The sequence below is a fragment of the Cuculus canorus genome, chromosome 22, assembly GCF_017976375.1.
Source record: "Cuculus canorus isolate bCucCan1 chromosome 22, bCucCan1.pri, whole genome shotgun sequence".
Lineage (NCBI taxonomy): Eukaryota > Metazoa > Chordata > Aves > Cuculiformes > Cuculidae > Cuculus > Cuculus canorus.
Window position 1 is genome coordinate 5,596,258 of NC_071422.1, and position 111,808 is coordinate 5,708,065.

At 50.9% G+C, this 111,808-nt stretch overlaps 9 protein-coding genes and 5 non-coding genes across 18 annotated transcripts; 5 read left to right on the top strand and 9 right to left on the bottom strand.

Moving 5' to 3' along the window:
• Positions 1-432: 432 nt before the first annotated feature.
• On the bottom strand, positions 433-27,840 carry GMEB1 (glucocorticoid modulatory element binding protein 1). 2 transcript variants are annotated; one of them, XM_054086474.1, is made up of 11 exons: positions 27,235-27,840; positions 17,291-17,574; positions 13,286-13,434; positions 12,215-12,297; positions 10,180-10,304; positions 8,514-8,617; positions 7,765-7,919; positions 6,415-6,543; positions 5,626-5,763; positions 4,141-4,263; positions 433-2,311 (listed from the first exon to the last, which is right to left on the bottom strand). In XM_054086474.1, the coding sequence occupies exons 3-11, from the start codon at positions 13,411-13,413 to the stop codon at positions 1,605-1,607; spliced, it is 1,692 nt and encodes a 563-aa protein (XP_053942449.1). In that variant the 5' UTR covers positions 13,414-13,434; positions 17,291-17,574; positions 27,235-27,840; the 3' UTR covers positions 433-1,604. The 2 variants fall into 2 exon arrangements, with proteins under 2 accessions (XP_053942449.1, XP_053942448.1); XM_054086473.1 differs by lacking the exons at positions 17,291-17,574; positions 27,235-27,840 and adding an exon at positions 15,612-15,731.
• On the top strand, positions 16,111-26,484 carry LOC104063149 (discoidin, CUB and LCCL domain-containing protein 1-like). Its single transcript, XM_054086472.1, has 15 exons — positions 16,111-16,366; positions 19,142-19,363; positions 21,625-21,762; positions 22,220-22,271; positions 22,500-22,572; positions 22,769-22,902; positions 23,047-23,084; positions 23,194-23,388; positions 24,107-24,228; positions 24,302-24,470; positions 24,559-24,651; positions 24,820-24,910; positions 25,075-25,112; positions 25,298-25,420; positions 25,880-26,484. Exons 1-15 carry the CDS (start codon positions 16,126-16,128, stop codon positions 26,212-26,214), a joined length of 2,064 nt encoding a protein of 687 aa, XP_053942447.1. The 5' UTR covers positions 16,111-16,125; the 3' UTR covers positions 26,215-26,484.
• Positions 27,841-28,650: 810 nt separating the features above from the next.
• On the bottom strand, positions 28,651-28,778 carry LOC128854336 (U11 spliceosomal RNA). The gene has a single exon (XR_008453374.1). It is a non-coding gene; the product is annotated as a U11 spliceosomal RNA (small nuclear RNA).
• Positions 28,779-29,071: 293 nt separating this feature from the next.
• TAF12 (TATA-box binding protein associated factor 12) lies at positions 29,072-36,456 on the top strand. Of its 2 annotated transcripts, XM_009565290.2 has the most exons (7): positions 29,072-29,137; positions 30,580-30,738; positions 32,995-33,246; positions 34,253-34,330; positions 34,546-34,660; positions 34,781-34,869; positions 35,992-36,456. In XM_009565290.2, the coding sequence occupies exons 2-7, from the start codon at positions 30,670-30,672 to the stop codon at positions 36,025-36,027; spliced, it is 639 nt and encodes a 212-aa protein (XP_009563585.1). In that variant the 5' UTR covers positions 29,072-29,137; positions 30,580-30,669; the 3' UTR covers positions 36,028-36,456. The 2 variants fall into 2 exon arrangements, with proteins under 2 accessions (XP_009563585.1, XP_053942206.1); XM_054086231.1 differs by lacking the exon at positions 30,580-30,738 and having other exon boundaries at positions 35,992-36,454.
• A 1,321-nt stretch (positions 36,457-37,777) lies between these two features.
• LOC104063138 (ras-related protein Rab-39B) lies at positions 37,778-39,207 on the bottom strand. Its single transcript, XM_009565291.2, has 2 exons — positions 38,975-39,207; positions 37,778-38,309 (listed from the first exon to the last, which is right to left on the bottom strand). The coding sequence occupies exons 1-2, from the start codon at positions 39,187-39,189 to the stop codon at positions 37,877-37,879; spliced, it is 648 nt and encodes a 215-aa protein (XP_009563586.1). The 5' UTR covers positions 39,190-39,207; the 3' UTR covers positions 37,778-37,876.
• A 651-nt stretch (positions 39,208-39,858) lies between these two features.
• On the bottom strand, positions 39,859-41,807 carry LOC104063150 (ras-related protein Rab-42-like). The gene is made up of 2 exons (XM_009565302.2): positions 40,951-41,807; positions 39,859-40,267 (listed from the first exon to the last, which is right to left on the bottom strand). The coding sequence occupies exons 1-2, from the start codon at positions 41,196-41,198 to the stop codon at positions 39,859-39,861; spliced, it is 657 nt and encodes a 218-aa protein (XP_009563597.1). The 5' UTR covers positions 41,199-41,807.
• A 361-nt stretch (positions 41,808-42,168) lies between these two features.
• On the bottom strand, positions 42,169-63,836 carry TRNAU1AP (tRNA selenocysteine 1 associated protein 1). Of its 2 annotated transcripts, XM_054086230.1 has the most exons (16): positions 63,666-63,814; positions 60,194-60,270; positions 59,986-60,083; positions 59,142-59,241; positions 57,747-57,799; positions 56,351-56,482; positions 53,401-53,520; positions 51,788-51,950; positions 51,193-51,226; positions 49,827-50,458; positions 47,715-47,915; positions 45,458-46,375; positions 43,955-44,061; positions 43,317-43,370; positions 42,869-42,978; positions 42,169-42,508 (listed from the first exon to the last, which is right to left on the bottom strand). In XM_054086230.1, exons 3-10 carry the CDS (start codon positions 60,069-60,071, stop codon positions 50,322-50,324), a joined length of 825 nt encoding a protein of 274 aa, XP_053942205.1. In that variant the 5' UTR covers positions 60,072-60,083; positions 60,194-60,270; positions 63,666-63,814; the 3' UTR covers positions 42,169-42,508; positions 42,869-42,978; positions 43,317-43,370; positions 43,955-44,061; positions 45,458-46,375; positions 47,715-47,915; positions 49,827-50,321. The 2 variants fall into 2 exon arrangements, with proteins under 2 accessions (XP_053942205.1, XP_053942202.1); XM_054086227.1 differs by lacking the exon at positions 60,194-60,270 and having other exon boundaries at positions 63,666-63,836.
• LOC128854338 (small nucleolar RNA SNORD99) lies at positions 42,620-42,691 on the bottom strand. Its single transcript, XR_008453376.1, has one exon. It is a non-coding gene; the product is annotated as a small nucleolar RNA SNORD99 (small nucleolar RNA).
• On the bottom strand, positions 43,145-43,277 carry LOC128854332 (small nucleolar RNA SNORA61). The gene has a single exon (XR_008453370.1). It is a non-coding gene; the product is annotated as a small nucleolar RNA SNORA61 (small nucleolar RNA).
• LOC128854342 (small nucleolar RNA SNORA44) lies at positions 43,457-43,587 on the bottom strand. The gene has a single exon (XR_008453380.1). It is a non-coding gene; the product is annotated as a small nucleolar RNA SNORA44 (small nucleolar RNA).
• On the bottom strand, positions 44,219-44,363 carry LOC128854341 (small nucleolar RNA SNORA16B/SNORA16A family). Its single transcript, XR_008453379.1, has one exon. It is a non-coding gene; the product is annotated as a small nucleolar RNA SNORA16B/SNORA16A family (small nucleolar RNA).
• Positions 63,837-67,665: 3,829 nt separating the features above from the next.
• Positions 67,666-72,343, top strand: GJA9 (gap junction protein alpha 9). Of its 2 annotated transcripts, none has more exons than XM_009565293.2 (2): positions 67,666-67,927; positions 69,265-72,343. In XM_009565293.2, exon 2 carries the CDS (start codon positions 69,286-69,288, stop codon positions 70,840-70,842), a length of 1,557 nt encoding a protein of 518 aa, XP_009563588.2. In that variant the 5' UTR covers positions 67,666-67,927; positions 69,265-69,285; the 3' UTR covers positions 70,843-72,343. The 2 variants fall into 2 exon arrangements, with proteins under 2 accessions (XP_009563588.2, XP_053942201.1); XM_054086226.1 differs by having other exon boundaries at positions 67,666-67,892.
• A 1,086-nt stretch (positions 72,344-73,429) lies between these two features.
• On the top strand, positions 73,430-79,728 carry MYCBP (MYC binding protein). The gene is made up of 5 exons (XM_054086762.1): positions 73,430-73,444; positions 73,510-73,597; positions 75,903-75,951; positions 76,659-76,788; positions 79,201-79,728. The coding sequence occupies exons 1-5, from the start codon at positions 73,430-73,432 to the stop codon at positions 79,243-79,245; spliced, it is 327 nt and encodes a 108-aa protein (XP_053942737.1). The 3' UTR covers positions 79,246-79,728.
• A 2,286-nt stretch (positions 79,729-82,014) lies between these two features.
• Positions 82,015-95,134, top strand: RRAGC (Ras related GTP binding C). Its single transcript, XM_054086612.1, has 7 exons — positions 82,015-82,296; positions 87,023-87,226; positions 88,098-88,297; positions 89,152-89,266; positions 90,556-90,698; positions 91,540-91,688; positions 92,962-95,134. The coding sequence occupies exons 1-7, from the start codon at positions 82,039-82,041 to the stop codon at positions 93,111-93,113; spliced, it is 1,221 nt and encodes a 406-aa protein (XP_053942587.1). The 5' UTR covers positions 82,015-82,038; the 3' UTR covers positions 93,114-95,134.
• The last annotated feature ends 16,674 nt before the right edge of the window (positions 95,135-111,808 follow it).

Here is a 111,808-nt window from a genome sequence, read left to right on the forward strand (position 1 = left end):
GGACTCCTGATCCAAAAATCCACAGGGTCCCAGGATCCCTGTTCTAAAATCCATGGGGTCCCAGCATCCCTGATCCCAAATCCGTGGCATCTGGCTTCCACTGCTCCCCACCCCCTGCACAAGGCAGGTGCAACTTGCTGCGAGCTCCCCTCTTCCCGGCTTCCACCCTCACCGGAAAGCCGGAACGCTGGCAGAACTTTCCTTCTGGTGAGGGGCTCCAAGCACCTCCATCCACCTCTACAGTGACGGAGCCATCGCTTCTCACCTGCCCGGGAATAAACCACTCCAGTGTAGTTGGATTTTTCCTTTTAATGCAAAAAAATAGCAGAACACATCTTCCTGCCCTCCCTCCCACCCTCCCAGGTGTGTTTCCTTTGCTGTTGTTTTGCTTAATATTCCCAGCCAAGCAGCTCCCTCCCTCCCAGCCCCCCCTAAACCTCCGCACCCGGCGCTTCCCCCCTTTCCATCCTCCCAAAAAGGGACAAAAAAAAAAAATTAGAAGAGGGAAAGAGGGAAAAGAGCAAAGCGCACATGATTTCAGCAACGTGCCGGTTCTAATCCTGCCAAGAGATTATAGGAAGAAAGAAGAAAAATACAAAAATAAAACCACCAAACGAGTAGCGACAAGCACGGAGCAGCCCCAGCACACAGTGTAAACAGGAGCTGCTCCGATCCGGAGTTCAGCTCTCCAGGAAAGCGAGAGCACAACATGCTTTGTACATCCCGAAAGGTCCCTGCAGCGCTGGGAAGTGAAGGGGGAGGTCGTGGGTTTCAGCTTGAGTTGATATTTTCGGGGCATTTTGGAGTCTCCAAGCGGCGTTTGCAGCACCAAGCCTGGCCAGGCAGGGAAAGGGATGGGGGAAAAGTGCCATGGGAAGAGGTGGGCTTGGGATTCTCTGTCCTAGAGTAGATCCCAAGGCTTCACAGCTGGGAACTGCGGACAAAGGGAAGGGAAAAAGCAAACAAATACAAAAAAAAACCCCATAGATATAAACCCAATCTGTATGGAGGAGGAAAGGGAGAACGTGGACAGTAAACCCAGCGGTACTGTCGTCTTCCCCAAAGCAAGAGCGGTAACAAAACCATCTCAGTTGAGGTGACAGTGAAGATGTCCAACAGAAATCCCTTCCCTGGGGCAAAATAAAAATACAAATGAGGTACCTGTTCCACCCCAAGGCCGTCACCCCTTCCCGAAGTCACATCAAAGCTCCAGCCACTGGTTATTGTCTCTCTGAAAGAAAACGAGCGGGGCCGGGCAGCCCGAGGCAGGAGCATCGCGCGCGGGATGGGCCACGGTGCGCTCTCGGCGCCGCGAGCCCTTGTTCTTGGGCTGCTCAGCAGAGATCCAGTCTCTCCTTCACCCTGCAAACAGGCGGTATTGTTCAGTGCTCCACGGAGACGGAGACTTTTCCAGGTCTCGCGTGTTTCTCCAGCTTTTTTGTTTTAAAAAAAAAAAAAAATCATATATATATATATATATTATACACAGTACAATGAAAATATCCACGGAAACAAACGGGGTGGCTGGAAAAGATGCTTAACAAAAAAAGCCCAAAATAAAATAAATTCCCAACTCTTCCCCAAACGGACGCTCGCCTTCCCAACTAGTCCTCCAAGACCACAATCTCCACGTTATGGACCTGGTGCTGATGGTCCTCCACATCTCCCACCACTTTCTCCTCAGTCCTCAGCTCTGTCTCCAGGATCACAGCTTTGCCCTCCGACTCATCCGTATCCGCTTCAGGATCCGGCGCTGGGTCGATCTCTATGATGGTTTGCCCATCATCCGAGGTGCCTTCCACAGCTTGGATGGTGGAAGTGAGGCCGGACTCCATGGCCACCAGTTCCACGGGGTTGACCACGGCCGCGACGTTGGCCAAGGCCCCGCTGTCCTGCATCGCCGCCGAGCTCAGCAGCGCCAGGCTGGAGGACGGGTGAAGGGTGACCGTGTCGGAGGAGCTGGTCTTGGATGAGGACACCACAGTGGCGTATCGGAAGAGCTGAGAGCCGGATGGCAAGGTATGAACAGTCACCGGGCTGGAGCCTTGGCTAATGGTTGCCACCGGGATGTTGCCCATGGAGAACTGTTGTCCGACAGGTGCGATAGCTATGGGTGAGATGACCGTGAACTGCGGCTGTTGGATGGGGGTGGAAGGGCTGAGGACGGTGGCGGAGGCTGGGCGCTGCAGGCGGGGTCTCTTGGGAGGCTTGGGAGCGCTGACAGGCATCAGCACCACGTTCTGGATGGTTTGGGACTTTGCCTTCTGGTCCTTGGCGAGTTTCTTCTGCTCTTCCAGTTGCCGCTCCAGGTCTGCAAAGAGAAGGACCAAGCAGTGTTGGGTCAGGCTCAGAGCACTCCTGGAGCTGACAGGGAGTTCCCAGCTCTACGACCAACCGTTGCACCCCAGGTTTGGGACACGGGGTCTCCTAAATACTACATCCAGCAGGATTATTCATCCCTGCCCGTGGCAGGGGCGTTGGAACTAGATGATCTTCAAGGTTCCTTCCAACCCAAACTATTCTATGATTCTACGATCATTCCATTTCACTCCAGATCAAACACCACCGAAAGAGAACGTTGGATCCTCCTGCCCCTACATAGATCTGGTCAATGTTCTGCAACTGCTCAGCTGGCTTTGGCCGGCTCTCAGCGCCTGGATAAGGAACAGGCAATGCTCTGTACCAACTGCCCTTCTCCATTCTCTTCCCACAGAGGAGAAGATGAGCATTTCTGCTCCCCAAGCTAGACCCACCCACAAGAGAGAGTGGACAACCCCTCCAGAGGGTAGGAACCGCTTCCTGAGCTTGGCTGGGTCCCCTCTCCAGAGCCAAACACCTGTTTTGGGCACAGGGACCAGGACACCTCCCCCAGACCTTGTCTGTGCCAACACTGGAAGTCAGAAGTAGCACAGTGATCTCCGTTATCCAGGGCAGTAGGGGACTGGGATGTCCCAGATAAGAACAGGCCCTACAGGACACGGTGAGGAGGGAGACGCATTCAGCAAGTGGCTCGGGAGAATCCAGGTCAGTTTATTGGCTGCAGCTCAGGGGAAGCCATGAAAGACACCTGATAGCTCCATGCCAAGATGGGCAGACAACTCAGCACCGCGTACACGGAGAAGTTTATTCGTTTGGGCAGAGCACGGCACTGCCTGCAGCTTGGATAATGAGAAGGACCTGGGGGTGTTGATTGACAGTGGCTGAACACGAGCCAGCAGTGCCCAGGTGGCCAAGAAGGCCAATGGCATCTTGGCTTGGATCAGAATCGGTGTGACCAGCAGGGCCAGGGAGGGGATTCTCCCCCTGGACTCGGCACTGGTGAGACCGCAGCTCAAATCCTGTGTTCAGTTCTGGGCCCCTCGCTCCAAGAAGGATGTTGAGGCTCTGGAGTGTGTCCAGAGAAGAGCAACGAAGGTGCGGAAGGGGCTGGAGAACAAGTCTTGCGTGGAGCGGCTGAGAGAGCTGGGGTTGTTTAGCCTGGAGAAGAGGAGGCTGAGGGGAGACCTTATTACTCTCTACAACTGCCTGAAAGGAGGTTGTGGAGAGGAGGGTGCTGGGCTCTTCTCCCAGTGACAGGGACAGGACAAGGGGAATGGCCTCAAGCTGTGCCAGGGGAGGGTCACACTGGATATCAGGAAAAAATTGTTCACAGAAAGGGTCATCGAGCCCTGGCAGAGGCTGCCCAGGGAGGGAGTGGAGTCCCCATCCCTGGAGGGGTTTAAAAGACGGGCAGACGAGGAGCTCAGGGAGATGGTTTAGTGGCAGACAGGACTGGTTGGACTTGATGATCCAAGAGCTCTTTTCCAACCTGGTGACTCTATGATACTATGACTTCCGCGCAGCCCTGAGCCTGCAGCACCGACTTCCTAACGCTGCCCGAACCAGGCTTGCATCCCAGCACCCCGCCTGCAGCACCGGGCACAAACTCTGGGCTGTCGAATGCCCCAGGTGTCCTCACTGCGAGGCAATGAGGGGAAATTCCACTCAGGCCCTAGGATGGAAAGGCAGTGGGAAGCGTTTGCTTTGGGGCAATAACTATTGAGCAAAAACCCAAATATTGAGAGTGATGTCCAAGGAAGGTCACACATCAGTTCCCAAAGCAGCAAGAGGGTGAGAAGCCTTCCTAGGCGCTGATCGTACCTGCCAGTGTGTAAAGAAACTGCTCCTCTCCTTGCTCTGTCTGGTTCTTCCTGTTGTCCAGAACCTTCTTGACGGTGTCCATGAGGCCAAATGTGTGCGCAACGTTGTTCAAGACGGCGGCATCTGCAAGGAAAGGATGCAGGGATGAGTGCCTAGTCCCACAGGTGGGACTCAGGTCCTCAAAAGGTGCTCATACAACCCCAAAAATCTCCTGCTGCTTTTTGTACAACTCTGTTCTTCCACAAGGGCTGCCTGACACGGGCAGCTCCAGCTCCCTCATCCTCCAGTGACATCCAAGGACTGAATAATCCCATTCACACGATAAAGAAAACGAAACGGAGATGTGTCACCCAAGCAGCTCAAAAATGCTGCAAATGAAAGCGTCATTTGCAATCAGAGAGATACAAACGAGCTCCCCACCTACAAAATCATCACCCCGTGCTGCTGACGGTGTCATTAACATGCCAGCTTCACTGAAAGCTGTGCAAAATTTCTATTATAATCCACTGACTTCAATCGCTCTCAGCTTCCAAAAGCTGCCACCTACCAGACACAGAGATCCGCCAGCCCAAAGCTAAATTAGAAAATAAATATTCTGGGTATAATGAAGTTTGGGGATGTACTTGGATGTTCTCGCAGCAAGAGTATCACAAGGGACCTTTAAGAAGGGCTGGTAGTGCCAGGAAAAAGGGGAATGGTTTTCAGCTGAAAGAGGGGAGATTGAGATGAGATCTTAGGGAGAAATGTTTTGCTGTGAGGGTGGGGAGGCCCTGGCCCAGGTTGCCCAGAGCAGTGGTGGCTGCCCCATCCCTGGAGGGGTTCCAGGCCAGGTTGGATGGGGCTCGGAGCCCCTGATCCAGTGGGAGGTGTTCCTGCCCATGGCAGGGGTGGGACTGGATGGGCTTTGAGGTTCCTTCCAACCTGCCATCAACGAGGTGCTCTCAAACCCTTTGCTGACACAGGGCATGTGCTGGATGGATTAGAGAACTGATTGGAGTTAAAAATAACTCAAAGGATAGGAGTTATTTTTAACCCAGGTCACTTCCTTCATCTGGTTCAGGCCACAAAACAGGTTTTCTGGCACCAAGAAGTGAGGGAGCAGGACCTGTTTAAGCCTGCATTGTCACAGAAATAAGTGTTTGTCTAACTCTGGTCCAAGAAATTAATCCAGGCAGGTCTTCAGGAGGACCAGGAGCTGAGAACAGTCGCCCAATGGCCTCAGCAAGCTGCCAGGGTTATGTCACTCAGGGAACAGGGTGGCTCGTTGCGTCTCTCTGCCTCACAGTGGTGTAAGCGAATGCACTTCAGCGTTGGGCAGCCTCAGACCACACCCAGACTCAGCTCCTGCCGCTCAGCTAATGAGCGGTAACCCGTTTACCAGCCTGACTCAACAGCTTGAAAGGGTAGGGAGGGACCCTCAACACTTCTTTATGCCTGCAGCTGCGTCCTTCCCTCCAAAGCCAGAGGCTGTGGCTCACAACCTACCTGTCATCTGGAAGGGAGATTGCCCCAACCTCTGCTGGACACCTCGTAGGACTTCTTCTATCTCCTTCTGGATGTTGCACACAACCTCTTCCATCAGCCCCACATCAGCTATTCCTTTCCAGAACATCAGTGTGTCCTCTGGCACAAGAAAAGGGGAAAAAGTAGTCAACACATATGACCAGATGGTGTTTTTTCCCCACGAGGATACCTTAAACCCTTCAGGCAAAAGCAACTTTGCAAGACGACATCTAATTTGGCCATTGGGGTGGATATGACATGGGAAAAAAAAAGCCTGAAGAAACAAAACAGATCCAGGCAGTGACATGTTTTCAAGCAACACCATAACTTCCAAGGCAACATTTCACCGTTCCTGTTCATCTTTGCAAGAAGCAGAGCTTAAAATCTTTGAGGAAACTCTGCCTAAGCTTCCGTACCAATCCTGAGAGGGAAGGGAAGGCACTGCAGCCACAGGACGCGGCAAGGAATGCTGACAGGGTTCGAGCAGGGTTCGACAAGACACTGCTCGCTGATGGTTTCAGTCTGGCTCCAGGCTGGCAGATATTTCCATCTTTATAACGAACAAAACCAAGCCCCTCACTGCAACCGGTAGCAACTGATCTGGAGGATCATCCACCAGCCCTGTTTGGTAGGGACTCTGCACGCCAAGGATACGCTGGGACAGCCAAGGGGACATCTCCATTATGACTTAAACTCTCCTTATTTTCAGGATTTCAGTCTCCAGAATATAACAGGTGGGGAGAAAACACCCAACAAGCAGCCTGAGCTTACCTGAGATCTCCTCCGTGTCCTTTTTCATGCCTTCCTCAGTGGCCATGGTGACAGCAGCCGTCAGAGCCGAGTTCCACTCGATCCCCTCCTCCATGCTCTCTTCCGACAGCGCGATCTGGGTGATGCTCCCTGCCAGAGAGGCAACGTCAGCTCTCTCTGCGGCACCTGGAGCACCAGCCCTGAATCCCTGCTTTGCTTTCCACCTCCCTCACCCCTCTCGGGTTCTTTTTCCCTCCCGTGCTCAGGTTGGTCGTGCCTGACTTCTTCCAACCAAATCAGCTGACAGCAAATACTGCTGCTTTTCATTGGGGCTGTGTTTGAGAAAGTCTCTGGGGCTTCTGGAGGGAAAACCACGTGCCCTCCGCAAAGCAAACTGGAGTCCTGGCATAAAAGGGGTAGAAAATGATTAGAATAAAGAAGGAAATAAATAAGCCTCAGCCCAAGCATCTTTCTCCTCTTGCATCATCAACGGGGGGGCTTTGCGCCCTAGAGATGTCCTAATCTCTCAGGAAATGACACCGTTGGGGTCCAAGCTGGTTTGCAGAAGGGAAACGGATCTGACTCAACCCTAACTTTCTGGATCACATCTGGGACTAAGCCAACACGCAGCCTCTGTCCAGTTTTGCCATGTGGCCACGGTGCTTTCCAGAACATTCTCCTTAGCCTACGGACAACCCTACCATCGCACCCAGCCAGAGCCTTAAAGAACCGAAACCTGTCCAGATGAACGATGCGGTACAGTTGGGAATGGTCTTCTCCCTTTACCTCAGTAAGGAGAGCAGAGCAGAAAGCTCTGAAACTCGCTGAGAATTTGCAGTTGGAATGAAAATCAAATGGCATCCAGCCCTCAGATCCCCTTATGGATGCCCAGGTGATAGGGAACGGGCTGCTCCGGAGGAGGTCAGCATGCTTAGACATATTCCTGAACATCAGCCCTTCTCACACCTTTGTAATAGACCCTCAAATAGGAAAGACACCAGGAAATGCTGTTGGAGCTCTGTTTGCTCACACGGTGAGCCCAGAACAGGGATCCCGTCAAGGTGAGCCTCCCCTGGCTCCCAAGGCTGCCTCCCTTCCGTCACTGTGGAACGCTGGCTGCTTCCCAGCCCGCTCGTTACCGCGGAGTGGCGCTCCCTGATAGACGCTGCCAAGACCTCTCCAAGCGGACGCAAGAAGCATTTTCCTCCCCAGTAAACCAGGATAATATCCTGAATGCTGGGACCGCCCGGCTATGCCTGGGGAGAAGGCGTAAAGCATGTGTGCGCGGTGGGTCAACCTGAATTGGTCAGCCCAGGCAAGGAGAGAAGCGTCAGAGGGAAACTCCCACGACATCACCAAGTGGTTTCCTACCATCGGCCGACGTAGGAGTTTGCACCACGCTCTGCTGTCCCGGCACCGGTGCTCTGGCGCTGCTGATCAGGAGATCGAATTTGGTGCTTCGACAAGTGTTGGTGCAAACTTTGTCGTGTTGGTAGAAGTCGATTTGCCCCGAGTCCATCATTTTCCTGTGCAAGGAGGGGGGAGAGAACCATGCTGAACTCAAATCTCAGCATGGAGACAAAAGGGTGTATTCCACCTAGAAATGCTATGGCCGCAGGAAGGATGGGAAAAGGGAGACCCAGAACCACTCTGCACATAAAACCACTCCCGCAAGGCAAGTGGCAAATCATAGAATGGTTTGGATTGGAAGGGATATCAAAGCCCATCTGGTTCCAACTCCCTGCCATGAGCAGGGACACCTCCCACTGGATCAGGGGCTCCAAGGCCCATCCAACCTGGCCTTGAACCCCTCCAGGGATGGGGCAACCACGGCTTGTTCTGAGCAAGGCCTCCCCACCTTGATAGTAAAAAATACAAGCCATCCTCAGCTTCACAGAGGGCTCCAGCCCTGTTCTACCCCCACCAAGTACGAGGTTCCCCAAGCGAGGCCACTTCCATAGAGGATGTGGAATCCTGTCCCTCTGACCACAGGACGAGGATCTCTGCAGGCTGCTCGCCAGGCAACGTGAGCTTCCACGAGATCTCTCATGGACTGCAAAGCAGACAAAACGCCTGCTTGGCATCCAGAAGCTGGACATAGTGGTAGGCAAGTCAAATACCTCAGCATGATTCCTCCGAGGCGAATGGCTCTCTTCCAGTCCTTCAGGGTAGACTTCCCAGCCAGGTGAACGAAATGCTTGGGGCTGATCAGCTGGTCATTGAACTGAGAAGAAGATAAACCAAGGCTCAGCGAACACACGGTAACATGGCTTCAAAGGACTGGCTTGGGACATTCAACGCAGCCAGTCCACGGCTTGTCTGAGCCCACACTTCTACCCAGAAAGAGGAGCTGCTTCTCAAATTCATAGAATAGTAGAATCATTATGGTTGGAAAAGACCTCTAAGCTCGTCCAGTCCAACCATAAGCCCAATCGCAACCATGAGAGTGGTGAGACACTGGCCCAGGTCGCCCAGGGAAGCTGTGGCTGCCCCATCCTTGGAGGTGTTCCAGGCCAGGTTGGATGGGCCTTGGGCAGCCTGAGCCAGTGGGAGGTGTCCCTGCCCATGGCACCAGGTTGGAACTGGATGATCTTTAAGGTCCTTTCCAATCCAAACCATTCTGTGATTCTGTGATACAAAACCACATCCCAAAACGCACAGCTACAAGTTTTTTGAACCCCTCCAGGGCTGGAGACTCCCCCACTGCTGTGGGCAGCCTTCTCCAGTGTTTCACCACTCTTTCAGTAAAGAAATTTTTCATAGTTTCCAATCTAAACCTCCCCTGGTGCAACTTGAGGCCATTTCCTCCCAGCCTTGATCCCCTCGGCACAGCGATGCTCGTAACTCCAGAATGGATATCTCTGCAGGGACGATGTACCAGCCATCAACATTCAAACCACACAGCTCTAGCCAAGAACAACCCTGAAGGCTTTTGTATGAGCCAAATTAGCTCCTTCTGGGAACACGTCCTGTCATCTTCGGAGACTTCTGTTACACCAAACAGCTGAGCAACGTCTCGCTGACACAGGTGTTGACTCAGGCATCTGTTCTGTCCTGCTCCAGTGACTTAAGGAATTCCTGTTGAGGGTCAGCGAGGGCAGCATGCGGGAACCCAGCCTCAACACATAGAATCATAGAATAGTTTGGGTTGGAAGGGACCTTAAAGATCATCCAGTTTCATCCCTGCCATGGGCAGGGACACCTCCCACTGGATCAGGGGCTCCAAGCCCCATCCAACCTGGCCTGGAACCCCTCCAGGGATGGGGCAGCCACAGCTTCCCTGGGCAACCTGAGCCAGTGTCTCACCACTCTCATGGTGAAGAAATTCCTCCTAACGTCAGCTGTTCCATCAGCACACTCTCAAGTAGAAAAAGGTAACAGCAGGGCTTCTCTTGTCAATGCAACCCACTCACCGAGGCGGTGACAGGAGCGGAGTATCAAGACACCAATGGAAAGAGAAAAAGAACACAGCTCTAGCAGAGCTCAGTGCGCATCCCCTGCTCGCCTTCAGTCCCTCGTCAAGTGCCAGACACAACTCTGCTTTGAACAGTCATCAAGAGCAGCACTGAAATACAAGGTCGGTGACAGAGCTTCACACTTTCGCTCTTCCCTTGCTCCTATCTGTGCTAAAAACACAATAAAACCCAATAATCCAGCACGCTGCAAAGGCAAAGCTGCTCGGCTGCAGGACAAAGGTCTGATGAAACAGAAAAAGGAAGAAAATCCTGTGGGTCAAGTGCGAGACGTTGAGAATGGAGAAGGAATCTGCTGCAAAAACCTTCTTACCTTTACACACTTGACATTAATTCCCGGACAGACAAACTTCTTCCAGAGCAGGATGGCTTTGCTCTCCCCACAGGTGATGGGATAGGCGATCTCGATCTCCTCGTTCGTTTCAATGGTGCTGGGGTCTGAGGGAGGAAGGGGTGAAAATGAAACTTTCCACCCAAGAAGCTCAAACTCCACAAGGCAGAGGCTGAAAGCTCCCGGGTTGTGAGAACTATGCTCGGGAAACCAAACGAAGGGGCTGTTCAGGATCCATTCTCTCTTAATCTTCTCCAATTATTGGCTCTAACAGTACCTGGCATCTGCTTTTTAATATAGCAACACTCAAAACGAAGCTCATCTACCAGAAGGTGATAGCAGAAAGCCAACACGTCTCTAAAGGGGGGAAGCGGTTAGTGAGAACAAACTTTTGTGGAAATAAAATGCTTTAAAATGTGAAGCACAGCTATGTCTCAGATTTCTTGGAGCTCCGCTGTCTCTTCAGTAGTGATATCAGATGTTTGCTGATAACGTATTCTCCTCACGGGCAGAGTTTCTGCCAACACTGCCAAGAGACCCACACCCACACAAGAAGCAGAACACTAGTCGAGATCCAGCCACAGCCCCTAACGACAGCAGGAAGCACACAGAGCCAAGCTGCTCCGTTCTTCTGGACATCCAACCCAAACTGTCAGGCTGTCTGGTCAGCAAAGAATCAGCAATCAGTCTCTGATGCTTCAGCCAGCGCAGACAACTACCATCATCCCAACCATCATTCCTGCCTGCTGGCGTCACACAGCAAAACTGGGATGAAAACTCGGCTCCCGTGAGCAGAATCACACAATCATGGAATCATTTAGGTTGGAAAAGACCTTTAAGATCCTCAAGTCCAACCATGAAGCTCAGACTGCCAACTCCACCTCTAAACCATGTCCCCAACTATCACATCTCCATGGCTTTTAAATATCTCCAAGGATGGTGACTCCACCGCTGCCCTGGGCAGCCTGTTCCAATGATTGATAACCCTCTCTGCGAAGAAGTTTTTCTTGATGCCCAATCTAAAACCCGCCTGCTGCAATTTGAGGCATTTCCTCTTGTCCTGTCCCTTGTTACTTGGGAGAAGAGCCCAGCACCCACCTCACCACAACCTCCTTTCCAGGAGCTGCAGAGAGCGATGAGGTCTCCCCTCAGCCTCCTCTTCTCCAGCGTAAACAACCCCAGGTCCCTCTGCTGCTCCCAGATCTCCTGGGCTCCAGACCCTTCCCAGCTCCATTCCCTTCTCTGGATGCGCTCCAGCCTCTCAATGTCCTTCTTGTACTGAGGAGCCCAAACCTGAACCCAGAATTCGAGGTGCAGCCTCACCAGTGCTAAGTCCAGGGGGACAATCCCTTCCCTGCTCCTGCTGGCCACCCCATGGCTGATCCAAGCCAAGATGCTCTTCGCCTTCTTGGCCACTCTACTGGCTCATGTTCAGCAGCTGCCGACCACCACCTCCAGGTCCTTTTCCACCGGGCAACTTTCCAGCCGCTCTTCCCCAAACCTGAGGCATTGCATGGGGTTGTCGTAGCCCAAGAGCAGGACCTGGTGCTGAGCCTTGTTGAACCCCATCCCGTTGGCCTTGGCCCATCGATCCAGCCTGGCCAGGTCCCTCTGCAGAACCTTCCTCCCCTCCAGCAGATCCACACTCCTGCCCAACTTGATGCCATCTACAAACTAACTGAAGGAGCACTTGATCCCATCATCCAGGTCTTTGATAAAGATATTAAACGGAGCTGGCCTTGACACTGAGCCCTGGGGACACCATTTGTGACCCCCGTGGGGAGCTCTTACCATGCACTGCAGGACAGCCAGGATCTCAGTTCCAGGACTTTGAGACCAAGCAGTAACAGCAGACTCTGGAATAAGAGCATGCCCAGACCCTGCACTCACATCCACGCTTGGGGAACAGCATCTGCAGGAGCAGAGCCAGAGGGAAGCCCCGCGAACCGGAGACACCAGCTCAGCGGCGCTGGCCCGGCAGAGGAGGGGATTCTGCCCACGCCGAGCAGGAACTCACCGATCCCTTCTTCTAGCTTGTGGATGGTGTGCGTTTCGACGGCTACTACGGCAGCGCTGGCCTCAGAGCCCTCCTGGTAAATCCTGTCGCGAAAACAGCCACCCGTAAATAAACGACATCAATCACGAGAAATTCAGATTCACAGCACGGGGTTAAAAATGTGGTTCCTTTCTTTCTTGCCTGTCCTGGAGGGATGTGGATTCTGTTTGATGCAACGTCAATCAGAGGCATTTTTTGACACATATAAAATAGGGTAATAATCCCAAGGATTGAATCACGCAGAGGTGTTCCCAGTCCTGTCATCGCACCCTCCGCGCTGCCAGCGGCACCGAAGCGGCTCTGCAGTGCGCTACCCTCTGCCTTCTCCTCTGGTTTCTGATCCAGGCGCTTACCGACAACAGGAAGCGGAGCTCAGAGCTCCAGGATTTTCCTCCCAGCCCCGTGTGACACCGCAGGGAACAGTCGCTCCCAAGCCTACGGCAGCCCCGCTCGCTAAATATTATCAAACGAGCCGCTCTATTTACACCCTGAGCAATCCAGAGTTAAGACAAAGTGCCTGGTGGCAGCCGTTTCTCCGCAGCAGCTGCCAGGGAGGTCACAAAATTCCCTCCAACATCTCAGTTTCGTTGAAATTTAAGAGGATTTTAGGGGAAAGCTGGCACAGAGAAACGCGTGGATGGGGACATGGGCACAGATCACCACCTACAGCACCTGCAGGGGGGCAAAATCCCACCCTGGGGCTGGAAAGGGATGAGGGCAGCCAGGAGGATGCATGGCCAGCAGCACTTTGCCCACTGCCACAGCCATCGCCAAGCTGCCGCGATCCACCAAGACAGCATCACACATCCCCGCAGGATAATTCCCTTCCTCGGAGGCCAAGCAAGCACAAAAGCTTTTTGGTTTTCTTTTTTCCGGCGTTGTATTTTTTCTCTCTAGCACGCGCGGCACAAAACCGACGCAGACCTGGAAAAGGCAGCCACACTCGGTCCCCCCCAGCACAAAATCCTAGAGGAATCCACCCCCCCATTCCACCGGCACACCTCCCGGACACACGGGACCCATCCGACTCACCCTTGCTGCACCGGCTGCAGCTGCAAAATCACTTGGGTTTTGGTATCCTCCGGATTCTCCCCTTCGTTTCCGTCACTTGGTACAACCACCACATCACCCACAGGGACGCTGACTTCGGCATTCGCCATCTCTCACATGAAGCCGCGGTGCTGCGGAGGGAAAAACAGAGGTGTACACAGGCAGACGGGAAGGCAGGAGGCTGGAAAAACACAGTCCAGCCGCAGCAAAAGCCGGCAGAGCGATGCTCCGGTTCCAAGGAGCAACACTCTGGCTCCAAAGAGCAACACTCCGGCTCCAAAGAGCAACACTCTGGCTCCAAAGAGAGGACCAGGCATTTAAAATTCACCACCAGAGATGGCAAATGCCTGGCAGCACACGGGATTTCTCCTCCTCTGGTGATCACGATAGCTGGGAAGGATGACATAAAAGCGATAGGGAGGATAAAGCTGGGCTTGATGCTGCTGTGGGGCTGGAGGTCAGCCCTGCACACAAAAGCATCCCATCCTGGTGCACACAGATGGCAGAGATTCCATACCGGATTGGTACCCAGGAGCTCATCTTGGTGGATATTGGTGTGGAAGCTGCAGGGATCCCTTCTAGATCAGTACTGGGGAGCTCATCCTGGTCTGATTCCAGAGCAGAAACAGCAGGGACTCCTCCCACATTGGAACTGGGGAGCCCATCCTGGTCAGATCTTGGTGTGGATACAGTGTGGACTGAACTTCAGCCCCACAGCAGCAACAAAACCACCCTCACCCGCAGGTCAGGATCGCCCTCTCGGGGCTTCAAAGCTTCTAGGAGAGCTTATGGCACAACAGAGAATCATGGAACGGTTTGGGTTGGAAGGGACCTCAAAGCCCATCCAGTTCCACCTCCTGCTATGGGCAGAGACACCTCCCACTGGATCAGGGGCTCCAAGCCCCATCCAACCTGGCCTGGAACCCCTCCAGGGATGGGGCAGCCAACACTGCTCTGGGCAACCTGCTCCAGTGTCTCACCACCTTCACAGCAAAACATTTCTCCCACCATCTCAATCTCTCCTCTTTCAGGAGAGGATCTCCTGAATCGTTCTCCTCACCCTGTTCCTGCACTCCCTGATCCAGAGCCCCTCCCCAGCTTCCCTGGAGCCCCTTTCAGTCCTGCTCTAAAGTCTTTCCCAAAGCCTTCACTTCTCCAGGCTGAACAACACGAACTCTCAGCCTGTCCTTGGATGGGAGGTTCTTCAGCCCTCGGATTATCTCCATGGCCTCCTCTGGCCTCGCTCCAACAGCTCCATGTCCTCCCTGTGTTGAGGACTCCAGAACTGGACGCAGAGCTCCAGGTTTGGTCTCCCCAGAGCGGAGCAGAGGGGCAGAATCCCCTCCCTCACCTGCTGCTCCCACTGCTCCGGATGCAGCCCAGGACACAGCTGCTTTCTTGGCTGTGAGCGCATTCGTGGGCTCGTGTGGAGCTGCTCATCCATCAGCACTCGGAGTCCCTCTCGCCCTCCCTCTTAGGAGGCATTTAAGGCGCTAAGGGAACCCCAAGGAGGGTTTTAACACCCACCCCTATAGGGGTCGAGGGGTGGTTTGTCCCCCATATAAGGGGTGAGAGTTCGGATATCAGCATCCCCCTCATAGGGGTCAGAGCTGGAGGTGTGGTATACCCCCCCCATAGGGGTCAGGGCTCAGTGCCCCCAAATAGGGGTCAGAGATCAGTGCCCCCCATAGGGGTCAGAGCTCAGTGCTCCCCCTATAGGGGTCAGAGCTCAGTGCTCCCCCTATAGGGGTCACAGCTCAGTGCCCCCCCCATAGGGGTCAGGGCTCAGTGCCCCCCATAGGGGTCAGAGATCAGTGCCCCCCCCATAGGGGTCAGGGCTCAATGCCCCCCCATAGGGGTCACAGCTCAGTGCCCCCCCCCTTAGGGGTCAGGGCTTATTGTCCCCCCCATAGGGGTCAGGGATCAGCGTCCTCCCCATAGGGGTCACAGCTCAATGTTCCCCCATAGGGGTCAGAGCTCAATGCCCCTCCATAGGGGTCAGAGCTCAGTGCCCCCCCATAGGGGTCAGCGCAGGAGCGCGGTGCCCCACCCCGCGCAGGGGGCGTGGCCACAAGTGAATGGGCGTGGTCTCAGCGAGTGGGCGTGGCCTCTCCTCCCCCCTCCTCTCTCTCCCCCCCCTCCCCCCCGCGGCGCGGGCGGACGCAGCGGCGCAGCCCCCCCCCCACCTTCCCCCCCCCCCCCCCCCCCGCGGCGCGCGCGCGACGGCGGCACGTACGGCAGCGCCCCCGCCCCGCCCCGCCGCACGGCCCCTCCCGGCTCCCGTAGCGCCGCGCTGCGCGGCCCTTACCGAGCGGCCGCGTTCGGGGGCTGAGAGAAAGGGGGAGGGGGGAGAGGAGAAAGGGAGGGAGGGTGGGTGGAGGGGGGGGAAGCGGGCCGGGCAGCAGCGAGCATGCGCGGTGGCCGCCGCGGCCTCGGCCGCCAGCACTTCCGGCCGCCGCCTGCCTTAAAGGGGCCGACGGGGCGGCGCCGTGCTGCCCTCTAGCGGCGGATGGAGAGATGCGGGGCGGGGAGGCCCTGCAGTGCTGCGTGATTGACGGCGAATCCGCCCAATGGGGGCGCGGGGCCGGGCAGCGGCGGCCAATGGGAGTGAGTGGCGCTGTGCTGCCCCTGGCGGCGAACAGCGGGGCTGCAGCGCGGTGCTGGCAGCGGCGTGCGATTGACAGCGCGCGCATCCAATGGGAGCGCGGGGCCGGGCAGCGTCAGCCAATGGGGGTGAGCGGCGCTGTGCTGCCCCTGGCGGCAAACAGCGGGACTGCAGCGCGGGGCGGGCAGCGCCATGTGATTGACAGAGGCTCCGACCAATGGGAGCGCGGGGCCGGGCAGTGGCGGCCAATGGGAAGCGAGGGGGTCGGACCACGGCAGCCAATGGGAGCGCTGGGAGGCGGTGGCGGGGCCGGGCGCGGCGGAGCCGGCGGCGGCGCGGCGGGAGCGGGAGGATGCGGGCGGGCGGCGGGGCGGCGCGGGGGGCGCTGGCCGTGGCCCTGCTCCGCCGCTGCCTCCTGCTCGGGCTGCTGGGGCTGCGCCCGGCCGGCGGACAGGACGGTGAGTGCGGGCTGCGGGGGATCCCGCACCGGGACGCGGCATCCCCGGGGCTCCCCTGCCCGCCCGGGATGGGATCCCCTTTGCGCGGGTCGCCGCTGTGCCCGCACCGGGACGGAGCAGGACGGGCTCCCCGGGAACGATCCGGGACAGAATGGGAGGGGAATGGGCTCCGGGTACAGCTCCGAGATGGGATTGGAGCAAGACGGGCGCACCGGGATCGGTCCGGGATCGGTCCCCGCTGTGTTCGCACCGGGATCAAAGCTGAATGGGCTCCCCGGGATCGATTCGGAGCGGGATCAGACCAAGACGGGCTCCCGGTACCGATACGGGATCGGTCTCCACTGTGTCTGTACCGGGATCAGACCAGGATAGGCTCCCCGGTACCGATCCGGGATCGCTCCACACTGTTTCTGTACCGGGATCAGACCAGGATGGGCTCCCGGTACCGATCCGGGATTGCTCCACACTGTTTCTGTACCGGGATTAGACCAGGATGGGCTCCCCGGTACGGATCCAGGATCGCTCCACACTTTCTGTACCGGGATCAGACTGATCTAGGATGGGATTGGAGCAGGACGGGCTCCCCGGTACCGATCCGGGATCAGTCCCTGCTGTGTCCGCACCTGGAGCAGATCAGGATGGGCTCCGTGCTCCCCTTCTCCTCCCGGTGCCCGGTTCCCTGTGTCCTTTCTCCTGCTTTCCCAGGGATCCCTCATCCCCGGGGATGCAACTCTGCCCTGGTTCCGGAGGATCGCTCGGGGAGCAGCCGGGAAAGGCAGGCAGCGGGTGCACCCCGGCGTCGCTATGGGCTTGGCAGCATCACTCCGGGGGGATTTGCACCCACTGGGGTCCGGGAAGGCTCTGAGGAGGGAACGTTGAGCCAAACCTCTTCCCTAAGACATGATTTTCCTTGGCACCACTCACCCCTAACTCATTCAAGAGCAAGGAGACCGGGATAACACATCCAGAGCGTTGTTCTCAGCGAGGGGGAAACTGAGGCACTGGCCAGGATGGCCCTGGGGAGGCAGGGGGGTGGGCAGGACTGCGCCACATTCCCATGTGTGATTTGGGAAACATCCTGTAACGGGTTTCCACCGGATCCCAAACCCGTTGGTGGACGCGGGGACTCTCCTGGGGCCAGCGATGTGACGGAGGCAGGAGCGTCGGGCTTTTCCCGGAGCATCGCCCTGTTGTGTCTTTCCTGCATCCTGTGAGAGAACAAACAATTCCTTGGCAGGGATGGTCTCAGCCAACGCTTCGCTCTCATCCGGTGCAAATCAACTTTTCCCAGTTTTTGGCAATTGTGGGGTTTTTTTTTTGGCAGGGGGGATGTTCCAAGCACCCTCCGGGCTCTGCCTTCACCGTTACCAACTCCTCGATAACATCCTCGGAGCCAAATCCCTGAGTGCGCCTACAGCTCGCGGCTTATCTCTGGCATTCCTGCCCAGCATGCGCCAGCCTCACTTGGGATGCTTTTATCAAGGTTTTCCTTTCCTGGGATGTCTTTTTTCCCTGCCATCCTGGTGTGGGATTAGAGCCAGGGGGTCTATCCATGACCCCCAGGTCAGGCATACACATCAGCCTATCCCAGCAGAGAGGTTTTTCCATGCCGAATGCCATGGCTGTGACCTTCCTTGCTGGAAACTCCTCCAAAATACTCCAAATTTTTCTCCCCTCTGGCACATCAGCCACTCTGGGAGACCCTTTCCCAGCAGCCTGGGCTCTCCCATGCCGTGACCCCCATCCAACCTGCACCCCATGCCCCACCAACAGCCCTGGAGGGTCTGATCCTTTCCAGCTTTGCCGTAACAGATGCGCCTGCCCAGCCTGGAGGGTGGAAATCTGGGATTTCACCCAGTCCTGCATCCCTTCCAGGGTGTGTTTATTATAGGATAAACCCCCCTGGTCTGGCTGCCAGCCCTTCCTGCAGACTGGGCAGGAGTGAGCTCCATGGGGGGAGCTGGCATCTTCCACCTCCGGCCCCCCCTTTTTTTTATCCCTGCAGGATTTTCCCCCGCTGCTCCTTTGTGCCGTCTCCCAGCGACAGCGAGGGCAGCCAAGGCAGGGGCCAAGCCATGCCCAGCATCGCTTTTCCTTCTGGCTGAGCCAGGAAGATGCCTGGCAGGAGCAGCAGCTTTTTAGGGATGCAGGGGGTGTGGGGGGGTGAATGATGGACACCCCCCAGCTCACGTAGAAGGGTTCAGCGGTGCTTCCCAAGGTCTTTGCTTTTCCCTGCGCCCCAATCTTTCCTGGCTCCACCGGAATTCCACAACACCAGGCGCTTTCAACTCGTTTCCAGGATATTCCCTCATGCCCGGGGGCGGTGAGCGTGGAGAAAAGCCCCTTTTGTGGCGGGTGTTGGCATCGCCCTGGGGAGGAGGCGATGGGGATGCAGCTGCCCAAGGTCATCCTCAAGGTCCAGGCTGTAGCCAGAGCGGGGGATTCCAGGGGCTGCTCCTGTACAGCCCCGAGGAGGAAGGGAGATTTCCTCCTTGCATCCTTTTGTAGCCTCCAAAATCAGGCTTCATGGAGAGAAGGTGGAGGTGCAAGTCTGTGCTGGGTGGTTGTGGGGAAACTGAGGCAGCTTTGTCCCTCATCCCTCACTGGGACTGTCCCCAACAGGGGGAGCAGCCAGAAAAGCCACAAAAAAAAAGGAATATTTCAAACAAAGAAAACATTTGAAAGAGCTCCAGGTGCCCTGGGGGCTGTGCCAAGTGGGGAAACTGAGGCAGGGACCACCCTGGCTGAGCCCCCCCCCCCATAATCTCTCCGCAGGGGATGGCTGCGGCCACACACTACTGACACTCCACAGCGGCACTCTCAGCTCCAAGAACTACCCGGGCACTTACCCCAACCACACCGCCTGCCGCTGGCACCTGCGGGCCCCCCCGGGCGCCTCCCTCCTCCTGGCCTTCGGAGACGTGGACCTGGAGCCGTCGGAGCACTGCGCCCACAGCTCCCTGGTGCTTGCCGACCCTGAGGCTGGCACTGCCTACGGTAAGAGGGGTCCTGGGGAAACTGAGGCAGTGCAGAGGAGGGGCGGATTGGCTGGGGATGGGGGTGAATTGGTTTGTGTAAAGTCCTGGATAAGGAGAAGAGCAGGAAAATCCAGCTTTTTAGTTGATTTCATCATGGGGAGGGAGGTATCCAAGGATGGGGATAGCCAAAGATGGGGATATCTAAGGATGGGGGTACCCAAGGATGTGGGTAATGAAGAGGGGGAGATCCAAGAATGGGGATATCTAAGGATGGGGGGAGTTGAGGAGGGGGAGATCCAAGGATGGGAATACTCAAAGAGGGGGATGTCTGAGGAAGGGGCTATACGAGGAGAGGAATAGCCGACGAAGAGGACACCCAAGTATTTGAGGAAGGGAATCTCCAAGGAGAGGGATATTTGCAGATGGGGATGTCTTGAGGATGGGGGTACCCGAGGATGGGGGTGCCCGAGCAGAGGGCACCCAGCTGGGATCAGATGCATTCCCTGATTAATTAATTTGTCCGCCCAGCCACTGCGCAAATGCTTCCAGGGTTTCCCCAGAGAGACTTAATGGTCTCGGAGGGCTTTGACAGCACCGGGAGAGTGGCAGGTGCTGGGGGGAGACGTTTTTGGAGGGGGAGGAAGCATCACGGCTGGGATGTTGATGGGGTGGGATGGAGGAGCAGTGGGAAACATGGGGTGGAAAGGAGTCAGCTTGGATCAGCCAGTGCTCCTGGGACTAAGATACCTCCCTGTTCTCCAGGGCTTTCACCCTTCCCGGGCTTGTGCCCAGAGTGGTGACAGCACGCGAGGTCCCTACTCCCCAGCCTCTCTGCTGTGGCCTCAGGGATGCGCTTGTCCCTATCCCCCAGGACCCCAAAACCTGCAGAACGCTTGGCCCGGGCTGGGGGGATCCTGGAGCAGTGCAGGAAAGGGGAGACCCCCAAATGCTGCTCCGGGGGGGGCTCACAGAGGCAGCAGGGCACCCACAGCCCCTCTGGGTGCTGTCACTGAGGCCATGCGTGCCGGCAGGCGGGGGTGACGTGGGGCCAAGCCGGGGTCCCGTGGCTGACGCGGGCCCTTGAGAAGTCCCAGATGTTTTTCGGGAAGCAGTTGGAACAGGCAGGGGCTGTGGGTTCCCTTCCGCTGACTCAGAGCTGGTGTTTGGCGCATGGCCTGATCCTGCCTGGGGACGTGCTGAGTCCTCATGGGTGCAGGCAGCCTTGTGGCCGAGAGGTCCCCAGCACCCATGGGGTCTCCGGAGCCGCTGGCTGACACGCCGGCATCTGGCAGGAGAGGGGAAATCTCTGCACGTGTCATCTGCATTTCATACGCATGGCATTTGCTTATCATGCCGAGCCTGCATCCCATCACATCTGTGACTCTGGGACATCCCCGTGCGTACCCCACGTACCCCAAACTCAGCCTCACCCAGATGGGGTGAGGGTTGGGGAAACTGAGGCACGACATGGCCCTGATGGGGAGTGTGTGTGGGGGGTCCCTGCATTGTCCCCAGGGCAACGATGGCATTTGCTCAAAGCATCTCTGGGCACCCCAGTGATGGACGTGATGCTGGGGGGTGTGATGGTGGGTCTGGGGATTGAGGCCACCTCTTGTCCCCAGCTGGGACCAGGGATGTCCCCAAGGAACCTGCCTGTCTGCTAAGCTGAAGTTTTAATCAGGGAGATGGAGAATGCAAATTAATTTGGATTAAACGGTGGTGCGGATTTAGGAGACAGCTTCGGCAGCACTGGGGGAGATGGGGATGAGATGGAAATGCAGCCCCCGTTTTGGGGTCAGATCCAAGCTGGCGGCCACTTGCGCTGTCTCAGCTGTGGGGGATTGAAGTGGCCCTGGGGGGGAAGCGTTTCTGGGGTGTGTTAGGGGGTCCCTGCTCCACTCAAGGAGGTGGGGACATCTTGGGCTGCCCCGGGAGCCTCGTCCAGCTCCGAGGTCTGTCCCACCAGCTGCTGCCCCCGGTGCTGGTTATGGCTGTGGGGGGACAGCATGTGGGGAGGAAGTGGGGGACAGTAGGGACAAAGTGGGCTGTGCCCCATGGCCTGGGGCTGCTCTGGGAATGGGACCACCTTGGCACGGGACCACCCTGGGCATGGAACCATGAGGTCACCCCAGGGTTGGGACCACCCTGCATGGGACCACCCTAAATGCCTGAGCGCCCTGGCGAGGGCTGAGCCAGAGGAGGTGATGCCCTGGGGTCTGGGTGCCCGTGCCCGTCCTCAGGGAGCCCCGGACTCCTCCACGGCCTCATCCCTGCTGGCAGGGCCCTACTGCAGGAACACCAGCCCTGCCCCACCACTCCTGGTGACAAACTCCAGCACCGTGACCGTCCTGTTCAACAGCACAAGCCATCGCTCGGGACGAGGCCTCCTCCTCTCCTACGCCACCTCACAGCACCCAGGTAGGGGGGAGCATCCCCCAGGGATGCAGAGGTCCCCCCCACGCTGTGTCTTGGCCCATGGGTGGGGGGCACAGCCATGGGCAGAGGGGGCTCCTTGTTTACCCCAGGGTGGGGTCCTATCACCCCAAGCTCCTTGAAGATCCACGTTCTCCCTGGCTGGGGGTAACAGCATGGGAGACCCCCAGGCCAGCTGGGACCCTCCCAAGCACCCTGGACCCCCAGGTCAGCTGGGACCCCAATATCAAGCAGAGCCGCAGGTGGTGTAGATGGTGGCGTGGAGCTATCAACTGCAGGGACCAAGGGGCCATCATCCCTGTCCCTGCAGACATGGGGAGCAAAACCCAAACATGGAGCAGGATTCAGTTGGGAAGGGAATAAGGATGGGGTGCCCTGGGACAGAGGTGGATGCTGTGGAGCAGGCGGGGGTCCCTCACCCTGGGATGTCCCTGCCTTGCAGACCTCATCTCTTGCTTGGTTCGAGGCACCCATTACACCCAGGAACACGTCAGGTGAGCAGCCAAGGTGCCGAGCGGTCCCTGCTTTGGTGTACCCCACCCCAGCATTGCTCCTGGTCCCCATCAGCCCCGTTTTTGTCCCCGTCCCTCTCGCAGGTGCTCGGTGTGCGCTCACCCTGCAGTTCTTGGGGGTGCAGCCATGGTGGGATGGGGAGCAAAGTGGGTGCACAGAGGGGATTTGGACAGGAACAAGCCCTGAGCCCCCCTCGCTGTGTGTTTCAGCGTGTACTGCCCCGCGGGCTGCAAGGACATCGACGGGGACATCTGGGGCAACCCCACACAGGGATACCGGGACGTAAGTGCAGAGCCCGGCTCGCCCCAGGGGGGCCTCACTGTGTGGGTCGACACCCATGGGTGCACCCGCCGAGGACGGACCCCAGCGCGTGCAGCTACTACTTGTCAACCCCCAGTGGAGCGCACATGGGGGAGCTCACGGGGTGTCCAGCACCCCCCTGGCGGGGCTGATCTCACTCCTCCCCTGCTCCCCGCAGACCTCGGTGCTGTGCAAGGCGGCGGTGCACGCCGGGGTGATCGCAGACGAGCTGGGTGGGCAGGTCACCCTGTCCCGGGAGAAGGGGATCACGCTCTACGAGTCGGCCTTCGCCAATGGGCTCCACTCCAAAAGGTGGGTGAGATGGGGTGCTGGGGACCTCGGCTGCACCCCATACCCAGCCTTGGGACCCATCCACACTGAGACACCCCTCAATTTCAGATACCCTCGGGTTTGTTCACTGGGGGGCTAATGCTCCCCTCACTTTCCTCCCTGCAGGGGATCCCTCTCTGAGAAGCGGCTCATATTCCACAAAGGTATTTTTTTTCCCCATTTCCCCTGAAATGAAGGCATGATTTTGGCTTCAGTGCCACCCCACGCCCAGCCAAGGGTCCTGGGCTCCTAGCCTGTTGTCTCTGTTGCCAGCCTGCAGCGATGCGCTGGAGGTGGCCACCTTCAATGCCTCATCCTGGTGGCACGAGGTGGATGCGCTGGGCCAGGACAGAGCCTGGGTGGCCGAACAGGCAGCACTTGGCATCGCTGGCCATTCCTGGGCAGCTGAACCCAGCTCTGAGGCTGCCTGGCTGGAGCTGGACTTGGGCACCCGCAGGAAGATCACAGGTGGGTGCCAGCCAGCAGACCACACCTCTGTCCCCAGGCCACCGTGGCCACTGGCCTCCCTGTGATGACACCAGTGCTGGCCTCACTGACCCCCTAAAACCTGCCCAGAGCCGTTGCAACGCCCCCAATACCTCCCAGGAGGTATGGAAGCTCCTTGTGCCATCTTTATACTGGTACAAACTGGGATGCAGACAGCATCAACTTCCATGCTGGCTGTCCCCCAATCCCAATTTTGTCCCCGCTGTCTTTATTCCCCCGATATACAACTGTTTCTGTGACGAACAAGTTAATATTGTGCTCTTGCATCTGGTGCCAGCGAATGCCTTTTGTTCAGCCGGAGCCTGCCGAAAGCGGGGGCTTTGTGCAGCAGTGGCTGGTGACTGCGGGGAGGAAAATAGGGACATTGTCCGTCCGGAGGCTGGAGGAGGGAGGAATGCAGGGCTGGCAGCCGGGGCCAGAGGTTATCAGCTCCTGGGGGCAGAGTGGGGGGTCCGGCACTCAAATCTGCCACCCAAACCCTCTCCCAGGGTGGGAGGGAGCCCCTTGGGGGGTGACATGTCCTGTCCCCACCTCCCAGCTGCAACCTGGGTATCCCAGAGATTGGGCTGTTCCAGCTGGGGAATACAATAGGGCATGTCTCAGTGTAGGTGGGTGCAGGGCAGCCCCCCCCCAATTCCTGTCTTAGCCCCCCACCTAAGGCTCGCTCCTACGCCAACAGGCATCATCACAAAGGGCTCCTCTGAGCAGCACGACTACTACGTGACGTCGTACCGGGTGTCTTCCAGCCGTGACGGGAAGAACTGGAGACCCTACAGAGGCAGCAGTGGCCAAGAGGACAAGGTGGGCACTAGGGGCTGCCGACTCCCACCCCCGGCCATGGGGCCACTGGCACCCTCTTCACCCTCTCTGGCAGATCTTTGAGGGAAACATCAACAGCCACAGCGAGGTCTCCAACGCCTTCATCCCCCCCATCGTCGCCCGCTATGTTCGTGTCCTGCCCCGGAGTTGGCACCAGCGCATGGCTTTGAAGGTGGCCTTGGTGGGCTGCCAGTCGGCACAGACCCGCTCACCTCGACCCTATGGTGAAACCCCTCTGCCTCCACCCCAACTGCCCCCAGGATCTCCATCTTCCCGTGGCCCCACACTGATGGTCCCTGCTCTGCTCTGCAGTGCCCAGCGTCCCCAAGGAGGTCCCCGTCCCCACCAGCCGCTTGCCCAGCCGCACACCCATCCCCAGCGTCGCCTTGGATCCGGAGAGGGCAGGTGGGTGCCCTGGTGGGGGCATAGCACCCAGGCACCGATGGACCCACTCAGTCCTGTGATAACCCATGGATTTTCTTTCTTTGGTGGCCTCGGGCGGGCTCCTGGCACCCATGGGTGCAGAGGGGTGGGATGGGGCACCCAGGGGCTGATGCTGCCCTCCCTCTCCAGGCTCCACGCTGCTGGACATGCTGCTCATTGGTGGCTTCGTGCTCCTCTGCTCCAGCCTCTTGCTGCTGGCTTTCCTGTGCCATAGGAAGAGGTGGGTCCCATCCTGCCCCCCTCCTTCATCCTGGGGGACCCAGCATCACCCCCAAAAAGGCACAGTGGCTCTGGGCAGCTCTGGGTGCAGTCTCCCAGGGATCAGGTGCAAGGTGAGCAAGGGTGGCCAGGACCCCTCACCCCATCTCGCTCTCCCCTTGGCAGGAAGTCGGCGGCGCAGCTGAACTGTGGGATCACAAAAGGTAAAGGATCCCCAACTTCTCCCTGGGGACCCGCTGTGCCTTGGGGCCAAATTCAGGAGAGGTGCAGCTGGTTTCACCAAGCCCCAAACTGTCCCGGCCCCAAGGCACCAGTTTGTCCCCAGGCACAGCGCTGCCTGTCCCCAAGGGCTGGTGTGTGACAAACAGGGGTTCTGGTCTCTGCTCAGGGTACCCCAAACTGGAACCAAGCCAGGTGTGCTCCCTGCAAAGCCTGCCGTCCCCCAGCTCTGTGCTGGCCTCCTTCCCCGCAGCAGCCACACCAGGGGACCTCAGCCGGACTCAGTCACCAGGTAACAGGGACATCAGGACACAAACGAGTCCTTTGGTCCAGAGCTGGAGCCTTTTCTCTACCACTGCACACTGGGCACACCATGGGGTGCCCGTTCCCCATCCCAGCACCACTCTGCTATGACTCCTGTCCTGCATTATGGTCCTGGGCAAAAGGGAGACCCTGGCAAGGCTTTTTAATTATTATTATTATTTCCTATTTATTATTATTCCACCCTAAACCCAGGCATGGGCATTCCACAGCGGCCAGAGAGCAGCAGGAGCCCCACTCTGTGCCGTGGCAGAGGGATATGCCCATCCCATGGGGTGGTGTCCCACCCCAGCTGGGTTTCAGCAGGTGTCTGCCTGGCTTTTCCTAGCCCGGGCTGTCCAGATGCACCTAATTTTTCACCTAGCACGCCCAACATCTGGAAGAGCGCTATGGCCCCTTCCTTGCGATCCTCATCTCATTCCCATTGCAGAGTACGCAGAGCCAGACCTGGTGCAGGTGAGCCCCAGCAGCCCGTCGGGCCCTTCCACCTTCAAGCCGCTCCTGGATGAGGGCTACACATTGCCGCTGGTTGTGAGCCATTACGACGTGCCAGGAAAACACCACGACTACGCCGAGCCGCTGCTGCCCGAACCTGAGTACGCCACGCCGTTCGGTGAGCCTGAGCCCACCGGTGCCCGCCGGAGCCCCTGCGGAATGGCAAGGCTCCCCAGCTCCTCACGGTACGACGCACCCGTGCCACGGCCCATCGAGCTGGAGCTGAGCAGGGAATGTTCCCTCTCGCACGTCTACCATGAAGCCTTGTGAAGAGGGGGAGCCCAGGGGGGAGTCTGTGAATCATCCCTGGGGGGAACCTCATGAGCCTCTCTGGGGCTCCAGAACCTTTTCTGGGCTCCAGGTGGACCTCACAAGCATTCCCTGGGCTCCAGAACCTCCCCTAAGCTCCAGGTGGACTTCATGAGCCTCTCTTGCGCTCCTAGGGGGAGACCTGCAAGCCTCCCTTGGGCTCCAGAATCTTCCCTGGGCTCCAGGGGGACCTTTCCTAAGAGCAATCCTATTTAAATATATATATATATATATATATATATTTCATGCCTCGCTTAATGAGGGTACACAGTTCTAGCCAGAGCATTAACCACCTGGTCCAATGTCACCCACCCAAATCGTGCTGCAGGGCAGGAAGGCACAGGGCAGAGCATTCCCAAGGGAGTATTATGAACAATCCCAAGGGAACACTATTGGGACAGCAGATGGTGACACGTGACATGTGGAGCATCTGTCACCGTGCAAGTGTTTTATTCAGTTCCATCCACTGGATCTCTGTGGGATCTGTTGAAGTGTGGTGTCATCAGTCATCATAGAATGGTTTGGATAGGAAGGGACCTCAAAGCCCATCCGATTCCAACCCCTGCCATGGGCAGGGACACCTCCCCCTGGATCAGGGGCTCCAAGCCCCATCCAACCTGGCCTTGAACACTACTAGGGATGGGGCAGCCATGACTACTCTGGGCAAGAGGGTACTCACAGGAAAGCATTTCTTCCTGATATCTGATCTAAATCTCCCCCTCTTTCACCTGAAAACTGCTCTCTCTTATCCCATCCCTGCCCTCCCTGATCCAGAGCCCCTCCCCAGCTTTCCTGGAGCCCCTTTCAGTCCTGGAAGCCGTTCTAAGGTCTCCCCAGAGCCTTCTCTTCTCTTCTCTGGGCTGACCGCTCTCAGCCCTATGTGCTGCACAGCTGAGAGCCACGCTCCTGGTTTTCTCCAGGCCTTCCCTGTGAGTATTGTCTTCTATTTCCCCCCCTGCAGTGAGGCAGCAACACCCTTACCTCTGCTGGAGGAGTGCTGAGGTTGAACCTTGGTTGTTAATCAAGGTTAGAGCCTCTGAGCAAACGTGCAGCACTGTCATCTGTTGTCATCATTCCTCTACAAACTCTTGAGCCTTTTGTTGCTGTTGGCTCCCCTCAGCGTGACTGGATAACGCAATGTCTCATCCATCAGCCTTCTCCAGCGGCTCAGAGAGCTGCTGTTATCAGGATCCTGCTTGCGACACGGCTGCAGGGACTGCCGCGATGGCTGAAACGGGATGATTGCAGCGGGTTCCTGCTTCCACACTCTCGCCTGGTCTGAGCTCGGTGCCTCTGAACGCCACCAGCCCAGGAGTGCGCTCGCAGTGCTGTGTGGGTGTTAACGCTTGATGTCAGGGATTGTGCGCGCCGTTCTAGTCACCAGCGTAACACTATGGGCTGCAGCAGGGCTGTGTTGTTCCTGTTCCTCCTGTCGATGAGGGGTTTGATGGATGGAGAGAGGAGTCTGAGCTGGTTTCTTGTTCTCACTCTTCCTATGCGATTCAACAAGGCATGGCCCAGGTCTAAGAGAGGTGCAGAGGAGGCTACAAAGATGATCCGAGGGTTGGAGCAGCTCCCTATGAGGACAGGCTGAGAGTTGGGGTTGTTCAGCTGGAAAAGAGAAGGCTCAGAGGAGATCTTATAGTGACCATCCAGTACCTGAAGGAGCTACAAGAAAGCTGGAGAGGGGCTGTTCACAAAGGCTTGTGGGGACAGGAGGAGGGGGAATGGGGAAAAAACTGGAGAGGGGTAGATTTAGACTGCACATAAGGAGGAATTTCTTCAGTCTGAGAGTGGTGAGACACTGGAACAGGTTGTCCAGGGAAGCTGTGGCTGCCCCATCCCTGGAGGGGTTCAAGGCCAGGTTGGATGGGCTTTGATCCCTCTGATCCAGTTGGGAGGTGTCCCTGCCCGTGGCAGAGGGGTTGGAACTGGATGATCTTTAAGGTCCTTTCCAACCCAAACCATTCTATAAAGACAATCAACCACTGGGATGGAATCCCTTTGCCCTGCAGGACTCCCACTTACACACACTGCCCCGGTCTGCGCTTGGTGGCTGAACACCCTCACAAGAAAACATTCCTTTCTCAGATCTCAATCTCCCCCTTTTTCAGCCTTTCTCTCTCATCCCATCCCTGATCCAGAGCCCCTCCACAGCTTTCCCGGAGCCCCATTCAGCGCTGGAAGCTGCTCTAAGGGCCCCCCGGAGCCTTCTCTTCTCCACGCTGAACAACCCCCACTCTTAGTCTGTTGCCATAGCAGATGCTCTCCGATCCCCTCATCACTATACGGCTTCCCCGTAACCCTCTATACCGCACCACCAGCCCCAAACGCTACAGAGAACTCCACGCTCAGCAGTGCGGTTTCCCGATGCTTCCTCTACCCTTTAACCCCGCTCGGGGCGCCGGAACAAGCGGTTACCAGCGACCCCCTACTACAAAAATTGTGCTTCCGAAATCTCTTGATGTCGATTCCGCGGGGGCGGCCGAAACCCCCCCGTGCCACGCACGGCAGAAGCCCTTTTTAAAACTACGCTTTCCCCCCGCCGCAAAGCGAAAGCGCCAGAGTGCTTTCTACATCACGGCGAGGCTTCTCCTTGCGTGACGACATCGCCCTGTTTCTCTGCTTTTTCTTCACCCATTTCCCTATCTTCATCCTCATTTTTGCATCGCTCCTCAAAATATCTTATTTTCTCCTTGCCGATCCTGCCTCCCAATATGCAAATCGCGCGGGGAACGCCGGGACGCTTAGTGAGGAGGACTGCGCATGTGCAGCCGACCTCGCTTCCCATTGGCTGCGCCGAGGCAGCACTTCCGGGTGCAGGTGGGCGGGGCCCCGGAAGCGCTCGGGGTGCGCGGCGGAGCGAGCGCCGGGTCATGGGGAGGTACGGGGCGGCGCGGGAGGGGGCCTTGCCCCGGCGTGAGGGGCTCTAGCTGCTTCACACCGGTCTCCACACCCCGAAACAGGGCGGGGGAAGGCGCGGCCGGCCCTGCCCCGCTCTCCCGGGTCCTGCAGCCGGTGTTCAACCCCGCCGGTGTGCGGTCCCGGTGCCCGAGGGGCGAATCCCGCAGCCCCACGCGGGCCTGGGTTGGGGGGGCTGTCGGTGGGCTCGGCTCCTCCCGAGGAAGGGTTTGGAGCGGGGAGGTGCCGTTCGGGCTGGTAACGGCGTTCCCGGTGGGTAACCGGGAGCCGGGGCCAGAGGAAAAGCTGGGGAGCCGCGGGTGCGGAGCTGCCGGCACCCCAAAACCGAGGGTCGGCGCTTCGGGGGTTGGGAGGTTGGAGTTGCCCTTCGGAGAGAGAGGAGATCTCCTTGTGCCTTCCCTGTTAGAAAAGGAATTGCTTCAGTATCCCATAAACCCACCCGGGGGGAGAAGAGGCATCCTTGTGCCTTCCCCATTAGCTGGGGACGGCTTTCAGCATCCCATAAAACCGACCTGGGGGGGGACAAGAGGCCTCCTTGTGCCTTCTTCATTAGCTGGGGATGTCCTTCAGCATCCCATAAACCCACCCCGGGGGAGAAGAGGCCTTCTTCTTCCTTCCGTTAGCCAGCAAATTCCTTCAGCATCCCATAAACCCATGCAGGAGGGAGAAGAAACATCCTTGTGCTTTCCCTATTAGGTGGAAACATCCTCCAGCATCCCATAAGCCTACCTAGGGGGAGAAGAGGCATCCTTGTGCCATCCTTATTAGCTGGGAAGGTCTTCTACATCCCATAAACCCACCCAGGGGGTAGAAGAAGCATCCTTGTGCCTTCCTCTGTAGCTGAGGACATCCTTCAGCATCCCATAAACCCACCTGGGGGGGGAGAAAAGGCTTTCTTGTGCCTTCCCTATTAGCCAGCAGATTCCTTCAGCATCCCATAAACTCACTGAGGAAGGAGAAGAGGCTTCTGTGTTCCTTCCCTGCTAACTGGGACATTCCTTCCACATCCTATAAACCCACCCAGAGGGAAGAAGAGGCCTCCGTGTTCCTTCCTCATTAGCCAGGGCTCTCCAAGGAATGATTTAGCTCTAATATCGACTTTGATTACAGCTCTTATGCCGCTAATGAGTTCCAGCAGGGCAGGGGTGCTAATTGCAGCCCCCAGACCTGTTCCTCCTGGCAGCTGGTAGCGCAGGCCTCCGTCTTGGGACAAAAAGTTGAAATTTGGCTAAAATTCCTGCCTCAGCATCCCAGGAGCTGCCTCGTTTTCTGCGCAGCGTGCGCTCGCGGTCGTGTGTTCTCATCTGACGGAGAAAACCTCACGCGATGTAGCGAGGACAGTGCTTACCTCTTGTCATCTTGCGATAGAATGGGTGATATGAAAAATATCTGGTATTCCCATAGGAATGGGAGTTGTATGGAAGAGAGGAGGAAGCGGGAGTAGGTTAACGCTGTTTCCTGCTGTTTCCTACCGTGCTGGGAAGGCTTTGGGAAATGGCTTCTCCATCCACGGGCCCCACGGCGGTTGCTGATGTAATTAAAGATCTAGACACGCAGATAGCTGTAAGTAAAGCACCGGAGCCAGCATGCAGGATTTGGCCCGGGAATCTGCCCATCCCATTAGTTTTGTGTTTGAGGATCTTAAAGGCACACAAAGGGTGCATTAAGATTCCCAAATAAGTGAACAAAACAACTTTATGCTAATAAAGTGCTTTCTCCCCTGCATGGTGGGTGAGAATTCCCGCTTGGTGGATAAAGCGAGGTGAGCAGCCCAAGGTTGGCTGAGCTCCTCATCCAGGAATGCTGTCCAAGGGGCTTTAGGGTGTGAGTGTAATGGATTTCCGCCGTTAATTCAGTTAAAATAGAGTTGGAATCATGCTGAGGGTGCTGCAGAAGCTGTCTTGGGTAGAATCTCTCCTAAAAGGGCTCTGTGTCCGTAGGGGCGGCCGTGCATGCGTGTGCTGTGGAGTGAAGCACTAAAGCAGCCACTTCCAAGTCCTGCGTGATTTCTGGTTTGTGTTTTGGTCTGAATTAACCTGAACTAACAAAACTTGCTGTAACGAGGAGCGTGTGTAGCTTGAGTAGCAGGCGCTGCATTCATCGCTTTGGATGCCAACATGCCGTGAAGCTGTTTAAACACACTCCTTCCCTCTGGGCGTATGCGAGCCTTGTGCTCCCTACGGCTGCTGATGCTGTCCCTGGGCCGATCAGAAGCTTCTGCAGCCTCTGGGCAAGGGGCCTTGAAATCAAACTATTAATTAAACACTCATTTATACCATTCCTGCTGCCCAGAGCAGCTGTGGAGTGGCAGGCGCAGGGTCTGGACGAGCTTCTGTTCACGGCGCGGTATGGACAGACCGTAGGGTTCGGAGCCTTCCAGCCATGCGATGTCAGAGTTGTCAATCTGTGTGTTAGCTCGGTGGCCAATAACTTCAGGCACTGGAGAATGAGCTTGGAAGATCCAAGTATTGGATGATGTGATTGAGAGCAGCCCAGCAGTGAAGGAGTTGGGGTGATGGTTGATGAGAAGCTCAACATGAGCCGGCAATGTGCGCTCACAGCCCAGAAACCAACCGTGTCCTGGGCTGCATCCAAAGCAGCGTGGGCAGCAGGGAGGGAGGGGATTCTGCCCCTCTGCTCCTCTCTGGGGAGACCTCATCTGGAGGATTGGGTCCAGTTCTGGAATCCTCAACATTAGAAGGAGATGGAGCTGTTGGAACGGGTCCAGAGGAGGCTACAAAGATGATCCGAGGGCTGAAGCACCTCCCATCCGAGGACAGGCTGAGAGAGTTGGGGTTGTTCAGCCTGGAGAAGAGAAGGCTCAGAGGAGATCTTATAGTGACCTTCCAGTACCTGAAGGGGCTCCAGGAAAGCTGGAGAGGGGCTGTTCACACAGGCTTGTGGGGACAGGACAAGGGGCAATGGGTATAAACTGGAGAGGGGCAGATTTAGGCTGGATATAAGGAGGAATTTCTTCCCCATGAGAGTGGTGAGACACTGGCCCAGGCTGCCCAGGGAAGCTGTGGCTGCCCCATCCCTGGAGGGGTTCCAGGCCAGGTTGGATGGGCTTTGATTCCTCTGATCCAGTGGGAGGTGTCTCTGCCCATGGCAAAGGATTGGAACTGGATGATCTTTAAGGTCTCTTCCAACCCGAACTATTCTATGATTCTAAGTAACCCGTTAAACTGCCACAAACTACTTGTGGTTCACCATTAACAGCTCAGGAAACCTGATTTCCCGTGCTGGGACTGTCAGTGCCCACTCTGGGAAGAGCAGGTGGAATGTGTGGGTGTGCACGTGTGTTTCTGTGTCACCTCACCTCCGTGTGCCCATCGTTGTGTGCTCGGAACCCTCCATTGTCATCGTGGGATCGCTGTTGGTCAGGCCTGGAGTGCGGTGTTGCCAAAAGCAACGGAGATGGAGACTCAAACACTGCCGTGGGAGCGAGCTGTGTCCTTTAGTTAAACCTGCTCTGCCTGATCTCTTCCTCAGCGCTGTTTGTGGTCCCAGTGAGATGCATTTGGAAAGGTCGGGAGCAGAGGGTATGGGGAAGGCACACAAAAGGGGTTTGGAACGAGCAGAGGGTCGGTGCTGCTGTGGAGCTGCCACCTCTCAGTGCGCCGCCTGCAGCCGCTCTGCTTCTGGCAAACCTCATATTGTAGGGAATGTTTTCTCTTCCAAACACTGCTCCTCCCTTCTTGGAGGCTGTTGTCTCCAAACCTCTGGGCCCCACCAGGACACCACATTTTACACTGGACAAAGACATAGTTGCCTCATTGAATTCCTCCTGTTTAACTGTGGCTTCTGTTTGCTTTCCAGCTGATTGGTTTGGGTCCTCACAACCCCAAGAAGAAGCAGGACTTAGATAAGCTTTATGATCTAAAAGCTAAAGCCCAACAGATTATGAACCAGTTTGGCCCATCTACCTTGATCAACCTCTCCAATTTCTCCTCGATAAAGCCAGAACCAGCCAGCACTCCACCGCAGAGCTCCATGGCCAACAGCACCACCGTGGCCAAGATGCCGGGGACGCCCAGCGCAGGAGGGCGGCTCAGTCCCGAAGGCAACCAGGTAATTTAGGACCACGGAGATAATCCGAGGGCTGGAGCGCCTCCCGTACGAGGAAAGGCTGAGAGAGTTGGAGTTGTTCAACCTGGAGAAGAGAAGGCTCCGGGGAGACCTTTGAGCAGCTTCCAGTCCTGAGCAAATATCTTTATGTATTCCTTCCCTCTGATGGGGTTTGGATGCTGTAGGTGTAGAGGTTTTTTCAGTCTTAGGAAAATATATATTGGGAAATTCTTTTTAAAATGTAGTTTAGATGGGAGAAATGGAAGTACAGGTTTGTAGCTGCACTTCTCCGGGGTGTTGTGAGGGCGAACATCGCTGTGGGGAGCTGCAGATTTGCCGGCTCTGCTGGGAAGTGTTGGAGTTGACAGACAGACACACAACATGTTCCACCGTTGGTGTAAGGGCACCAGGAAGGGCAGAAATCTCTGCTGGTGTCGCTCTGCCACCTCTCTCTGGTTCATCTGACCAGGCTGACAGATCAGTGGGCTAACATCCATCCATATCCTATGAAACTTAAGATTCCTGCTGTGCAGCAGCAGTAGATTTCCTGCTCTCTGCTGCATTTGGGCTGCGAGGGTACTGGCTTCTGCCCTAGAACAACCCCATACTTCCATATCTCTGTTTTCCATTGGAAACACTAAAGCTGATAAGCATTAGAGCGGTGGAAATGCTTCCTGTGTGCCCTGTGCACAAATTTAGTCACTGACACGTTGTTTGTATTTGCTGTCTGCTTCTTAAGATTTGTTTTTCCTTTGTCCCCTCCTGCCAGCAGCCCTGCTTCAACCAGCGGCCTTTTAGTGCCAATTTAGAGCAGGAAACTTATTTATCCTGGCCTCCTGCCCTCCCCTTTGTGTGCAGAGCAACCACAGCTGCTTGAAAACAACTCCTTAACACCTGATCTTTCTTATCACTGCCATTCCTGAACTGATAATTCTGTGTCAACACTCCTGCCTCGGGGCAGTGGGGAGGTCTGGGGAAGTAAATCCTTCCTCTTCTTTCACACGCACAGGTTTTAACCAAGAAGAAATTGCAGGACCTGGTGCGCGAGGTGGATCCAAATGAGCAGCTGGATGAAGATGTGGAAGAAGTAGGTACCGGCCCACATCAGGGGCTGTAGAAAAAGCTGCCCTATTCTTAGGTTCGCTGTGGCTTTCAGTCCTCTCTCTGCGTCTCGGTGTCGAGAGGGGGTTTAGAACAGCGATTGTAGCGAACACCTTTGCAACACCAACTTCTGCTGGTTTGTTTTCATCCTCTCTGCCTGATTTCAGCTGCATTTCGGTGATTGTCCTCGTTCTGCCGCAGATGCTGTTGCAGATCGCTGACGATTTCATAGAGAGCGTGGTGACGGCCGCCTGCCAGCTTGCGCGGCATCGCAAGTCAAACACCCTGGAGGTGAAAGACGTCCAGTTACATCTCGGTGAGTGGGTTTTCCCTTCACCTGAGAGCTGAGCTCCACGCTGGTGTGTTCGTGATGCCGAGGCCGCTCTCGTGGTGGGCGGTTGGAGTAGAGCCTGCTGACCTACCCTCTTTCTTCCAGAGCGTCAGTGGAACATGTGGATCCCGGGCTTTGGTTCTGAAGAAATCAGGCCCTACAAAAAAGCCTGCACTACAGAAGCTCACAAACAGGTCAGGAACCCTCAGGAGCACAAAGAATTACATGGTAGAAGCGTGATATGGGGAGGGTGGTCTTGGATTCCTGGTAGGACATGAATTTGGAGCCTCTTCAAAGTGTTTTGGACTTGAAATAACTTCCAGAGTCTCCTTGTCTGTTGATGCAGAGAGGATTGAGGTTGCTCTGGCTCCTCTTTCTGGTGCAGTGCTGGCCGTGCCCTAGGAAAACCAGCAGTGCTCGCTGTCTGAGGAGCAGCCCAGTTTGGAAGGGCTAAAAACCTGCCCAGCGCTGCAGCTGGGGCCGTGTCAGCTGCCTCTTACAGCTCATGTGCTCCATCTTTGTGCAGGAGGGACTGAAAATGCTGCCAGCTCCTCTGCTTCACTGGAAAATCCATTCCCAGGCTTGGGGGGTTCAATTTTGGCATTGACCTTCGAGCCACTCCGGGAGTTTGGGTGTTCCGTGTGAACCACAGGGCTCTGACAGGCTGTAGCTCGAGCTCCAAGGGCCGTGCTCTGCCCGCAGCCCAGCGCTCTGGTGTTCTGGGAGCAGCGTACGGCCCTGGTTGCCTCTCTGGGAGGGTTGGGACTCCAGCTGCTCACCACTGTGAGAATTTAAATGCTGCAAAAAGGCGAAAGGCTGGGGAAGATGCAGCCAGGAGCACAGTCTTACCCTGGGCTCAGCTGTAGGTTGGAGCTGAGCAGCTCTGGGATGATTTCCTGTTAATTTTGCTTTAGCTGAACCGGGCCATCGATTTTGAGCGTGCGGTTGGAACCGCAGGCCCTGCAGGAGCCGTCAGAACTCGTGGATGACATTGTAGCTCCCCTCCTGAAGCTGCTGGGCAGAGAGAGGAGACCTTGAAGTGTGGTTTGATCCCGGGTGTTGTTAATCCTATCGCCCCTCAGTGTTTCCCTCACCAGCCCTGGGTGTCCAGGAGAGGAACAGGCTTTTCCTTTTCTTCTGCCTCCAGCCTGAGACCCCATTAAGATTCAAAGGAACTTGAAAGACCTGTGTGGAAACAAGTCAGGCGATGTCCCTGAGAACCCGGGAGACCTTGTTCCTGCTCGGCTGCGGCTTGTTTTGCAGTTTGCCTTGGCGGGGACGTTTGGCTTCCCACGTTTTTCTCTTTCTTCTTACAGAGAATGGCACTGATTCGCAAAACAACCAAGAAATAACCCCTGGGAAGAGCCAGGAGAAGACGCCGGTGTGTTTTGGGATATCTGCCTCTCCGCGATGCCATCCATGGGATATTTTTTTTAATGCTTTACAGAGAAGCATATATTTTTTATTAACGGTGCAGCAATATCTGACTGTATGAGGAGATCTGCCAAAAACATTCTACGCCCCTTTCCTCATCTCCCTCAGAGCGCAACGTATCTCAAAACAAAGACTTTTATTTGTGACTTGGAAGTGGTTTATCGTATCCGTGATTATCCTGAGGGACAGAGCGTTTGATCTTGTGTGGGACAGTATTAGAAGCATCTGTAGAGGTTTTTGTTTCCTCCTTCCTGCCCCTACCTGCTCCAGTACTTTGTAATGTCAGTGTTTATATAAATACTTGCATTTGTTTTACATGAATAAAGAAATTATTAAGCTAAATGTATGGCACAGCCTTCTGCTCTTGAAACATCACGCGGAGGGGCCGCAGGCGCAGCGTATGGCCCGCATCTTGCCTGGTTTTTGCCTGTGGTGCTGTTCTAATCTGGGATCTCCTGTCCTGGGTGTTAAAGGAGTGGAAATTCTTGGCTCCCGGGGCCGGGCAGGTGCCTCACGTGCCTCGCGTCCACCCCAGGTTGAGTGGTTTCCCCATTGCTTGGACATTCAACCTGTTAAGAGTGGGATGTGGTGACTGTTGAGAAGAAACCAAGGCACCTCTGGTTCTCCGCTTGCCTGTTCCTACCTGCTCTGCGCAGCCTTCATCGGAGAAGCCTTGGGTGCTGTCTGTGGCCTGGAAGAAAGAGCCGGCAGCTCTGCGAAGCCCTGTGCAACGGGCGCCTGCAGGGGAAACCGTCTCGGCTGAAGGAGTTTGGAAACCAGGTTGGGCTCCTTCTTCTTCCCCTTTGACCACCGGCCAAGGAGCACACGGCCGATGGGCGAAGCTGCTGGGGTGAGGTGTGGGGAAGCTGTTCCTGCAGCCTGGCAGTGCTCGGATGCTCCCGACAGGGGCAGGGAGTTGTTCACCAGCTGCTCTGGGGAACACTCAGGAGGAGCTGCTGCTCACACCGGACCCTTCACCCTCCAGAGAGCAGCTCTGAGGGAGTGGCTTTGGCAGCAGATGGGGTTTCAGCCCAACTTTGATCCCATGTGGGACCTGCAGGAGCAGAGAGGACACGCGATTCGTAGAATCACAGAATCACCAGGTTGGAAAAGACCTCTTGGATCATCGAGTCCAACCGTTCCTGTCTGCCACTAAACCATCTCCCTGAGCACCTCATCTGCCCATCTTTTAAACCCCTCCAGGGATGGGGACTCCACTCCCTCCCTGGGCAGCCTCTGCCAGGGCTCAATGATCCTTTCTGTGAACAATTTTCTCCTGATATCCAGTGTGACCCTCCCCTGGCGCAGCTTGAGGCCATTCCCCCTTATCCTGTCTGTCACTGGGGAGAAGAGGCCAGCTCCCTCCTCTCCACAACCTCCTGTCAGGGAGTTGTAGAGAGCAATGAGGTCTCCCCTCAGCCTCCTCTTCTCCAGGCTGAACACCCCCAGGGCCCTCAGCTGCTCCTCGTAATCCTTATTCTCCATCCCCTCTCTTGAGGACAAGGACAGCCATGTGGAAGGAGGAAGGAGTCCAGAGAGAGGAAAAGAGAACACGGGTTTCGCTCGCCTCTGCCCCATCCTGCCAGGGAATTCCACCCTTCCCACGGCAGCCTCAGCGCTGGCTGCTGCCCCTTCCCCAGGAAAACTCTGCAGACCGAGAGCTGAGCAGGGGGTGTTTAATGCGCCCTCGCAGTCGCTCGCTGCTCCTTCCTGCTCCGTCCCTGCCTTCCCTCCTGTCCGTGGGCAGAGCTGCCAGCGTCTCTAGCTCTAGCACGAGCATCTCTTCTTCTTCTCTTCCTTCTCCGGCATCCCAGCCTTGAGCAACACCGGCAGCGGGACTCTGCTCTTCACCCCGTCCCACGCCTCGGTGGGAGCCAGACGCCCCATCTGCAGCGCTTGGTAGATGGCCAAGGTCAACATCTGGAACGCTTGGACCACATTGCTGGCGTCCTTGGCCGAGGTCTCGATGTACTGCACCCCCAGCGAGGCTGCCAGCTTCTCCGCCTCCTTCTTACCCACCCGTCTCTGCCCTTCCAGGTCGCTCTTGTGCCCCACCAGCAAGAAGACGATGCGGAAGGGTTGGATGGTGTCTGTCACCTCCCGATGCCACTGCCGGACGCTCTCGAAGGACGCGCGGTTGGTGAGGTCGAAGAGCAGCATCGCCCCCGCTGAGTTGCGGTAGTAGGAGCGAGTCACGGACCTGGGGAGCAAAGAGAAGCACGGTGAGCAGCCCCTGGGATGCCTTCTGCAAGCGACACCTTGGTCTTGAGCCACCGTAAGAGCGAGGAGAAGCGTCCCTTTGGCTGTATCAGCCAGCGGTCCAGGCAGCTCCATCGCTGCATGGCCATCAAAGCTCTTCCCTCCTCTGCAGCCACAGCTCCCGAGCTCTCCCTGGAGCCACAGTCTTGGAGCTCTTTTGTCCCCTCTGGCAACGTCCCCTTGAGCTCTTCCATCCCCAGCAGCCGTGTCCCCTTGAGCTCTTCCATCCCCAGCAGAGAGCAGCCCCGGCAGCGAGGTGAGAAGGCTCCAGGTAGCTGAGCCAGAGAAGCTGCTTTGCCCAACTTCCAGTGGGCTTCCAGCTTCTTTCCCCCAACCTGGTGGGGCAGAGGGGAGCTTGGGGCATCTCATACCCTCTTTGGGACTGGAGTGAGGACTCACAAGGAACCCAAAGGGTTGTTTTCTCTGGAGACACCCCTGGCTTTGGATCCTCTGGGCCCCTGCCGCCCACCCAGTGCTGGACATTGTGGTTCCTCGCCCACAGAGGAACTGGTGGAAACATATCCAAGACAACCCACCAGCATTCCAAACCCAGGGGGTGCCCGGCTCCCTCACTGCCCCCCACCCCACAGCCAGAGCCGGACCCACCTGAACCTCTCCTGCCCGGCTGTGTCCCAGAACTGCAGCTTCACCCGCAGCCCCGGCTCCAGCTCCACAAACTGGACATAGAAGTCCACTCCCACCGTCTGGTTGATGGCATCCAAGAAGACGCCCTCAGTGTAGCGCCGCAGCAGCGAGGACTTGCCCACCGTCGAGTCCCCCAGCATGATCACCCGGAACTGGTACTGCCACCGCGGCTCCATCCGCACCTCCGACAGCTGCCGGAGCATGTACGGACAGGCACGACGGGCGCCTCCGCTCCTCCACCCAGGAGGCGTTCCCACCTCCCTTTTCATAGAATCACCAGGTTGGAAAAGACCTCTCGGATCATGGAGTCCAACCATTCCTGTCTGCCACTAAACCACATCCCTGAGCACCTCGTCTATCCGTCTTTTAGATACGTCCAGGGATGGGGACTCCACCGCCTCCCTGGGCAGCCTCTGCCAGGGCCCGATGACCCTTTCTGTGAACAATTTTTTCCTGATATCCAGTGTGACCCTCCCCTGGCGCAGCTTGAGGCCATTCCCCCGTGTCCTGTCCCCGTCACTGGAAGCCCTCGGTGGTACCTGGTCCTGTTTTTCCAAGAGGGAAAGGCCATGAAATGATGACCCCAGAGCAGAGCATCCTCCAGGCCATGGGTTGAGCCCAGCAGCGCGTCCCTGCCAGGCATCCGGCGCTCGGCACAACCTTTATTGAGTGTGGAAAAGGTTTATTAAAAGCACTCCTACAGGAGAATTATGATTTTTTCAGAGCCCCTCCAAATTCTGGTTTGAAATAAACCCACCCCTGGGTGAGGATGCAGCCCTGGGGGCAGCGTGCCGGGCAGAGAAACATCTCCATGGGTGGAAGGTCCCATGTCCCCCCAGTCCCCATCAACACCGGCAGCGTTCTCGGGACTCCCCACATGCCGGGAGCCGCCGGTGGCTCTGGCTGGAGATGAGCCTGATGCCACCGCGGTGAGGGGTGACTTCCCCACAGCCCAGCGCCTGCTGGATGCTCCTCGCCAACGTCTGGAAGGCCAACTCCACGTTGAGGTTGCCATGGGTCGAGGTCTCCACGAAGGCCATGCCCAGCGTGGCAGCGAGGTGCCCGGCCTCCTCCGCCGACACGGCTCTCTTGGCTTCCAGGTCGCACTTGTGTCCCACCAGGACGAACGCGGGGGGTCGGTCGCCGGCGGCTTCGTGGTACCACTCGGGGACGTGTTCAAAGGATGCCCGGTTGGTGAGGTCGAACACCAGCAGCACACCCGCTGCGCTCCGGTAGAAGGACCTGGTGATGGATCTGGGTACAGAAGGAAGGGTTTGGGGGCACAGAGGGAGGGGTTTGGGGACACCCAGCACCCGCCAGCACCCACTTCTCCAGGATGGGGTTCAGGGGGTTTCAGGTCTAGGGTGGGACCAAGGGAGAAGGATGACACCAAACCATTTGCACCCAACTTTATCTGCTCAGCATCTCCCCCCAGGCTGAGAGGCTCCAAAAGTGACCTGAGGGGTTCTACAGGGACTTAGGAGTCTCTCCTCCTCCCTAGTTTGGGGTGGAGTGTGGAGGGGGCAGCCATGGGGCACCCCCAGCCTGACCCTGGGGTGCCCAAAAGGCTCCCAGCGATGTGGACAGGGCAGGACCCAGCTCTTCAGCCCTTCACGCCCCATTTGAGCCTCGTTCACGCTCTCAAAGCTCTGGAGTCTCCATGATGTGATCAGGGAGGAGATCACCCAGTCCACCAGCACCCTGGAACCAGCACCCAGCCCCGCTCCTTGCTCCCCTCCATCCCAAACCCCACTTTGGCTTTGCTGCAAGCTCAGCACAAGGTTCCACCTGCCCTTGACGCGTCCCTGTCCCGGCGAGTCCCAGCGAGCCACCACTGCGTGTCCCCACGCACCCAGCCAGGGACTTTACCCCCACCCTGGGGTGGGAGGGACGCCTCGGTTGGGTGTTGGGGTCCCGTGTCCCCATCCCCACCTCACCTGAACCTCTCCTGGCCCGCCGTGTCCCAGAGCTGCAGCTTGGCCTTGCCAGAGGGCGGCAACGGGACGGTGCGGCTGTAGAATTCCACGCCAACGGTGGGGCCGGGGGTGGCCACCGCAGCCGGACCCTCCGCGAAGCAGCGCAGCAGCGAGGATTTGCCCACCGCCGCGTCCCCCAGCACGATGATGCGGAACTGGTAGTGTCCCACTGGATCGGGATCCTGGGAGGGCTCCTTCTCCGTCCCCATGCTGGTGGCTGTGTCCGATTCACCAGTCTTGGGCTGGCCGGATCCTGACCATGTGCCTCCACCCTTGTCCCCACCCCGCAGCACCTTCCCTGGGGACACGGGGATGGCTCAGTCCTCGCAGTCACCTGGGCAGACAAACAAACCATCCCAGGGAGGAGGGAGAAGCCATCAGCCCTGGCTGTGTCCTTGTCCTCCTGTCCTCAGGATGTTGTTTGGCATCCGCTCTGTCCTGCTGCCTGGTTTGGGTGACAAAGGTGGGGACAACCAGATGCTGGGTGGCCAAATGCTGCTGCAGAGGGGCTGGGAAGCCAAAATCCTGGGAAAACCAGGAAGGATGAGCTTGGGAAGGGGGAAAGAGCTATTGAATCACCAAAGGGAGAAAGAGGTGAGAGGCCCCAAACTCTGCGTCCCCCCGGAAAAGGCTCCTCTCTGCAAACAAGCCGGGTCACCTTTGCTATTGTCTGGCCTGCTCTGGAGACAGAGATTAGCAGCCCTGCGGCTGGTCTGCACCCCAAATTGTTCTCCAGAAGGAGAAAACGGGCCACCCCAAAAACCAGGCTCCGCAGATGTGGGGAGAGACGCTGCCTTTGTCTGGGCAGGAGCTGTTCTGCAAAGCTGTGACTTCCCAGGCAGCTTCCTGGTCCTCCCAGAAAGGCACTGCACGAGCTCCGCCGTCTGGAGGAAAGGAAAGCCAAACCCAGCTCGGCTCAAGGCGGCTCTGGAGCACAAAGGGTTGCCCCACCAGTTCCCTCAGGCAGAAACTCAACACCATGAGCACCAACGTACATTGAAAGAAAACTTTTCAGAGAGAGATTTCCAGGACAGAACAATCTGCCTGGAGATCCCGCCCCCAAAGAGCCGACAAACACCCCCAAGGGGTCACTGATCCCAGAAGAAACAGCTACTCCCATCTCCCAGTTTGGTCTCCCCCGGCAGCGCATCCCAAACACACACAAGCACGGAATTCCCAGTGACTGCGTTTATTCACCCTCACAGTATTTCACATCCAGTTCTACCCCTCAAGGTCTTCTCCTGAGAAAACTCCACGGAAAAGATCATTCTTCCATGCCAAGTGGGAGCTTGAGCAGCACCCCAAGCCAAATGAATTCCCTCTCCCCGTGGTGTGGGTGAGCCGAGCACTGGAGCGGCTGTTCCCACTCAGGGAGAGCTCACAGCTCAGGATGCAGCCAGGCTCCGGCCGTGCGGAGCTGCCGGTTCTGCAGGAGAGGGCTGGAAGAGAACTAAATCTTGCACGGCAGCACGAAAACCCTCAGGAACCAGCGCATCGCAGCTCTATGTTCTCCTTAGACCTGCAGAGAGGGGATAAAAAATAACCCAGCTTGAAGAACAGTTTGAGTCAGCATCTGCCTTAAGGAATTTCCAGCTCTTCCCTCCCCCTGCATCCATTTTGTCTCCTTCATGCCTGGCCTCAGCCCCATATCCGCAGGATTCATTCATCAGTCTCCCAAGAAAAAGAGTCATCACGGACCAGGCTGCTGTGACCTCACCAGCCCAATTAAAAGCCTTCCTAACGAGTTCATTATCCCACCTGCAAAGCCCAGGTTATGGATTGGCCACTTCCAGCACATGCACAATCAGCTCCAACTGCCCTTTGTTTTCCAGGGCTGGTGGGATCCCACTCAAACACGTTACTCAGGAAGGACACTCACTTGCTCCGTCTCACAGCTTCCCCCACGATCCAGGCACTAAGGAAAGCAAACCAAATCCCTCCATCAGGGCCAGCAGCTCAGCAACTCGCAGCCTTTTCCATTAAGTAATCCTAAGAAAAGGAGAGAGGTAAGAATCCAAAGCTGATGGATCATGGCGCACTAGGAATCGGATCATCAGCCCCAGCGCAAGCAACCCCACCAGCCAGCATTTATCCATCCTCTGCACCAGAGGATTTCATTCCCACCCCATACTTCCCAAAGGAACAAGCCAACACAGATGTTTTCCAACTGGCCCCTCTCAGAGCAGGACTGCACCAGCCGAGGCCCTGACCAGCCGAAATTTTACTTTTCCTCCTTTTTCGACCACCAGATCGGTATTCAGATCCGATGGGAAAGGGATTTGGAGGGACAGGCAGCAGCGCTCCAATGAGGGTGGTTATGCTCTCACCTCGGGTCTATTGGCAAGCAGGCCTTCGACTCAGTGAGCTCCAACCAAGCAACCCTGGAAGACATCGCAACACCCCTTTAGTGTCAGGGATGGGCTCATCACCAATGCATCCCACCCAGGAACCACCCCAATTCCTGAAAATATATAGGAGGGGCGAGTGACAGCAACAGGCAAAAGGAGCCCGGCAGTCAAAGACCTTCCTGTTACTCTTGCATGTTGTTGGAGACCTGCAGCTATTGCACAGAGCCACAGCTCTTGGATAAACATGCCAAGTTGCCACTGATCTCTCTGGCAAAGTCTGCTGCTGGCTCCGGATCAGATTACATTCCCAGTTCTGCTGCTATGAAAAACCCCTTATCCCACTTGTGACCTTGACAGGGGAAGAAATAAAGGATTCTGCAGTTCCTAATGACTGGAGAGACACACAAAAGGGGCCCCACCAGTGGGAAATCCAGGCCTATCCCATGCAGGAGCCCTGCAGAGGATCCACAGCAACTGGGAACAAGCACCACGCAGCCAGGAGCTGCTTGCAGGGAGCAGGAAACTCTGCCCTCGGTGGCTCCAGACCAAGGACGCTGTGAAGGCAACCAAGCTCGCAGCGTACGGGGAGACTCCAGAGCCTAAATCACACATCTCACCTGCCCAAGGCAGCTAAGCTGAGGATCATCAGCCATCTCGTGTATCAGGATCACCTCCCATGCCAGGATGCCGCTGGGGAAGAGCGGTCTTGAGCTTCAGGTAGCTTCTAAGAAAGGAAAAGTATGTTAAAGAATCAGCAAAGCTGCGATACCCGCCAGTATGTGGCAGTTTGGACCCCTAAGCAGGTAGTTGGGGTAGGAGAGCGCCGGCCATCCCCACCACCCGCAGCCCAGGCAGATCTTTGCCTCGGCAGCTCCCCCGGGCCATGTATTTTCCCGAAATGTTGCCGGACAGTTACAGAGGCTCAAACTGAGCGGCGACCGTCAAGGAAAACCCTTGTGCTCTCGGCTCCTTTTTGACTGCATCTGCCACACCACCGAGACAGACGCAGCTTCGATAGGGCCGGCCGGGCTCCCCCCGGGCCGCAGCCGCCTCTCCCGGGAGGGTTTAACTCGGGGTCACCCGCTCACCCACCCTCGGCGGCCTCAGCGTCTTCCTCACCGCGGCGCCTGAAGGATGGAGGGGGGGGGGGGGCAGCTGCTTCCGCGGCCGCGCCTCCCTTCATACCCCATCGCAGCGCTCCGAAGCGCGGCTGCCATGGCACGGAGCCCGCGGGGCACCGACACGGCGGGGCCAAGCACCGGGAGAGCCGCGCGGGAGGAAGGATGGCGGTGGATTGTCCGCGCGGTACGACACGCCACCACCACGCAGCCGCCATCGCCGAGAGAGGCGGAAGGAGGGGCGCGCGGTGCTTTTATAGAGCGGAAGCGCGGGCGCTGATTGGCTGTTGGGCAGGGCCCTGCCGCGGTGCATTCTGGGAGTTGTAGTTCCCAGCCATGCAGCCCCCATAACAGCCACCCCATCCCGACTCCCACCCCAAAGGACAAACTTGCCCCTCTCCTCCCCACAGCGGGAGGGAAAGCAGGGGAAATCCCACCCCCTGGCAACAACACCATGATTTGCACCCTCTGCCTTTGCACTGGGGGGTGAGCTGAGCTCCCCCACCCCTCACAAAGGCAATTTGTCTCCCCTCCTCCCTACAAGGTGCGCAGCAGGGGTTGCTCTGCTGAAGGGTGAAGGCAGTAGCCACGATTTTCTTTTCTTTGGAAGGCAAAGGGAACACTCTGCCCTCAGGGGATGGAAAGAAAGTTTCTTGGAAGCAAAAGTCTATCTGTGAAAGAAACAAGTAAGCTGGAGAGGGACTATTCATAAAAGCTTGTGAGGATAGGATGAGGGGGAACGGGTATAAACCGGAGAGGGGCAGATTTAGGCTTGATATAAGGAGGAATTTCTTCCCCATGAGAGTGGTGAGACCCTGGAACAGGTTATCCAGGGAAGCTGTGGCTGCCCCATCCCTGGAGGTGTTCCAGGCCAGGTTGGATGGGCTTTGATCCCTCTGGATCCAGTGGGAGGTGTCCCTGCCCATGGCAGGGGGTTGGAACTGGATGATCTTTAAGGTCCCTTCCAACCTAAATGACTCTATGATTCTATGAAAGCAATACCTCTGTCAGGTTTCTGGCTCAGGATCCATAACCAGTGGGAAGGATTTAAAAGTGACTGCTGAAACTTCTTCAGATACCAATGCTGAAGCCACAGCCATCACGAGAGATCAGGTTGAGAAGGGAGATCTTAAACATCATGCCTGCTCCCCGTCCTTTGGCCCTGGAGACAGGGAGAAAAACAGTTTTCCATTTGTTCTGTGCAAGATTCACACATGGAAAAATTCATGGTGCTCAGGAATTGCCTTTCAAGCTGGTAACCCCACCACCAACATGCCAGGTTCCCAACAAAATAAGCCTAGCAGCTATTTAAAGCAGAAATCCGCCTGGAAACGAGCCCCAAACCTTGTGTGACCAAGCTCTTCTAAAAACAGCCCTTGTCAAAGCTGGTGGGGATGGGCTGCAAGCAGCTGGTCCTGTCCACCACCTCCTCCATGGTTCCTGGAGCTGCGCTGCCCAGTCATTCCCCAGGCAGCCTGAATGCTCCTTGGCACAGTGACTCCTGCAAATTGGAGCTAGAAATCTCCCTGCCGAATCCTAAAGCAAGACAGAAACCAGGAGCTCAGCATAACAAAAATAACTTGCACTTAAAATTTACCCAACCTTGGTAAACATCAAGTTTTTGGGAAGAGAATCTTCCAAACACAAAACAGGGAGAATCCCCAAAGAGCAATATCGAAAAGCAACAATGCTCAGCAGACCTTGGCCCATCATGAGAAGATGGATGGAGAGAAGACGGAGCAGAGACAATCCCACTGCGTGTCTGCCATCTTTGGCTTTCAGCCCTAATGAAACCTCCTGGAATAGCTTGGGAGCCTCACACCAGTCTCTTCTGTAGCGCACGATCCGGAGCAAACGCTGGAAGAGGCTGCAATTCCTACTGCTGGACAGGTGGGAGCAGACAATCCACAGGGAAGCGCTCTGTGAAGAGTAACAGGAAGGAAAAGCAAGTATGAATGAGTGAGCCAGGTGGATTGCTGTGCCTGCCGCTCCTCAGGGATCCTGTGTGCTGAGGTTATGAGCCAAGCATTGGCTGCGTTCAGCTCTCTACCACCTTAACTGCGTTATCTACTGTTGCTTTGACCCTGGAAATATGACAGCAAAAGCAGCATGATATCATCTGAGAGAACTGGAGCGTGTACCCGGCCGTACCCTCAAACTCCTTCCAACAGAACTGGCTGCACTGGGTAAAACTGTTGCGACTGGGAGCAGCTGCCAAGGAAGAGAAGCATAGGAACTTGGAAAAAAAAAGGTGATATTTTCTGAAGAAATGAGCTACCCAGGCAAAAAGGTAAAGCGAGCTTTGTCAGATGGGCATTTTCCGAACTGGCTGTATCAGTATATAACGTAGCTATTGCATTTAAAATTCATACCCCATCCTGCCATGGAATTAATTTCATGTCTAAGTAAATCCAGGTTAAATCCAGAAGTTGGTGTATCCAGTGCACTTCACAAGACGCACTGGAAGATAGCAAGGCTGGAAGGTAAAAATTCCTCTCTGATATTGTTTGGCCAAAACCAGGGATTAGCAAGGCAGCAATGAAAAAGTGTGTGCGCAAAGATCAGAGTCAAACACCTGTGTTCCTCATAAAGGATTCCGAGAAATACCTAAGGGCGCTCAGTACTTCTTGGTGTGTGGGACAGGAACCTGTCCCCTGAAACCGGTCCAAGAAACAGGAATTTTCTCCAGTTGGACACACAGAAAACATCATCGCCAGCCCCCATCAGACCCCTCAACCCACACACGGTGCTGTGCAGACCCATACTGGCTAAAGAAATGGTTTCAGGCTCCTCATCCCATTGGAAGCTGAGCGGAATCCTCACAGGCCACCCTGGCTGCTTACTGACAAGCTTTTAATTAAACATATGTTAATGGCAACGGGCCACCCCGCAGCCTTGCAGCTTATGCTTTGGAAATCACCACTTTGTGCCCAACTGGAGTTAACGCCCACGTCTTTCCAGCTCCGCAGCTGGCTAAATATTTGTCACTCCATGTAATTCCAATGGTAATCCCCGAGTCCCTGCAATTTAGACTAACCTAAATTGGCTCGTCACATCATTGCCAAATAGCACAGTAAGAAGATTTGAGTTGTTTTTGTAATTACTACTGGATGTGGCATGCTGAAAGGCAGAAATCTTTATCATCTCTGCCGCGGATTTTGATGCCAATTCCAAGGAATTACATAATCACAGCCAGATGTGACATCATCTGCCTCGGGATCTCTTGCCTTTAGCCCGCAAAGATAAAAGCAGGATTTACCTTACTATGCAGAGTCCTTGTGTTACGCTAATGGGAATTAATCAGGGCTTTTCCTGTAGCCATCCAGGAGAAACAAAATCCCACACTCTTGTTTAACTTGGATTCCGAAACACACACCCTACAAATCCAGGTGCACGGCTCTTTTGTAGCTCCACATAAAAGTCTCTTCGGTGCTTCGGGTGCTGCAATAGTGGCCGGGAGCTGGAAATGAACATGAAGATGAGTAAGTGATATACAAGAGACAAGTGCATCGAGATTAACAGCTCAGCAGAACAGCAGCCGGGATCCTCAGAGCCAAGCCCGGAAGGCTGGCTCACACATCCAGGAACGTAGCCCAGCGCCTCGTGTCAACCTCTCTCCCAAAAGGAAATGCAGGAGCTATTTTAAGCTCTGCAGCACCAGCACATGGGCTCCAGTGGGCAAACTCTGTCAGCCTCTGTGCTCCCAAACTGTTCTCCTAGATCTCCAATGGATCGGATTAATCGATATCAACTTCCTCTCCACCACAAAAAACCAAAGCAAAGAGGAAAATGATTTTGCCAGAGGGTGCTGCTCTGTGATAACCTGTCCCACTGTCCTTTAGAGACAGATTCAGATGGATTCGGCTTATCCACGGGTTAGGAAACGTTATAGAGGACAGCAGGGCTGGCCGGCCTTAGAATGGCAGCATAAATTTGTATGGATAAAATGAGTGCGGCTGCAAGCCACCTTCTGTAGGAAATTAGGAGGATTCACGACAAAAACTAAAATCTGGGGGGATAGGGAAAGGCAGGTCAAAACGAGGAGAGTGAAATGGGAACACAAGGTGCACTGTTGTAGCCCAGTGACAGAACAGTCTAGAAAGCATTTAACGGTAGAACATAAAGAAAACCTTCTTTACATCACCTCTGAACCACTATTGAACAGGCACTTCTCAAGAAGAAGGGCATCATCTGCCCAGCTACGTCAGCAAAGCAAGCCCTCTGCTCTCTCCCACCTCTCCGCCGCCTCTGGAAAATCACCAGCACGCGCAGGGAACGTTTGCTTCCATAAATTCAGAGGGACTGGAGGTTACAAGACTGTTCAGAGCCCACAGCACAGTCAGATGCACAGCAGAAGGGAACAATCCACAGCAGATGAGAAGGCAGGGGTCCAGCAGCCCTCTAGTTCCACTTGTTCAGATACAGGCTAACTCCAGTACACATCACCAGCCCCCTCATATTCACAGAATCTTTACCGTTGCCGTTGATAAAAGACCACAGACTGACAAATATACCATAATTATGGACACAAACAAAGGCATAGTAGAAGTAGGCTTTATGAAATTATTTAAATTTCGTGGCAAATCTCTGTATCAACACGGGCAGGGAGGCAACAAAATGCTCTGCAGCAGCGATTTCAGTTACCAAACTCATTCTCAGATAGACATTTATTACAGGTAGTTTATCTGTTCCTCTGTCTCCAAGAGTTTAAGGCACAAAAGCCTGAAAAGGGCTTATAACACGTACATAAGTGCTATTATTTTCACTTTCACCTCCAATGCAACATAATATTAGCTTAAATATATTGCTTGTCCGTCCAGCTTATACAACATCCAGCAGAAAACCGCTTTCCAGGTTAGCAACAATTTGTTGCACAATATATCAGTTAGATTGCTCTGACCCGTTTGGGTTGCAAGATCTTCAGTTTCACTGTATTCCCTCTGAAAGGACAGTGGAAGACGCCATGAAACCTTAACATCTGAACGAGACGTCAAGGTGTGTCCACAATAAAAAAAGGCATGGTACCCAAAATAACATTTCAACAAGTAGAAGTATTTGAAACTGCTTGACTGATGGGGAACTATTTCCTCATACGCAGGTGGAAAGGCGAGCCACGCATGCGAGAGACCACCAGGCAGAAGGCATCGGTCTGCAGCAGTTTTATAACGCTCCTGCCCTTTCTTTACGCTCCAAAATGCTCTTATCATCATAGAACCGTGGAATCTATGATCACAGAGTCATAGACCGCTTAAGAACACTGAGCTATACACTTCCTTAGCTCACGATCACAGCTGAGGTTAAGCAGAACTTAAGCTTTCAGCTACAGTATTTTTTCAGTATTTTTCCCTGTGCTCAGGTTAAGCAGCCTTACCCAGTCACTAGAAAGCTCCTGAGACATTTTAGTGGTATCCAACGCTGATTTTTTTAAAGAACACATTTATGAGAGTTGGATCAAGTGACTGAAGATGGGTAAACAGGCAGCAAAACAGAAAGATGGGCAGGAACCAAAATGCAAAGGGTAATTTTACTTAAAAGACCAACTTTTTTATTGTAGGTTGGAGTAGAGTCTTTCCCCTGTGCCATCTCGTTGAAAGTTTATAAATTACAATTCCCAAGAAGTATTAAGAGTTCATTTCAAGACAAAAGGAATAAAACCGTCGTAAAACTTTCACCATGAATAAAAGTTACCATGATGCTTCTACGATACTCATTCTGTACAGGAAAGGCCACAGTCCTCCTCTACTTCAAGCAGCAGACGTGGGTGGAGAAAGGGCCACCCCTCCCTGCTGCCGGATCCGGGTGCAGCAGAATAGTCCGGAGCGCACTGGCGGGCTTGTCACACGGACACAGTGCCTCAGCAATGAGGCTATAACACGGCTGGAATCTCTGACGAGACAGTGTCCAAAGGCTGCCAATGACAGTCCATCAAGGCATCATAGAGCTCTTCACTCTGTTCCATAAACTGTTTATTTGCTTCCTGGATGTCCAACTGAGGCGTCGGATCTAAAGGAGGAAAGAGGGACAGAAAAACAAATCACTAGCTGAATGTGTTAGGAAAACCCAAACCTTGTAAATAAAACAAGAGTCACCAAAGCTCATCTGCCCAAGCCATGAACATCTCAAAGCATTTCACAGTTAGCAACCAAAGCAGCGTCAGTGACATCTCATGAATTACATATGAATATGTCCCCTGTTTTTACAGTTCGAAGAGACATTTCTAAAGTATTTTGGAGCTCGATAGCAACCAGCTGGTACAATTCTGCTACCAATGCACCTTTAATGCTTCACAAAAATCAACTCATCGTATTCCTCAAATTGCTTGTCGGGTGCACAGCTTACCCGACACCACCCGTGACCTAGAGCTGAGGGTATCAGAGCAGCACAGCTACAGAGGATAGGAAGCAGCTATCGGAGTGCAGAGCAGCCAGCCAGCTGAGTGGAAAAACTACAACACGCATCAGGAATAAAATGCTTGTAAAGATGTTTGGGTTTAGCTACATTGTGTTGTAACACATCACAGGAGAGAAGAGTTAAGGAAAAGGAAGGACACACTGGCATTATGTTATTTGGAATGGCAGGAAGATGTGCCAGCGGAGGGTTAGACTAAATATTAGGAGAAGATTCTTCAACCAGAGGGTGGTGGAGCACTGGAACAGCTCCCCAGGGAAGCAGTCATGGTGCCAAGCCCGACAATATTCCAGAACAGACAACTTCAATAACGAATTTATGAAACATACCTTCTAATGCATCCTCCCCAACTTCTTCATATGTCTACAAGGGAAAAAAACACCTTAGGACAGCAGATATTTATCTTTTCTTTTATGAACATCATCTGTTGATTACTGCTGTCATATACTGACTTTTCTATCTGACTGATGACAAAAGAATTCTTCACAGCTAAGCCCCATGTTCCACACCCAACGGACTCCATGAGGAACATCCCAGAGGCTGTAGTTCTTCAGATTCTTGTGGCACAGCAGACAGCTGTTCTGAGCTGTTTTACTCACTAAAACAAGGTTTACGGAGGATGCCAGAAGGCACTCACAGCACAGTCTGTCCAACCGTGCGTGTCTGGAGAAACCTTCTACCACAGCAACTGTACTAAGAGACTCTTTGTGCCCTCCAGACCTTTTTATCCCTGATCCCAGCAGGATCCTGCACACAAGGCAGCATTACACACCAGGCTCTACTAAACAGTTTTCCTTCCTCATCAAGCAGGTACAGTAAGACCTCAGAGTCTGAAGATAAAACACACCCATCACGGTTTTGTAAGCTGTCTTATGTTTCTGTGCAGACAGATGACCGAAGAGTGAGCCCTTCACGCTGTCCTACCTGCATTGTGCTCTGCGTGTATCCGTACTGAGGATAGCTGTAGCTGTAACTGCCTGTGTTCTGGTCGTAGCCCCACTGCGCGTAGTAGTTGTGATATTGTTGGTAATATTGGTTATAATTGTAGTTGTACATCTGATTGTACTCCATTGATTTCACACGATTACTTAAAAAAATAAAGCAGGGATAAGTTGCAAATAATGCAGAATAATGATGATAAAAAGCAGTGAAATAGCTTAAGATACAACGTGGCACAAAGGCAAGGCTTAGTCTACCATGCAAACTCCGGTCTTTAAAAAATATTCGCTATTACTGTGGCAGTACTTATCATTTGCATACATTTGCAGAAAGAAACAAGTGGTTTAAATTTAATGCCCTTTCCTGTATTCATATTAATCTTCATTAATAAACATTGCTTTCATTCATTATGAGTAATTTAGTATTGCTTCCTGGCTTTGAGAAGCGAAGAGTTCAGGACTACGAGCCTCAGTTTAGAACAGTCCTGAACCAGGATCCAGATTCTTGGGTCCTTTTATCTCCTGATAAATAGGATGAAGTAAAGTACTCCGCAGCTTCCTGAGACAAGGTACTGAGTCTCACTTTACGGGAAGAGTTAAAGACTTAGACCCTTGCCAAAGAACTGAGGTTTTCTTTAGTAAGAATGGATAAAAACCTCTCCCTTCTACCTCTATGGTATAAAAGCCCGAGCAACGACTGGTTGTCTCCGTGCTCTCTCAATCGTGTGGTTCTTCAGTGTATATAGTTGTGCTCATGAAGTAAAAGCAACTACAGGTAATTAAAACCTTCAATAGCCTGTAAGCTGACTAAAATTCCCATTCCTTGCCATAAAGTGGCAGCATTTCCAGGGAAGTGGGAAACCCACCTGATTATCAAGATTTGAAATAATGAGATGACAAATATTGTTTGAAAATGAAAATATGTCATACATAAAGCTACGTCTAACGATGAAATTAGTGAGAAGTAGGAAGAGGGGAACATCAATCTTCTCACCACGATACACCCCCTTTGTCTGCTTTTCTCTTCCTTATCCTCCCAAGACTTCTGAGGTCACTGAAAATCTAAATATTATTCAAATAGGGAGCAATTACTATTATTCGTATTACCCTAGTGCTACGAGCCCCAAGTCAGACCAGGATCTCATTGTATCAGGTTCTGAACAAACACAGAAAAAACAGTTAATCCCTGCCCCAGAAGACTTATATTTAGTAGACATTATAATAGAAATAGCAAGGTAATCGAGTTTTGCTACCCAGAAATCAATAAGCAGATTTAGACTATTTCAGTTTAATGCAAAGGAACATATACTTTAAAAATAATCATCTTTAAATACAGCATGTGCACATGTGTGTGTATTTAATAAAGGAGACAATTACAAACAATGCGAAATGTTTAGTCTTGATTTAATGTTATAATGGTTTTGAATTCCTGTGCATTCTGATACTGTGGCTACTTAAAATATATATCTGTGTGTATTCCTTCACTTTGTGATGGAAACATCCAAGAACTGTACCCAAACCACTAAAAGACATTTAAAAATACCCCGGATTTCACATCACACTGCTCTTACACAAACACCCGGCTGCTCTTATACTCACGCTTTTGGTATAGCCACACTCAAGCGAACAGGTTTAGAGCCCAACCCCACAGCTCCCTGACACTCCGTCAGCGCTCTTTTCTGTTCCAGTTCATCCGTGAATTTCACGAACCCGTAACCTCTGCAGAGACACAGAATAACTCGCGTAAAACAAACCCCAAAATCCATGCCACTCTTCAAAAATATTTACAGTGAGGTCAAAATTGGGTTTGAAAACCACAGCAAATGAAAACGCTTTGGCTAAGGCGGTCCCTGCTTTTAGTAGAGATGAAACGATTCCGCCTTCCAGTTGCTTTTGCAAAATGCTTGAAGCTGTGGGTCCAGGCTTTGGCAGCAATTTCTATAGCTTGAGAAAAGCGATTCTTGTGCCAGGGGATGCTGGGGAACTGGAAGAGAGCTGGCAAGGGACGTGTCAAGGTGCACGAACAGGCAGCAGCAAAGCCTCAGATCTATACTGGCAGGACAGAGATAATGTAAAGACTTGCAAGTCAGCACAGGATTGACAAGACACGGGCACTGTTTCTGTCTAAAACTGCCCCACTGTGAAGGAAAATATTGCTTTTCTGCAGCATCCACTGAGATGCGCTTTCCAATCAAGCCCTTTTTTTTTCTCAACAGGAGAATATTCAAAAAGGCTTTCTGTCATTCCTAAGCACCATCAGCGTTCCCAACAGTGGGCCTGAAAACGAGCTCTTGATGTCAAGTAGCTAAAACTTGCTCTGACAGGGAAAGCCCACGGCCAGCAGCCCCTCGGCTCCGTCGCAGTCCCTCCCTGCAGCGCTGGCAGTGCTGTAGGGCTGCCAGATAGGAAACATTAAGTCCCCTCCAACCCCAAAGGTCCTTTGCGTAGGATTGCAGGGTTCTGATGCCGCCGTGAGTCAGCAGCAACGCAACAGCATCCAAAAGGGCAGTGCCAGGATCCCAAGGCGGGATGGGCTGCCTCACGCAGCAGAAAGATCAAAGACTTAGGTGTGGGAGGGAAAGAGGAATCCATCTAGGAGAAGGAAGGAGTTTGGGAGGGAAAGGGCTTGTCTACGTGGGGAAAAGAACAAGCCGTAAACAAGGGTGTATATTTACACTATATTATCTATTCTGTGGGAACTCCTAAGTACCAGGTAAAATTATTTTGAAAGCGGCATCACCTGGTGCTCGTAGTGGGTCCACACTGTACGCACAAGTCCAAACACATCTTTATACCCATATGGATGTGCGTACGTGCACTCCTCACAAAGACCAAATCAAAGCTCAGGCTTATCTATATTTAAAATGGATGATTAATCAAGAGCAAAACTCTACACGGGTCCACGTTCTGCTTAATTTGCCCTCTGCAAAAGGCCTGTGGCGAACTAAACCAGTGCAAATCAACTTTTGAGGCAGTTTAAGTCAATCTGAGGTGTTTACATAGGAAAGTGTGTAAGTTTCTAAGCTGCTATGAAGACTCCTGCGGCTTTTCAGATGGGACCAGAGTGAAACCACGAATACTGGAGGTTCCAAAAAAGAGATGGACAGATAAAGTGTTGGCTGTAGTGTACAGGAATACATTGTTGGGTGCAGCAAGGGACAGTGGTTCTTCCAACTTTTCCAGACACTTAAGATTTTTCACACCAACGCCTAAAGTAGATTTTAATATAGAGAAAACACCAAGAAGTCATTTCTTCATGGCCAGGACCTCCCTGGCAGACATTCTGTCCTGTCCCTGCAGTCAGGACAAGCCCCCAGCCTACACTCTCAGCAGACAGCAAGGAATCACGCAGAGCATTATGGTACTGGGCTCCAAGCTCCACTCTTGCCTGGACAAGGAGGGAGGAGGCTTTCCTGATTTACCAGCTCTGGCTGTAAGGGAAAGAGCTTCTCTAGGCACCTCCACGATCCCCAAGTTCCTCTCTTGCATCACTTAGGGATCACTCTCGCATCACTCTGCACTTAGGGACGATTCCCAAAGCCCAGTTAACGGCCAAACCTGCATCACCAAACATCTATTTTGTGGGCAGAGACCGAAGCAGGGTCCGCAAAGCAAGAACTACTGGGTTTATGCCTCCAGTACCCGGAGCCCAGCCCAGCTGTGTCAGTCTCGAGTGAGGTGGCAGCAACAGCCAGAGAACGACTGAGCTGCTCTGCAAGAGTGTTGTAGTGCAGCGCTGGAACAGGCTGCCCAGACAGGTTGTATTATCTCCATCCTGGGAGGTTTTCCAGGCTACACAATTCATGGCTGACCCAATCTAGTGTTGGCTGCAGTCCTGTTCAGAGCAGGAAGTTGGACATGAGACCTCCAAAGCCAAAACAAACCAACACATCTAAGACCTCAAACCGACACATCTAAGGCTGAGAGACCTTCTGTGAGAAAGAAGGGAGATCTACAGCCATTTTCTAAGTCTCATCACAATGCTCTCAGAAGTATTAGATCAGAATATTGTGTTTCATTGAAACCACGTTCTGTTTTGAAGACAAGGATACCAACTGGTCCCTCTTCTAGGAAAATACAGTTCCACTTTCTGTTACTTAGAAAACATTTTAATAATGTTAAGACACCTGACTTTTTGATATCTGATTTCGGTGAGATGTTTCCAGTAGAGATGAACAAGGCGGCTACCAAGTAGTTGCCAACGAAGCACAGCTTTGCCTGCCCCACCCAATTTGAAACACAAGCCTGTAAAGCTTTCACAGCAGTACACAGTAGTCTCAAGGCTGCAAAAGCATCTAAAAGGCCAGGGAGAGCGTTTTTAGCACATCACACTGACAGCAGAGTGACAAGATGCTGTGGCGACTCCCAAACCCAATTATACTGTAGTGTGAATATCCAAAACCATTGTATTTTTAGCTAACTAAAATCTAAGCTGGTCTCATCTAAGCTAAAATCTATTCTGTCTCCCTTGCTGCATTATATCTTTCATTATACCTTCCCTGTTGCTGCATGTGAAGTGAAAAAAAAGAATGAATAGAAAATTACTTACTTGGACACTCCTGCCTGGTCCAAAACAACTTTTCCACCTCTACACGATGGATAAACTTTAACAAAAAATTCATATAACATCCCATCATCCACATCAGGAGTCAGGTCTCCCACAAAAAGTGAATATTCTGGACTAAAGAAATCAAAAGAAAACCTGGTAAATACAGTCATATAAAACAAGAGGCACACTGAGCGACAGCTAACATTTAACCTCAACATTTAGCTTCAGAGAAAAATGATATTAAAGGATATTTAATGGATACTTTAAATGCCATCAGTTAAGCTGCTTAGGTGACTAAAATTTTTATTGACACTGCTTTTCCAAGTTAATCCAAGAGCCACAAGCAATCTGCTCAGCACTGCTTTTTATTTAAAGATAATTTCATTTTTAAGTTCTCACAGGACACCTCTGGATTCCTAACATTTACAGATTTGCCATTTCCAAGATAATGATCTTAAATTGTAATATACAAATTAGATCCTTGGATGCCAGAAAGTTTAAACACCTTAAAAGGTGCTCCTGACCAACCTGCTGTGTTACATAAAAGACAAAGCACAGAACTGACAGGCAGTGTGAGTTATCCTCCCTCTGCTAAAGACTCACGCTGCTGGAATCGGAAAGGCTATGCTATCCAGCTCTATTCGTAGAGTAAAAGATTGGTGAAGAATTAATTACCAAATGTACATCTCACTCTCGTCCCCATCTGCCACACCTGGATTCTCATCTAAAAAGCTGTGGTTTTTTTCCAAAAGACGGATAATAATTTAAATAAAACTCCAGTTGCCGAGATATAACTAACCCTGCCCTAATAAACTGCAGGATTGCTCGCACTCTCGTACACTCCTGTGTTATTATCCCTTCCACTGTGTAAGCGTTTCTGGGCTGGTGTTATGAAAGGTGCTCACACCACCCAGCTCAGGGAGTCTGTCTCTTGATGCACCCTTCACTGTCAACGGTGAAAGGTGGACTCCCAGAGGGAATTCAGAGCATCCCTCCTTCTCTTTGCCGCCCGTTGTGGTGCTCCAGCCAGGGCGTCTGAAACTACCGCGTTGATCTTTAGGTGCTGAACACATTCATGGCATTATACAGTATTGCATCCTTAGATACACAAAGTGCTGACGTGTTACAGCATCATAAATCTCTCCAGCGTGTGCCAAGACAGTTTCATGGAGTCTACATTAATTATAGGGTTTAGTTATCTGGCACTGCTGGACAAAATGGTACAAATTTTAGTTATATGCATCCCAGGAGTGCTCTCCTATCCAAATTTCCTAGCTGTACGTCTCACCCAGCAATGACGAAATTGTGGTTTTGCATAATTTTAATCTTCTTTGCAAGGCAATTGATTAAGAGACATTAAGCAGGCAAAACTAATATTTGAATATTGAGTGTTTACCTGTTATCGGGCTGTTTTCCATACGTTGCATAATTCAATTTAAATCGCTTTGCCTGAAACAAGGCAAAAATGAATCCATACATTCAAATGTCCTCACGTGAATCCAACCAATTAGGAAAAAAATACAGTAAGCTTAATTTATACAACTTTCTGAATGATGAGAGATGTTCAATGCCATCAGGCCAGCCAGTTAAGGTATCAAGGACTATATTTTTATCTGATTTCAGTACAACAATAATGAAAATCAGCAAGGAACCTGCACCAAGAGGTCTGGCCCATCTCTACATCAGTAGTTTATAAAGCTGGTGAAAGAGAGTTGAACTGCACTTACATCACACTTTTGTATCTTTAAGGAAGACAGGAAAACCGAGATATTAACAACAAATATGAAACGACTTCCGATTTTAAGACCTTAAAATGAAATGGCAGCACAAACAAACTGTTGGATATTTGAGATTTAGAAGAGTACTGCCAGACCAGAATCTGCCACACTGCAAAAACAGAATCAAACGCTGATGACGGGCTCGTTTAGTAAGATCCAAAATGAGGTGATTCTAGAGCTGCTTTACGAACCACTCACCCTAGTTACAGCAGCCAACTTCTGTGGGTACAACGGACAGCTGTGTCAGCGTCCCATTTTAATCTACCACACAGTCGAGTCAACATCCTAAAATTAGCCTCTAGGACTATTCCTCCCCTTCTAACTACCTAGCTTTTATGTATCTGTCTGTTATGGATTGCAATTACAAAGTGAATGAGCTCTTTCTCCACTTAAAAAGGTTTGAGTAACTTCTGTTTGCTCAGGGCCAAGAATAATGCGAGGCGTAAAAGTCACATTTCTACCACAAATCAAAGTTACTCAAAACTCAGTGTGAACTGGCAAGTTCGTCTTGTACACAGGTAACACCACACACACGGTAACAAACTAAAACCCAGCGACAAAGGAGAGAGACAGGAGGACTACGGCAGGGATACTCTAACTAGTTTTAACTTATTCTCTGCTGTCTTATTAGTCCAACTCTGCTAAGAGTAGAAAGGGTCAGAAATACATTTCTATACCTGGATTTTATCCAGACCTTCACACAGACATTACTACTTTGTCCAATAATATTCACCTACAGGAAAGCTCAGGATGGGCTCTTGATCAGGGAGGGAAAGGAGGGAACGAGGGTGAACGGTTTTAAGCTGAAAGAGGGGAGATTGAGATGAGATTTTAGGAAGAAATGTTTCCCTGTGAGGGTGGGGAGGCCCTGGCCCAGGTTGCCCAGAGAAGTGGTGGCTGCCCCATCCCCTTTTACTAACTATGAATTTGTCTGTAATCATCCAAAACACGGATCGCACGCTGTCTCTTCATTCCCAGTTTTGCTTCCCAACTGGCTGATCTCACTTACTTACCGGTGTAGCACCAGGAAGCGGTTTTCCATTGATTTTGTGTAAACATTTCTCTGCAGTAGCTAGATCTGCAAATTCTACAAAGCAATAGCCTGCTGGAATTCTGAACACAGACACAGGAGAGAGAGAGACTTCAGATTTAAAACACACTTGAGGAGGAATAGTACATTTTTAGATAACTGGCAGGAAATTCGCTATAGTCACAACATTTACAACAATTTCTTTTTCAAAGTACAAAGTTCAGCTACGAAAAAGATGCCAGCAAAGTAATCTTCGATGTCAAGTAAAGTGACAGCCCCTACTTACCAGTAAGTCATGTCAACAGAAGCACACAGAAATAGTTTCACAATTAGTTTACTTCCTACTATATAAATTTTCCCATTCAAGGTTAAACAACTAAAAACTGAAATGACAACATTTACAAGAACATGAAACTACTTTATTCTATGCAGTTGCTTGGTTTACTCCAAATGAATGCAAAGGGTCCTCCTATAGCTCCTTCCCACCTCTGCCAGCATCGCGTGGTTGCACCAGCACAAGGATTAACACGAGCTGGGCACTGGAGCTTCCAGCCCAGACGGTGTAACTCCCAGCTGGACTGTCTGGAATACGTATTCCACTCTAAAGCACAGCAGGAGGGGGGTCAAACCTTGGTTTGTCGATGGGGAGGTCAAAGGGCCAGCAATTGTCCTCTCCATTGCTATCATCAATACACCCGTATTGTTGGCAACAATGGTGAAAAGCTCAAAGGGAAAATCACTCTCATATGGACAAGACCACAGCGGTGCCAGGCAGAGGGCAAACGGTTCAATCCAAATTTAGACTGAGAACAAGCATAAACAGTTACCCTGTCAACCTGTTTCGAATGATTTTTACACTCAGTACAAGCTCTCCCATGGTGGCGAAGGCTCTTGAAACAAAGTTTTCATCCATATATGGCTCCAGCTAAAAAAGCAAAAGAACAAGTCAGTCCAAAGCAACTACAAAAAGGAGAATTTATGTGTCAATGTCACCCTAAGCAGTTAAAACATTATTGAGAAGTATTTTACCCTTACACTTCAAAAAGAAGACTCATTTAAGAGGGTCGATGCCACTCAAAACCAGCAGGCATGCATGAACCAGGCTCAACAGTCTGCAAAGTGGAACCCAAGAGACAGCATGAATTTCAGAGAACAGGGAGCTTTCACAGAAGGACAAAAGCCACTCAGAAACATACAGCAACAAACTGAGCGTTCACTACACGGAACAGGGGATAAGGAGTCAGCAGGCTCCTTCTCTGCCTGAGCCCGGGGTGCTACGACGAATGGGCGGCATGCGTCAGGTAACACAGCCCCCATCGAGCAGGGGTAGGGGCGTGCGGAGCCGTGTCTACCTCGCATTCACCGTGGGGATACGCAGGGCAGCACCTGGAGGGGAAACCTCCCCTCCCGATCCCACAGTAGGTTCTGAGCTTTGTACCGCATTTGGGTGCACTGACCATAGTCATGTCCTAAGTGAGAGGGTGGCACTGGGAATGTCCAGCCAATAGCCCTCAAGTGTGTCCGTGTGTCTGTCGGGTAACAGGTAGCTCTGTCACTTGTGTGTGTGTGTGTGACAACGTGAAGTATTTGTGTGTATCTGACAGCGAGTGACCGTACTGCACGTGTGAGAGCTGGTGGAAGCCCTGCAGAGGGATGAGGTAAAGCAGAAATGACTCCGCTCCAAGTGCCAGAAGCAGGAGGCAGCACTGCTCTCCACACAAAGGCCACGCAGCAGGTGACCCTGCGAGTTGTGTATGGGAAAGCCAGGCTCACAACGGCAACAGGCGACTGCTGCAAGGATAGGTCCGTGTGTGTTTAAAAGAGCACCAGGCTGCTTGTGAAAGGTGCCTTAAAAAGAAGATGGGCTTACAGTGGAGAGGGGGCAAATAACCCTTTGTGTGGGGAAAAGAGACAGCAGACTCCATGGAGTCTGTCTGCATGAGTGGCGGGTAGTGGAAGACTCCCGTGTGTGTGTGAGCGTGTGTAAAAGAGAAGCAGCCAGCAGGATGCGCAGGGATGTGTGTCCACACACACGCACGTGAGAGAGGCTGAGGAGGAGGGCAGGGTGCACGTATGTGTGCAAGCAGGGCTATGCAACATGCTGGTGTGAGGCTGTATGGAAAAGGCTGCGGAAAGATGTGTGTGTAAGGAGCAGGCAACGTGGAAACCGGGATCCGCTGGTGTAACTGCCCGTGCGTGTGTGTACCGACGTGAGGGCATACACAAGCAAGGAGATGAGGATACGATAGTGGGATCGTATATGTGAGTGTGTAGAAGCAGCAGACAGCGGAGACACGAATACAACACCAGCACACACACACAGGCATGGGCAGCAAAGCACTGCAACATGCTGGATGTGAGTACGCGTAGAGAAGTGAGTATGGAAGGGCGTAGGTGCGGCAGCGAGCGGTGCGGCGTAGGGCAGGCGTAGGAGGGTGTACGCAGCACGTGTGAACGACAAACAACAGGGACACTGTGCAGATCTCAGCGTGAGGACCCTTGGCGTGCGTGTGGCAAGCAGCGAGAGGCGTGAAGAGGCACCTGTGAGTGCAAGCCAGGCACACACACACAGGCAGGAAGGAGGGAGGGAAACACTGCGGCGTGTAAGTGTATGTGGGAAAGTGCAAATCCTTACAAGCGTGTGAGTGTCCATGTGTGGAGCAGGCAGGGAGAGAGAGTGCAAGAAGGCTTAAGTGCCTCCTAGGGCGAGCAGAAGCGTGTGAGGTGAGCAGCATGAGTGCGAGCACGTGAGTGTGCAAATGCCTTAGAGCATATGACCCTGAGCGTGTAAATGCCTACAAGCAGGAAAGCATAGAAGCCAGCATAAAAACTCTAGAAGCATGCAAGCGTACGGGCTTGTGAGTAAGCGTGCAAGGGCCTAACAGAGCACGAGCACGGGAGTGCGCAAACACATCAGCGCCCAAGAGCGTGCCTGCCCACCAGTGTGAGCACAGGCAGCACAGGACACTGGTGTCACCTGGAGGGGGATGTGTGTGCCTCGCTGTGGTGTGAAACTACACACAGATGGGGGTGCCAGGCAGGGGGAGCATCTCTGAGTGTGTGTCACCTGTGTGAGTGTGCGTGACAGCCTGCGTGAGTGTACGTGCAAGTCAGGGTGCAGAGAGGGGGTGTGAGTGTCAATCATGCGTGTGTCAGAGCCTGTGAAGGACTGTGGCAGCGTGTGGGGGTGTCAGGGTGAGGGTACCTGTCAGTCAGGGTGAAGGTGTCTGTCAGTCAGGGTGTCAGTCAGTCAGGGTGTCAGGGTGAGAGTGTCCATCTGTCTGTCAGTCAGGGTGTCAGGGTAAGGGTGTCCATCTGTCAGTCAGTCAGGGTGTCAGTCAGTCAGCCAGGGTGCAGGTATCGGTGCATGAGGGTGTCTGTTAGTGAGTATGAAGGCGTCAGTCAGGGTGAGGCTGTCTGTCTGTCAGGGTGAGAGAGTCAGGGTGAGGGTGTCAGTCAGTCAGGGTGAGGGTGTTCATCAGTCAAGGTGAGGGTGTCCATCTGGCAGTCAGAGTGAGGGTGTCAGGGTAAGGGCGCCCGCCTGTCAGTCAGTCGGAGTGTCACGTCAGTCAGTCAGTCAGTCAGGGTGCGGGTATCAGTGCATGAGGGTGTCTGTTTGTGAGTATGAAGGTGTCAGTCAGGGTGTCTGTCAGTCAGGACGAGGGTGTCTGTCCGTCAGTCAGAATGTCAGGGTGAGAGTATCCATCTACCAGTCAGGGTGAGGGTGTCCGTCTGTCAGTCAGTCAGGGTGCGGGTATCCGTGAGTGAGGGCGTCTGTTAGTGAGTCTGAAGGTGTCTGTCACGGTGTCTGTCAGTCAGGGTGAGGGTATCCATCAGTCATGATGAGGGTGTCTGTCCGTCAGTCAGTGTCAGGGTGAGGGTGTCCACCTACCAGTCAGGATGAGGGTGTCTGTCCATCAGTCAGGGGGTCAGGGTGCGGGTGTCCGTGAGTGAGGGTGTCTGTTAGTGAGTCTGAAGGTGTCTGTCAGGGTGAGGGTGTCCATCTATCAGTCAGGGCGAGGGTGTCCATCTGTCCGTCAGTCAGGGTGTCAGGGTGAGGGTGTCCATCTATCAGTCAGGGTGAGGGTGTTTGTCCGTCAGTCAGGGTGCGGGTGTCCGTGAGTGAGGATGTCTGTTAGTGAGTCTGAAGGTGTCTGTCAGGTTGAGGGTGTCCATCTATCAGTCAGGGCGAGGGTGTCCATCTATCAGTCAGGGTGAGGGTGTCCATCTAACAGTCAGGGTGAGGGTGTCCATCTATCAGTCAGGGTGAGGGTGTCTGTCCATCAGTCAGGGGGTCAGGGTGAGGGTGTCCGTCTGTCCATCAGTCAGGGTGCGGGTATCCATGAGTAAGGGTGTCTGTTAGTGAGTCTGAAGGTGTCTGTCAGGGTGTGTCTGTCTGTCAGGGTGCAGTGTCGGTCTGTCGGTCAGTGCCCCCCCTTCCCACCCGTTGCCCTCCCCCCCTCTCTCCCCTTCCCGCCGCCCCGCGCGGTCCCGGCCGGACACTCACGTCCCCCATCCAGAGACTGGCTGCCATGCTGCTCCCTCCGGCCTCGGGGCGGGCGCAGCGGGGCCGCGGCTCTGCCCTCCCGGCTCGGCCCCGCCGCCTCCCGCCCGGCCCGGCCCGGCCCGGCCCGCGCTCCCGCCGCCTCCGCGGGCCCGGCGGGGGCAGAGCGGCGGGGGAGCGGCGGGAGGAGGGCAGAGCGGCCCCTGGCGGCGGGAGGAGGGAGAGCAGAGCGGCCTCTGGCGGTGGGAGGAGGGAGGGCAGATGAGCCTCTGGCGGCGGGAGGAGGGCAGAGCGGCCTCTGGTGGCGGGAGGAGAGCAGAGCGGCCTCTGGCGGCGGGAGGAGAGCAGCGCCAGGAAGGGGGGTCGGGGGGGGGGGCAGTGGGGAGGGATTAACCACTGGATGGATGGAGGGAGGGAGAAATGGATGTTTGGATGTTTGGATGGAGGGATGGATGCATGGAGGGATGGAGGGATGGAAGGAGGGATGGAGGGATGCAAGGAGGGATGGAGGGGGAGAAGAATGGAGCGATGGATGGAGGGATGGAGGCAAGGAGGGATGGAGGGAGGGAGGAATGGATGTTTGGATGGATGGAGGGAGGGATGGATGCATGGATGGAGGGATGGATGGATGGATGGATGGATGGAGGGATGGATGGATGGATGGATGGAGGGATGGATGGAGAGAGGGAGGGAGGCACAGGCAGGGTTGGTGGGTGCATGGATGGATGGATGTTTGGATGGATGGATGGACAGATGGATATATGAATGGATGAATGGATGAATGGATAGACAGATGAACAGAGTGATTGACAGACGGATGGATGGATGGATGGATGGATGGATGGGCAAATGAATGGATGGACAGATGAACAGATGGATGAATGGACAGATGGACGGGCAGACGGATGGATGGATGCATAAGAGAAACCAGTCCAGGAAGGCAGGTCAAGCCCATGTGAGGACATGCAGGACATATCCCACTGGATGAGGTTGCTCAAAGAGGTCAGAGCAATAGAAGGTGGTGTCTGTCTGCTGTCATGGAAGGGTTTGAGTCGGAAGGGACCTCAAAACCCATCCAGTTCCATCCCCTGCCATGGGCAGGGACACCTCCCACTGGATCAGGAGCTCCAAGCCCCATCCAACCTGGCCTGGAACCCCTCCAGGGATGGGGCAGCCACCACTGCTCTGGGCAACCTGGGCCAGGGTCTCCCCACCCTCACAGCAAAACATTTCTCCCCAAGATCTCATCTCAATCTCCCCTCTTCCAGCTCAAATACATTCCCCTTGCCCTATCCCTGCCCTCCCTGATCAAGAGCCCCTCCCCAGCTTTCCTGGAGCCCCTTCCTTTGTATTTGTTGGTCCTAAAGACAATATTGAGGAGTTCAGCTCTCCAAATTTCTCAGTATTGCTCTCTATCATTTGTGATCCTGACTTCTCTACTGAAAGAAAATGATGGCAGTGGGTCCGCGTTCCCCTGGACGCCTGCGGGATGCATCGCTGGTGTTTGTGCCTCCAGTGATCTCACCGACCGTTGTGGGTCAGACAAATACAGTAGAAAAGAAAAATCAATTGTACACATAAAGTGCACATTATTGATGAGGAGGAATGAAAAGGTCTTGATCTTCAGAGAATACATCCACCACTGAATGATTTCTGTGGAGTTTAACCCTGAGCCAAGAAAACATAAAATTGATGTTCAAGAGGGCCAAGTGCAATAACTCACAACTGGACTGGGGCAATCCCTGCGATCATTACAAGATGGGGGATGATGTGAGTGAGAGCAGCCCAGCAGTGAAGGACTTGGCGTGATGGTCGATGAGAAGCTCGACATGAGCCGGCAATGTGTGCTCACAGCCCAGAAACCAACCGTGTCCTGGGCTGCATCCAAAGCAGCGTGGGCAGCAGGGAGGGAGGGGATTCTGCCCCTCTGCTCCTCTCTGGGGAGACCTCATCTGGAGGATTGTGTCCAGTTCTGGAATCCTCAACGTAAGAAGGAGATGGAGCTGTTGGAATGGGTCCAGAGGAGGCTACAAAGATGATCCAAGGGCTGGAGCACCTTCCATCCAGGACAGGCTGAGAGAGTTGGGGTTGTTCAGCCTGGAGAAAAGAAGGCTCCAAGGAGACCTTATAGTGACCTTCCAGTACCTGAAGGGGCTCCAGGAAAGCTGGAGAGGAGCTGTTCACAAAAGCTTGTGGGGATGGGACGAGGGGCAATGGGTATAAAATGGAGAGGGGCAGATTTAGACTGGACATAAGGAGGAATTTCTTCCCCATGAGAGTGGGGAGACCCTGGCCCAGGTTGCCCAGGGAAACTGTGGCTGCCCCATCCCTGGAGGTGTTCCAGGCCAGGTTGGATGGGCCTTGGAGCCCCTGATCCAGTGGGAGGTGTCCCTGCCCATGGCAGGGGGGTTGGAACTGGATGGGCTTTGACGTCTCTTCCAACCCAAACTCTTCTATGATTCTGTGAGTCTATGATTTTCAAACAACTCTTCAGCATCTTCGCAGGATGGGGCACGGGAGGAATCAATGGACCACTTCAATGACACAGAATTTTCACCACAAATAAAAGGAAAATGTTCAGCAACCTGCTCTAAGTCCTTAACAGAAAGCGCTGCAGACTGAGAGCTTGCCAAAATGATCGAATACTTCCAGTCAAGCTCCCATTTAACTATGAAATCGGACACGACCTATTGACTGCTTCTCAGCTCTAAAATTAAAAAATAATGATTAGGTTTTTAGAGTTCCCAGCAGAGGAAGGAATTTTATCCTATACAGGACACTTGGATCAGCAATTCACTTTTGTGGGACACAGAGGAGCGTCATCTAAAATAGCGTTTTAGTGGTTATAGTGCTGGATACACCTCTCAACTTGCATTCTTAGTGATGGAGTTCCTACCAGGCATCCCTGACATGGCCATATCCTCAGCCACGGCACTGCTAACACCAGCTCCAGGCCAGTGATTACACAAAACAAACATATTTCTTTCTTTATCTTCTCTTTTCTAAAACAAGTTCTCTTCCCCTCTACCTCCCCGACACTTTTTGCAGGCATTTCCTCAAGTTTACAGTGCTTCAAAGGGTGTTTCACCACCTCCCATTGGTCCCCAAAATGCACCGTACAATCGGCTCAGAAGAAACCGGAGTAGATTTTAAGCTCTCTTAAATAATATTCTTGCGTCAGCTCAACTTTTACTCTTAGAATCTTTATGTAAGCAAAGGAAGAAATGTTTTCCTGTGAGAGTAGGGAGATCCAGGTTGCCCAGAGCAGTGGCTGCCCCATCCCTGGAGGGGTTCCAGGCCAGGTTGGATGGGGCTTGGAGCCCCTGATCCAGTGGGAGGTGCCCCTGCCCATGGCAGGGGATGGAACTGGATGGGCTTTGAGGTCCTTTCCAACATAAACCATTCCATAATTCTGTGATTCAATGATTAAAAGGGGACTTGTGTCCTTTGGTCTGTTTTTACAGGCTATACAAGTGTCACTATGAAGAAGGATGAGTGACATCTTTACTCTGACACCTACACTGGAATGATGATGACTTGCTCTTAAAAAGAAATACTGAATTACACAGATGGGGAAAGCGGTGTTGAAGGATGATGTAAAGAAGGCAGTAAGCCACGAAAGACGGCATATGGAGAATAAATGAGAGGTGTAAACGTCAGGACAGATACTCTCTATGAAGATGGAAAGAGTTTGGAGGGGTCAGAAGTACTTCAACTGGGGTTTTCCATGGGAAGGGTGGTGCTAAGCCATTTCAGAAGAACAGACTGTCTGCAGAAATGGACGGGGATGATATTCGGAACAATTTCCCTTCTTTCCTTTTGCATAGCCAAACCAAGACTTTGCTGGCACCGAAATGTATAAACTAAAACTTAGTCGTGAAGGTTTAGTTTATTCCGTTTGTTGAGGGTGAGATCATCCTTACAACTTGGAAGGTGCTGGAGAAGCGAAAGATAAGAGAATCTGAAGGAAAACAGAGCTGCAGGTTTTTTATTTCTAGCCCTTTTTAATGAGATTTTTTTTTCACCCGGCAGCGTTCAACTACGCTTGGAGCGGTAGCAGACTGAAAAACAGATTGATTTGCTCCTCCCTCCACCCCCAGCAAATATAAAGTCAATGTGCAAAGCTTGCGCTCCATCACTTACTCCTGTAGCAAAATAAATTGTTTAGAATGTGAAGTTTTCTCACGCAGGCAGAAGATGGCAGGGCTGGAAACTTTGTACCGGATGCCGGTGAGCCTTAATTTTACAGATTTTTGTAAAGCGAGGTATGTTTTATTAATTTGGAGTTTATTTTAAATTAGTTTACCTTTAGCTTGCCTATTTGTATACTGATTTGCAAGAGTATTGTCATGTTAGTAGGCTGCCTTCACATAGTTTCCTCTATAACCATCGCTATCGCAGCTGTAAGACTGCAACTCGCATCTGATGTCTTAACACTCCTGCGTTACAGGGTGAAAATTAATCCAATTTGAACAGAAAAGACTGTGTTAAACCACCTTTATCCTAAAAAAAACCCCCGAATCAGATTATTCTGGTTTCAGTGTAATTGAATTCTATTGAATTGTAGCGTGCTACAACGAAAAGATAAATCGATAGATGTAGCGGTTACCCCTGCTCATAAAAAGGAAGGATTTTTGTTAGTGTATATGATAATATGAACACTGAAAAGGAGTTTAAAAGCTTGTACACAATGTAGTATCATGTAATAGAAAAAGAAACAAATATATAGGATATGGCAGGGGGTGGAACTGGATGATCTTTAAGGTCCCTTCCAACCCAAACTATTCTATGAGTCTATAGGGAAGAAAGGCAAGACGTGCAATTACACACGTGTTCCCAGTTCGTCTGTACTCAGGCGAGAATCATTTAGGAAGGTGCTTGTAAGGAATTTTTGCATAAATCCTTTGTTTTTCACAGAATCAGGGCCAAAGACAGCAACGCTGCCTCCACCTCGGCACTATGTTCTGTGCTTCAGATGCCAAGTATAATCGATCCGAGGAAATACGACCTATTAAAGTGACGCTATTTATCTGTTTATCATTGAAAAAAGCAATTGTCTGCACCAAATTATACGCTTAAACTTATTTTTCAACGATGCAATTTAAGTGCGATGTTTTACTCCCCCTCGAGTTCATTTGTATAAGCAATTTTCATCGCAAAATAGGACGTTATCATAACTTCAGCCTGCGACGTGGAGCTTGGAACGTCTGAAAGGGAGTACTGGGGAATATTCCTCTATCTTCAGAAGTGTCCTAAATATAAACAAAGTGCTCTCGCCCTACCGTGGGGTGGTGGTTCAAATGGCCCATGAAATACTCTTAGCATCCTACTAGAAGTCAGGCACCTCAGTTTCCACTGATTTGATGCAGAGGGGGTGAGATGCTTATCAGGATGTCTCTTACTGATAAATTAGACATGGGCAGATGCTGAACTTCTCCACCTTATAGATGAGAGAGAATAATACCCAGATTATCAATGAGCAATGTCTCATGTAGCCATGGTCACAAAGGGTTTTCCCCGTGTCCTATTTTTCTGAATACATTAAGGAAGTCCTGGAGCTTTAGAAATGCTTGATACTTTATTTTTCTCTCCTATATTTTAGTGTTAAGATAGCAGAATAACCATGGGAGACTGGAATTTCCTTGGAGGCATTTTAGAGGAGGTCCACATTCATTCCACTATTATTGGAAAGATTTGGCTAACCATCCTCTTCATATTTCGGATGCTTGTCCTTGGGGTAGCAACTGAGGATGTTTGGAACGATGAACAATCAGAATTTATATGCAATACCGAGCAACCCGGCTGTAGAAATGTGTGCTACGATGAGGCTTTCCCCATCTCTCTTATAAGATATTGGGTGCTGCAAGTGATATTTGTGTCTTCTCCTTCCCTGGTGTACATGGGTCACGCCTTATACAGACTAAGAGCCTTGGAAAAAGAGAGGCAAAAAAAGAAAGCTCAGGTAAGAGCGGAACTTGAAAACACAGAGTTGGAAATGAGTGAGAACCGGAAAAGGCTGGAGAGAGAACTCCGGCAATTGGATCAACGAAAGCTGAACAAAGCACCCCTGCGAGGCTCTTTGCTCTGCACTTACGTGATACACATTTTCACAAGGTCTGCGGTGGAGGTCGGGTTTATGATTGGGCAGTATCTTCTTTATGGCTTTCATCTAGATCCCCTTTATAAATGCCAGCGAGATCCGTGTCCTAACACCGTTGACTGCTTTGTATCTAGGCCAACAGAGAAGACAGTGTTCATATTATTCATGCAATCCATAGCGACCGTATCGCTGCTCTTAAATATCCTAGAAATTATCCACCTAGGGTTCCGGAAAATTAAAATAGGACTCTGCGGGCAGAAGAAAACCAAGGATGACCCTGACAATTTCTATATAAACAAACCAAAGAAATACTCTATGATACCACATTCCTCTTTGGGAATATCCACCACCCCTCAAAAAACTCTTCCTTCTGCGCTTAGTGGTTATAATTTCTTAATGGAAAAGCAAACGGACGCTGCCATCTACCCGGTTCTAAATGCTCCTCCCTTGTTCCAGCCTGTGCAAAACAACCACACAGAAAGCAGCGGCAATTACACCCATCGCAACCAGGAAAACAAATCATCCAAGAAGAGGCCAGCTACAAACGCTTTAGACAATCAAAATACTAGCACAAATAACAACGAAGGGTTGCTGGGGGAGCGTGGGACTGAAGCGCATGACTCTCAGAAAGATGCTGAAAGGAAACATTTCCTCGTCGGCACTCAGAACGTGGATATGGCTTCGAGGACGTGCTTGAGAAGTTTTGCTGAAACGCCATCTCAAACTTCCCTTCAACCCTGTCCAACTTGTCCCGTTAGCAGTGTCAGGAGGCCACACGGCATCAGCTCATCTTGGAACTGCTCGGCAACGGGTGGGAGTGGAGGAGCTTCAGCAAACTCTCTTCCAAAGAACAGCGACAGAAGACATAGCAGTTTCAATGCAAACAAAGCCCAACCTCCTCCTATTGCTGACGCAAAAAATTCCAGCCGACTGGACACTCCGGACTCTACAGAGGAGGTGAGCTCAGAATCCAAGCAAAGCAGGAACTGCGACAGCCCGAAGCCTTCCTCTCTGTCGAGGAGGCTTTCGTTGTCGAGCAGTGCCGGCAGCAGGCGTGCCCCCACCGATCTGCAAATATAGAGGGGGTTAACCCAGGAATCGCACCGGTCAGTGCTGCGATGACAACTGAACGATGCGACGTACGCAAGACCTATATAGCTAAATTGTTCAACTTTAACCAGCTGTTTCACATAGAAAAAGAGTTGTAGCCCTTTGAAAAGAAGCTAAGTAACGTATAAACAATGTCTTTGCATCCTTTGTAATGAAAGGGTGGTGTGGACTTCGGCGTACAAACTTCTGCACTGCCCTCCCAGCTAAAAAGGGAAAAACACGTTGTAGAAGTCCACGTTCACAAGGAAAAGTCAGGCATAAAATGACGGCTGAACAGAAGCAGAAGGCAAAATCTAACAACGTATTTGATGAAGGGCAGTAAATGAAATCAGAATCACAGAATTATAGAATAGTTTGGGTTGGAATGGACCTTAAAGATCATCCACTTCTAACCCCCTCTGCCATGGGCAGGGACACCTCCCACTGGCTCAGGCTGCCCAAGGCCCATCCAACCTGGCCTGGAACCCCTCCAGGGATGGGGCAGCCACAGCTTCCCTGGGCAACCTGGGCCAGTGTCTCACCACTCTCATGGGGAAGAAATTCTTCCTAATGTCCAGTCTAAATCTGCCCCTCTCCAGTTTACACCCATCGCCCCTCATCCCGTCCCCACAAGCCTTTGTGAACAGCCCCTCTCCAGCTTTCCTGGAGCCCCTTCAGGTACTGGAAGCTGCTCTAAGGTCTCCTCAGAGCCTTCTCTTCTCCAGGCTGAACAACCCCAACTCTCTCAGCCTGTCCTCGTAGGGAAGGTGCTCCAGCCCTCGGATCATCTTTGTAGCCTCCTCTGGACCCGTTCCAACAGCTCCATCTCTTTCTCTACATTGAAGATTTCAGAACTGGCTCCAGTCCTCCAGCTGAGGTCTCCCCAGAGAGGAACAGAGGGGCAGAATCCCCTCCCTCCCTGCTGCCCACGCTGCTTTGGATGCAGCCCAGGACACGGTTCGTTTCTGGGCTGTGAGCACATGTTGACGGCTCCTGTCAAGCTTCTCATTGACCATCACCCCAAGTCCTTCTCTGCAGGGCTGCTCTCAATCACAACATTCTCCACCCCGCATTGAAACCAGGGATTGCCCCCACCCAGGTGTGGGTCATCGCACTTGGCCTCGTTGAACCTCATGAGGTTCTCACAGCTCCACTTCTCCAACCTGTCCAGGTCCCTCTGGATGACATCCCGTCCTATTAAATCTCTTCACTCAGAGTCTCTCCAGCAGCTTCTCTTCTCACCTCTGTGTGCATCATAAATACAGGCCAGAATAATTCTGCTTACGCTGTAAGACTGAACACTGTGTGAAGTACCAGGATTTAGCTGACTTAATACCTGCTGCTGTGGCTTTAATTCTTGCATTTTTTGATGTATAAGGTTGTGTGGGCGATAACTGTGCTAATGCCTGTTTCGTACTTTATGTCTCTGTAATAAAAAGCCTGGTGTTTGATGCACTCTGCTCCCACTGTCTGAGTGATAAAAATTAGCATTTAGATGCTCACCTGCGGGATATGACATTTGCATTTCTGTTGGTTGGAGACACCACACGAAAGAATTTGTTTTCTGCTGCTGACAGAGGATTTTGAGTCACTTTTTTTTTTTGCTGTGGACGTGGGCCAAACGTTCTCTTTTGTCACAGCCACCAGAAAGTGTCACCTATTTCCAGCAAAAACTCAAGATCTTGCAAAAAAACATGTAGAAAAAGCATGGGAAGACCCAGACACCACAAACACAGGACTATTCAGTTGGTTCTTGCTTTAATTTTAAAGAAATTCCCCTCTCCTCTCCCCGGTGCCGTTCCCCTCTCCCTGTTCCCCTCTCCCGGTGCCATTCCCCTCTCCCTATTCCCCTCTCCTCGTTCCCCTCTCCACATTCCCCTCTCCTCTCTCCAGTGCAGTTCCCCTCTCCCGGTGCCATTCCCCTCTCCCCGTTCCCCTCTCCTCATTCCCCTCTCCCAATTCCCCTCTCCCCGTTCCCCCCTCCCAATTCCCCTCTCCCAATTCCCCTCTCCCCGTTCCCCCCTCCCAATTCCCCTCTCCCAGTTCCCCTCTCCCCGTTCCCCTCTCCCCATTCCCCTCTCCCAATTCCCCTCTCCCCGTTCCCCTCTCCCAATTCCCCTCTCCTCGTTCCCCTCTCCCAATTCCCCTCTCCCGGTGCCACTCCTCTCTCCCCATTCCTCTCTCCCCGTTCCCCTCTCTCCCCGGTGCCGTTCCCCTCTCCCCGTTCCCCTCTCTCCCCAGTGCCGTTCCCCTCTCTCCCCTCTCCTCTCCCCCGGTGCCGTTCCCCTCTCCCCATTCCTCCCTCTCCGTTCCCCTCTCCTCTCCCCGGTGCCGCTCCCCTCTCCCCGTCCCCCTCTCTCCCCTCTCCTCTCCCCGGTGCCGTTCCCCTCTCTCCCCTCTCCTCTCCCCCGGTGCCGTTCCCCTCTCCCCGTTCCCCTCTCTCCGTTCCCCTCTCCTCTCCCCGGTGCCGTTCCCCTCTCTCCCCTCTCCTCTCCCCGGTGCCGTTCCCCGGGCGGGGCGGGGCGGCGGTACCGGTCTCGGGGCGGGCGAGGGCGCAGGCGCGGGGCGGAGCGGGCGGATGGCGCACTACAAGGTAGGGGGAGAGGGGAGCGGGGGGGGGGGGGAATACCGGCACCGGGAGACAGCGGGGGCTGACCGGGGCTCCTCCTGCAGGGCGGTGACTCCAAGCGGGAGCAGTTCCGCCGCTACCTGGAGCGCTCGGGGGTGCTGGACACGCTCACTAAGGGTAAGGCTGGGGAGCCCTGAGCCTCCCTCTCCGCTTTCCCGCGGGCTCCCGTTTCCCTCCTCCCCTTCCCGGGGTGCCCCCGTCTCCCCCCATCCTCCTCCTCCTTCCCCCTTCTCTCCCCATCCTCTTCCTCGTCTCCCCCATCCTCCCCCTCCTCGTCTCCCCCATCCTCCTCCTCGTCTCCCCCCATCCCCATCCTCCTCCTCCTCCTCATCTCCCTCCATCCCCATCCTCCTCCTCCTCCTCATCTCCCTCCATCCCCATCCTCCTCCTCCTCGTCTCCCCCCATCCTCCTCCTCCTCGTCTCCCCCCATCCTCCTCCTCCTCGTCTCCCCCATCCTCCCCCTCCTGGTTCCCCCCATTTCCCTTCTCCCCTGCCTCCCCTTCCATGGGTGCCCCCCGTCTCTCCCCCTTCCCGGGATGCCCCGTTCCCCTTCCATTCCCCTCTCCCGGGAGATGTGTGTCTCTCCCCTCGCGCTGTTCCATCTTTCCCCCTCCGGTTGCTCTTTCCCCTCAGCCCGGGCAGAACCGGAACCCTCAGAGCGAGGAGGGGGCACAGCCTGGAGAGGAGAAGAGTGTGGGGAGACCTCGGAGCAGCTTCCAGCGCTTGAAAGGGGCTCCAGGAAAGCTGGGGAGGGGCTCTGGATCAGGGAGAGGATGAGGGGGAACGGTTTGGGGCTGAGAGAGGGGAGATTGAGATGAGATCTTGGGGAGAGATGTTTCACTGTGAGGGTGGGGAGGCCCTGGCCCAGGTTGCCCAGAGCAGTGGTGGCTGCCCCATCCCTGGAGGGGTTCCAGGCCAGGTTGGATGGGGCTTGGAGCCCCTGATCCAGTGGGAGGTGTCCCTGGGGTTGGAACTGGTTGGGCTTTAAGGTCCCTTCCAACTCAAACCATAGGGATTTTATGACTGAGTTTTCCAGTTATGGAGTTGGTGTCTTTATGGATAGTTTAATTTAAGCTGTTTTATTTAAGGATAGTGCTGTTTGCGCCTCACCTCTCTGGCTGTGAGAGTCCCAATCCATTAACGTGATTGGAGAATCATAGAATAGTTTGGGTTGGAAGGGACACCAAAGATCACCCAGTTCCAACCCCTCTGCCATGGGCACGGACACCTCCCACTGGCTCAGGCTGCCCAAGGCCCATCCAACCTGGCCTTGAACACCTCCAGGGATGGGGCAGCCACAGCTTCCCTGGGCAACCTGGGCCAGGGTCTCACCACTCTCATGGGGAAGAGATTCTTCCTCATGTCCAGTCTAAATTTGCCCCTCTCCAGTTTATACCCATTCCCCCTCATCCCATCCCCACAAGCCTTTGTGAACAGCCCCTCTCCAGCTTTCCTGGAGCCCCTTCAGGTACTGGAAGCTGCTCTAAGATCTCCTGGGAGCCTTCTCTTCTCCAGGCTGAACAACCCCAACTCTCTCAGCTTGTCCTCATAGGGAAGGTGCTCCAGCCCTCGGATCATCTTTGTAGCCTCCTCTGGATCCGTTCCAACAGCTCCATCTCCCTCTTCTGGTGAGGATTCCAGAACTGGCACCAATCCTCCAAATGAGATCTCCCCAGAGAGGAACAGAGGGGCAGAATCCCCTCCCTCCCTGCTGCCCACTCTGCTTTGGATGCAGCCCAGGACACGGTTGGTTTCTGGGCTGTGAGCGGACATTCCCGGCTCATGTTGAGCTTCTCATCAACCATCACTCCAAGTCCTTCTCCTCGGGGCTGCTCTCAATCACATTCTCCCCCACCCTCTATTGAAGATGGGGATTGCCCCATCCCAGGTGTGGGTCATTGCACTTGGCTTTGTTGAACCTCATGATTGGTGTCACCTGTGCTGTTGGCAGCCATTTAGTTTTGTACCTGTAGGTATTTGATGGAAGTTTCTTTTTATGCTGAAAGTTACGGAAGCGCTTCCGGTGTCCTGCTGTTCAAAGACACAGCTTAAGCAAAGGTAGTGGTTTATGAAGAGAGAGTCTCAATATCATTAGTATTTCCATTTTGCTGATGAAAGCCAATACTAGAGTTGCATACGGACTAAGTAAAAATTCTCCCAGCTGTTTTGTGTGTTAGAATAGCCGGAGAGTGTCGTTAGGAGATAACAAAACTTCTGCCTGGCTGTTAGTGGGTGGGATGCTCTGTTCCCTCGTGTAGAACAGACTTCTTCTTCACGGCAAAGCAGAGAGGTGAAAATCTTAAACGGCAAAATGCCCTACACGTGGCTTGCAACTTGGATGTCTTCAGGCTGTTGATCCATGTTTTGAAGACTTGGAGTTGCATGAACTTCTTGCAATTGTTGAATATTTTCTGTTTGCAGTGTTGGTAGCCTTATATGAAGAACCAGAGAAACCAAATAGTGCCCTGGAGTATCCTTTTTATCCTTAAGAATGGTTTGTAGAGGTTTCACACCAAACAGCAGTGCTGCTCCTGACTCATAGCTGAGCCGAAAAGGCTCACTTAGAAGATTTTCGTTGAGAACGTGGCTTTTATGGATGTATTTTAGCTAATAATCGCATGCTCACAAACTAACAAAGTCTGGCAGGACGCAAGAGAGCTTTGCGTATCGGTAAGCCAGCAGTTATGGAGTTAAGTTAGAGGCATTACAGAGTTAGATTTGAGTGCTTACAGTATCTGTGGCTTCTGAAGTCACCTTCTTCACACTTGCTTTTATTTCTTTTCCCCTCTTATATTAAAAGAAAATATCTTTTGCTTCTTTTTGTTTTAAGCATCTCTCTTTTTGGCTATTGCTTTGGGTTTTTTTTGTTAACTCTATAACTGTTAAACTTGCGCATTGAGAAGAGGAAAAGAAGAGGAAGGTGTAGTAAAACACGAAAATTTGTGCTGTGTGCACCGATGTTGTTTTCTTTTCTTACTTTTTAAGGACTATACCTTAAAACTTGAAAAGCTTTCTTGTCTTTTAACTTCATCCTGTAGGATAAAAAGTACTGTAGTAATCTTAAGGGGTTCAATGCAATTTGAGTCACCAAAAAAAGCACTAACTTAATTTCAAATGTTGAAAGTAAACTGCATATATGCTATCGAACTGAAGAAATACTTAACACCTAAATATCAGCTTTCTGAAGCATCATCTGGGAGCTTCAGCTCCTGAGAATCCAGAAATAGAAGCGCTTCGCTTGGAAGTGGCAGAGATGAAAGAAAAATATGAAGCTGTGTTGGAAGAAAATAAAAACCTGAAAATAAAGGTAAAATATAAGTCTAAATATAAACCCAGCCTACATAGTTTTCCTTGGGAGTCCAAATTATACAACAAGAAGAATGCTTGGAACTGACTTTCTTCCAGTAAACTAACTGATAAGTTTCATTCTTTCACCTCATGGCTGAGGAATGTTGATAGAATTCACTGCAGTGAAGAGTTTTTGTTGTTTTTTTTCTTGATGGGATGCTTCTTATATTTTATTACATAGAACAGTATTGCTAAAGTAGGGGTTTAATTTATTTATTTAGCGATGATACATGTTATCGAGGCTGATGCTGTGTCTCCATTCAGTCCTGTCGGGATGAATTTATCTTGTCTGATACTACGTAGCTCGCGTTTCCTTGAGAGTGATGGAAATGCAAATAGCTAAGCTATTCTAAAGGCTTTCAAAAGGCAAACTGAAGGAGAAATATTGTATATTAGTGTGTGACCTGGCAGACACTTGCACATGGCAGGATGTTACCACTGGAGGGATTTGTATCCAAGTGGGAATTTGCACTTTTTCAGCTAAAATGACTTTGGTATTCCTGTATCTGCAAGAAAAGTGGGTCTGAAGCGCCAGCAAAGGCACAGCTCTTCTGTAACGGGGCTGCAGGGTGTGAAACGGCTCTGAGAGGTGAACAATTTGCCCTTATTAGAAGGCACTGACTATCAACCTAACACTGAGAAAGGGAGCCTTGGAGAACCTCGATAAGCTGGCAGCTTGAACGCTGCTTCAGGTTTCCATGCCTCTGCAGGAAGAGGATGGCTCTTGTTTTGTGGGAACATCCCTATTGCTTTTTTTTTTACAGGGAGACAACTCCCGCACCTCAGTTCTGGGAGCAGGGACTCTTGGGCATTACCCTTTTGTGTTTCTCGCTTGGAGTGATCTCTTGCTGCCTTACTAGTTCCCCCCTTTGTGGTTGCCCACTGTGAGTCCTTACAGCTACATTTATTATTTCTTACTAAGAAATACGGCAAAGAGCAAGATTTTTGGGGGGAGTAGCAACAGATCAGCAGTTCAGTTGGCATAGCTGGCTTAAAAATTCAACTGGTAGTAAGTGGATGCATAAAAGCGGAGTCACCTGGGTCTGTTCTTTAAAGAAAACTTCTAAAGAAATCAAAAGTTGTTCCAGGAAAGCAAGATTTTCCATGGAAACGACTTTCCATGATCATGGGTTCATTTGGGCTTTCATTTTCTTCAGCCTTCAACTGATAACTCTTACTTTGTGTGTTTTCCAGTATTGATGGGTTTGGGTTTTCTTTCTTTCTTTCCCCTACCACCTTGTGCCCGTCGGTCTGCCACACTGTAGGATTTCACACAGATGGAATTCAGGGAGAACCCAACTGCTTTAGCACTGCTTTTCTTATTTAGCAGTCCTCTAGCATAGACCACGCGCCTCTAACTGTGTATTTATTGGTAATTTGAGTCAAGTCCAAATAGGTGGTGTTCCTCTGTTGCATTCATCTGTGAAGATCTGTTCTTTTCCTCACATTTATTAGTCAGAATATCAGGTATTCAGGGGGAGTGGGGACCACAAAGTCAATATTTAGGCCCTTTGTGGAAAGTAAAACTGACTTTAGATTGTGTAGTGGCCACCTTTTGTGGGAAAACCTACCAAAATGACAAATAGCCGCTTTAGCGGTTTGTGTTAGTGGCACGGTGCTTGCTGTAACTTAGTGTCGCTACGAGAAACACGTGGGTATTTTAATTTTTGTGTGTATTTGTTTATTTTTAACCTACTCTGCAATTTGCAGGAGACAGGAAGAATCTTAAATGAGGAAACCACACTGGCATATTTCAAAGATTCAGTCCTAACGCTTACTGGTTTTGAAGCTTGAGCTTGTCTTTACTTGCCCTCAGTTATATTAAACACCTTCATGTGGTTCTTTGGGAATAACTGGACAAGGGAATGTCGTACTTCAGTGCCACATGCACCAGAAAGCAGAATGAAAACCAAATTGACTGCGGGAAATGTTAGTTTGGGCACTGCTGCTCTGCGGGAAATGTTAGTTTGGGCACTGCTGCTCTGAGAAAGACTGTTTCGTTTAATCATGTTTTGGTGAAATCCAAGTTTATACAGCACTAATCATTATCAGCTGCTCTTTGAGAGGAAAAGTACATAATGAGACCTAGAACAAGAGATGGAAAAAGTAAGGGCAAGACCCGTATGCTTGAAAGGGCTTTAAAAAGCCCTGGTCTTTATGGGTGTGCAGTGATACGACGTGACAAATCAATGTTTTGAGGGAAGGTTCCTTTGTTGCCTGACTCAAATGGACTTACACAAATATCAGTGATGGATTAAAATGCACACAGTAAATGGAATACTTCCAGACCAAGCGTTTTGCTACGTTTCTTCATGGAGAATGCGTTTCTGAAACATTGCGGCTAACTCAGTTCCTCTCTTTAACTCCACAGCTGGCTCAGTATGAACAGCCTCAAGAGGAGAAGCACGGGGAATAACAGTACTTTCTCCTTAAATGCCTTGACTTAATAAAGGGCTTCCTGAGAAATGCAGTCCTTTTTCTCTGTGTGTGTGTGTAAACTCTGCACATCTACTTTGTTACCTCATCTTAAAGAAAGAAAAATTACAGTATCATGAGCGAGCAGCTGTTTTTTGTGCAGCAGCAACAGATGAGCTCAAAGCAACTTCTTGTGTTTAAGACAAGGTGATAGTTACGGTTAACTCATAGATACCTGTGCTTGCCAGCTCTGAGTGAATTTGGCCTTGTGGTCAACGGTCCTGTGATGCTGCTGATATCTCTTGGTTTTCTTTTAACTGGATGTGACGCAGATGGACCGGCTGTGAACTAAAGCAAGACCTCGAGATGCATTTGAAGTTGGCGCTTGGCATGGAGGTCAGGCTTGGAGTGGAGCTGGTGGCGTAACTGCCTGCTCGGAGAAGCGTGAAAGGAGAGAGCACTGTTATGTCAAGGGGTGGACATGGCACAATAATGGAGGTGCAGCACCTACTGATGGGCAGGGACACCTCCCACTGGATCAGGGGCTCCAAGCCTCATCCAACCTGGCCTTGAACCCCTCCAGGGATGGGGCAGCCACCACTGCTCTGGGCAACCTGGGCCAGGGCCTCCCCACCCTCACAGCAAAATATTTCTCTCCAAGATCTCACCTAAATCTCCCCTCTCTCAGCTTAAAACTTTTGCTCGTCATCCTGTCCCTGCCCTCCCCAGTAAAATACTGTTTACTCTTTAAAACAACAATAAACGACAAAAAAAAAAAGAATCCTAACAGGAAAAAAAAAAAAAACCCACCTCCTGTGACAAAGCAGCAACTTGTGCGTAAGTTAGGAGATACGCTTAGGGTTAAGCTGCAGCACGTGGAAATGGGGAGAAGATAATGCTGCAGGACGAAAGCATCCTGCTGAGGTGCATGAAGGAGGCCTCGGTCACGATGTCACCTGGGAGGACAGCCATGGTCACCGGTCCTTCGCATAACTGTCTGCTCCTCTCTGGAAACAGTTTGGTCTGTGAGTCTTTTACTGGATTGTAATGGAATAATGAGTGCTTGTGGCAGCCCCAGCTGCGCTGCTGCCCCCTCAGACAGTGCCGGTGGAAGGCTGATGGCTCCTCCATAGACGCGGCTCCTCCATGGATGCTGATAGCTCCTCTATGGATGTCATTTCCCCTGTGGATGCAGCTCCTGCATGGATGCCAACAGCCTCTCCAGGGATGTTGATGACTCTTCAATGGATGTGGCTCTTCCATGGACACAGCACCTCCAGCAATGCTGATGGCTATTCCTTGGATGCACCTCCTCCATGGACCCTGATGGTTCTCCCATGGATATGGTTTCTCCATAGATGTGACTCTTCCACGTATGCTGAGGGCTTCTCTGTGGACATGGCTCCTCCATGGACGCTAATGGCTCGTCCATGGATGCCGACAGCTCCTCTATGGATTCAGCTCTCCCGTGGATGCTCATGGTTCCTTTGTGGACACAGCTCCTCTATGGATGTGGCTCCTCCGTGGAGTGGCTCCCTCTTGGGCATAGCTCTCCCCTGGGCGCTGACGGCTCCTCTATGGATGTGGCTCTTCCATGAACACTAATGACCCTTCCATGGATGTGGCTGTCATGGACACGGCTTTCCCATGGATGCTGATGGCTCCTCTATGGACACAGATCCTCCATGAATGCTGATAGCTCCTCTATGGATGTGGCTTCTCCATGGAGTAGCTCTCATGGACACAGCTCTCCCATAGGCGCTGACAGCTCTTGTATGGATGTGGCTCTTCCATGGACGCTAACGACTCTTCCATGGACCTGGCTCTCAAGGTCACAGCTCTCCCATGGGCACTGACACCTCCTCTATGGATCTGGCTCCTCCATGGAGTGTCTCTCACAGTCACAGCTCTCCCATGGGCACTGAGAGCTCCTTTATGGATCTGTCTCTTCCATGGATGCTGACAGCTCCTGTATGGATGTAGCTCTTCCATGGACCTGGTTCTTATGGCCACGGCTCTTCCATGGATGCTGACAGCTCCTGTATGGATGTAGCTCTTCCATGGATGCTGACAGCTCCTGTATGGATGTAGCTCTTCCATGGATGCTGACAGCTCCTGTATGGATGTAGCTCTTCCATGGACATGGTTCTTACGGCCATGGCTCTTCCATGGATGCTGACTGCTCCTGTATGGATGTGGCTCTTCCATGGATGCTGACTGCTCCTGTATGGATGTGGCTCTTCCATGGACATGGTTCTTACGGCCACGGCTCTCCCCTGGGCGCTGACAGCTCCTGTATGGATGTAGCTCTTCCATGGATATGGTTCTTACGGCCACGGCTCTTCCATGGATGCTGACAGCTCCTCTATGGATGTGGCTCCTCCATGGAGTTGCTCTCATGGCCACAGCTCTCCCACAGGCACTGACAGCTCCTCAGGGGCTGTGGCTCCTCCCCGCAGTGCCCCTCACGGTCACAGCCCTCCCCTCGGCCCTAATGGCCCCTCTGGACGCGGCTCCTCCTCCTCCTCTTCCTTCCTCCCCCCCCCCCGCTCACGTGCCGCGCGCGGTCATGTGATCCTCGTCTGCTGACCGGTCCCACCCTGCCCTATTCCCCCTTCGGCCAATGAGCGTGCGGAGCGCCTGTCTCCAGCCAATCGCGTGCGAGCGGCTCTTGCCGCCAGCCAATCGCCTGCGAGCAGCTCCGAGATTCAGCCAATGGGAAGCGAGCGGCGCTGGTCTCCAGCCAATGGGACGCGAGGAGCGCCGGGCCGGGCCGGGAGGGGCGCGGGCGGCCATGGCGCTGCAGTTCGGCGCGGCGGGTGCGGCCGAGGAACCGGCGCTGGTCGGGGGCAGCTTCGGCGCCTCCGACTCCTTCCCTAAGGACTTCGGCTACGGGGAGGAGGAAGAGGAGGCGGAGCTGGAGGGCGGCCCGGGGCCCGGCGGGCCCGGCGGGGGCGCGGGGGGGCCTGGCGGCGGCGCGGGCGGAGCGGACTCCAAGCCGCGGATCCTGCTGATGGGGCTGCGCCGCAGCGGCAAGTCCTCCATCCAGAAGGTGGGGGCACCTCCCCGTCCCACGGCGCCTCCTCGGCTGCTTCCCCGGCCCCTTTCCCTTCTCCCCCGGCTCCTTCCCTGTCCCCTTTCCCTTCTCCCCCGGCTCCTTCCCTTTCCCCCTTCCCTTCTCCCCCGGTCCCTGCCTTTCTCCCCTGGCTCCTTCCCTGTCCCCTTTCCCTTCTCCCCCGGCTCCTTCCCTTCTCCCCCGGCTCCTTCCCTTCTCCCCCGGCTCCTTCCCTGTTCCCCTTCCCTTCTCCCCCGGCTCCTTCCCTGTCCCCCTTCCCTTCTCCCCCGGCTCCTTCCCTTCTCCCCCGGCTCCTTCCCTTCTCCCCCGGCTCCTTCCCTGTCCCCCTTCCCTTCTCCCCTGGCTCCTTCCCTTCTCCGCTGGGTCCCTCCCTGTCTGCCTTCCCTTCTCCTCAGGTTTAGGCTGGATATCAGAAAAAAATTCCTCACGGAAAGAGTCCTCGGGCACTGGAACAGCTGCCCAGGGAGGGGGTCGAGTCACCTTCCCTGGAGGTGTTTAAGGAACGGGTGGATGAAGTGCTGAGGGACATGGTTTAAGGGAGTGTTAGGAATGGTTGGACTCGATGATCCAGTGGGTCCTTTCCAACCTGGTGATTCTATGATTCTCCCCCGGCTCCTTCCCTGTCCCCTGCCCTTCTCCCCCTGCCCTGTCCCCCTTCCCTTCCCCCGACCCTCTCCCCTTGTTCCCTGTCCCTTGGGCCCCTTCCCTATCCCCTGGCACCCGGCTCCTTGTCCCCCTGGCTCCTTCCTTTTCCTCAACCCCTTCCCTGTCCCCCAGCGCCCTCCTCCTTCCCTTGTACCCCACAGCTCCTTCCCTGTCCCCCGGCGCCCGCTTCCTTCTCTCTGGCTCCTTCCTTGTCGCCACTGCCCCAGTTTCTTCTCTCCGGTTCCTTCCCTGTCCCCACTCCTGGCTTCTTCCCTTGTCCCCCCGGCTCCTTCCCTGTCCTGTTCCTTCCTTGTCCCTAGCATCCCAGTTTCTTCTCCACCAGTTCCTTCCCTGCTCCTTCCCTGTCCCCCGCTGCTCCTTCTCTGTCCCTCCTGCTCCTTCCCTGTCCCCCCTGGCTCCTGCCTTATCTCCAGCGCCCAGCTCTTTGTCCCCAGCTCCTTCCCTGTCCCCCCTGCACCCCGCTTTTTGCTTGTCTTCAGCCTCTTATCTCCCTTATCCCAGTGTCGCTGCCAGGGCTGGCTCCACTCTGCGGTGCAGATGAGGTGGGAACCAAGGGAAGCTCCTGCCTAAAGACTTCCCAGACCAGGCTCTGGTGAGCTGCCCTGGAGAGGAAAAGCCGCGTAGAGTAGTTTATAGCCTTGCTCTTCACTTTCACGCTTCGGAAACAAACAGCGAAGATGCTGCTGTGAAGTTTGCCACGAGGGGTTTCCTTAGGGATGTGAAAGTCCCGTGGGCGGTGCAGGTGTTTGGTGTGGTTAACCAGCTGGAGGGAGACTGGGCTGCTCTTCTGCCTTCTGAGCCTTTGAGAAAGGCTTCTGCTTTTGCGTGAAAAACATTCTGCGTGGTTCTGCAGAAAGGCACGCTCTGCTTTGCTTTAGAAGCAAAGATAAAGCAGCCTCCCCCTTTTTTTTTTGTGCTAGACCAAGCAAATGAGAGTCGCTGGCCAAGGAGGAAATAAAACAATAAAATTGTTTAGCCTGGAGAAGAGGAGGCTGAGGGGAGACCTTATTACTCTCTACAGCTACCTAAAAGGAGGTTGTGGAGAGGAGGGAGTTGGGCTCTTCTCCCAAGTGACGGGGGACAGGACAAGAGGGAATGGCCTGAAGCTCCGTCAGGGGAGGTTCAGGTTGGATATCAGAAAAAAATTCTTCACAGAAAGAGTCATCGGCACTGGAACAGCTGCCCAGGGAGGGGGTCGAGTCGCCTTCCCTGGAGGTGTTTAAGGAACGGGTGGATGAAGTGCTGAGGGACATGGTTTAGGGAGTGTTAGGAATGGTTGGACTCGATGATCCAGTGGGTCCTTTCCAACCTGGTGATTCTGTGAACACTTTATTTCAGTGCGGAAGGTTTATTGTTAGCTTTGTGAAGCTGCTTGTAGTTCTTAAAAATTAGACAAAACTGACTGTTTTATGGAGTTCAGGAGAAGTGCAGCGCTAAGAATGATCCATCTTCCTCAGTGCAACTTTTGTATTTGCTGTCCCTGTTAGGAAGTTTCTTGGTGCTAGTTTTATGGGAAGGTGTTGCAAGAGGAATGTGATCCTTCTCGAGCTCTGGACCTCAAACTTTGTTCCAATGTAAGTGTGGAATCCTTCAATGATTTCTGTCAGGGCTCTATGTAGAGAAGCAAAGCAGTTACTCCTGTTTGTAGACAAAGTGTCAAAAAAAAAGGGAAACTATCCTGGATTTGTTACTCTTTCAGCCACATCCAGTTCCTGGATTAGATATCTTTGCAGGTGTTGCTGCAGTGTACCCTGTAAGGTGTTTTGTGTCTTAGTCATGAGCTGTTGGAGTCCGGATGTTGTGGAAGTCACACCTATCACCCCATGTATGGCATTGTTGTTTGGTGGTCTGGGAAAGTTTTGTTGGTATAAATGAGGCCGGAGTTTCAGGTGGAAGTGAAACTCTGAGTGTGCCTCTTCTCTGGTTTGTGAAAAACCAACCCCAGACACACGGTTCCCTGAGGAGTCCATTCAAAGTTGAAGGTAGTGGGAATGAATGAGTCGGACAAATCCAGCTCGCTGATCCAAGGAAGGGTAACTGCTTGAAAATTGAGACAGAAAGTGTGAGTTGAAAAAAAACAAACAACAAACCCAAAGGAAAGGGCAGTCCAAAAGCATGGAGGGGGTTCGGAAATCATAGGATCACAGAATGGTTTGGGTTGGAAGGGTCCTTCAAGATCATCCAGTTGCAACCCCCCTGCCCTTCCACCCGCTACTCAGTACTGCATCAGAGCACAGCTTAACTGCTCCAACTCAGAGACAACACCAAATGTTGCTGTGGAGAAGTTGTAGAGAAAAGTTTGGCTCATAAGGGAATCAAAACCCATTCCTGAAAACTTGGAGACTGTGGCAGGTCAGATGTGAATGGGAAATTCAGAGGAATAAATAGAAATGTGAATGAATGCTTAGGCTGACAGTGAAAAAAGTTCTTCAAATATGGTAAAAAGCAGGAAGCCTGCCAGAAAGCCAAGGAGGCCATTGGATGTTGAAGGTGCACAAGGAATGCTTGGGAATGGTAGAAGTCATAATGAGAAAACTTGGCAGATTCATTGGATTTTACTAGCTTTGTCCGCTCTGCCTGCATCCGCCTGTCACAGTTGCTTGGCATCAACAGTAGCTGTGTGCTTCCCATCGGATGCTTCCACAGCCTTTTGATCTGCTTTGTTGAAGATGTTTAAATCAAGTAAGAGTGGAGGTGGATGCTGGGTGATAGAAACGGAGTTTGGTCAAAACTGTGTCCTGGTTCCCCTGTTAATGTGAAAAACACATGGGGAACAGCAGTCTGATGAAAGACACTGCTTGGGGAAGGAGGGAAGAGGGGGGTTATAGCTTTGTTTGCCAGGGACTCATCTGCTTTAAACTGGATTCACTCATTCTGTCCTGCTCCCTGTGGGAAACGCCAAGTTCCGAAGAAAGAAAATTGATTTCAGAATTCTTTCTAACTGTGCTTCAAGCTCAGAGGAATTCCTGGTCATTGAAATGCATCACAGAACTGCTTTTACTTTTCCATACACGTGTCCTGCTGTTTAAAACTTCATTTTGATCCTGCCTTCCTCAAACATTTGACTTGAGGAACTGAATTTTTTTTCCTTTGGTCTTAAAAATCTCAGCTGACATTTACTTTGAACCTACCCAAGCAATCCATTAACTGCACTGGGTGTGGAGTTGTTTGTCTAAGAGCAATTGTTGCAGCAGATCTCTTTCATGACAGATGAATTCTGTAACTGTGTGAAACATCTTTCTTTTTGCAGTCCAAGCGTTCCACCACCTCACGTCTGTAGTGGATGGATGAGATGCTTTAGTGCAGTGTTCCTGTTGGAGCTGCTCGCTTTTGCGGCCGCTGCTTTGCTGTGGGCCTCTGTGCTGGTTCTGTTTGTTCAGGGCAGGGCGAAAATCCCAGTCGAGCTTTTTGAGTATTGGCATTAAGTGTGATTTTTGTTGCTAGTGTGAAAGCTTTCATCGTTTATTTAGGGTTCTTAAAAGGAGAACGTCAGCAAATGTAATTAATAGAAGGTCGACTACCGAACTTTTTGCGTGTCTCAAACCGAGGTGGTGTTTTTGTACGCTTTTATTGTAGTTTAGAAACAGCCCCATTATATTGTGTCATCACACTTGACACCAGGCTAAGAGCAAAATTTCCTTTAGGGATTTCTAAGACTGGAAAGGAACAGTTCTTAAAAGTTTGCAGTTGCTTAGTGAACACAGTGGCTTTGTACCAGATCTGAATTAGCTGATAGAGCAGAATTTGAAAGTACTGGACTGGACTTGCAAGGCAGAGGGAGTAACAGGGATGTCTGTATCTTTAGGCAGTGGTGAAAAGGTTTTAGGGCTTGTGACAAGGTTTTCCTGTATTTGCCTGCTTAGTTCTGGCCGAGGGTTGGTGATTCCCGTTGCTGGGACAGGACAGTGTCTGTTTATCAAAAGGAAACTCCGCACTTCAGAGTGGACAAACCTGTCTGTACGGTTCAAATTACCGAACTTTTACCCATCACCTCTAATATGATAAAAACGAGACTTTATTTGTGTTCTTTTAACAGGTGGTGTTTCACAAAATGTCTCCCAATGAGACTCTGTTCTTGGAAAGCACCAACAAGATCTACAAAGATGATATTTCCAACAGTTCGTTTGTGAATTTCCAAATATGGGATTTTCCTGGACAGATGGACTTTTTTGATCCAACGTTTGATTACGAGATGATCTTCAGAGGAACAGGGGCTCTCATATATGTTATTGATGCTCAGGTAATACACTCAGAATCGCAAGGAAGTTTTCTTTTTGCTTTGCGTGCAAGAGGAATGGTCGAGAAGCTGGTAATTTATATCTTTAGTTCATAAAGCATCTGTTCTGTATGAAAGGATGCATTGGCAATCTAACCTTTGCTGTGTGGTTTTTAGTTTGGTGAAGTGACCGGCATGTACGCTTCATAGAATTATAGAATCACTTGGTTGGAAAAGACCTCTTGGATCATCGAGTCCAACCATTCCTACCTGCCACTAAACTGTGTCTCTGAGCACCTCGTCTTCCCGTCCTTTAAATCCCTCCAGGGATGGGGACTCCACCACCCCCCTGGAGAGCCTCTTCCAGGGTCCGATGACCCTTCCAGTAGAGAGTGGGAAGGAGTGAGTGCTCCGAGCTTACCTGTTCCACAATAAAAGTGGGAACCTGCTGTGTCAGGTGGTCTGAATGATTCCATCCCTCTTCTCTTGGCTATGGAGTTTGTTTAGTAACAGCAACTTGCTGACCACAGTTTCGAGTACCATTGGGTATCTGGTAGCTTCTAATAAACATAGAGATTGCACCAAGGGAGATGATCTGGTTATTAGGACCAGTTTGGAGATCGCTGTCACCTTTTGCTGGACTTGAAGTGTAAGATGCCTTTTTGTCCGAAGGGTGGGCTCCAAGCTGAGCCTTGTGTAGCTAATGCAACATAATTTACATGACAGAACCTAAGCTGCTTGGATTTCTGACGCTCCCACGTTTTCTCTTCTCCCATACTTCTGTTTAGTTATGGAAGTAAAGTTCTTGCGCTGAAATATTTTTGTCCTTGTGCAGAATGGAAAAGTTATGGAGGTTAAAGCCTTGTCATTCATTCCTGCCAAAACTGATTTACAGGATGACTACATGGAAGCGCTAACAAGACTCCACATTACAGTTTCGAAAGCCTACAAGGTCAACCCAGAAATGAACTTTGAAGTTTTTATTCATAAAGTTGATGGTTTATCGGATGACCATAAAATAGAAACGCAGAGGGATATTCACCAGAGGGCTAACGATGACCTTACGGATGCTGGGCTTGAGAAACTGCACCTTAGGTGAGTTAACAATTCTGGCACGTGTGATTCTACTGTTGCTGATATGCAGACAGACTGACGGCTTTGAGAAGCAGTAGTGGAGAGACTGGAATAAGGCCTTATTTCTTAATATTGCCCGAACTCTTTTGACAAAATACACACAGAGTTTATGGCCAAGCCTCGGGTGCTAGGCTGACTCAGGTAATTCATGCTGCTGGGTTGGATTCCAATCAACCGATTTATTCATAAACTTGTTGATAATTCAAGGTTTTTCTGCATCCTTTTTGTTCAGCGCAACAGGCTGAATTTGTACGTTTGGCCTGGAGGGACAGGGGAGGGGAAGGTGCCTGTGTTCTAGTCTGACTGGTGCTGGCTTTTCAGCCTGATTTAGTTTAAAGACTTAGTCTCTTTTTCACATTTGGCTCGTCTTTAAGGTGACTTCTACCAACACCTTTTAAACGAATTATCTTTTCTCTGGTTTTACTGCTATTTCAGTTCTCATGGAGCTTTTAAGCATTGCCAGTTTTAGCATGAACAAAGTGGAAGGCTAGGAACGGGACTCGAAGAAATCTAGTCAAGCATTTAGAGCCTTTGTGATGAGTGTTCTGTAGGCTAAGTGTGTTGTGAAAGCACGTTCAAATTCTTCTCTCTTTTCTCCTATGTTCTGGGGACGCAAAGTCTGTTCCATGCTTACTCGGTTCACTCAGAAACAAGGTTCTTGGTGCAGTGGCCAGGTGCATTTGTGATAAAGGCATCCCAGTGAAATCATCAGCCCTGAATGTTAACATTTCTTGAACATTTAACATTTTTATTGCAATTCTGAAACAGTTCTGAATCTTTACTCTTTCTTCCTTTTCCCTTCCTCCTTACCTCAGCTTTTATTTGACCAGTATCTATGACCATTCAATATTTGAAGCCTTCAGTAAAGTGGTACAGAAGCTCATTCCGCAACTGCCAACGCTGGAAAATCTACTAAATATCTTTATATCAGTAAGTGTTAATCTAACAGAACTTCAAATGAAATACAGGGGATGGTAAAGCAAATCCTTGTGCTAAGGAACGCTGGTCAGGTCTGCCCATGGAGGGTTTGGGTTGTGTTTGTGGGTGTACCCTGGCCTGGTTGGCTCTGTTAGCAGCTCTTTACCTGAGCTGAATTGTACTGGTGCCTGCCTTGTGCCTGGTTCTCTAAACGCTGACAAAACACAGTTGATAACTGTTGATACACAAGTTTTTTTTTGCCAGCACGATACACTGATCAGTCCATTATGGCACTTGGTGGTCTAACGTAGCTGTACTAGAAAGAGACTCTTTTCATAATATGAACTTTGCCTTGAACTAAACTGGATTTCGTGTGGTCTGTGAGACTTTTGCCCTTATTCTTGTAGTGTTTGCATTATTTGTGACACAGAAACTGGCTCTTGTGTTGTTTAAATCAAGTGAAATCTCACCCTAGAGACAAGGCTGAAGTAGCCTGTCTTATTGAAGTTATGGCCGTGAGCATGGCCCTGATGTCAGAAGGGTTGTCCGGATGTCCTCTGGACACTGCCAAGGCTATTCAGACTAGCTTGGAAGACGCAAGAAGGAATGATTCTGGTGCACAAATAGAGATTAAACTTTGCCAGAAACCCATAGTCTGCATGTGTTAACAACAGCAGGCTTCTGCGCTTGGATGAGCAAGCGCGCTTTGCCGAGGTGCTCGTTTACAGATCGGATGGTACAATTGGCTCCGCGCTTTTCCCTACCTGTAATGTGATGCTCTTCGTGGAGTCAGGACTTTAGAAGCTGACTTTATTTGCTCTGCATGCTAAACTACACGGCAACTGCCTCACAGAAACTGAACTGCCAAGAGACTACGAGTGTAAAATCTAAGCGTCAGCAGACTACTGTGAAATAACCCATCTCTGAGTCTGCTCCGTCAGGGGGATGCGAAGATCTGGCTTTTCTGGTGTTAATGGTACCACAGAAGAGGAAAATAGCTGAATTTAGGTTCTAGAAACTTAGTAAAATATAACCTTAATTATGACCAGGTAAATAACAAAGTTCCATCTGAGTCTCCAGCCTTATTTCTGTCATCTAGAAGGTGATGTTGAGATGTCCGATGGCAGCAAGGGTGTTGTACTGATAAACTATATGCTCTAAATCTTGATTCTTTCTCAAGCCTCTAAATTATGTTTACGTTCTTAATAGTAGGAAATGGTTTAAAAATGTGTGAAATCTACTTGACGTTTTAAACATGGAATTATTTTGGAAATTCATCCAAATTCTTTCTCTTTCTGCAGAATTCAGGCATTGAAAAAGCTTTTCTCTTTGATGTAGTCAGCAAAATCTACATCGCAACAGACAGTTCCCCTGTAGACATGCAATCCTACGAGCTGTGCTGTGACATGATCGATGTAGTGATAGATGTTTCCTGTATATATGGGTAAGTGATGAATACTCCGAGGAAAAAAGTAGAATAAGGGCAAATTGAACAGTAAGACACTATTGATGGGGCTGTAAAGCACCGTGGTTCTGCAGGCGATGAGAATAAAGCCAAATGTATTGAGCATTTGTACTCGGTTTGTTTCCCTCTGCTTATGGCCGTAGACAGCCATTTGACATTTGTAAAGTGGAGTGTTTCATGTGAAATACAAATACTACTGTGTCTCACTTGGCTTTTTGGGTGCAGGTGTGTTAATACCCACAAATAACTGGAGTTGACGGTGTGCTGGGTCGGTGTAACGTGCAGTCACCGTGCTCTGAGCCTGACCGCTACCCAAACAGAACAGCTTCTCGAATCATGGAATGGTTTGGGTTGGAAGAGACCTTAAAGATTCCCTGTTTCCAACCCTTCTGCCGTGGGCAGGGACTGCAAGGACCACTCTGCTCTTGCCAGCTTTCTCTTAGGGATGCATGTAGTGCTTGTTTGATACAATTTACAGCTGATTTGTACTTCACAGTGGATTTTTGATGTCGCTCTGGAGAAGCAGTAACATTTTAGACCTGCAGATGTATCCTGAGAAGCACAGTGCTGCCGGGAAACACTGCAGCCTTTCACGGTCTGATCCTGATGGATCAACCCAGGGTGGTGTTCGGTTTGGGGCTTTCAGGAGCGAGTGATGATGGGTGTGATGATGGCCTTACTTAGGAGAGGACCAAGACCTGCGCTGCAGGTTCCTCACTGTTCAGCGTGAGTCATTCTCGCTGCATTGAACAGGGATTTGCCTGGAAGTTCCATGTTGATGCCTGGATTATGTCTGGGGTTAAAACTCCTTCTTTCTTAGGTTAAAGGAAGATGGCACAGGAAGTGCTTACGATAAGGAGTCAATGGCGATTATCAAGCTCAATAACACGACAGTCCTGTACTTAAAGGAAGTAACAAAGTTTTTGGCATTAGTTTGCATTCTTAGAGAAGAGAGTTTTGAGCGCAAAGGTAAGGACCTGCCCCCATCAAAGGGCTTTTACCTAATGTTTTTTATCGACTATAAAGCAATAATATGACTTTACGAGTAACCTTGATTTTTGTGTAACAATTCCTTTAATTTTTTTCTGGGAGGAATTTTCCTTTCCTAGAGACTGGTATAAAGAGGTCTTGTTTTTATTCTCATGAATCGTAAAATGGTTTGGGTTGGAAGGGACCTCAAAGTCCATCCAGTTCCACCCCCTGCTGTGGGCAGGAACATCTCCCACTGGATCTGTTTGCTCCAAGCCCCATCCAACCTGGCCTTGAACCCTTCCAGGGATGGGGCAGCCACCACTGCTCTGGGCAACCTGTTCCAGGGCCTCCCCACCCTCACAGGAGAACATTTCTTCCTAAAATCTCACCAAATCTCCCCTCTTTCAGCTGAAAACCGTTCCCTCTCATCCTATCTCTGCCTTCCCTTCTCCCTCAACGCCCCATCCAACCTCCTGTAATCACTGTCCTCCTGACAAATTGACTTGTGTAGCCAACGTGGCCTCTTCTGTTACATCTGTTATGGTGGAATCAGTAGAACAGAGTCATGTGCTATGTTGTGCTCAGCAGCTGCCGCATTGTGCGTAGCTGTGTTCTCGGTCCTGGGTTGCAATGATGTAGTTTTGTTAACGTACGACTGAAGAAATCAACAGTGGTCATCTCGTACAGCATGTGGTAGAAACTTGAAGAAAGGGTTTAATACATTGTAGGTCCAACCAGCTCTGTAGATGTCTGAACCTGTAGGAGATGATGGTACAAATGGTCTCACATGTTCCTGGGTAGAAATGACAGCTCTAATTTTGAAGTATTTAGCAGTGACAGTGCTTAGCTTGGCATTTTAAAAAGAAAAAGCAGGTTTTTTTTTCTTTTAATACCTGTACTGTATCCAACCTCAGAGCTCTCCTCACCGCGGTGAGGGTACGTGTCAGTGACAAAATAACATTCCAGTGCTGGTTACGCTGGTTTTGTGGAGTAGAGTCTTGTGTTATCCCCTCACCTGCTGTTTAATTCCCAATACACATCACACACCTTCCAAACGAGTGCCTTTTTTTCCTGAAAGCTGTGACAGTCTAAATAAAAAGCCATCAGTAAAACTTCGTTAAAACCTTCTGAATTCAAATTAAGAGTAAAATAAGTAGGAAAAAGCTATTGGCTAAATGAAACATGTTGTATTTATTGTGAAGCCCTGTTGATTACGTACGCGTGCCAAGCTGAGCCCAGTTTTGCCTCTTCCTCCCCTTCTCCTCGGCAGGTCTGATAGACTACAATTTTCATTGCTTCCGCAAAGCCATTCATGAAGTCTTTGAAGTAGGCGTTGCCTCCCACAGAATCTGCAACCATCAATCCAGCACCTCAAATATGAAAGCAGTGACTCACAATGGCACGCCTAGGAACGCGGTCTAAAGCCAAATGAAGGACGTTGGATAGACTTGTCAGCTCTTCACTCCGGAGTTTTGTGGAACAAGAGGAGAGTAGTCTGAAAGCCTGAATATGTTTCACAGGAGAAGAGTGGCGCTAACTGTGGAACAGCAGCTCGTAACTCATGTCGGACAACCGAAACTACTGTAACGACACTTTGAGGCCCCCGGAGTTAGAAATGCCGGTTTGAAGTCAGCTTTAATCGCAAGCGCGGTGGTTTTTCAGTTTGGAGTCCTATTTTAACAGTCTGCCTCTGACTGATTGCCCGGTCACAACTTACAAATGATTGAGTTGAGTTTTGCGTGAAACACTGAATGGTCGGTCACTTGCTCAACTGTGTTTTTTATCGATCTGTAGAATATCAGAATCTCCACTTTTGCTTACGTTTTCCCTTTTGTCATGCAAAAACAAACGAAAAAAAAAAAAGGCAGTGTTATTATTTTGGCTTGTGAACCTCAGGCTTTTTGTTTGGTGAGGCTGGTCTCACAAATCATTCCATAAGGTAATTCCTGCTCTCGCGGTGTGCTCAGAGTCCTCCCTTGAATTCTGTCCTTGTTGCGTGGATGCGAGGTAGAGCTCTGTTCTAGTGATTCTGTGTTTGTTCGGAGAGCTGACCTGGAGCTTCGTTTTAAGAGATCGTGCTACTTTGCTTTCAGACCGCGCTCCTTGGTGTGCCCCCTCGGATGGAAGGGAAGCGGTAAAACCAGAAATAAACTACCTGCTCTCTTTGGCAAAAGCACGGATGTCATAAATCTGTGTGATTAATCCTGTTCACAAAACAACCGCATGGCTCGCTAAGCTGAAATGTCTGCCATCTCTTGGAATAAAGCAACCACTTTCAGCTATTCCCAGCCGAAGGAATGACTTTGGTGGTGGATCTCACTCTGCCCTCTTGACTGAGAATTGAGACGATTCCTAGGAGAATCTGAGGGCACTAACTTTGCACGGCAATTAAATATCAATGTGCCACAACCTGCTAATGATACTGAATATTGAAAGTGCGTTGATTCTGGCAAACACCTCGTTTGTTGCCGTGCAATCTGAATAGAATGGCCTAATTGCTGATTTTGCGAATGCTGGCTTTCATCCTCCGGGAAGTATATCTGAATTATTTTAATCTAATTTATTGGTATTATTGCTGCAGATGTCACACTGTACATCAGCCTTGCTACGCAGTAAGCTCAGCTCCCGGCCCGTAAAGATCTCACCTCTTTCTACCTGTCCCTGTGTGTGTGTAGGTATTGCGAAGCCACTGGACCAACCGACGATACAAGTGCCACTATCAAAGTTTCTGCAGGAAGATTCGTGACTGTAAGCGATCTCCAAAACCGCTGTATTTATGTGGTCAGAAATAACCACGGGATTGCTTCTGGGCTTATAGAATGGATTTTCATTCAGTTATGTACAAATGAATATACATGCGTTAACATTAGGGTGTACGCACATACTGTGTAAATGTTTTTCTTTTTGTTTTAAATATGTCGTATGATACTAAAAACATAAAGGATCCGCTCCAAAAGGCACCACAGGCAGCAGGGGACTTAGAAATTCAAGTGCTCTAGTCCAGTTCTCTTAATAGCAGCTGGAATTCTGAGCTCCTTTTCGGTAATGGAACTGCAAGGGTTTTTTTTAAGGTGCTGTGGGCTTATAAGACGGAGTTTGCAGCTTGTAAGCTCTGTCCTGGTGTTCACTCACGGTGAGAGGAGAAGTGATTGGCAAGATCATAGGAAGGAAGAAATCATTCCCATTCGTGCAACGAGTTTTCCATGTTCTAAGTACATGTGTACATTCCTCTCTGTCTTCACTCTACATGATTTTGTGCTAATAAAAGGAAAAAAGGTCGAACTGTAATGCTGTTGTTTCTGTTGGAGGATGAAACTTCAACAAAAGTCTACAAAGGCCTGGGCGGTGCAGCAAATCTTAAAAAGCTGTGTTATCCTCACTGTATTTCTTTTAAAAGTTAAATACCACTTCTCCTGTGAGGCTTTAAAAGTTTCAGGTAATCGCAGCTTTCCTCTCAATTAAAAACTGACTCTGAACTAAATACTTGGTTTTCAGAAGGTGACTTCAGACTTTAAAGGTGTGTAAATGATGGTGCAACATGTTCTTTTGCTCTCATTAATGGTGAGCCTTAGGCTGTGGTCTGAAATTCTGCTTTCAGCATCGAGGTGTCTGGCAGTAGATGGCTTCTGATCGCTGACCAGGTTTCCAGAGGGCAATCGGGGCAAGGCCAAGCCTGAAAAGAGAGGGCAGAGCAATAGAAGGTGGTGTCTGTGTGCTGTCATGGAAGCGTTTGGGTTGGAAGGGACCTTAAACCCCATCCAGTCCTACCCCCTGTCACAGGCAGGGACACCTCCCACTGGATCAGGGGCTCCAAGCCCCATCCAACCTGGCCTTAAACTCGTCCAGGGATGGGGCAGCCACCACTGCTCTGGGCAACCTGGGCCAGGGCCTCCCCACCCTCACAGGAGAACATTTCTTCTCTCTACCTCCTCTAAGTTCTAGCCTGGATTATACAATAACACTTACCGTGTGCAAATATATTTCCTGTCTTTTTCTTGTGGCCGTTTATTTAGCTGAGATATTTTCACAACATAAGCACAAAATCCCAGAGGAGTACATTCACAGCCAGTGTGAATAAATCCATCCAAGCTGAGCCAGACCAAATCCGTGAAGGCTTTTTTGTAGTCTGGTACAGAGCAAACAGGTTCTGGGCTGGTGAAACCTCCTGAAGGCTGGTTTACTGCCTTCCCTCTTGGACTGATGGTGATGATAGAGTGGTTGCTGATGTTCTTTGGATTCCTGAAGTCACTGAATGCTGCTGGGTATTTCACTGTTACTAATTAGGCTTGCCAATTAGGTTTATGAGCAACTGATTGGTCTTTGGTAGCAGGGAGGATGACCATGTTTGCTGGACTTGATGGAGGATGAAAGATTGTTCTGACTGCCCTCTTTCTTTTTGTCCTTTATTTCTGTGTTAGGTTAAAGACACTCGTTTCCCATCCTGCTTTTTTTTTTTGGCCTTAGATAATGTCCCTTTTCCCAGCAATCAGCTTGGTAATTGAGAACTAATTATCCTGATTTACCCCTCAGACACCTGGTGGGGAAAGTGAAGAGCAGCAGGCGGGACTGCTCAGAAGGAAAAGGACCAATTAAGATAAATCTGTGCTTAAAGAGGAGGTTAGAAAAATGCAGGAGGCAACTGCAAATGTCTGAAGTTGCACACTTCGCACTCATAATGGAATCCTCTGGATGTGAACAAACTCTTCTTCTGAAGCCTACTGCATCCTAAGGTAGGATTTTCCTTGATTAACAAGTAGCAAATGTGTAAACTAGACAGCAGTGGGTTCTTTAATATCCTATTTTCTTCCTTATCTTGGGAGAAGCAATCCCAGTCTGTCCACATCTCCCTTCTGACTTTGATTTTCACAACAAGAGTTTTTATTGTTAACGTTGTGTCCATCCCCACCCCCTTCTCTCCTCTTCCCTCCCCAATGTTTTTCTGCTAAACTGCTGCTTTGAAATCTGTAAAAGCAAAGCAAAGAGGAAATATTTTTATTTAAAGCCTATAATCGTGTTTTGAGCGACTGATAATTTTGATTACCATTGAAAGCAAGGAAAAAAAAATCTTGCTTTCCCATAAACACATTCGCTCTTTAAAGACTCTGTGAGCCTCTAGATGTCACGGTTCTGATCCCAAGTGTCTCAAGGCCAGCGTCTGTCCCGTGTCACGTGCCTCTAGCTGGAACCGAGATAAATACGTGCTCCCAGGCTGATAGCAGTTGTTCTTTAGAGCCGCCTTCTGAGCTGCTGCAGTCACTCCTCAGGTCTTGAAATCTCATTTGAAGTTCACCCAGGTGCTAAGGCAGGCAGACTTTGACCTGGAAGGGGATGTGATTTGGAGTCTTCCCCCACTCTGGTCCTTTTTTCCAATAGCTTTGATTGTATTTGATGCAAATATCGATGTAGTGGCTGTTGGAAAATCACCCTGTGTGGAGCAGGGGTTATATTGCAATTTTGAATGAAGGAGTGATGAACAGAAAATGCCACCGTTGTGTGGGATGATCTAAGTGTTAACGAGACCTTCCAGTACCTGAAGGGGCTATGAGAAAGCTGGGGAGGAACTGTTTACAAAGGTTTGTGGTGATAGGACGAGGGGCAACGGGTGTAAACTGGAGAGGGGCAGAGTTAAACTGAACGCAAGGAGGAATTCCTTCACCATGAGAGGGATGAGTGTGATTTTTTAGCAGTAATAACAGGCAAAATCTGTCTGTCTCTTGTCATCCAAGTACAAAGTATATCCTTTGTCAGACTGTCTGCTGAAGGCATGACTCTAGCAACCTTCTGTTAGCTGACAGATCAAACCTCTACCTTTTATGGTTCCTGAGGGTGTTTAACTTCTTCCCATTAAAAATGAATAATAAAATTTAAAGCTTTCATCATAATGGGGTTAGGAGGAGGTGTTTTGCTTATTATAGCTATACCAATGTTCAAAAAGCTGGTTTAAACCATTGCAAAATGAGGGAAGAGGGCATTATTAGAAGACCAGTGTAAAGGATCTTTTAAAGAACACTTTTGGGTTTAATTCGAAGATTATTTCTTGCTAGTGGCAGTTAGTGGCCCACCCGCAGTTCGTGTTGGATATGAAATAAAAGGAAGGTGTGAAATGTCTCAGGTTCATGCAGAAATCTGGGGGATAGAATCATAGAATAGTTTGGATTGGATGGGACCTCAAAGCCCATCCAGTTCCGCCCCATGCCATGGGCAGGGACACCTTCAATGGGATCTGGTTGCTCCAAGCCCCATCCAACCTGGCCTTGAAGACCTCCAGGGATGGGGCAGCCACCGCTGCTCTGGGCAACCTGGGCCAGGGCCAGAATTTCTTCACCATGTGAGTGGTGAGGCCCTGGCCCAGGCTGCCCAGGGAAGTGGTGGCTGTCCCATCCCTGGAGGTCTTCAAGGCCAGGTTGGATGGAGCTTAGAAGGTGTCCCTGCAGGGACGGAACTGGATGGGCTTTGAGGTTCATGGTTATTAAGTGAGTTTTGTTGAAATACCAAGTAAATATAAACTTTCTGCTGGGTTACAGGAATGAGGATACTTTTCGCTTCGATTCACATCTATTTGTCTGGGATTTTTCCTGCCTTACTGTGAGCGAACGGGTCAGTCAATGGTCCCTTGTGACCTAAAGAGAATTTATTTTTCTTCCCCTCTAGATGGCTGTCTTGTTCTCTTTTAAAGAGTCTGTAGCACAAAGAGAGTCTGGTGGAACTTAAGGGAGATAGTTTATTTAAATAGTCAGTCTTTAGAGTTTTGCAATGGACTTAAGCGTTTATGAGCAAAATGCTGAGATAGAATCATAGAATAGTTTGGGTTGGAAGGACCTTAAAGATCATCCAGTTCCAAACCCCCTGCCATGGGCAGGGACACCTCCCACTGGCTCAGGCTGCCCAAGGCCCATCCAACCTGGCCTGGAACACCTCCAGGGATGGGGCAGCCACAGCTTCCCTGGGCAACCTGTTCCAGTGCCTCACCACTCTCATATTGTAGAAATTCCTCCTTATGTCCAGTCTAAATCTGCCCCTCTCCAGTTTATACTCATTGCCCCTCGTCCTGTCCCCACAAGCCTTTGTAAACAGCCCCTCTCCAGCTTTCTTGCATCCCCTTCAGGTACTGGAAGTTGCTTTGAACTATAGCCACAAGTGTGTGTGGAGTAAAGATATGGAGGGAATGTTCTTGCAGTATCTAATGAGTTAGAGCAGAGAGTGTACAAGAAGGTTTTTAATATGTTTTTATTTATATTTTTACCTTTTTTTTTTGCCAAAAGATTTCTGGCTTCATTTAGCACATCTGTACTTGGGTGAACTACGTCTTCACAACAAACTTTAATATAGAGTATTGTCTAGAGAGAGTATTGTAGAGAGGGGCAGATTTAGACTGGACATAAGGAGGAATTTCTTCACTCTGAGAGTGGTGAGACACTGGCCCAGGTTGCCCAGAGCTGTGGCTGCCCCATGCCTGGAGGTGTTCCAGGCCAGGCTGGATTGGGCTTGGAGCAAGCTGATCCAGTGGGAGGTGTCCCTGCCCATGGCAGGGGGTGGAACTGGATGATCTTCAAGGTCCCTTCCAACCCAAACCATTTTATGATTCCATTCTATTCTAAGCGACACACTGAATAAGCAGTGCCCTCCCTTTAATTGCAGCACCAATCTTAGGGTGTTTAGAAACAACTGCCTGGTTAATTGCTTAAAAGACATTTTTTAGGGGGCGATAACTTATAGAATTTAGCATTGATTAAAATAATTGCTTTCTGGAAAAGCCTCTTCGAATAAGTTAATGCTTCTAAAGGAGAGATGTTAAGATTATTAAGCATCCTTCTACTGTCATAAAGAAAGATGCCAGTGCCTGTGACAATTAGCACAGTCTGATATAACTTTGGTTAGGAGGTGATGAGGCTGCTCTGCCTCCCCTCCGTACCACCAGGTCATAATGTGATAGATAAGTAGTTATCCTTACTCCCTGATAGAGGATGAATCATGTTTGAAAGTCATGATGTAAAGCGTTCAGTGATCTCGTCAGTCATTCATAATAACTTCTATGTCACACAGGCTTTTGATGAAAAAGAGCAAAGTAATTGGTATCCGTCACATGCACTTGTGTTAAGATCACAATTTCCATGACAGCACTGTGCTTTAATAGAGTCTGTCAACTCGGCTTAGCCCATAATGGCTCACAGCACATCAGTCTTAAAGAACACTTGAATCTGTTAGTGAATAAGTTAACTGTAATTTTACACAGCACTGCACCACAGAGCTCTCTTAGGGACAAAAAGTTAAATACAGAGGAAATCCAGTGCAATTAGGTCACAGCTTCTCAAGTAGCAGGAGGAGGATAAATGTTCGACTCACATCAAAAGCCAAATAAGCATCTTCCGAGGTTAAGAAAAACTCATAATGAGGTTTACCTTTGACTTTATCAAGTTATTTGTTTTTATAGAATGCTCAGGGCTGCCTAATTTAAATATATTTCCAATCAGTGTTGCTTGGTTCTCAATGGTTTGGGTAGGAAGGGATGTCAAAGCCCATCCAGTTCCATGGGCAGGGACACCTCCCACGGGATCCAGTTGCTCCAAGGCCCCATCCAACCTGGCCTTGAACATCTCCAGGAATGGGGCAGCCACCACTGCTCTGGGCAACCTGTACCAGCACCTTACCACTGTCATGGTGAAGAAATTCCTCCTTATGTCCAGTCTAAATCTGCCCCTCTCCAGTTTATACTCATCACCCCTCGTCCCATCCCCACAAGCCTTTGTGAACAGCCCCTCTCCAGCTTTCCTGGAGCCCCTTCAGGTACTGGAAGGTCACTATAAGATCTCCTGGGAGCCTCCTCTTCTCCAGGCTGAACAACCCCAACTCTCTCAGCTTGTCCTCATAGGGAAGGTGCTCCAGCCCTCAAATCATCTTTGTAGGCTCCTCTGGACCTGTTCCAACAGCTCCATCTCCTTCTTCTGGTCAAGATTGCAGAATTGGACACAATCCTCCAGCTGAGGTCTCCCCAGAGAGGAACAGAGGGGCAGAATCCCCTCCCTCCCTGCTGCCCACGCTGCTTTGGATGCAGCCCAGGACACGGTTGGTTTCTGGGCTGTGAGCGCACATTGCCGGCTCGTGTCGAGCTTCTCATCAACCATCACCCCAAGTCCTTCTCCTCAGAGCTGCTCTCAATCACATCATCCCCCATCTTGTACTGAAACTGTGGATTGCCCCAACCTCGGTGCAGGACCTTGTGCTTGGCCTGGCTGAACCTCATGAGGTTCTTCCAGCCCCACTTCTCCAGCCTGTCCATGTCCCTCTGGATGACATCCTGTGCTTCTGGTGTGGCAACTACACCACTCAGCTTGGGGTCATCCGCAAACCTGCTGAGGGTGCCCTCGATCTCACTGTCAATATTATTGATAAAGATATTGAACAGCACCGGTCCCAGTATGGACCCCTGAGGGACACCACTTGTCACAGATCTCCATCTGGACTTCGAGCCATTGACCATTACTCTCTGAATATGACCATCCAACCAGTTTCTTATCCACCGAATTGTCCACCCCTCACATCCATCTCTCCACCTGAGAGGGAAGGATGTTGTGGAGGTGCCCAGATTGATCACAACTGTGGGTTGATGGATCTAGGGGGGCAGCTGTGTCCCAGGGACAGATGCATGAGGGGAAACATTCGAGGTTTCCTATTGTAAGAGTCGAGTTAGGGTGTGTTTGTGCCTCAACCCCTGCTCAGGGGCAGGAGCAACAGAAAAAGTCACTGCCCCTCCCTCAGCTGGGCTGCCAGGTCTACCTGGGACAGCCAGCGCTGAGTCATGCTACACCCGCACCCCCCACACTCTCCGACTGCGCATGCGTGCGCGCGGCGGCTTCCCTTGCCCAGCCACGCCCCCCCCGCCCCGGGACGGCCCAGAAGGGAATTCTGCGCATGCGCAGCATCCAGAACCTTCGCAGCGGGGCATTGCGCGTGCGCGGCGGGAAAGCTGGCTCGGCGCGCGCGCCGCGTATGCTAATAAGGGGCGGAGCTTGGGGGCCGACAGGGCGCGCTGGAGAGGCACGTGCGGCGCTTTCCTGCTCGGCGGGCGGTGTGAGGAGCGCTGCGGTGGAGACAGATGGGGAAGTGATTGATTTTTCTGCTGTATTTCCCCCTTTTCTGGTGCGTTGCTCTCTTTCCTTGGTGTGTCGCCCCCTTTTCGTGCTGCATTGCCCCCTTTTGGTGATGCATCGTTCCATTTTGGTGCTCTATTACCCTTTTTGGTGCTGTATTGCCCCATTTTTCTGCTGTGTCCTCCCATTTCGGTGCTGTATTGCCCTATTTTTCTGCTGCATTGCTGAATTGCCCCCTTTTGGTGCTGAATTGCCCCAGTTTTCTGTTGCATCATCCCATTGCGGTGCTATATTTTCCATTTACATGCTGAATTGCCCCCTTTTGGTGCTGTATTGCCCCCCCCTTTTGGTGCTGTATTGCCCCCCCTTTTGGTGCTGTATTGCCCCCCCTTTTGGTGCTGTATTGCCCCCCCTTTTGGTGCTGCATTGCCACAGTTTTCTGTTGCATCATCCCATTGCGGTGCTATATTTTCCATTTTGATGCTGTATTGCCCCATTGTTCTGCTGCATTGCTGCATTGCCCCCCTTTTGGTGCTGCATTGCCCCCCCTTTTGGTGCTGCATTGCCCCCCCTTTTGGTGCTGCATTGCCAGAGTTTTCTGTTGCATCATCCCATTGCGGTGCTATATTTTCCATTTTGATGCTGTATTGCCCCATTTTTCTGCTGCATTGCTGTCTTGCCCCCCTTTGGTGCTGTCTTGCCCCCCTTTGGTGCTGTCTTGCCCCCCTTTTGGTGCTGTCTTGCCACAGTTATCTGTTGCATCATCCCATTGCGGTGCTATATTTTCCATTTTCATGCTCTATTGCCCCATTTTCCTGCTGTGTTGTGCCCATTTGGTGCTGTATTGTCCCATTTCTCTGCTGTCTTGCCCCCATTTGGTGCTGTACTGCCCCATTTCTCTTCTGCGTCGCTCCCTTTTTTTTGTTGTATTACCCCTTTTCTGTATAGCATCACCCCCTTTTTTTCTGCTACTAATCTGCTTTTTCTTTCTGCCCGTCTTTTCTCATAAAATTATCTCCCTTTTGGGCACTTCGAGTGACTGCGTACAGACTTCTTCCGTAATTTCAGCATTTCTGGGCGCTGTACAAACCAGCCTTTGGCAGAGTTGTGATGTCTTCGTGTGGTTTTCAGCTGTTTTCTAAGGGACCACCTCTTTGCCACGTTTCTGCTATCAATTATGACTTCAGCTGAGTGCAGACTAAAGGTTGGGATTTGGAGTAAGCGATGGGTGCCTTTCCTGCTGCTGTGCAAGCTTCTGAAAGATTGCTTTTTCCTAAACACTTGGGAGAGCAGGACACCAATCCTGCAAAACTAGGGAAGCTGTAGGGTGATGCTGTTATGTTTAATGTATCTGTAAAGTGCTGATCTCTGATGACACAAAACCACTGCTCATTTAAGATGACTGTTAGCTTAAGTTCTTCTCTCACCTTCTAAGGAGGAACCTTAGAGCACCTTCTACTGCTTAAAGGGGCTCCAGGAAAGCTGGGGAGGCGCTCTGGATCAGGGAGGGCAGGGATAGCACAAGGGGAAATGGTTTTCAGCTGAAAAAGGGGAGATTGAGATGAAATTTTGGGGAGAATTGTTACCCTTTGAGAGTGGAGAGGACCTGGTCCAGGTTGCCCAGAGCATTTGTTGAGCCGGATGAATAATAAATGGAAGATTAGTACTATGTGTGTGCCTAAGATGTAACTACAACGTAATTACATTTTTGCATAAGCAACATACATCAAATTCTAGAGAAATTTGCTTTCCCAACAGTGCAAAAGAATAGAGGTAAGGGAATATGACCTTTGAAGGTCTTTTCCAACCTCACTCAAGGAATAAACTCCAAACTCCCTATTCAGATTTAGAATAGTTTGGTAACTTACAACAAATGATCTCTTCTTTCAAACCCAACCCATTGTATGATTGTATGAATTAAAACGTCTTTTTATGCTGCTATGGTGGAGCTAAATGAGTTACCTCTTTTTTTTTTATTTCTTTTATTTCTAATTCTGCGTAATGCTATTAATGGTGTAATCACTTCCCATTTTTAATCACAGAATAGTTTGGGCTGGAAGGGACCTTAAAGATCATCTAATTCCAACCCCCCTGCCATGGGCAGGGACACCTCCCACTGGATCAGGTTGCTCTAAGCCCCATCCAACCTGGCCTTGAACACCTCCAGGGATGGGGCAGCCACAACTTCCCTGGACAATGTATTCCAGGGCCTCACCACTCTCATGGTGAAGAATTTCTTCCTAAGATCTAGTCTAAATCTCCTCTCTCCAGTCCTATCACTCCAAACCTTTGTGAACAGCCCCTCTGCAGCTTTCCTGGAGCCCCTTCAGGCACTGGAAGGTCCCTATAAGGTCTCAAATAGATTGCAAAAGTAAAACGTGGTGGTTGGAAGGCGAATGGCTACGCCTCATTTATCAGGATGTGCTGGAATATGGTATCTTATATTATTCTTTCGCGTCATACTCTGGCTTATCTTGAATTTTATGAGTACCTCGCACCAGAAGGTTATTAGAAACACGAGCATATGGCTTCTGTCCTGGTGGTAGCACTAAGTACTCTTGCTGAAATGCACCAAGCGTTGGGAGGAAGGGAAAGGAATAGAAAAGAACAAACGAAAAAAAGAGAAGAGAGAAGGAAGGAGGGGAAAAAAAAAAGCCTGTAAAATGATAATGAGGGAGCCTGCAGTCCCTCTCAGCAAGCAGCTCACCAGAGCAGAAGTGTGGCCTCAGTCACGGCACTGTGACTCATTATTAGAATCCTTTGCCTAGAGGCTTGGAGCACTGATGCAGGAGAACATCCCGCTGCGAAGCTGATGGCGCGACGGAGTGACTGTGAGACTAATCAGGGAGCCGCGGCTGCTGAAGGCTGGCGCTTGTTTCCTGACAGACAGACTCAGAATCAAACGTTAAAACCATCGGGTTTCGTGCGATTCTGGGAGGGCACAAAGCTTCCCAAAGCTTATTTGGTATGAAATGTTGTTGTTGTTGTTAGGATAATAAAAATTAGTATCGTTATTACCAGCCTCGATTCTGGGGGGGAATGAGAAAACGTCTTTCTGGAGCGGCTGCAACCCTTGACGGTTTGGTTTGTAAAATATATCTCTGTCTTGGACAGGGCAGGATGTTCATTTTCAACATGAATATTTTCCCGTTAGCCCGGGAAAGGCATTACTAGAACAAATATTCTCCTGGTGCTCCTCTCCATCATTATAGCGACAGCACGGGAATTACCGTGTTAGCCTAATTCTGAACACTGGCTTCTGCCCTTTATTATTACTAACGGCTTCGGAGTCTTGGCATAAGGTGAAAGCCACACAACTCCTTCTCTGTTGTGATAAAGGTATTCATCCTTGGTGGCCTCATATCATTGTACTTGGGCAATACCTAAAAACCTGTTGGAGTTTGAATAGCATTCACTTTTCTTCGTATTCTTAAGCGTGATGGGTTCTCAGGTCGATCTCTTGTGCCTGTAACCGTTTATACGGAGACAAAAATTGGATGTTAAATGGAAATATGGGAGACCTGTGAAGAGGAGAAGACCAAGACCTGAGAAAAGCCAAAAAGTGAGTTTTCACAGTAGGCTGTTACTTCAGCATCGTAGTTCCCATCCCTTATGTCTTATGACACATCGTACGCTGTCCTTTTCTTCAGTGATGATGCTCGAAACAGTCACCTCGCGCGTCTTTATTTTGACACAGGGATTTCAGTCTTAAGAGTCTGATTTTTGTTGTACCGTATAGAGAAAACACACAGGGCTGAAAATTGGGAAAATGGAAAATAGTGGGCTTGAGATTCCGATTTAAGGATTCAGCTGCTTGACTTCATTAAACAACCAAAGCATTTCAGTCTATTTTTCAGGCAGAATACAGCAAGGGGAAGGTTTGCTTATACCCAGTGTTGGTAGGCAGAGATTCAAGGAATCTGGTAGGCAGTGCTTCAGGAATTTGTCCAATGGAAACTTGGATACGTGAGGAATTCAGGTCCTCTTCAGAGCTGACTGGCAACTGTGCAGAGCATCTGAGAACTGGGCTCATAGGTCTCACTTGTAAATTTACTGGTGAATGGGTCTTTTGAGTTTTATAGTCTATTTTTCTGAAGGTGTAGGAGGAGAACGTGGGGTTCCTTATGCCTGTGTACACGACCAAACCAATAAAACGAGTCGCCTTCCCTGGAGGTGTTTAAGGAACGGGTGGATGAAGTGCTGAGGGACATGGTTTAGGGAGTGTTGGGAATGGTTGGACTCGATGATCCAGTGGGTCCTTTCCAACCTGGTGATTCTGTGATTAGGAACAACGGTTATGAATTTTGGGCTTCTTAATTGTTTTTCATGGAAACGTGAATTGCCGGCGTCCAGATAATTGTTTTCACGACGCATGACTCTTCTCTCACGTTCAATTCTATTGAAACGTATTGACTTCAGGAATGGTTTGAGGCAAAGTGCCATAGCTTGAGATGTTTTTAAACCAGAGACAGGCTAAAAGGGCAGCATCTGAGACTTTGGTTTGCCTCCTCTAGCTGAAATGACTTCAAAGTGTAGGTTAAACTTGCACTCTCAGCAGTTACACCTAACTCTGGATTTGACCTCCTTGTGTCTGGGTTTAAATATAGTTTAAAATGTGAGCAAAACGAAGACCGAGATTTGACTGCATTGTTACGAATTCGCGTTGTGTTATAACTCCAGAAGTGAATGGACTGCGTGTTCCGACTCGGATGCGTGCGAGCCTGAACCTTCAGTATGTAAAATACCGTTGGGTAATCCATGGAATGATTTGGTGATTGGAATATGTTATTTTTGTCTGTGTAGTGTTTTGATTTGTTGGGAAATTTCATCGTTCTTCGTTACGCTGGGCTGGGAAGTCTGGGTTTAGTGACTGATGGGTAAACAGTGAACGGGCTTGCAGCGATTTGTTGTGCTCCCACTGAAGAAATGTCTGAAAAACTTGAAATTCAAGGATTTCGACTTGAAGTAATTGTGCTTTAGACCTAGAGAAGCCGCTGGATGGTGCGGTACAAATGGCACATTGGCAGCACCAGGTAGTGGAACATCTTGTTCCTGAGCGAGTACTTGCAAATAGTGCCCTAAATAAAACTGAATAAAAAGCATAAATTCAGTTTAAAACCTACGTTTAATGCAAATCTAAGGAAACTGTCTAATTCTGTCTCACTTAGGAATACAGTACTTGCGGAGCGTGGTGTTTTCTAGGGGAATGATATGGGGCTGCTGGCAGACTTTGTGCTGCTTTGATAATTGTCGGCTCTAATTTTTTGTATTTTGATAATACTTTGGTTATTTGATAGGGTCAAATCACCGCAGACTGCAGCAAATAACCTAACTGACGAATTTTTGCTCTTTCCTATATTGCGTGTTCTTCCCAGACACATCTTGATGTGATTTTTTTTTTTCTTTATTTGTTTTGGTTTTAATTCTGTAATCACTAAGTGAACACTATAGGCAACATCATTATTATCTGTATTGCGGGTTTTCCTCTTCAATCTTTGTTTCCTGAAGGATTACGCTGCCTATTCTCCTTTGTCACTGGCTGGTAAACGTGTTATTCTCTGCCATCTCATCACTGTATTCCCTCACTGAGTTTTCTACTCGAGTCTTCTAAAGAATTCCTTATTTCATTTCTTAAAAATAACTTTATAACAGATGACTTAAATGTCTTTACAGTGCATCTCTTAAGGCTCTAAATGGCCAAGGCATTAGTTAGGGCTTTTTGACTTTCCTTCTGTTCTGTTTATTGCTTTGGGCAAATAATTTGAGTGAAAATACGAATGCTTTAGTGAAGTGCAATACGCTGAGAGAACGCTACCTCTTAATTTTAAATATATTCTGAATACAGGTAGAATGTGAGACTTGTTTAACATAATATTCCAGTTTAGTTATTATATAAGGCGATAAGAAACCCCAGAGGGATTTTGTTAGCAAGGTGAAATAGAATCGCAGACACTTCTTATGATTGCAAAAGTTTCCTTAATCGCATTGTTTAAACTTTTCAATACACTGTAATTCTTATTAGTGGTTTTTCATTTTTAACTGTCAGATAATCCCTTTTGCTAACTCTGGATAAATAGTATTCTCAATACTTTTGGTTTTAGCTCTAGATGATTTATATATGACCAGACAGCTGATATAATAAAGAAGTATTGTGTTTTCCACTGTGGTGAACTTCGAGGTTCAAATGTGTTAATGCAATTGATTTGATTGTAATATATTATAAAAGTTTCTTCAACTAAAATATTGTTAGTGGTTCTTGTTGTCAAAGGGTATGAAAGGAAATTAAATGTGCCTTGAGTTGTAATGACAGCGGATGGTCAGGGTCCAAACCAGAGGAAATGGAAAGTCTCGAGGTCTGGTTTTGTTCCTATTTTCCAGTGAAAATTATACATGAACAGAAGCTTTTCGAGGCACTGAAATATATTTTCTCTTAGGTGGGCCGGGGTGAGGAAGCAAAGGAAAACTTTCCAAGTTTTCCAATATCAATTTGCTGTGCAGTTTTCCCTTTTGGGCTCTGTTTTCCTTTTATTTCTCTTTTTTAACCATTTGAAACTCAAATTGTGTTTGAGTCGGAAGTATTCTGAGAGAGAAGCGGGTAAGCATTTTGAATAGATAAGATTGACATTGTCATTGCTTCTAAGATGACATTGCTTCTAAAAACGACTAATTCTAATTTTTTGTTGTTTGCTTGTTGGTTTTTTTCCTTGGGGGATGGAAGTCCTGATCCTGGAGCTGGTTGGGATCTGTCGCCTTTGGTGTGGAAAAGTCATTTAATACTCAATGAGGAAGATAACGAATGAAGAAACAGCCGTTTAAACTTATGACTGAGCTCATAACAATTTTCAGGTCTATCCCTGAGTCTTTTAAGATTTGAACTTTATTGGTTACTTGTGTTTTTTTGTGGCATTGAAACAAAGGAGATGAAGTGGTGCAGCTGGATGTTGAGGTGCTGTGGTCAGACTAAGTGGTATTTGATCTAGGAGTTAATAGAATTTGGGATGACAACAATATCTTCCCAATTCTGAACTACTTAAATTTAAAAAACTTGTAATTTACTCACTTTTTAGGAAACTTAAAGACAGAGAACAGTGAAAATGGATAGGTTAATACTGTATTTCAGCTGTTAATACCTTCTTAAGCCTCTTAACTTTCCGAAGAAGGTGCTGTACTGAGCTAAATTTGGGTTTCTGGAGAGAAAAATGCTTGAAAATTGACTGTGGACAATCCACTCCTTAAAAGGGATCACCTCTACTATTAGAAAGCGGTGATGTAGGCGTTGTGGATGTAATTATTACATAGCTTAGATTTAGTAGCAATTTAGGATATATTCAGTTGAGGCAGATCACAAGATTAAAATACGTGGTTTTAATAGCACTTAATAATTAACTAATTTAACAACGTGATCAAACGGAATTTGATACAATCAAACTAGCAAATTAATAAAAGAATTGAGAATGCCGGGGTTCACGTGAGGATTCCTAAATCAAAAACCTTTTTCACAAGGTTTCCTAAATCAAATTACGTATAGAAACACAAAGACACGTAAATATACAGAGGCAGGTCTATAATGAAATTTTTCTTCTTCTTGGGTTTAAGGAATTATTCACTTCTGATACCTTTTGGCTTTACGGAATTTTAAGTGCTTGAAGGCATTATGATTTCTTTTAGATCATAAACTGTATAATTAAGGCTCTTGATCAATCTTTGCATTGGATTTGGCTGAGTGGAATTTCTCGGGCGGTGTCAAGTGTATACTTGAGTATAGAAAGAGAATACGCTTTCCCTGAAGCGATAGTTTCAGTTATTGATCCTTTTCCTTTAGTGAACGTGGCCAGTGATGTTACACAGAATTTTAATAAAAGTACCCATAATTCCAAGATAGAAAGTGCAGGCAAACAAGATCGATGAGAAATCACCAATGATGATTTCTGGCCCTTTATCTGGCCAAGATCGATCGGAAGTCACCAGTGATGATTTCTAGCCCTTTATCTGGCCAAGATCGATCGGAAATCACCGATGATGATTTCTAGCCCTTTATCTGGCCAAGATCGATGAGAAATCACCGATGATGATTTCTAGCCCTTTATCTGGCCAAGATCAATCGGAAATCACCGATGATGACTTCTAGCCCTTTATCTGGCCAAGATCGATCGGAAATCACCGATGATGATTTCTAGCCCTTTATCTGGCCAAGATCGATCGGAAATCACCAATGATGATATCTAGCCCTTTATCTGGCCAAGATCGATTGGAAATCACCAATGATTATTTCTAGCCCTTTATCTGGCCAAGATCGATTGGAAATCACCAATGATGACTTCTAGCCCTTTATCTGGCCAAGATCAATTGGAAATCACTGATGATGATTTCTAGCCCTTTATCTGGCCAAGATCGATTGGAAATCACCAATGATGACTTCTAGCCCTTTATCTGGCCAAGATCGATCAGCAATCACTGATGATGATTTCTAGCCCTTTATCTGGCCAAGATCGATCAGCAATCACCGGTGATGATTTCTAGCCCTTTATCTGGCTGATGGCAAAGGAAGGGATGGTCCTTGCCTTGTTGCCCCACAACCTTTCTAACTTGTCAATAATCATCATTAAAAGAAGTTGCTTCTTTCCAGAAGTTGCCTCTTTTCAGCTAAGTCTTTCGAGGTAAGATAATTACCATTTCAGTAAATAACAAGGGGCAGCTTATCATGTGAAAATGTGAATTACTTGGCTTATATTTAGATTCTTCTCCTTTCCCGTGTTTAAAACGTAGGAGACGGGTGTTTCCTTGCTTTTCCAGGTTCAGAATGTTTGCCGAACACGAATGAGTGCTGCATTGGAAAGCAGAGCATGTCCTCGGTGCCGGCTTCTCCCTGTACTGTTCCATGGCTAAAATAGAATCCTGCTGGAGCTCGGAGTCAGGAGGGCTGACCCGGCAGAGCGCTGCGTGTGTGACACATAATGAAAGGTTGAACTGCCTGTCTCTGAGGTGGCGGAGCAGATCAAATCACAGAGGATCAGGCGGAGATGTGTTGCCTTGCTGTGAGTGACAGAAGTTAATAATTAGTGACAATGATTGACAGATACACTCCATCTGCCGCTCTGACGCCTAGGAGCGGTTATTCCACAACTGTCTGCAGGCACAATGAACTCCTCTGGGAGAGAGGGATGCTCCGTGATTGACAGCTGCCTCCGAGAGAGATGAGCCACTGACAGCAAAGTCACTGTCAGCAGAAGTGCTGAAGTCTCCCCCTGTTCCCTGGAAGTTTCACGGGCTGTATACATTTATTCTCTTTCATTTATCGTGTCAGGTGGGGTTTTAAATATATTACTAGCCGGCGTTCTCGTAACTGCGGGATTTTTCCAGTGGTGGCGTAGAGATCCATCCAAGCGAGAGAAATTCGTGAGACTTTGACTCTACACCAGCACTGTGGCGTACGGGTGTCTAATTAATCTGTCTTTGTTTATTGGAAAAGAAAGAATAATAGAATCATAGAATAGTTTGGGTTGGAAAGGACTTTAAAGATCATCCAGTTCCAACCCTCTGCCGTGGGAAGGACACAATCCTACATTACTTTCTCTTATCTATTGATATTTTGATCTGTATATTGATTTTGATATGTATTTTGATATATGTTCACATAACTAAATGTTATATTTCATAGAATGACCAGGTTGGAAAAGACCTCTTGGATCGTTGAGTCCAACCGTAATATTAATATTAACCAAATTAATGTTTCCAAATGCAGAAAAAAAAATATTTGGAAAGACTTGGCTTTTTAGCTTAAGGTGACATCTTAGGAAGAAATTCTTCACAATGAGGGTGGGGAGGCCCTGGTCGAGGTTGCCCAGAGCAGTGGTGGCTGCCCCATCCCTGGAGGTGTTCCAGGCCAGGTTGGATGGGGCTTGGAGCCCCTGATCCAGTGGGAGGTGTCCCTGCCCATGGCAGGGGGTGGGACTGGATGGGCTTTGAGGTCCCTTTCAACCCAAACCATTGTGTTATTCTATGCTCTCTTCAGATTTGCAATATTGCAGT

Coding starts and splice junctions, on each gene's coding strand:
- LOC104063150 (XM_009565302.2), bottom strand. CDS start 41,198: ATGGGGACGGAGAAGGAGCCCTCCCAGGATCCCGATCCAGTGGGACAC. Junction 40,268..40,950: donor GCGGGCCAGGAGAGGTTCAG/GTGAGGTGGGGA, acceptor TTCTGTACCCAG/ATCCATCACCAGGTCCTTCT.
- TAF12 (XM_009565290.2), top strand. CDS start 30,670: ATGGCTTCTCCATCCACGGGCCCCACGGCGGTTGCTGATGTAATTAAA. Junction 30,739..32,994: donor ATCTAGACACGCAGATAGCT/GTAAGTAAAGCA, acceptor TTTGCTTTCCAG/CTGATTGGTTTGGGTCCTCA. Junction 33,247..34,252: donor TCAGTCCCGAAGGCAACCAG/GTAATTTAGGAC, acceptor TCACACGCACAG/GTTTTAACCAAGAAGAAATT.
- LOC104063149 (XM_054086472.1), top strand. CDS start 16,126: ATGGGAGCGCGGGGCCGGGCAGTGGCGGCCAATGGGAAGCGAGGGGGT. Junction 19,364..21,624: donor TGAGGCTGGCACTGCCTACG/GTAAGAGGGGTC, acceptor CCCTGCTGGCAG/GGCCCTACTGCAGGAACACC. Junction 22,903..23,046: donor AATGGGCTCCACTCCAAAAG/GTGGGTGAGATG, acceptor TCCTCCCTGCAG/GGGATCCCTCTCTGAGAAGC.
- LOC104063138 (XM_009565291.2), bottom strand. CDS start 39,189: ATGGAGCCGCGGTGGCAGTACCAGTTCCGGGTGATCATGCTGGGGGAC. Junction 38,310..38,974: donor GCCGGGCAGGAGAGGTTCAG/GTGGGTCCGGCT, acceptor TTTGCTCCCCAG/GTCCGTGACTCGCTCCTACT.
- GMEB1 (XM_054086474.1), bottom strand. CDS start 13,413: ATGGCGAATGCCGAAGTCAGCGTCCCTGTGGGTGATGTGGTGGTTGTA. Junction 7,920..8,513: donor CTCGGAGGAATCATGCTGAG/GTATTTGACTTG, acceptor CTCCTTGCACAG/GAAAATGATGGACTCGGGGC. Junction 6,544..7,764: donor AACTCCTACGTCGGCCGATG/GTAGGAAACCAC, acceptor CCTCTCTGGCAG/GGAGCATCACCCAGATCGCG.
- TRNAU1AP (XM_054086227.1), bottom strand. CDS start 63,692: ATGGCAGCCAGTCTCTGGATGGGGGAC. Junction 51,951..53,400: donor AGTGTGGCTATACCAAAAGC/GTGAGTATAAGA, acceptor TATTTTTTTAAG/TAATCGTGTGAAATCAATGG. Junction 50,459..51,192: donor TGGGGAGGATGCATTAGAAG/GTATGTTTCATA, acceptor TTCCTCCTTTAG/ATCCGACGCCTCAGTTGGAC.
- RRAGC (XM_054086612.1), top strand. CDS start 82,039: ATGGCGCTGCAGTTCGGCGCGGCGGGTGCGGCCGAGGAACCGGCGCTG. Junction 87,227..88,097: donor TATATGTTATTGATGCTCAG/GTAATACACTCA, acceptor ACTGATTTACAG/GATGACTACATGGAAGCGCT. Junction 88,298..89,151: donor CTTGAGAAACTGCACCTTAG/GTGAGTTAACAA, acceptor TCCTTACCTCAG/CTTTTATTTGACCAGTATCT.
- MYCBP (XM_054086762.1), top strand. Junction 73,598..75,902: donor GCTGGACACGCTCACTAAGG/GTAAGGCTGGGG, acceptor TTCTGTTTGCAG/TGTTGGTAGCCTTATATGAA. Junction 75,952..76,658: donor AAACCAAATAGTGCCCTGGA/GTATCCTTTTTA, acceptor CCTAAATATCAG/CTTTCTGAAGCATCATCTGG.
- GJA9 (XM_009565293.2), top strand. CDS start 69,286: ATGGGAGACTGGAATTTCCTTGGAGGCATTTTAGAGGAGGTCCACATT.